This window comes from Hyla sarda, chromosome 4 (genome assembly GCF_029499605.1).
Source record: "Hyla sarda isolate aHylSar1 chromosome 4, aHylSar1.hap1, whole genome shotgun sequence".
NCBI classification, from domain to species: Eukaryota; Metazoa; Chordata; class Amphibia; order Anura; family Hylidae; genus Hyla; species Hyla sarda.
The window spans coordinates 79,145,960-79,280,692 of NC_079192.1; the positions used below are offsets into that span (position 1 = coordinate 79,145,960).

The 134,733-nt window shown below is 45.2% G+C and overlaps 1 long non-coding RNA gene across 1 annotated transcript; it reads right to left on the reverse strand.

The window, feature by feature from the left end:
* Positions 1-41,578: 41,578 nt before the first annotated feature.
* Positions 41,579-120,656, reverse strand: LOC130368137 (uncharacterized). The gene is made up of 3 exons (XR_008892294.1): positions 120,609-120,656; positions 42,515-42,793; positions 41,579-41,715 (listed from the first exon to the last, which is right to left on the reverse strand). It is a non-coding gene; the product is annotated as an uncharacterized LOC130368137 (long non-coding RNA).
* Between the last annotated feature and the right edge of the window lie 14,077 nt (positions 120,657-134,733).

The following is a 134,733-nucleotide window of genomic DNA, read 5'->3' on the forward strand; positions in this document are numbered from 1 at the left end:
GGCAGATGTCATTACCCTAGGGGTAGATGGCATTAACCCCTTGTGTTCGTGATGCCAGGGTGTGATTTATCCTTAACCACCCGAAGGTATACCGCTGGATCCTGGGCTAGGCACGGGGGCAATGAAGACACCAATGCCAAGTTACAGACAATGGTAGCTTTACTGAGGGTAGACAGTTGTTACAGTCTATGCAGTACAGCCAGGGGCCAAGGAGGTGACCAGTGACAAAGAGACCTCGCAAGTTTGCTGGGACTTGTAGTTGGATGGGAGAATTTAGTGCAGGCCACGTTGGGTAGACAGATGACTTGACTTGACTGACTTGTGACTGACAGGAAGGTGACTTTATTTTACTTGCAATTGACTTGTGGCTGCAGGACTTGACTTGAGGCTTCCACTACTCTGGACACACACACTAGGCACGACTTTACTGTACCTCAGCAAGAAGCAAGAGCAGAGCTCAAAGAGAGAGAGAAAAGCTAGCTCCCCCCAGGGCTTATATGGGGGAGACTAGCAGGGATCCCGTAGGTCACTCTGGGGGTCAGCTGATCACTTGGACCTCCTGGGTAACAATCACATGGCACATTTTATTAAAGGTATAACACATCTTTTAATATCCAACATATATACAAATGGGGAAACAACTACAGGGGGCTCTGGGACACTGTCTGATAGGGCAGGAAAGGTACGGGGAAACACCATCCCGTACTGGGCCACCGCAAAAGTATGTACAGTGAAGTGCAAGAAAGTGTATCATATAAAAATACACATACACTGGTCACATGTCATCAGACTATGTAGTCAAGATAATGGTGGTTGCTAAATGTACCCAATTAGGTTATTGTTACGCCGAGCGCTCCGGGTCCCCGCTCCTCCCCGGAGCGCTCGCTACACTCTCCTCACTGCAGCGCTCCGGTCAGATCCACTGACCCGGGGCGCTGCGATACCGCCTCCAGCCGCTGATTGGCGCAGTGGTTCCAATTAGTATGTTCACCTGTGCACTTCCCTATATCACCTCACTTCCCCTGCACTCCCTTGCCGGATCTTGTTGCCATCGTGCCAGTGAAAGCGTTTCCTTGTGTGTTCCTAGCCTGTGTTCCAGACCTCCTGCCGTTGCCCCTGACTACGATCCTTGCTGCCTGCCCCGACCTTCTGCTACGTCCGACCTTGCTTCTGTCTACTCCCTTGTACCGCGCCTATCTTCAGCAGCCAGTGAGGTTGAGCCGTTGCTAGTGGATACGACCTGGTCACTACCGCCGCAGCAAGACCATCCCGCTTTGCGGCGGGCTCTGGTGAAAACCAGTAGTGACTTAGAACCGATCCACTAGCACGGTCCACGCCAATCCCTCTCTGGCACAGAGGATCCACTACCTGCCAGCCGGCATCGTGACAGTAGATCCGGCCATGGATCCCGCTGAAGTTCCTCTGCCAGTTGTCGCTGACCTCACCACGGTGGTCGCCCAGCAGTCACAACAGATAGCGCAACAAGGCCAACAGCTGTCTCAACTGACCGTGATGCTACAGCAGCTACTACCACAGCTTCAGCAATCATCTCCTCCGCCAGCTCCTGCACCTCCTCCGCAGCGAGTGGCCGCTTCTGGTCTAAGACTATCCTTGCCGGATAAATTTGATGGGGACTCTAAGTTTTGCCGTGGCTTTCTTTCCCAATGTTCCCTGCACTTGGAGATGATGTCGGACCAGTTTCCCACGGAAAGGTCTAAGGTGGCTTTCGTAGTCAGCCTTCTGTCTGGAAAAGCCCTGTCTTGGGCCACACCGCTCTGGGACCGCAATGACCCCGTCACTGCCTCTGTACACTCCTTCTTCTCGGAAATTCGAAGTGTCTTTGAGGAACCTGCCCGAGCCTCTTCTGCTGAGACTGCCCTGTTGAACCTGGTCCAGGGTAATTCTTCCGTTGGCGAGTATGCCGTACAATTCAGTACTCTTGCTTCAGAATTATCCTGGAATAATGAGGCCCTCTGCGCGACCTTTAAAAAAGGCCTATCCAGCAACATTAAAGATGTTCTGGCCGCACGAGAAATCCCTGCTAACCTACATGAACTCATTCACCTAGCCACTCGCATTGACATGCGTTTTTCCGAAAGGCGTCAGGAGCTCCGCCAGGATATGGACTCTGTTCGCACGAGGCGTTTCTTCTCCCCGGCTCCTCTCTCCTCTGGTCCCCTGCAATCTGTTCCTGTGCCTCCCGCCGTGGAGGCTATGCAGGTCGACCGGTCTCGCCTGACACCTCAAGAGAGGACACGACGCCGCATGGAGAATCTCTGCCTGTACTGTGCCAGTACCGAACACTTCCTGAAGGATTGTCCTATCCGTCCTCCCCGCCTGGAAAGACGTACGCTGACTCCGCACAAAGGTGAGACAGTCCTTGATGTCTACTCTGCTTCTCCACGTCTTACTGTGCCTGTGCGGATATCTGCCTCTGCCTTCTCCTTCTCTACTATGGCCTTCCTGGACTCCGGATCTGCAGGAAATTTTATTTTGGCCTCCCTCGTCAACAGGTTCAACATCCCGGTGACCAGTCTCGCCAGACCCCTCTACATCAATTGTGTAAACAATGAAAGATTGGACTGTTCCATACGTTTCCGCACGGAGCCCCTTCTAATGTGCATCGGATCTCATCACGAGAGGATTGAACTTTTGGTCCTCCCCAATTGCACTTCCGAAATTCTCCTTGGACTTCCCTGGCTTCAACTTCATTCCCCAACCCTGGATTGGTCCACTGGGGAGATCAAGAGTTGGGGGCCCTCTTGTTCCAAGGACTGCCTAAGACCGGTTCCCAGTAACCCTTGCCGTGACTCTGTGGTTCCTCCTGTAACCGGCCTCCCTAAGGCCTATATGGACTTTGCGGATGTTTTTTGCAAAAAACAAGCTGAGACTCTACCTCCTCACAGGCCTTATGATTGTCCTATCGACCTCCTCCCGGGCACTACTCCACCCCGGGGCAGAATTTATCCTCTGTCCGCCCCAGAGACTCTTGCCATGTCTGAATACGTCCAGGAAAATTTAAAAAAGGGCGTTATCCGTAAATCCTCCTCTCCTGCCGGAGCCGGATTTTTCTTTGTGTCCAAAAAAGATGGCTCTCTACGTCCTTGCATTGACTACCGCGGTCTTAATAAAATCACGGTTAAGAACCGCTACCCCCTACCCCTCATCTCTGAACTCTTTGATCGCCTCCAAGGTGCCCACATCTTTACCAAACTGGACTTAAGAGGTGCTTATAATCTCATCCGCATCAGAGAGGGGGATGAATGGAAAACGGCATTTAACACTAGAGATGGACACTTTGAGTATCTGGTCATGCCCTTTGGCCTGTGCAACGCCCCTGCCGTCTTCCAAGACTTTGTTAATGAAATTTTTCGTGATCTCTTATACTCCTGTGTTGTTGTATATCTGGACGATATCCTGATTTTTTCTGCCAATCTAGAAGAACACCGCCAGCATGTCCGTATGGTTCTTCAGAGACTTCGTGATAATCAACTCTATGCCAAAATAGAGAAATGTCTGTTTGAATGCCAATCTCTTCCTTTCCTAGGATACTTGGTCTCTGGCCAGGGACTACAAATGGATCCAGACAAACTCTCTGCCGTTTTAGATTGGCCACGCCCCTCCGGACTCCGTGCTATCCAACGTTTTTTGGGGTTCGCCAATTATTACAGGCAATTTATTCCACATTTTTCTACCGTTGTGGCTCCTATCGTGGCTTTAACCAAAAAAAATGCCGATCCCAAGTCTTGGCCTCCTCAAGCGGAAGACGCCTTTAAACGGCTCAAGTCTGCCTTTTCTTCGGCTCCTGTGCTCTCCAGACCTGACCCATCTAAACCCTTCCTATTGGAGGTTGATGCCTCCTCAGTGGGAGCTGGAGCTGTCCTTCTACAAAAAAATTCTTCCGGGCATGCTGTTACTTGTGTTTTTTTTTCTAGGACCTTCTCTCCGGCGGAGAGGAACTACTCCATCGGGGATCGAGAGCTTCTAGCCATTAAATTAGCACTTGAGGAATGGAGGCATCTGCTGGAGGGATCAAGATTTCCAGTTATTATTTACACCGACCACAAGAACCTCTCCTACCTCCAGTCTGCCCAACGGCTGAATCCTCGCCAGGCCAGGTGGTCCCTGTTCTTTGCCCGATTTAATTTTGAAATTCACTTTCGGCCTGCCGATAAGAACATTAGGGCCGATGCTCTCTCTCGTTCCTCGGATGCTTCTGAAGTTGAACTCTCTCCGCAACACATCATTTCTCCTGACTGCCTGATTTCCACTTCTCCAGCCTCCATCAGGCAAACTCCTCCAGGAAAGACCTTCGTTTCTCCACGCCAACGCCTCGGAATCCTCAAATGGGGTCACTCCTCCCATCTCGCAGGTCATGCAGGCATCAAGAAATCTGTGCAACTCATCTCTCGCTTCTATTGGTGGCCGACTCTGGAGACGGATGTTGTGGACTTTGTGCGAGCCTGCACTATCTGTGCCCAGGATAAGACTCCTCGCCAGAAGCCCGCTGGTTTTCTTCATCCTCTGCCTGTCCCCGAACAGCCTTGGTCTCTGATTGGTATGGATTTTATTACTGACTTACCCCCATCCCATGGCAACACTGTTATTTGGGTGGTCGTTGATCGATTCTCCAAAATGGCACATTTCATCCCTCTTCCTGGTCTTCCTTCAGCGCCTCAGTTGGCTAAACAATTTTTTGTACACATTTTTCGTCTTCACGGGTTGCCTACGCAGATCGTCTCGGATAGAGGCGTCCAATTCGTGTCTAAATTCTGGAGGGCTCTCTGTAAACAACTCAAGATTAAATTAAATTTTTCTTCTGCATATCATCCTCAATCCAATGGACAAGTAGAAAGAGTTAACCAGGTCTTGGGTGATTATTTACGACATTTTGTTTCCTCCCGCCAGGATGACTGGGCAGATCTTCTACCATGGGCCGAATTCTCGTATAACTTCAGAGTCTCTGAATCTTCCTCCAAATCCCCATTTTTCGTGGTGTACGGCCGTCACCCTCTTCCCCCCCTCCCTACCCCCTTGCCCTCTGGTCTGCCCGCTGTGGATGAAATTTCTCGTGATCTTTCCATCATATGGAGAGAGACCCAAAATTCTCTCTTACAGGCTTCATCACGCATGAAGAAGTTCGCGGATAAGAAAAGAAGAGCTCCTCCCATTTTTTCCCCTGGAGACAAGGTATGGCTCTCCGCTAAATATGTCCGCTTCCGTGTCCCTAGCTACAAGTTGGGACCACGCTATCTTGGTCCTTTCAAAATTTTGTGCCAGATTAATCCTGTCTCTTACAAACTTCTTCTTCCTCCTTCTCTTCGTATTCCTAATGCCTTTCACGTTTCTCTTCTTAAACCACTTATCATCAACCGTTTCTCTCCCAAATCTGTTCCCCCCACTCCTGTTTCCGGCTCCTCGGACATCTTCTCCGTCAAAGAGATTCTGGCATCAAAAAAGGTCAGAGGGAAAACTTTTTTTTTAGTTGATTGGGAGGGTTGTGGTCCAGAAGAGAGATCCTGGGAACCTGAGGACAATATCCTAGACAAAAGTCTGCTCCTCAGGTTCTCAGGCTCTAAGAAGAGGGGGAGACCCAAGGGGGGGGGTACTGTTACGCCGAGCGCTCCGGGTCCCCGCTCCTCCCCGGAGCGCTCGCTACACTCTCCTCACTGCAGCGCTCCGGTCAGATCCACTGACCCGGGGCGCTGCGATACCGCCTCCAGCCGGGATGCGATTCGCGATGCGGGTAGCGCCCGCTCGCGATGCGCACCCCGGCTCCCGTACCTGACTCGCTCTCCGTCGGTCCTGTCCCGGCGCACGCGGCCCCGCTCCCTAGGACGCGCGCGCGCCGGGTCTTTGCGATTTAAAGGGCCACTGCGCCGCTGATTGGCGCAGTGGTTCCAATTAGTATGTTCACCTGTGCACTTCCCTATATCACCTCACTTCCCCTGCACTCCCTTGCCGGATCTTGTTGCCATCGTGCCAGTGAAAGCGTTTCCTTGTGTGTTCCTAGCCTGTGTTCCAGACCTCCTGCCGTTGCCCCTGACTACGATCCTTGCTGCCTGCCCCGACCTTCTGCTACGTCCGACCTTGCTTCTGTCTACTCCCTTGTACCGCGCCTATCTTCAGCAGCCAGTGAGGTTGAGCCGTTGCTAGTGGATACGACCTGGTCACTACCGCCGCAGCAAGACCATCCCGCTTTGCGGCGGGCTCTGGTGAAAACCAGTAGTGACTTAGAACCGATCCACTAGCACGGTCCACGCCAATCCCTCTCTGGCACAGAGGATCCACTACCTGCCAGCCGGCATCGTGACAGTTATATTATTACTTGAGTACAATCTTCTGTGTCTCCCCAAACACAAGACAATAATAGCATATGATACCTATGGAGAAGCCAACAAGAGCATACACTGAGAAATTAGCTTCTATATGTATCCATAGAATGGCTATAAAGTAAAAAAAAAAAAAAAAACACAATACATATAAGCCCCCAAGTAGCTACTCACGGTAGGCAGTGTGGTGAATGCTCAGAGCACGCGCTCCGAGACTTAAACGACCTGGCGTGTGACATCACGTCCAGCTCTCGGTGACAGCTGCTACGCAGTGCCCCGCCCGCTCCCTGACAGCTGCGGGCTGCTACTCTCAGCTGATAGCCGCTGGGAGGAGCGCTGGGAGGATAAATGAACCCTTTGGTGGCAGTAACAAAACTAAAATGTGAATAACAAGAGGATATTGCGGCAGCCTACTAGTAACGGCAGGAATATATAAACATAGATACATCAAAGGTCCCTGAACTGTACACAGTCATAGTAGATGCAGGTTCAAAATAGAGAGGAAGAAATTTCTGGGCTTAACGAATGTCATATAAATACCAATATCATATGGTATAGGGATATATGCAGGAATAAACCCTCATGAAAGGAGACAGAGACGGAAGCTGGTGTATGATGGTATGGAGCATAGATGCAAAACAGTAAGTCGAATAGTGAAAATTAAGAGCAAAGTTATACCATGTTTTAAATATGGTGTACCTATCTTTCACTATGCACTGGGTCGCCACATTCACAAATACACAACGCTCCATTCAAACCAATTGGCCCACTCAAAAGTAGATGACCAGGATTAAGATTTTGAAGATAAATTACTGATATTCACAGAAATGAACAGCATGGGTTAATGAGAAATGGCACCAAAATAAAGGTGTTCTGCAACTGGAAAATCCGCCTGCATTCCCGCTGCAGGAGATATCTATCTGTATCACCGCCATGAGAAGAGTTTAAAAAAAACTTGCTATACCCCTAAAGCTGAGTGTACGGGGGTTCCCACCATGAAACTGGGTAATGTGCCTTTCCAATGGAGGGTCTCTTTCATGGGTGATGTCCCCAACATGTCCCAATATTACACACCTCGATTCCCGAATGGTTTAGCTGACGTAGACTAATGGACATGTGCAAGTGGCCATGTACAATACCCCCTTAGTTGCACAGTTCATAAAATCTTGGATCCTGTAAGTCTGATAACGAAAGCTTCTATAGACAGAAGCTGATCAAGGGACTGTGGAGACCCAAGGGCAAATTTTTGACTAGTCAAGGTCTGGAGTTCAGACCCTCACTGATCACTAGAACAAGCAACAAGAAGCTCAGAGCTAATCCTTTGGGACTATTCACATGGCAGAAATTTTTGCATGCGGAATTCCGCCTTAAATTAAAGTCCATAGACTTCTATGGGATTCCGCCTTCCATTCACACTTCTGAATTTCCACATGCTTGTATGGAGACGTTCTAGTGCTCGTGAGGTATATGTATGGAGATATTCTAGTGCTCGTGAGGTATATGTATGGAGATATTCTAGTGCTCGTGAGGTATATGTATGGAGATATTCTAGTGCTGGTGATGTATATGTATGGAGATATTCTAGTGCTCGTGAGGTATATGTATGGAGATATTCTAGCGCTGGTGAGGTATATGTATGGAGATATTCTAGCACTGGTGAGGTATATGTATGGAGATATTCTAGCGCTGGTGATGTATATGTATGGAGATATTCTAGCGCTGGTGTTGTATATGTATGGAGATATTCTAGCGCTGGTGAGGTATATGTATGGAGATATTCTAGCACTGATGATGTATATGTATGGAGATATTCTAGCACTGGTGAGGTATATGTATGGAGATATTCTAGTGCTGGTGACGTATATGTATGGAGATATTCTAGTGCTGGTGATGTATATGTATGGAGATATTCTAGCTCTGGTGATGTATATGTTTGGAGATATTCTAGTGCTGGTGAGGTATATGTATGGAGATATTCTAGCGCTGGTGGCGTATATGTATGGAGATATTCTAGCACTGGGGACTTTTATATGTACTGTATGGAGATATTCTAGCACTGGTGACGTATATGTATGGAGATATTATAGCGCTGGTGAGGTATATGTATGGAGATATTGTAGCGCTGGTGAGGTATATGTATGGAGGTATTATAGCGCTGGTGAGGTATATGTATGGAGATATTGTAACGCTGGTGAGGTATATATATGGAGATATTTTAGCACTGGTGACGTATGTGTATGGAGATATTGTAGCGCTGGTGAGGTATATGTATGGAGATATTCTAGCACTGGTGACGTATATGTATGGAGATGTTCTAGCACTGATGAGGTATATGTATGGAGGTATTATAGCGCTGGTGGGGTATATGTATGGAGATATTGTAGCGCTGGTGAGCTATATGTATGGAGATGGTCTAGTGCTGGTGACGTATACATATGGAGATATTCTTGCGCTGGTGGCATATATGTATGGAGATATTGTAGCGCTGGTGAGGTATATGTAAGGAGATATTCTAGTGCTGGTGATGTATATGTAAGGAGATATTCTAGCGCTGGTGAGGTATATGCATGGAGATATTCTAGCGCTGGTGAGGTATATGCATGGAGATATTCTAACACTGGTGATGTATGTGTATGGAGATATTCTAGTGTTGGTGAGGTATATGTATGGAGATATTCTAGCGCTGGTGATGTATATGTATGGAGATATCCTAGCGCTGGTGAGGTATATGTATGGAGATATTGTAGCGCTGGTGAGGTATATATATGGAGATATTCTAGCGCTGGTGAGGTATATGTATGGAAATATTGTAGCGCTGGTGATGTATGTGTATGGAGATATTCTAGTGTTGGTGAAGTATATGTATGGAGATATTCTAGCGCTGGTGATGTATATGTATGGAGATATTCTAGTGCTGGTGATGTATATGTATTGAGATATTCTAGCACTGGTGAGATATATGTATGGAGATATTCTAGCGCTGGTGAGGTATATGTATGGAGATATTCTAGCGCTGGTGAGGTATATGTATGGAGATTTTCTAGCACTGGTGACGTATATGTATGGAGATATTCTAGCGCTGGTGATGTATATGTATGGAGATATTCTAGTGCTGGTGATGTATATGTATGGAGATATTCTAGTGCTGGTGACGTATATGTATGGAGATATTCTAGCGCTGGTGAGGTATATGTATGGAGATATTCTAGTGCTGGTGACGTATATGTATGGAGATATTCTAGTGCTGGTGATGTATATGTATGGAGATATTCTAGTGCTGGTGACATATATGTATTGTCACGATTCGGCTGGCAGGAGGTGGATCCTCTGTGCCAGAGAGGGATTGGCGTGGACCATGCTGGTGGACCGGTTCTAAGTTGCTAATGGTATTCACCAGAGCCCGCCGCAAAGCGGGATGGTCTTGCAGCGGCGGTAGCAACCAGGTCGTATCCACCAGCAACGGCTCAACCTCTCTGACTGCTGAAGATAGACGCGGTACAAGGGAGTAGACAAGAGCAAGGTCGGACGTAGCAGAAGGTCAGGGCAGGCAGCAAGGATCGTAGTCAGGGGCAACGGCAGGAGGTCTGGAACACAGGCTAGGAACACACAAGGGAACGCTTTCACTGGCACAATGGCAACAAGATCCGGCGAGGGAGTGCAGGGGAAGTGAGGTATAAGTAGGGAGTGCACAGGTGAGAATACTGATTAGGCCTGCTGCGCCAATCAGTGGCGCAGCGGCCCTTTAAATAGCAGAGACCCGGCGCGCGCGCGCCCTAAGGAGCGGGGCCGCGCGCGCCGGGACAACACAGACGGGGAACGGGTCAGGTACGGGAGCCGAGATGCGCATCGCGAGCGGGCGCGTCCCGCATCGCGAATCGCATCCCGGCTGGGAGTAATATCGCAGCGCACCCGGTCAGCAGGTCTGACCGGGGCACTGCGAATGAGAGAACGCTGCGAGCGCTCCGGGGAGGAGCGGGGACCCGGAGCGCTCGGCGTAACATGTATGGAGATATTCTAGTGCTGGGGACGTATATGTATGGAGATATTCTAGTGCTGGTGATGTATATGTATGGAGATATTCTAGCACTGGTGATGTATATGTATGGAGATATTCTAGCACTGGTGAGGTATATGTATGGAGATATTCTAGCGCTAGTGACGTACATGTATGGAGATATTCTAGTGCTGGTGATGTATATGTATGGAGATATTCTAGCACTGGTGATTTATATGTATGGAGATATTCTAGCGCTAGTGACGTATATGTATGGAGATATTCTAGTGCTGGTGATGTATATGTATGGAGATATTCTAGTGCTGGTGAGGTATATGTATGGAGATATTCTAGTGCTGGGGACGTATATGTATGGAGATATTCTAGTGCTGGTGAGGTATATGTATGGAGATATTCTAGCGCTAGTGAGGTATATGTATGGAGATATTCTAGTGCTGGTGATGTATATGTATGGAGATATTCTAGTGCTGGTGAGGTATATGTATGGAGATATTCTAGCGCTGGTGAGGTATATGTATGGAGATATTCTAGCGCTAGTGACATATATGTATGGAGATATTCTAGTGCTGGTGATGTATATGTATGGAGATATTCTAGTGCTGGTGAGGTATATGTATGGAGATATTCTAGCGCTAGTGACGTATATGTATGGAGATATTCTAGTGCTGGTGATGTATATGTATGGAGATATTCTAGTGCTGGTGATGTATATGTATGGAGATATTCTAGCACTGGTGATGTATATGTATGGAGATATTCTAGTGCTGGTGATGTATATGTATGGAGATATTCTAGCGCTGGTGATGTATATGTATGGTGATATTCTAGTGCTGGTGATGTATATGTATGGAGATATTCTAGCGCTGGTGAGGTATATGTATGGAGATATTTCAGCACTGGTGACGTATATGTATGGAGATATTCTAGTGCTGGTGATGTATATGTATGGAGATATTCTAGTGCTCGTGAGGTATATGTATGGAGATATTCTTGTGCTGGTGATGTATATGTATGGAGATATTCTAGCGCTGATGATGTATATGTATGGAGATATTCTAGTGCTGGTGATGTGTATGTATGGAGATATTCTAGCGCTGGTGATGTATATGTATGGAGATATTCTAGTGCTCGTGAGGTATATGTATGGAGATATTCTAGTGCTCATGAGGTATATGTATGGAGATTTTCTAGCACTGGTGATGTATATGTATGGAGATATTCTAGTGCTGGTGATGTATATTTATGGAGATATTCTAGCACTGGTGATGTATATATTTGGATATATTCTAGCACTGGTGACGTTGGTATTCTAGCCTACAAAGCAATGCTTCTAGATAAAAATGCATCCACACAAAGGAAAATGGATAGAGAATGACAACATTTTCTTTTTCTGTTGGATTAACATAGAAACCAGTATCTATAACCTCTGTATGTCTCTGCATGAAGGAATGTTGACTATGACTAGATCATGTGGACAGCCAGGTGCATGTACATCACTTACCTACTGAAAAGATGGCACCATGATGCTCTATGTAAAGAAGATATGCAGATTGAACCAGTGTGATGCTCTAGACATTTATGGCTCATTGATGATGTTAAACTGATGTGAACCACCTACTTAAATGTTGATGTAGACCAAGTCCACAAGTCCACAGTTTTTTCTAATGACAGTGGCCTATGCTAGCTTACATATCAATGCCAGGATGAGATCTTCTGTATTGCCCTATCTAATAGCATTGAGTCATTAGTCAAGACGTTGAGATCTAGGGTTCATGTATGATAAGGTATTGAAAGAGCTTTATTTGTCATTCAGTCGTCATTATAAGCCATACAATAAATTACAATCGCACAAAGCATGACAGTACAATATACAGCACAAGTTCCCTAAGCTATACACCGTACCACATGCTACACTAACACTCCGCTCCATCACTTAATATCGGAGAAACAAAGTCGAAAAACAACAATACTTTACAGTCTCGGGGAGGAGTGTGGGAACTATGGGGGTGGGGTGGTGGTGATCACAGGGTCAAACTACTGGGCCAACGTATGGGGAGGTAGGGGAAGCAAAGGGGCGTTAATCCTCTTCTTCATCGACGTCCGGACGGTCCAAGATGAAATAGTCTCTAAGCACTGCTGTGGACCAGCCTGCGGCAGTCCTGGACGGACATGTCCTCCCTGTTGTAGATGAGGCGATTCCTGGCCAGCCATATAGCGTCCTTAAAACAGTTGGCCTCCACGTCGTGAACCCCAGGAAAAAGTCCATAAAGCACCGAATGGTATGATAGGTAGTTCCTGGGTACCGAGTCTCTTAAGTTCAGGTTCCAGGGCATTCAATAGGCCCTGCACAAAGGGGCACTGCCAAAAGACGTGCATAGATGTTTCCTCCACATAGGGGCACCTAGGGCAGTACCTAGTTTTGCACAGGCCACAGACATGCATGAATGACCTCAGAGATAGTCCCCCCTAATGGCCATCCACGACAAGTCCTTGTGTGGTAAGCTTGTGGGGGTATAGGGTATATGGGGTGTAGCTGTACAGTGATGAAAGGGTGCTGGTTTAACCCTTAACTGTTGTTGCCTGGGTGAGGGCTCCTCTGTATATACTTGTCCTATCACCACCCGTCCCAAGAGCGATAGGGAGGTATAATAAATGATTGTCCACAACCGGAGGTTTCAGAAAACTGTCGGAACTTTTACTGCAGGTTTTATGCAATATTAAACAGGAACAGTCTTTGTACAAGAAGAGTCTATTAGGATCCTGACAGTTGGTTAGGACCTTGTGAGTTTTAAACTCAGGAGATTTATATGCGCTTTTCCGCTGGATTTAGGGGATTGAGTTTAGGTCCAGCAGTCACGCAGACTTTAGTGGGGAGTTGTGTTGTAACTCACGATTTGGTAAGTTGCTGTATTATCAGGCTTCGGCCTGGTCTTGTCTTTGTAAGTTGCACGGATCTCTCCTCTCTGCTAGTCCGGAACCCAAGAGAGCGAGGGTTGGCTGGCAGCTCCCTTATATGGGCAGGGGCTGGCCTTGAGCTCATTGGTCCATACCATCTGTCATTCCCTTTACACAAGGAATTATGGTATAAACATGTGACCACCCATGTGACCTAGGAAGGTCCTTTAACATACCCTAAGAGAATTAACATTAGTCACATGACCTAAGGTCCTGCAACACTATATATACAATTAATTATACAATCAAATATACATACAAACATCACCAAATTAAAGAAGGAAGAGGTGACTAGGGGCTATCCCACCAGGAGGACCCTACTGGAACAAAGTAACTCTGACTTTGGGGACCACCATACAAGGTACGGTATTCTATACGGTACCGGGACACCACACTTGTGTCCATTGGTTAGCCTTGCAGAGGCTACATTGTCCCAAACAATCTCTGCTGTGGCCTTAGGGAGCCCTGGAACTGGCTCCAGCAAGTCCTTAGCTCTGATGACCTTGTAAACAGTCTTAGGCTTCCACAAGTCGGGCTTGAGTCCAATTGGCGTTCCCTATGAACCAGACAACATCCCCATAGTACCAGGGAGTGTGCCAGTTGTAAGGGATGGATCTGTCCCACTTGTCGCAGCCACTCCTCTTTCAGTGGGGCAAAATAAACAGGCTGGACATGGACCTGCCCGCGGAGCCTTTCTTTTCGACCAAAGTCCTCTGCACGCTAACACATGCAAAAGAAGACCGCAGCAGAGTGGGGATATCAGGGACTCCCTTGCTGGGCTCCTTGTACATACCAGTCCATTTAACTCTGTCCATTTTGCCCCATTTTACACCAATCAGCGCAGAAAACGGACACGTCGTCCATGTAGAGCGAGCACTTGACCTTGATTTGTTCCCGGTGTGGTGATCCCTCTGTTCTCTCCATTCTGCCGGATAGACTGAGCGAAGAGCTCTATAACACAAACAAAAAGAAGAGGTGAAAGAGAACAGACTTGTCTGACCCCGGAAAGTACAGGAAAGGGGTCAGTCTTGCAGCCGTTCACCAGCACCGTGCTGCAAATGTCAAGATACATCACGTTAAAATACGAGCAAAAACATCTTCCCCATACCCAGCTTGCGCAAAGCCCTGCCCATGAAAGCATGAGAGACACGATCAAACGCTTTCTCCTGATCCAAATTGACCAGGGCGGCGCAGGTACGATGGTCCTGGATGTAATGGACCGTGTCTCTCGCAAGGGCGAGGCTGTCGGCAATCCTGCGACCGGGAATGCCGCAGGTCTGGTCCAGGTGGACGATCTGCCCGACGACAGACTTCAGCCTCTTGGCTAGCACCTTGGCGAGGATCTTGTAGTCCACGTTCAAGAGAGAGATGGGACGCCAGTTTTTCAAGTCACATCTCTCCCCCTTCCGCTTATACAAGATCGTGATCATCGCTTCTGTCAACGACGGAGCTATTCTGCCCCCCACCATCATCTCCTCATTGTTACGCCGAGCGCTCCGGGTTCCCGCTCCTCCCCGGAGCGCTCGCTTCACCTCCTCCGCTGCAGCGCCCCGGTCACGTCCTCTGACCCGGGGCGCTGCGATCCTGCTGCTAGCCGGGATGCGATTCGCGATGCGGGTAGCGCCCGCTCGCGATGCGCACCCCGGCTCTCCTACCTGACTCGCTCCCCGTCTGTTCTGTCCCGGCGCGCGCGGCCCCGCTCCCTAGGGCGCGCGCGCGCCGGGTCTCTGCGATTTAAAGGGCCACTGCGCCGCTGATTGGCGCAGTGGTTCCAATTAGAGTTATCACCTGTGCACTCCCTATATTACCTCACTTCCCTTGCACTCCCTTGCCGGATCTTGTTGCCTTAGTGCCAGTGAAAGCGTTCCTTGTGTGTCCCTTGCCAGTGTTTCCAGACCTTCTGCCGTTGCCCCTGACTACGATCCTTGCTGCCTGCCCCGACCTTCTGCTACGTCCGACCTTGCTTCTGCCTACTCCCTTGTACCGCGCCTATCTTCAGCAGCCAGAGAGGTGAGCCGTTGCTAGTGGATACGACCTGGTCACTACCGCCGCAGCAAGACCATCCCGCTTTGCGGCGGGCTCTGGTGAAAACCAGTAGTGGCTTAGAACCGGTCCACTAGCACGGTCCACGCCAATCCCTCTCTGGCACAGAGGGTCCACTACCTGCCAGCCGGCATCGTGACAGTAGATCCGGCCATGGATCCCGCTGAAGTTCCTCTGCCAGTTGTCGCTGACCTCACCACGGTGGTCGCCCAGCAGTCACAACAGATTGCGCAACAAGGCCAACAGCTGTCTCAACTGACCGTTATGCTACAACAGTTGCTACCACAGCTTCAGCAGTCATCTCCTCCGCCAGCTCCTGCACCTCCTCCGCAGCGAGTGGCCGCTCCTGGGATACGCTTATCCTTGCCGGATAAGTTTGATGGGGACTCTAAGTTTTGCCGTGGCTTCCTTTCCCAATGTTCCCTGCATCTGGAGATGATGTCGGACCTGTTTCCCACTGAAAGGTCTAAGGTGGCTTTCGTAGTCAGTCTTCTGTCCGGAAAAGCCCTGTCATGGGCCACACCGCTCTGGGACCGCAATGACCCCGTCACTGCCTCAGTACACTCCTTCTTCTCGGAAATCCGAAGTGTCTTTGAGGAACCTGCCCGAGCCTCTTCTGCTGAGACTGCCCTGTTGAACCTGGTCCAGGGTAATTCTTCCGTTGGCGAGTATGCCGTACAATTCCGTACACTTGCTTCAGAATTGTCCTGGAATAATGAGGCCCTCTGCGCGACCTTCAAAAAAGGCCTATCCAGCAACATTAAAGATGTTCTGGCCGCACGAGAAATTCCTGCTAATCTACATGAACTTATTCACCTAGCCACTCGCATTGACATGCGTTTTTCTGAAAGGCGTCAGGAACTCCGCCAAGATATGGACTCTGTTCGCACGAGGCGTTTCGTCTCCTCGGCTCCTCTCTCCTCTGGTCCCCTGCAATCTGTTCCTGTGCCTCCCGCCGTGGAGGCTATGCAGGTCGACCGGTCTCGCCTGACACCTCAAGAGAGGACACGACGCCGTATGGAGAACCTCTGCCTGTACTGTGCTAGTACCGAACACTTCCTGAGGGATTGTCCTATCCGTCCTCCCCGCCTGGAAAGACGTACGCTGACTCCGCACAAAGGTGAGACAGTCCTTGATGTCTACTCTGCTTCTCCACGTCTTACTGTGCCGGTGCGGATGTCTGCTTCTGCCTTCTCCTTCTCTACAGTGGCCTTCTTGGACTCTGGTTCTGCAGGAAATTTTATTTTGGCCTCTCTCGTCAACAGGTTCAACATCCCAGTGACCAGTCTCGCCAGACCCCTCTACATCAATTGTGTAAATAATGAAAGATTGGACTGTACCATACGTTTCCGCACGGAGCCCCTTCTTATGAGCATCGGATCTCATCATGAGAGGATTGAACTTTTGGTCCTCCCCAATTGCACCTCGGAGATTCTCCTTGGACTTCCCTGGCTTCAACTTCATTCCCCAACCCTGGATTGGTCCACTGGGGAGATCAAGAGTTGGGGGTCCTCTTGTTCCAAGAATTGTCTAAAACCGGTTCCCAGTAACCCTTGCCGTAACTCTGTGGTTCCTCCAGTAACCGGTCTCCCCAAGGCCTATATGGACTTCGCGGATGTTTTCTGCAAAAAACAAGCTGAGACTCTACCTCCTCACAGGCCTTATGATTGCCCTATCGACCTCCTCCCGGGTACTACTCCACCCCGGGGCAGAATTTATCCTCTCTCTGCCCCAGAGACTCTTGCCATGTCCGAATACGTCCAGGAGAATCTAAAAAGGGGCTTTATCCGTAAATCCTCCTCTCCTGCCGGAGCCGGATTTTTCTTTGTCTCCAAAAAAGATGGCTCCCTACGTCCTTGCATTGACTACCGCGGTCTTAATAAAATCACGGTTAAGAACCGCTACCCCTTACCCCTCATCTCTGAACTCTTTGATCGCCTCCAAGGTGCCCACATCTTCACTAAATTGGACTTAAGAGGCGCCTATAACCTCATCCGCATCAGAGAGGGGGACGAGTGGAAAACGGCATTTAACACCAGAGATGGACACTTTGAGTATCTGGTCATGCCCTTTGGACTGTGCAATGCCCCTGCCGTCTTCCAAGACTTTGTCAATGAAATTTTTCGTGATCTATTATACTCCTGTGTTGTGGTATATCTGGACGATATCCTAATTTTTTCTGCCAATCTAGAGGAACACCGCCGGCATGTCCGTATGGTTCTTCAGAGACTTCGTGACAACCAACTCTATGCCAAAATTGAGAAATGTCTGTTTGAATGCCAATCTCTTCCTTTTCTAGGATATTTGGTCTCTGGCCAGGGACTACAGATGGATCCAGACAAACTCTCTGCCGTCTTAAATTGGCCACGCCCCTCCGGACTCCGTGCTATCCAACGCTTTTTGGGGTTCGCCAATTATTACAGGCAATTTATTCCACATTTTTCTACCATTGTGGCTCCTATCGTGGCTTTAACCAAGAAAAATGCTGATCCCAAGTCCTGGCCTCCTCAAGCAGAAGACTCCTTTAAACAACTCAAGTCTGCCTTTTCTTCGGCTCCCGTGCTCTCCAGACCTGACCCTTCCAAACCCTTCCTATTGGAGGTTGATGCCTCCTCAGTAGGAGCTGGAGCTGTTCTTCTACAAAAAAATCCTTCCGGGCATGCTGTCACTTGTGGTTTTTTCTCTAGGACCTTCTCTCCAGCGGAGAGGAACTACTCCATCGGGGATCGAGAACTTCTAGCCATTAAATTAGCACTTGAGGAATGGAGGCATCTGCTGGAGGGATCAAGATTTCCTGTTATTATCTACACCGACCACAAGAACCTCTCCTACCTCCAGTCGGCCCAACGGCTGAATCCTCGCCAGGCCCGGTGGTCTCTGTTCTTTGCCCGATTTAATTTTGAGATTCACTTTCGTCCTGCCGATAAGAACATTAGAGCCGATGCTCTCTCTCGTTCCTCGGATGCCTCAGAAGTTGATCTCCCTCCGCAACACATCATTCCACCTGACTGCCTGATCTCCACTTCTCCTGCTTCCATCAGACAGACTCCTCCAGGAAAGACCTTTGTTTCTCCACGCCAACGCCTCGGAATCCTCAAATGGGGTCACTCCTCCCATCTCGCAGGTCATGCGGGCATCAAGAAATCTGTGCAACTCATCTCCCGCTTCTATTGGTGGCCAACTCTGGAGACGGATGTTGGGGACTTTGTGCGAGCCTGCACTATCTGTGCCCGGGATAAGACTCCTCGCCAGAAGCCCGCTGGTTTTCTTCATCCTCTGCCTGTCCCCGAACAGCCTTGGTCTCTGATTGGTATGGATTTTATTACTGATTTACCCCCTTCCCGTGGCAACACCGTTATTTGGGTGGTCGTTGATCGATTCTCCAAAATGGCACATTTCATTCCTCTTCCTGGTCTTCCTTCTGCGCCTCAGTTGGCTAAACAATTTTTTGTACACATTTTTCGTCTTCACGGGTTGCCTACGCAGATTGTCTCGGATAGAGGGGTCCAATTCGTGTCTAAATTCTGGAGAGCTCTCTGTAAACAACTCAAGATTAAATTAAATTTTTCCTCTGCATATCATCCCCAGTCCAATGGACAAGTAGAAAGAATTAACCAGATCCTGGGTGATTATTTGCGACATTTTGTTTCCTCCCGCCAGGATGACTGGGCAGATCTCCTTCCATGGGCCGAATTCTCGTATAACTTCAGGGTCTCTGAATCTTCCTCCAAATCCCCATTTTTCGTGGTGTACGGCCGTCACCCTCTTCCCCCCCTCCCTACCCCCTTGCCCTCTGGTCTGCCCGCTGTGGATGAAATTTCTCGTGACCTTTCCATTATATGGAGAGAGACCCAAAATTCTCTCTTACAGGCTTCTTCACGCATGAAGAGGTTCGCGGATAAGAAAAGAAGAGCTCCCCCTGTTTTTTCCCCTGGAGACAAGGTATGGCTCTCCGCTAAATATGTCCGCTTCCGTGTCCCTAGCTACAAGTTGGGACCACGCTATCTTGGTCCTTTCAAAATTCTGTGTCAAATTAATCCTGTCTCTTATAAACTTCTTCTTCCTCCTTCTCTTCGTATCCCTAATGCCTTTCACGTCTCTCTTCTCAAACCACTCATCCTCAACCGTTTTTCTCCCAAATCTGTTCCTCCCACTCCTGTTTCCGGCTCCTCGGACGTCTTCTCGGTCAAGGAGATTTTGGCTGCCAAAAAGGTCAGAGGAAAAAATTTTTTTTTAGTAGACTGGGAGGGTTGTGGTCCTGAAGAGAGATCCTGGGAACCTGAGGACAACATCCTTGACAAAAGTCTGCTCCTCAGGTTCTCAGGCTCCAAGAAGAGGGGGAGACCCAAGGGGGGGGGTACTGTTACGCCGAGCGCTCCGGGTTCCCGCTCCTCCCCGGAGCGCTCGCTTCACCTCCTCCGCTGCAGCGCCCCGGTCACGTCCTCTGACCCGGGGCGCTGCGATCCTGCTGCTAGCCGGGATGCGATTCGCGATGCGGGTAGCGCCCGCTCGCGATGCGCACCCCGGCTCTCCTACCTGACTCGCTCCCCGTCTGTTCTGTCCCGGCGCGCGCGGCCCCGCTCCCTAGGGCGCGCGCGCGCCGGGTCTCTGCGATTTAAAGGGCCACTGCGCCGCTGATTGGCGCAGTGGTTCCAATTAGAGTTATCACCTGTGCACTCCCTATATTACCTCACTTCCCTTGCACTCCCTTGCCGGATCTTGTTGCCTTAGTGCCAGTGAAAGCGTTCCTTGTGTGTCCCTTGCCAGTGTTTCCAGACCTTCTGCCGTTGCCCCTGACTACGATCCTTGCTGCCTGCCCCGACCTTCTGCTACGTCCGACCTTGCTTCTGCCTACTCCCTTGTACCGCGCCTATCTTCAGCAGCCAGAGAGGTGAGCCGTTGCTAGTGGATACGACCTGGTCACTACCGCCGCAGCAAGACCATCCCGCTTTGCGGCGGGCTCTGGTGAAAACCAGTAGTGGCTTAGAACCGGTCCACTAGCACGGTCCACGCCAATCCCTCTCTGGCACAGAGGGTCCACTACCTGCCAGCCGGCATCGTGACACTCATACACCTCCAACAGGTCCGGACAGATCAGGTCCCCCCCCTAGAGCTCAGCCAGGAGAACGTCACTGCCCGGGGTCCTGCCGGGCTTAAAGGATTTAGCGGAACAGAGCAGCTCCCCCACTGTCAAGGGATGGTCCATAGCCACTGCACCTGCGGGATCAACAACGTTAGTGATACCTGACAGGAACCTCTCGGCGGCTTCGGGGTCGGATGTCTTATGGGTGTAGAGATTGCGGTAGTAGTCTGCGATGACCCCATCACCTCCTCCTTGCCCTTCCACATGTGTCCAGTCTCATCTCTCAGTTCTGTCAGGGGCGTGTGGCCAGCGTGAAGCTTCCTGAAAAGGAAAGAGTTACATTTCTCACCCCTTTCCAGGTTCTCCACCTTGGCATGAAAGATTTGATTCCTCCTTAAAGTGCATTTTCAAGCTCTTTTTGGACTCCTCCAGCTCCTCTCTGACGTCCCACCTGCACTGGAGCAGGTCTTGCAGTGATTGCAACTCTCGCTGCAGCCTCCTGAAGTCCCACTTCTTCTCACACCCCTGTTGTCTGCTTTTTGCCGGAAAGAAACAGCGAAATTTGACTTTAACATACTCCCACCAATCGCTAGTACAGTTGAAGAAACATTTATCATTTCGCCATACAATGTAAGCGTCTCTAAGTTCCTCCAGGACCTCCCTCTGTGCCATAAGGGCACAATTCAACTTCTAGGAGCTAGGCCCAGAGGGGAAACCATGGCCCACAACACCCTGAAATCAAATGGCCCTGTGGTCAGAGAAGAATCAGGGGACCATAGAATGCTTAATCTGCTTGACTGTTCTAGACGTGAATATGAAGTCTATCCAAGAACGGAGTGAGCCATCGAGGAGGCTCCACATATAATTTACGGAGCCTTTCCTGATGGACCCAACAGCATCCTGCAAGGATGCCTCTGTCACCATCTCGATCAGCAGCTTCGAGGAAGGGTCCAGTCTGGCAGATGTGCTGGAACTGCGCCCATCCGCCTCAATGATGCAGTTAAAATCCCCACAGCTGTGAAGTGCATCTTGATACAGCTAAACTTTCCAGGGAGGCAACACAGTGTGAGGGAGATCCTGTCTGCCAAGGGCACCCAACATCACTGAGTTTTCTCCTGACCATGCGGGATCTCTAAGATCTAGTAGGGACAGCGCTTATCATCAGATGTGCCAGTTCATGCAATGTGTACACACTCTGGATTTAAGAGGACATAGTGGTGGATCATCAAGGGGTTGTCCCACAAAGCAAAGTTAATAAAATCAGATATGTACCATTATACATATATGTAAAGAAGCATAAATGTACTGTTTAAAGGGTTACTCCACTCCCCAGTGTCCGGAACATTCAGTTCCAAACAATGTGTGCGGGCTTACGTGTTCATGCCCGCCCCCATTCGTGACGAGCCTCCCATAGACTTGCATTGAGTGGGCGGGATGAGGCGTGACATCACGAGGGGGCGGGCATGAACACAGAAGCCCTCACATTTCGTTTGGAACTCAATGTTCCGGATGCTGGGTAATGGAGTAACCCAAATGTCCTCCATCCCTGTATTGTTCTTCTCCCCCATGGATCTTGGAACTTTTCATCGATCCCTTTTTTCTTAAGGACGGATCAATTTTTTACCTTAAAGGGGTACTCCACCCCTAGACATCTTATTCCCTATCCAAGGATAAAATGTCTGATTGCGGGGGTCCTGCCACTGGGGATCCCCGCTATCTCTCCTGCAGCCCCTAGTCATCTGTAGCATGGAGCTGAAGTTTGCTCCCTGCCTGATGACTCACGATACAGGGGCCGGCGGTAAGTGATGTCACGGCTCCGCCTCCTTGTGCCATCATGCCCTGCCCCTTAATGCAAGTATATGGGAGGCGGTGTGATAGTGGCCACACCCCCTCCAATAGAGTTGCATTAAGGGGGTGGGCATGACATCATAAGGGGGCGTCACAAACCGCCGGCCCCCATATCGTGAGTCATCAGGCAAGGAACTGGAACATTTCTTGTGTTTTTTCTTATTATTTTTTTTATGGCGTTCACTGTGCGGTTAAAGTGATGTTATATTTATTCTGTTGGTCAGTACGATTATGGCGATACCCATTTTATATAGCTTTCTATGTTCTTTTTCCTTTTCTGAGCAAAATCATTTTTCTGCCATTTGTTTTCCAACAGCCGTAACTTTTTTATTTTTCATCCGACTCCATTGAGTGAGGGCTTATTTTTGGAGGGACAAGCTGTACTTTTTATTGGTATAATTTTTGCCATACATGCTACCTTTTGATCTTTTTTTATTCTGCTATTTGTACCAAAATTGGTGAATTTTTCAGTTTTTTTTTTTGCATTTTTTTATTATGGTGTTCCCCGAGCGGGATAATTTACAGTATAGTTTTATAGTACAGATCATCATGGATGTGGCAATACCTATTATGTATATGATTTGTGTTTTTGATATTTTTGATGACAATACAGTGCTTTTCTTTGTTTTTTTACACTGCATACATGTATTATTTTATTTTTAACTTTTTACAGGTTATACTATGCTGCAATACATTTGTACTAGAGGTGCACCGAAATGGAAATTTCAAAACCGAAACGAAACCGGAAAAAAAAAATGTCCGGCCGAAACCGATACCGAAAATGACTTCTCCCCGTCTTCTGGTAAAATGCAGCGCTCCGCTCATTAGATTAGATTAGATTCCCCCACATTAGATTGCCAGCTCCCCCACATTAGGTTTGGAGTTCCCCCACATTAATAGGCAGCTCCCCCACAGTAGTAGGCAGCTCCCCCACAATAGTAGCCAGCTCCCCCACAATAGTAGGCAGCTCCCCCACATTAGTAGGCAGCTCCCCCACAATAGCTCCCCCACAATAGTAGGCAGCTCCCCCACAATAGTAGGCAGCTCCCCCACAATAGTAGGCAGCTCCCCCACAATATTGGCAGCTCCTCCACAATATTGGCAGCTCCCCCAACAATATTAGGCAGCTCCCCCTACATTTGTAGGCAGCTCCCCCCCACATTAGGTCAGCAGTTCCCCCACAATAGTACGCAGGTTCCCTACAATAGTAGGCAGTTCCCCCACAATATTGGCAGCTCCCCCACAATAGTAGGCAGCTCCCCCACAATAGTAGGCAGCTCCCCCACAATAGTAGGCAGTTCCCCCACATTAGGTCAGCAGTTCCCCCACAATAGTAGGCAGGTTCCCCACAATAGTAGGCAGTTCCCCCACAATATTAGGCAGCTCCCCCCAACAATATTAAGCCGCTCCCCTACATTTGTAGGCAGCTCCCCCCACAATAGTAGGCAGTTCCCCCCCACAATATTAGGCAGCTCCCTCCCACATTTGTAGGCAGCTCCCCCCCCCCACAATATTAGGCAGCCCCCCCCCCAACAATAGTAGGCAGTTCCCCCCACAATATTAGGCAGCTCCCCCCACATTTGTAGGCAGCTCCCCCCCACAATATTAGGCAGCTCCCCCCCAACAATATTAGGCAGCTCCCCTCAACAATATTAGGCAGCTCCCCCCCACAATATTAGGCAGCTCCGCCCACATTTGTAGGCAGCTCCCCCCCAACAATATTAGGCAGCTCCCCTCCACATTAGGTCAGCAGTTCCCCCACAATAGTAGGCAGCTTCCCCCCACCCCACAGACATACAGCTTCCAGCCATATACAGTGTATGGCTGGAGGCTGTATGTCTGTACTGCTGCCCCCACAGTGATCCGGTCACCGCTCCTCCGGCCCGGGGTCACATCTACTGCTATGGCCTATGGACCATAGCAGTAGGTGCCGGGACCGGGGGAGCGGTGACCGGAACACTGAAGAAGATGACGCGTCGCCGGTCACTTACCAGGCCCCGGCCAGCGCGCGTTCTCCTGCGACGATCCTGCGGTCCTCCTGCGTCTCTATGGTTGTACGCACGGGACGTCAGTGACGTCCCGTGCGTACAACCATAGAGGCGGAGAAGTGATGGACCGAAGGAGGATCGCAGGAGGACGCCGGGGAATGGTGAGTGACCGGCGGACATCCTTATGTCCCGAAAAGATTTTTCGGGACACAGGGATGTCCGGGATAGGAATACTTCTTTTTATGTGCCCGGGCCGGCTCCCGTGTGTGGCTGCAGGCAGGGTCGACCAGAGCATATAAAAACTAATACTGTATACTAAAAACCAGGGGGCCTCCAGCTGTTGTGAAACTACAACTCCCAGCATGCCCGGACAGACTTTGCCGGTCCGGGCATGCTGGGAGTTGTAGTTTCACAACAGCTGGAGGCCCCCTGGTTTTTAGTATACATACAGTATTAGTTTTTATATGCTCTGGCCGGCCCCCGCCTGCAGCCACAGATGTTGCGGCCGGTGCAGTGTTTGTAACTTGTGCTGTGGGCGGGCAGGGGAGGTGGTCATTATCGGCAAATTTTTTGTTTCGGCATTTCCCCAAAATGGCTATTTTCGGCGGCCGCCGATATATCGGTGCATCCCTAATTTGTACTGCAGCACAGTATAGCCTTATCTTCTGCAGATACTACAGACTCTGGCTGGGTCTCACAGGCTTCCGTAGTAGGCAGACAGGAGGTCATCATCTGACCTGCTGCCATAGCAACCAACGGCGACCCGCGATGGCATTGCGGCGCCGCCGTTGGTGAACAGGGGGAGCACCCCCTCCCTGTCAACACCATAGATGCCATGATCAGGATTGATCACTGCATCTATGGGGTAAATGCTGCTGGGACTGGCACGATCGCCGCCCCGGCAGCTGCAGCGGGACCCCAGCTGTGATTGACAGCCGGGTACCGCCGCCGATCTCCATACTTCCCAGCACGTGAACATATTGGGTGCTAGGACGTATGCATATGTCCTATAGCAGAAGGGGTTAAGGTATTTTTGGATCGTTTATTATTTCTTTTTATTACCTGACTTTGTGACCAAAATCAGAAATTCATACGTTTAGTATCTTTTTTATGTTTACACTGTTCACCGTGCAGGATCTGAACATTATATTTTAATAGTTAAGACATTCTCGCACGCGACAATATCAAATATATTGGGTTCTTTTTATCATTTTTTTTCTTTCAATAGTTTTTTATTGAATTATACCAAAATATAAAAAACAAACATGTATAAAGGACAGGCACAGCTGTCAACGTATTATTTTACAGCAAGAAAAACAGCGAACATTTGTTTACTGCATATAGGAAGGCTTGATTGTCGATTCAATCTTACATATAAGATAGGCAGTTGTTTAACCAAACCAAAAGGAAAACAGAAATAAAAGACTAAAGTTAAATAAATAAAAATAAAGGAAATATAACATCTCTTTTTATCATTTTTTTTAAGGGAAAAGGGGGGATATATATATATTTTTTTAATTTTTAATATTCATTTTACACTTTTTGAATTCTCCATAGGGGACTATTAATAGCATATATTAGATTGCTATATAATGTACAGTACCATGCAATATTATAATACTATTGGTGATCTTCTAGTACAGCCTGGCTCTGCAGACATCAGGCTGCCAAGTGCACTCATGGGACCCCGAACGCATTGCAGGGGTCTGATGAGTCCACTCGAACCCACCGGTACCTCTGTTTTGCCTATAGGCATCTAAAGCAATAATGGTGGACATCATCGTGATTGCTGATGTCGGCCATTAGCAATAAGTCCCCGACTGCTGATAGCAGCTGGAACTGAGCCACTATGCAGTGAATGCAGCTCCTGCGCTCGCTTCATAGCCTAACTGGAAATGTTCAGCGCTGTGTAAGCAAAGTTTCCTGTTGCAGGGCCGTACATTTACGGTGGGTGTCCTTAGTCTCAGTGCTAAGATGGGTCACATTTCTTTGACATCTCAGACATGTCTCTGTTTAAAGTGCCCCTGTTCTTGAGAGCTACACATGATATCCTTATGTTTGCCAAAATATATGTCATCCCTTATTGTCCAGACGGAAACATTTCTGGTCTGAATAGTACAATGATTTAATATACCGTAACTTATAGTCAAATCCTCATAGAAATAATTCTGCTATGTCTTTCATTGAATTGATTAATCCCTTTGCAAGATGGTTAGTAAGCGGATATAAAAGTGATCTCCACAGATTAAAGAGTACCTCTCATGATCTTGTTAAATGTTATAATCATCCCAGTTCACTGCCCCATCATGATAAACCACCCCCTGCCTTTATTTTTATTATGTTTTAGTTTTCTACCTTGATATTTCTCTGTATTGTCTGCTCAGTCTCAGTCAGATTCACAGACTGGGAAGGGGAGTTACCAAGCAGGCGTGACATCATCTGAAGCCATACAGGGAAGAACTTCCTCCCTCACTCTGCTACACACAGCCCAGAGCAGTTCAGTGTGTGATGAGTTATGATTGGCTAAAACTGCACCCCCCCCCCTCAGCACTCCATTTCCTGATTTTGGACTTCTGCCAGGCCAGCAGGAGTCCAAAGTCTGTGCAAGAGATAGGGAGAAATGTGCCCTGGTCAAGTAGGGAGGCACCTAGTGGCAGCTTTTTTAAAAACAAGTAAAACATAGAAAACAATTAAAAAAAAAAAAAAAAAAAAAGTACATTAGAAAGATTTTTTATTGACCACTAGCTGAGTATCCGGCGCTGCCCGGTTTTTCCTACCTTATCCGTGTGGGAGAGGAAAAGCAACACAGGAGGAAGCTTATGTCCTCATATCCCATCCTTAAATCCTGATCCCATATCCCCTCCTAATATCCCAACCCTAAATCCCCTCCTCATATTCCGCCTTCATATCCTGTCTGTGGTATAGCGGGGTGCAATGCAGGGCAGATGTTGTAACTCTGGGGGCAGATGTTATTAACCCCTTCTTGTCATGATGCCAGTGCGTGGTAAAGGTTAATTTAATGAAGACACCGAGGCCAAGTTACGGACAACGGTAGCTTTACTGAGGGTAGACAGGTGATGCAGTCTATGCAGTACAGCCAATATCCCAAGGAGGTGACCAGTGACACAGGGGGACCTCGCAGGCTTGCTGGGACTTGCAGTATGTAGAGAAACTTTAGTGCAGGCCACTATGACTATATAGAAGTCTTGACTTGACAATTGACATGAAGATGACTTGAGCTGACTTTGTGGCTGCAGACTTTAGGATTGAGGCCTCCAATGCTCTGGACACACTCTGAAATGTCTTGACTGAACTGGACCTCAGGAACAAGAGCTAAGAGCTCCAAGAGAGAGATTGCAGCCCCTCCCCTGTTTTTTATAGGGGAGCTTAGCATAGGTCACTTGGGGGGAGGGGGGGTCACCTGGTCACTAGTGCCTCCTGGGTAACAAGCACATGGTATAATATTTAAAACAACAGTACACTAGTAATGCAAACATATATACAATAGGGGTTACACTGTAAGGGGGGCCCTGGGGACATGGATGGACTCTGCCTGACAGGGCAGGAGAAATGTAAGGGGACACACCATCCCGTACTGGGCCACCACATGTCCTCATATCTTGACTTCATATCCCATCCCTATATCTTGTCCCCATATCCAGACTCCATACCCCAAGCTCATATCCCGGCCCCATATCCCGTCCTCATATCCCGACCTCATATCCTGTCCTCATATCCTGTCCTCATATCCCGTCCTCATATACTGTCCTCATATCCTGTCCTCATATCTGGTCCTCATATGCCGTCCCCATATCCCGTCCTTATATCCCGACCTCATATCTTGACCTCATATTCCGTCCTCATATCTCAACCCCATATCCCGTCCACATATCCCGTCTCTATATCTACTCCTCATTTCTAATCCTCACATCCCATCCTTAGGTGGGGCTGCGTTATGGTAAAGATATTGTAGCTGAAAATAAAAGGGGTTTGGCTTAAAGACCATATCTTTGCCTGATGGGGCATGGCATGGGTTGAGGGTGTGGCTTGCCAGCCGGACTGACGCATCACCGGGAGATGCGGAGCTTGTGGAGTAAGGCACCAGAAGTCCTATATACTTGCATGGGACTTGAAACAAAAACCCCAACCTTCCCATATGGGGGTAGGTTAGGGGTTAATTTAACTAAAATATATATTTATTTATTTTTGAAATATAAGTAACATGTGACCAAGTATTATCGAAATATCTCCAGCCATTTGGAAGTTATGCAGTAACATATATTTCCCATAGACTTGTATGGGACTTTAAATGAAAAACCCAACCCTGGCAAATAGGGGTAGGTTAGGGTTAAATTACCCTTCCTATGTTTGTTGTTTACATATTAGTAACATGTGTACCAAGTTTTATGGTAATATCTTTAGCCGTTTGGAAAGTCATGCTGGAACATACACACATTCACACATACATACACACATACACACATACATACATATATATACACACACACTGGGGCTCATTTACAAAAAATCTCGGTTTGTATTTGTACTGTGTGTAACCTGTGATCTCTGTGTTTTCCACTCTGATTTACTATTGTGTCGCATAGTTGTGTTGCATGTGTATTTTTTTGGTGCACTCAGGTTTTTATTGTTGCAGCTATATTCCACACTCACCTTGTGCCATCCTCCCGTCAGAAGCGCTGAAGATTCTGAGGAGATCGTTGTGCTGTTTGATTTCTGCAGATGGCTTGTTGAAATGATGAAATTTCTGAGGCTTTTTAAGCCTTTTTAAAAACCCATTACCCTCAGGAGGAAGATTAAACATTTGATTCTTCCACCAAGCCTTCATGTTTCTCCAATCAGGTTGCTGTTACCCAGCCTGTAGATAGAGGGGATGGGCCTAGGCCTGAATTAACCCAGTGGTCCGAAGAAAGGGTTCAGTCTTGAGAAGAAACATCTGCTTGTGGTTGAGGTAATTTTTTATTTGTTTTGAATGTTACATTTTTACTAAACACGTTAACGAACATGGACTTGTATACACATCCATGGGGGATGCATGTTCCCGCACCTGGCCGAGTATACACTTCCATGGTTCTCGTGGGTACTGCCCAGTGTACCCATGAGATTGCGGGATAGACTCAGCTGTAACACACAGCCGGGACCCTGCCGCACTGCCGGGCCCGAAGTAGACTTCTGTCCCGGTAGTTTAACCCTTACAGCCACGGTTGGAAGTGACCGCGGGCTGTAAGTGTTTTGACAGAGGGAGGGAGCAGTGCAATCGCGGGGTGCTGAGTGTAATCCCCGGTGGGCGGGGGCCTGCCACACTGCCGGGACTGAAGTAAACTTCGGTCCCAGCAGTTTACCCCGTACAGCCACAGTCGGAAGTGACCGTGAGCTATAAGGAGATTGACAGAGGGAGGGGGCTCCCTCTGTCTCTCTCCTGTAGCACCCCGCAACGATCGCAGGGTGCTGCTAGTTACCTGGGCAGCCAGGGGTCTTACAAGGACTCCCAGGTCTTCCCCGGTTATTTTCTGCCAGAGGCACATCCTGATATGCTACCTGCCAGTGTAAAACTGGCAGGCAGCATATAACTGCAATGCTTTGGAATACCAAGTATTCCAAAGTATAAAAAAAAAGTGTAAAAAAAAAAAAATTTATTAAATAAATAAAAGTGTAAAAAAAAGTGTAAAAACAATGGCCCTGATTTTTCAAAAATGTAGGGTTGGGTTTGTTTTTTTGGTTTCAACCCGACCAACTTTTTCCCTTTCAATTTATTATTGTGTCGCACATTTTGTCGCAATCGTTTTTTTTTTTTTTTTTGTCGCAGGCAGTTTTTTTTTGTCTCAGCTTTCTAATTCTCACGTTATTAGCAAATTTCCTGTCAGAAGAAATAACTAATTTTTTTTTTAGTTTAGAAAACAATGCATAATGACTATTGACATAAGAGCATGTATCGGAGAGTTTAGAAGCCTAAAAAGGGGCGTTTCCCTAACAAAACCAAGGTTTCCAACTGATTTATTAAGAACCCGGCCAGACTTTTAAGGCTTCAGTGTACTTTTTTTTCCCACTGCTTGAAGCAGTGGGAAAAAAAGGACACTGAAACCCTAAAAGTCTGGTCGGGTTTCTTAATAAATCAGTTGGAAACCTTGGTTTTGGTCGGGAAACGCCCCTTTTTCGGCTTAAAAAATCCCCGAGTCGGGTTCGTAGGAAAGGCTTGTCGCAGTTTGTCGCACGATGTCTGCGCCTTGTCGCAGACATCTTGCGCCAAAGAAAAAAAAAAAACCCAGACAAAAACTGTCGGGTTTCCAATAATAAATGAGGGCCAATATGTGTAAAAATTTCCCGCCAGCAGTCATCTCGCCCTTTTGGTGTGAAATATGCTGCGGATGCGCTCTGTGGGATCCTACACTGCATTTCAGCAGTATGTTAGAGGTATCCGTCAGCATCACGTCAAAAAAAGTGATGCTGACATGCTGTAGCAGCTCCATTCATTTCTGAATGAGACTGCTACAGTATACATTGGCATCCCTTTTTGACATGACAATGAACACCTATACTACAGAAATGCAGTATGAAAGGGGACTATCACCCCCCCTGCAATAGAAAAAATAAAAAACATTTTCAAGATTTTTTTTTTTAATGCCCAGTGATGGATATATTGGCCATGAGTGTGTACAGTACTTATTCTCACAACATGACGGATATATCCATTAGGAACTTTAACTGTCACAGACACAGCCGCACGTCACTGCTAGCCGACCAAGGACCGATCAGAGCAGTCCATGGTCCAGCCAATACACTTGTAGGGGTGCGGTATTGTTCTGACAGCTCCGATCCTTTGCAGGCATGGGGAGGGGTCTATAATTCATATAATGATGCTCTGAAAGCCAAAGGGGGCTCCTCTCCTTCTTGGTCCGGTCAGTCAACCAGATATGGCCTAAGTAGTGGAACTACCCAGCCCAGGAAGAACAGCATGATAAAATATGGGCGCATTTCCTCCATTTCAAAAGCGACTAACCAAAATAATGTCCCACAAATTGGGGGTCTGGCTGTTTGTTTACATCTCCTTTGAAGTCAAAGGCTTTTTTGAAGCAGCAGGAGGTAAGGGGCACTCTGGTCCCATCATATAATCACACAGATAAGGGGGCCAGGAAGAGAGAAGATCCCCTGGTGGGATCAGAGGGGAGGGAGGAATGGAGTCTCCCTCCAAAAAGGCAGATATATAATATTTAACAATGCTAAACTCAGTGTATTCAAGGCTGGGCCCAAAGCTGACAAGAGCTGGACTCTCACTCACAAAGGAGGGCTATACCATCAGGCTGTAAGAACTTCATTTTTGTTTTCTGAACTTGTCTTGCTAAACTCTTTTATATATTGTTATACCTTTATGTCATTTGTTCCTGTATTTTTATATATTTAGCCCTGTGATACCTTTTATCAGATTAAATGTTTAATTAATCAGCTCTGGTCTTTGATCTCTAAATATATGAGCTCATCTTTCTGAAGGCAGCTCTGGTGGAAACACGTTTATCTAAGGGTTAATTTGGTGACTTGCTGGGACTAGTAGTGTATACCCAGAGGTCTGGTGGCCTTAACCCTTGCACCATCACACTCTCTCTAATGTCTTGGCTGGACCGATAGGGTGTGATCGTGACAATATCCTGAAAGCCAAATGGCGCTCCTCTCATTTTGGGTCCCACCATGTGGCCATGCAACCAAATATGGCCTGAGCGGGGGTATTACCGAACACGGGACAAACAGCGTAATAAAATACGAGGTGCATTTTCTCCTTTTCAGATGCAATGTACAAAAAATATGTCCCACAACTGATGCATTTGTGAAAACAAAAAAGCATATAAAAATTTTTCCACTGGCTTTGCAATCATTCCAGCCACACAAAAAGGACTCAAAGTACTCACTTTTGGTCTAGGTTAATACTTTAGGGGGTGTAGTTTCAAAAATGGGGTAACTTTGGGGGGTTCTGTATGGTGCTGGCAGCTAAAACCCTTTGCAGGCACGAAGTGCGGCCTATAATCCATTCGGCCTAAAATGATGCCCTGAAAGCCAAATGGCGCTCCTCTCCTTCTGGGTCCTACCACGTGGCCAAGGAACCAAATATGGCCTAAGCGGGGGTATTTCCAAACACGGGCCAAGCAACTTAATAAAATATAGGGTGTATTTCTTTCAATATTAGAAGCAATGTACAAAAATTATGTCCCACAAATTATGCATTTGTGAATTTGTAATAATTCCTGCCAAAAAACGATGGTGTTAAAATACTCACTGTACCAACTTGAGAATACCTTGAGGGGTCTAGTTTTTCAAATGGGGTCATTTGGGGGGTGTTCCTATGTTCTACCACCTTCAAATTTCTGCAAACCTTTCATAGCACATAAAAAAGATGTACTTTTCAAATTTTGAAAATTTCAGGTAAAATTGTTAGGCTTCCCATTCATTTAAAATGTTAATTAAAAAAAAAATGCTTTTAAAATAAAGTAGACATCTTATTTGGTCAGTAAGTATAATTACATGCAACCTATTAGTGTTATTTTTTTGCATTGTAAAAAAAAAAACAAGAACAACAAATGATATTGGCTTACTTTTACTATGTACAGGACAACTTGTGACAAAAAACAATGTCAGAATTATCGTGATTAGCAAAACGTTACCAAAACGTTCTCTAATAAAGTCAGACATCCCCGATTTAGAAAAACATGCCTGGTCTTTAAGGGGTGTTAAGACCTAATTGTCTTGGTCCTTAAAGGGGTTGCACGCTGCCCTGCCTTCGGAGCTTCGCTCGCAGCTCCGGAAGTTCATTACTCCGAACGCTATGTGTGAGCTTCCGTATTCGCGGCCGCCCCCTTGTGACGTCACGCCCGCCCCCTCAACGAAAGTCTATGGGAAGGGGGCGCGAGCGCTGTCACGCCCCCTTCCCATACACTTTGGTTGAGGGGGCGGGCGGGCGTGACGTCACGAGGGGCCGGGCGTGACGTCACGAGGGGGTGGCCGCGAACACGGAAGCCCGCACACAGCGTTCGGAGTAATGAACTTCCGGACGCTGCGAGCGGAGCTCCGAAAGGCAGGACAGCGCACAACCCCTTTAAGGGATTAATATTCTAGTTTTTCTTTATAGTCTACTTATGTCAATATTTTTTTTTCTTTTCCTGTCATGCAGCACAGACTTCAACTCACAAAAGTCTTTGCTGCACCATCTAATCTTTGCCAGCCAATTTCTTTTACAATTTGTGTGTATGCTGTGTAAGTAAACATATATATGTATATATATATATATATATATATATATATATATATATATATATATACACCCACAGCATTTACACAGGTAATGAAAGTAAAGCATTGACTAGAAAATTATGTAAGTTTATGTAAAATATTGTAAATTTTTTTATCAAAATGTCCATCCTTCAAGCACAAATCATTCTAACCTATGACTGGCACGAGTGAGTGATTACTACATGTCATACTGGTTGAAAACAGCGTAATGTATTGGGGAGACTGTGACTCTTCACTGGGCTTCTCTGAACACAGGGGGGGGGGGGGGGGTAATTGTTCAAAACCTTTCCTGTTGAAAAGTTGCAGAATTGGCTACCGCAACCAATTAGATTCATTTGTTCTTTTTTTAATATCTTGTTCTTAAAATAATTAATGGTTCTGCTTGGTTGCTATGGGTAACTCTGCAATGTTTCATCTGGAGACGTTTTGAAATAAATTGCCCAAAGGAGAGGCTAAAGAGTGTTACAGGAGGCGTGCCAGTTCTAAACGTAACCAATTTCAGACCCAAATCATGTGTGGTTGTCTCAAAGGGTTACTCCGGCGCTAAGACATTGTCACACGCTGCGCTCCGGCCCCGAACTCCGGCCGTGAGCGCAGTGTCTCGGGCTCCCCATCTGTCGGCGGGGCTAGGATTCGCATCGTGGGACCCGCCCGCATGCGAATCCCAGCCCGTCACTTACCCCGCTCTGCTGCTTCTGGCACTAAGGAGCTCTATAATTTAAAAGGCCAGTGCGCTCTTAATTAGTATGTACACCTGACAACACATTATAAGTTCCTGCACCTCCCACACCCCCCTGCCGGATCTTCAGTGCCTATTGCCTGAGAAAGCGTACCCTATTGCCTGTTTGCCATACCCGTGTACCCAGACCTTCCTGCTACGTTTTTTTGAGTACGAACCTTTGCTGCCTGTCCCCACCTTCTGCTACGTTGACTACGCCTCTGTCTCATCCTCCTGTACTTCGCCTTGCCCGGTTACCTGTGTGGTCGAGCCGTATTGGGGGTAGTAATAAACAACAATGTGCCCAAAGGGCACCAATTCCCTCTTGTTCCCTGCTCTTATAAAACTTAACTTTTAATCAGTTTATTTATAATTAAACCAGGAAATTTATAATTAAAACCACAACTAGTTCCACCATCTTTTACTACTATCCAACCCTATATTGTATCGCTGTTCTTAGTAAACTAGCTTAGGGAGGATTTCAGCACTAACTAATGCTGACTGATAGCAATTTTATTTATTCCACTATAAGGCGATTGCACCTGCAGTGTGCAATGCCTCTTATTGCTTTAATTCTGTTGGTGGATACTGGTGCAATTAAAATCAATACCCTGCTACCATCCTACATGTTTCGCCACTATATGTGGCTTTCTCAAGGATGGCAGGTAGCAGAGTGCTGTCACGTCCCCTCCCATAGACTTGCATGCCCCCTCCCATAGACTTGCATTGAGGGGGTGGGGCGTGACATCATGAGGGGCGTGGCTATGACGTTACGAGCTCCCGGTACCGGCTCCAGCATTCGGCGTTTGCTCCAAACGCTGAGCAGCGGAGTACCCCTTTAAGTATGTTTTGTACATCTGTTATGGAATATTAATTTGTCGACTCACTTCCTTCATTTTGGGTATTATCTGTTGTCAGAGTTAGTACTGAACCTTATGTCAGTCGGATGTTATTTGTTCCAAGCTTTTATATATCTCAAGCTATTGTTTTCTGATTTTTAATTTATAAGTCAGGAACATTCAGATGAAAGTAAACTATGATCAACTGTGGTGACAAATTGTCAAAAGCCAATAAAACTCGGATATGGAAAGAAATTTGCAACAAAGTGAATGCAATTGGTGTTGATAAGCATACCCTATCCAAAATAATGTGAAAGTGGTACGATTGCAAACGACAAGTCAAAGCCAAAATGAAAATAAATGGAACAGTATTCAAAACAAATCCGCGGAGGGCCTGCTGCAAAATTGATGCTGTCTCAGAGGAGATACAGCATTAGGCATTAGGTGTTCAGGCGCCCTGTGCAAGCTAACCTTGTGCCACCCCCTCCCCCCCCATTACCCCATAAACATACACAAAGAGGGGAAAAAAAATCTTTGTAACAAATATTTTTTTTTTTATTACAGATAATTTAAGTGCAAGTGCAAACAAGTGCAATAATAAATAACTGGATTGACTGGTAACAATCATGTATATCAAACACATTAAATACAGAAAAGAAACTGCTAACTGAGATAATATATGTGCAAATGCAATAATAACTGGGAACATTGGTAGACAAAATATACTCCTCCTGACAAGTAATATCAATCTAAACCTCAAAATACAACTTTACCTGCTTTTGCAAACTCATCAATCACGTTGTTCATGTCCAATATCTTCAATACATCACTTTCAATTGATAACACTGATAAGGAGGTTAGTCTGTCACCGAACGGCTCCCGGCTCCAGCGTTCAGAACAGTTTGTTAAAAAAAAAAAAAAAAACACATCCTAATCCCCACAGAAAAAAAAATAAAAAAGATGTTATCTACAGATTAAAGGGATTATCCACCATAAGGTAATTTTAGTACGTACCTGGCAGGCAGTAATGGACATGCTTAGAAAGCATCTGCTTTTGTCTTTTTGGCTAAATGGCTATGTTGTGAGATTACCATAACACTGTGGCTAGCTTTTTGTGAACTGGTATTTCCTGTTTGACTTTTCTTTGACTACAAATCCCATAATTCCATTTTCCTTCCTCCCACACATCAGCCACCTCACCCATTGAAACATAAATGAGCTGCATCCATTCAAAAGACCTGTGGTTTTCAATCAGGGTGCCTACAGCTGTTGCAATAGTTGCAGATTGATCTCTCTCCCACCAAGCGATCCCTCCTCCCATTGAAGCAGACAGGCTCCCTGTCATCAGCTGACTAGTGAGTCAGGTCTCGGCCACATTGCTACCTGGGAAAAATCTGAGACAACAGTCATTTTGTATGCTGATAAAAATAAATATTGGGGTGAAAATCACATAAGAATTGTGAGAAAACCGTCACACACAGGTACAGACACTATATTATGAACTACACTGACTTTACAGCCCCTGTAGCATAGTCAAATAAATAAAAATCTTGGAATACCCCTTAATTAAAAAAAAAAAATGTTTGGCCTAATGTAATCCTTTAAGGACATGTGTAGCAAAAGACAACGTATCCCCTATCCACATTATAGTGGATAAGTGTATGATTGCGGAGTTCCAAACACTGTGACCCCCGCAATTTACCAAACTAGGCCCTGCATTGCCGCTCTATCTGAGCGGTTAATGCGAGTAGCGTCAACCTCTCTAAGGTCGACGGTACGCCCACTCCACGCCCCCTCCCCATACAGTTACATGTATACCAATGCTGCTTATCCCAAGACCCTAAACCCTGCTCTCTGCTGGGTCCCGGGTCCTGGGAACAGTTTCGGGGACGTCATTAAGCTCCACCTGTTCCCCAAGCCAGTGCCTGGAGCAAAGATACCGTATAATATTCCAGGAGATCACCGCCATCGAAAGGGACAAGGTGAGGACCGTTGTCATCATTATCACCTGCACTACCTGTCGGTACCGACAGGTAAGTGCAGCTGACACTGGTAAGAGATTTCCTTTACTAGGACTATCAAATCAATTAAAAATTTTAGATTTTTCATTGTGGTGATCTGTTGATCTATAAAAGCTGTGTGAATTTTGCAAAGAGAAAAAGTGAAAATTTGGCAAGCCTTAAAAGATTTATAGTAAAGTATTAACTATATATTTCAACTTACCTCTTAGAAAGTAATTCAAGTGATGCAGAGGTGGTCACTGGTGATGTGCCCACAGTGGCTGGAAACTCTAGAACAGCTCAGTCATCTCCAGGCATACAAAGCAACATTAGTCCATTTCAGGGGCAGACTGACAACACTCGGGGCCCCGGACCAAAAAAAAAGCAAAGGGCCCCTGCTAGTCTCTGCAGCTCGTCAATCTTCTTCCACACCCCTATTCCACTCAAATCCCACACACAATAAACTAAAATTTATATATGTAAGAAACACTTTAACGTAGGTAAATTTCCATGACCAATAATACTGGCATACAAGGAGTAAATATATACGACCACACATTAACTGGATAATACCGCCATATTGTACTGAATAAAACCACTATACACGATCTGTATACAATATAAATGATTATATACAGGATCATATGGCGGTAGATATCAGCTGTGCACAGGATGTGTATACCATATAATTGATTACAATTACATTTTGGGACTCACAATTACGTCTTTTCTGATCAGCGGCGTCCTCTTTCCTTTTCTTCTCCGTCCGCATAAGACCGCCATGTGGATCTCTTAACATCTGCAGGACAAACATGTCAGACTTTACAGTTTTCCAGTGCCCTCCCCTCCTCTACAAAATCTTTCCATCTATAGGCCCACAAACTGTAATAATGCCCTCCTTGGTGTCCTGCACATTAAAAGGGCAGATAGGTAGGTAGCCAGGTAAATAGGTAACTAGGTAGGTAGATCAGGAAGCCAGATATGTAGGTAGGTGACAAGCCAGGTAGGTAGGGGGCTAGGTAGGTAGTTAGGCTGCCATGTATGAAGGCCAAATATGTACATAGTTAGGTAGCTGGGTATGCAGGTAGCAGTTAGGTATCCAGGTATAAAGTTAGGCATCCAGGTATAAAGTTAGGTAGCCCCCCTTCCCTGTAGGTATAGACAACAGAGTTACCCCCCCTTCCCTGTAGGTATAGACAGCAGAGTTAACTCCCCCTTCCCCAAAGGTATAAGCAGCAGAGTTAGCCTCCCCACCCTTCCCCATAGGTATAGGCAGCAGACTTAATTCCCCTTCCCCAAAGGTATGGGCAGCAGAGTTAAACCCCCTTCCCAATAGGTATTGGAACAGAGTTAACCTCCCTTTCTCCTTAGGTATAGGCAGCAGAGTCCCACCCTCCTTTCCCCGTAGGTATAGGCAGAGTTAAACCACCCCCTTTCCCCATAGATATAGGCAGAGTTACCCACCCCCCTCTTCCCCATTGGTATAGGCAGAGTTACCCCCCCCCTCTTCCCCATTGGTATAGGCAGAGTTGCCCCCCTCTTCCCCATTGTTATAGGCAAAGTTAACCCCCCCTTCCCCATTGGTATAGGCAGAGTTACCCCCCCAAAGGAATAGGCAGTTACCCCCCCCCTTTCCCCATAGGTATAGGCAGAGTTACCCCCCTTTCCCCATAGGTATAGGCAGAGTTACCCCCCCTTTCCCCATAGATATAGGCAGAGTTACCCACCCCCCTCTTCCCCATTGGTATAGGCAGAGTTACCCCCCCCCCCTCTTCCCCATTGGTATAGGCAGAGTTGCCCCCCTCTTCCCCATTGTTATAGGCAAAGTTAACCCCCCCTTCCCCATTGGTATAGGCAGAGTTACCCCCCCAAAGGGATAGGCAGTTACCCCCCCCCCTTTCCCCATAGGTATAGGCAGAGTTACCCCCCTTTCCCCATAGGTATAGGCAGAGTTACCCCCCTTTCCTCATAGGTCTAGGCAGAGTTACCCCCTTTCCCCATAGGTATAGGCAGAGTTACCCCGCCCACACACACTTTCCCCATAGGCATAGGCAGAGTTCCCCCCCCCCTTTTCTCCCCTTTCCCTATAGGTATAGGCAGAGTTACCCCCCTTACTTTTCACATAGGTATAGGCAGAGTTCCCCCCCTTTTCCCCCTTTCCCCATAGGTATAGGCAGAGTTACCCCCCTTTCCCATAGGTATAGGCAGAGTTACCCCCCCCCCTTCCCCATTGGTATAGGCAGAGTTACCACCCTCTTTCCCATAGATATATGCAGAGTTACACCACCCCTTTTTTCCCATAGATGCAATGTTACACCCCCCCTCTTTCCCATAGGTATATGCAGAGTTGCACCCACCCCTCTTTCCCATAGGTATATGCAGAGTTTAAAAAAATAAAAAAAATAATGCTCACCTGAGGTACCACGCAGCAATCTCCTCAGCAGCAGGGGCCTGTGTCTTCTCCCCTCCACAATACAGGTGCTGATGAGCGACGTCATCGGCACCTGTACTGCATGCTGCATGGGGGCAGAGGTCACGTCTCCTCTGTGTAAGCTGCAGCTCACACAGAGGGGATGCCTTCTCCTGTATGTGCGTGTATCACACATACCGGATCCTCAGCAGCGGTGACGGCAGCTGGCCCTTAACCCGGCTGGGACCTTGGACGCCGTCCGATCGGATCGGCCGGTCAGTCCGCCCCTGGTCCATCTGATGACCCACTGCATCTTCTATCACTTCAATTGACCCAGTATATGTCCAATAATGGGACTTTTTACAAAGAGCTTATTGATAAAGTGCAATGGTGCAAGTGTTTTCATGTGCAGCTATCTCGGTTTGCACTGAGTGTGCTAAATTAAATAATATACTCACTGAGGTCAAATCTATTCTTCAGCAGAATTTGCTAAAAAGTTATTCTGCACCAATGCCTCAACCCCCTTGTCAACTTTTTCGAGGATCCACCTTGCACCATGATGTAATAGGAGATATTTTGCCTGTTCGTGTCCCATCTTTGCTGGACTCTGGTGAAAGTAACCCTTCTTCAAGTATTATGGAACTTGGTGGCCCTATTGATTTAACTGTAAATTTCCATGAAAGTGTTCATTTTGAGTCACACCTCAAAATTTCCAAGAATGTTGAAAGGCGTGTTGATGAATGTGCACTAGTAGTTGACTTGCAACCAACTTCTTCTGCCCAATTTTTTATGAATGTGAAAAAAAGAGCTTGGAAACATGACCTCTAATGTATAACCAGAGCTGGTGCATGTTCAGGCATCACCACCTAAACATGATCAGAAAAGAAGGGCAGCCAGGTTTAAGGCACCCCAGAAAATTGAGAAAAAAAAATATAAAAAAAATAACCACTAGTAAACCTTTATTCCAAAGTTTTGCTGACTTATATTGTTATTTTATTTAGTTTTAATACTTGTGAAAAGCTATGTTTAGCCAATTTCTTTAAAGAGCTTTCCTCTTTTTGCACAACTTGGTAGATATGTTCAAATTTAAACAATAAAACATTTTGAAAAACCTAATTGCTTTGTTTGAGTATCCATTTTATTTATATCAGTTTTTATATTGAAGAGAATTGCCATATGCAACGATAACTTTGCTTCAATGGTTCTTACCCAAAATTAGAAGAATATTTAATTATCTTAAAAAGGTTGCTTGGTTTGGCATGTATCAAACACTCTGGGAAAGATTTATCGAAACATGTCCCGCTGTAAAGTTGCTGAGTTGCCCAGAACAACCAATCAAACTGCTTTATTTAATTTAAAGAGGCCTTTTGAAAAAGTAACAAACCAATGATTTCAACATAAATTTTTGACAAATGGTATCATGTAAAGTACTGTAAGTATTTCGAACAACTTCTATACCATGTTTAATAGTATATTAAAATGTATTTTTAAAAGTTAAAACATTTTTGGAGTTGACTGTTGGTGTTATTTTGGTGAACAATAGCATAATGTTATGTTGCAACAACTTAGTCGTATACATTTAAAAAAAATGTTTTTACTTGAGCAATTAATTACCTAAAACCAATAATAAAGGGGGAGATTTTTCAAAACCTGTCCATATTAAAAGTTGCCCAGTTGCCAATAGCAACCATTCATCTCCCTTCTTTCATTTTTAACCAGGCCTATGCAAAATTGAAAGAGGCAATCTGATTGGTTGCTATGGGCAACTGGACAACTATTTATCTGGACAGGTTTTGATAAATCTCCCTCAAATACCCAAATTCATATTTTAACACAGCAAACAAAAATATTGCATATTTCCTTTTGGTTAATGCCTTTAAAATTGAACTTTGGTTTTTGATTGGTTGCAATTGTAAAATCTGCATTTTTGAGTTCAACACACTTTTAAAAATTCAATTCCCTTGTTGGACATTGGCCTCCTGATTATTTTACTTAATCAATTTGGAAATTTCAGTCTGTAGTAATGAAAAGCAATTTTTTTCAACATATACAATTTAATCACACACAAAGCCAACCATTATAAACAAATTACCCCATCAAAATGTTGTTCGGAGTCTTGAGAAATTGATGTGCCAAGGCTTGATTTATTACTAGGCTAGGTTAATCCAGATGTTGAAGGATCGTTTGTATCCCCTAAGAATTTTTTAAAGGGAAAAAAATATTTTTTAACATTTTTTGTGAAGGCATAAAACTAAAAATTGAGTCAAAGCTATTTTAACTAGTAAGTTAATAATGTTCCAAAAATGTATGTGTATTGTAATAAAAAAATATTAAACATTTTTTTTAAAACTATATGACTATGGATGCTACTGTATTAAAGGGGTTCTCCACTCCTATCTATCTGAGACCCTACCAAAAGCATAGGAGATAAGATGATTGATGTGTGGTTTATCACTCCTTATGACCCATGAAATCTCTCCTGCAGCACTACCGTACATCATTAGCACTGAGCTAGTTTGGCTCAGTGAATGATGACTGGCAACACAGGTTCCGGGGTTATGTTGTCGTCCACTCCCACTCTCATAGCCTTGCATCAAGTAGTCGGGGAACAACGTCACTAGATGATGAGGCCATGATGTCACGGTACCCCCAACCAAGTATCACTCGTCATCAACCATGGAGGAAACTTAGCTCATGGCTTCATAAGTACAGGAGTGCTGAAGTAGAGTGTGCGTGTGTCCCCAGCCTTGTGACAACAAAACTCACATATCTTATCACCTATCCATTTGATAGAGGATAAGCTGCATAGGGGCGGATTACCCTATTAAATACATTTGTCTAGGTTCTTTTGCTTAATGTAGAATCATCATTGTAGCATCATGTTCTCTCTTGTACACACAAGTGGGGAAATGTTTAGACCAATGCAGATCTGTGCAAACAAACTTAACCATCATTTTTAATTTTTAATTTATTTGTCGATTCTAAAACTTACCTTTAGCCTCGATGATCTCCTTATAGATTTCATGAAGTAAGTTTGGTTGTCTGACTTTTAAGTCAGAGAATCATTTTTGGAGTTGCCTCGTGCTTCTATTTGTACCATAAAGTTTTTCCAGTTTGCGGGATAATCTCTGCAGGATTTGTGATTTTCTCTGGTAGGAGGGTCCCTCCGCTGGGTCATCATATCTACGACGTTCCAGATAACAGACCATGCCCATCAATTCAGCATGCATGAAAGGCTTTGCATGCCCTGTCTTGTCTTCTTCAAAAGTAACTGAATAGAGAATTATTGTAACTTTGCAAAAAAAATAAATTCATTTTTGGTATAAAAAATTCGAAAAACAACCAACCCATAAAACCTACTGTATATACTCGAGTATAAGCCGACCCGAATATAAGCCGAGGCCCCTAATTTCACCCCAAAAACCCAGGAAAAGTTATTGACTCGACTATAAGCCTAGGGTGGGAAATACATCATCCCCCCATGTAATCATCCAGACCCCCGTCATCATCCAGAGCCCCATCATCATCACTGCCTGTCATCATCCCCCCTTCATCATCACCCTGTCATAATCCCCCTCCCCTTCATCATCACCGCCTGTCAATCCCTTCATCAGTGGTCTTCAACCTGTGGACCTCCAGATATTGCAAAACTACAACTCCCAGCATGGCCGGATGAAGGGATTGACAGGCGGTGATGATGAAGGGGGGGGGGGGGGGGTGAAGTTAGGGTGAGCAGGTCCGGGCCATCTATGCTGCAGGGACTGTCTGGTGGGGATGGTTAGTCATTGCAGGCTGTTCATTTTCACCGGGGGGCCCTCTTCTCCGCGCTTCGGGCCTGCCCCGGACTAGTGACGTTGCCTTGACGATGACGCACAGGGACGTTCATGCACGACGTCCCTGTGTGTCGTCGTCAAGGCAACGTCACTAGTCCGGTACCATGTTTGCTGGGTGAGCCATCCTGGAAAGACATTTTGGTACTGACAGGAAAATGACGGTTGTAGCAACTTTTTCACTCTGTAAGATATGCATACATAAAAATTGCATTATTGCCAAGAAATACTCCATCACATGAAGTTGATTAATCTAAAAATACAAAAACATTTAAATACATAGGGGAAGATTTATCATAACCTGACCAGAGTTGCCCATAGCAACCAATCAGATCGCTTCTTTCATTTTTCTAAGGGCTCTATAAAAATGAAAGAAGCAATCTGATTGGTTGCTATGGCCAACTCAGCAATTTTTACTGTGATCAAGTTTATAACAATGGGGGAATTGAGAACGTTTTGTAACAAACAGTATGTAAGGTAAGCTGCACAGTTGCCCTTAGCAACCAACCACTTTCCTTGCTTTTTAAGTTAACAAGCCCTTTTTTAGATGTATGCAGAATTTTTATGGTTGGATATGGACAACTTATGATGATTTAAAGTATGCAGCCATATCTAGTTTTCCTCTTTTAGCTATTACATAAGGGCCAGCCATGTTTGGTGTAATATGCATAATTTGATTCTAGGAAAATATAGAGGTAAGTAGTTCTAACTTTATTCATAATCCAAAAATTATGAAAAAACAGGAAGTACTGCGCATGTGCAGTTCAGGGAGTTCCATGACAGGAATTCCGCCCACACGCTGCATGTTTCAAAATAGTTCTCAGACACCCAAACAGCACATCTGAGATAGCCTACCTTAAAGGGGTGCTCTGGCCCTAAGACATCTTATCCCATATTCAAAGGATAGGGGATAAGATGTCTGACCGCGGGGGTCCCGCCACTGGGGACCCCTGCAATCTTGCATTCAGCACCCACCTCTTTGAGCTGCATGCCACGTTCCCAACTCACAAACTGCCGGGTGCCGACCACGGGGCTGGGGTAACGTGACGTCACTACTCCGCCCCCGTGTGACGTCACACCCCGCCCCGGCTATGCAAGTCTATGGGAGGGGGCGTGAGTAGGCCCGTGTCTGCACCGCCCCTGATCCAGGGAGAATCCAGAGTCCGGAGCTTCTCCACAGGAGAGGGAGGATACACGTGGATTGGAAATGCAGGATCACCAGTATCGGCACTGCACACAGACTTTCCTCACGCCCGGCCTGCACGCCTGTGAGTGACAGGTGCGCAGTCCTATCCTAGGACAGAAAAACAACAAATCTGTTGAAAGAGGAGAAAAGCTCTACTTAGCTTGTGCTTGTGATGGAATTAGTAACACATCCTTTTTTTTTCCACGCAGGAGACAATGGCTATCGCCTTAGTAACTGGCTTATGACACTTTATTTTACACCGGCCGAACATAGGTTTAATTATGTGCATAAAAATATAAGATCACTTGTTGAGCGTACATTTGGTTTGTGGAAATGTAGATTTCGTTGTTTAGATGTAAGTGGTGGAGTGCTGCTGTACAAACCTAAAACAGTCTGCAAGATAATTTTTGCATGCGCCATGCTTCATAATGTATCTAATCTTCACAACATTAAAACACCATTAGCGGATGACATAAAGGGGTACTCCGGTGGAAATTTTTTTTTTTATTTTAAACCAACTGGTGCCAGAAAATTAAACATATTTGTATATAACTTCTATTAAAAAATCTTTACCCTTCCAGTACTTATTAGCTGCTATAGGAAATTATTTTCTTTTGGAACTTGTTTTTTGTCTTGTCCACAGCGCTCTTTGCTGACACCTGATGCCTGTATCAGGAACTGTCCAGAGCAGGAGAAAATCCCCATAGCAAACTTATGCTGCTCTGGACAGTTCCTGACACGGACAGAGGTGTCAGCAGAGACCACTGTGGACAAGACAAAAAAGAAATTCAAAAAGTAAAGAATTTCCTCTGTAACATACAGCTGCTAATAAATACTGTAAGGGTTAAGATTTTTAAATAGAAGTCATTTACAAATCTGTTTAACTTTCTGGCACCAGTTCATAAAAAATAAAAAAAAGTTTTCCAGCAGAGTACCCCTTTAACCCCTTCACGACCACGGACGTAAATGTACGTCCTGGCTTGGCGGGACTTCCCGCACCAGGACGTACATTTACGTCCTGTGTATGACCGCAAGCATCGGAGCGGTGCTCGCGTCATACACGGCAGCCAGGGACCCGCCCATAATGGGCGATATCCGCGATCACGCGGATGTCCGCCATTAACCCCTCAGATGCCGTGATCAATATAGATCACGGCATCTGTGGCATTGCGATACTTGGATGATCGGATCGCCCGCAGCGCTGCCGCGGCGATCCAATCATCCAGCATGGCGACCGGAGGTCCCCTCACCTTGCTCTGGCCGTCTCCCGGGGTCTTCTGCTCTGGTCTGCGATCGAGCAGACCAGAGCAAAAGATCACCGATAATACTGTGCAGTGCTGTGTCCTATACATAGCACTGCACAGTATTGGCAATCAAAGTATTGCTATAGATAGTCCCCTATGGGGACTTAAAAAGTGTAAAAAAAAAAAAAAAAGTTGAAAAATGTAAAAGTAAAAAGTGAAAAATCCCCCCCCCCAATAAGAATGAAAATTGTCCGTTTTTCCCATTTTACCCCCAAAAAGCGTAAAATATTTTTTTAATAAACATATTTGGTATCGCTGCGTGCGTAAATGTCCGAAATATCAAAATATGATGTTAATGATCCCGTACGGTGAATGGCGTAAACTTTTCATTTTTTGGTAAAAATGACACCTTCTTTTTATTCTGTAGGTCCATACGGTTAAAATGATACCCTACATATGTAGGTTTGATTTTGTCGTACTTCTGGAAAAAATCAAAACTACATGCAGGAAAATTTATACGTTTAAAATTGTCATCTTCTGACCCCTATAACTTTTTTTATTTTTCCGCGTATGGGGCGTTATGAGGGCTCATTTTTTGCACCGTGATCTGAAGTTTTTAGCGGTACCATTTATGTATTGATAGGACTTATTGATCAAAGTGACCAAAAATGCACTATTTTGGACTTTGGATTTTTTTTGCACACACGCCATTGACCATGCGGTTTAATTAATGATATATTTTTATAATTCGGACATTTCAGCACGCGGCGATACCACAGATGTTTATTTTTATTTACACTGGGTTTTTTTATGGGAAAAGGGGGGTGATACAAACTTTTAATAGGGGAGGGGTTAAATGATCTTTATTCACTTTTTTTTTTCACTTTTTTTTCGCAGTGTTATAGCTCCCATAGGGACCTATAACACTGCACACACTGATCTTTCACATTGATCACTGGTTTCTCATAGGAAACCAGTGATCAATGACTCTGCCGCTTGACTGCTCATGCCTGGATCTCAGGCACTGAGCAGTCATTCGGCGATCGGACAGCGAGGAGGCAGGTAGGGACCCTCCAGCTGTCCTGTAAGCTGTTCGGGATGCCGCGATTTCACCGCGGCTATCCCGAACAGCTCCCTGAGCTAACCGGCATGCTTTCACTTTCATTTTAGACTCTGCGTTCAACTTTGAATGCCGCGTCTAAAGGGTTAATAGCGCGCGGCAGCGTGATCAATGCCACACGCTATTAGCCACGGGTCCCGCCCGTTGTTAGAGGCCGGGCCCGACCGTTATAGATCGTGAGCGGACTCAGGACGTACAGGTACTCCCTGGGTCCTTAACAGGTTAAGGGGTTAAGAGAATAAATCCAAGTCAATTTGGACGCAAATTTACCCACAGATAATGCTGTCCAACTAGTTAGGCAACAGATTACAAAGCCATTTTTCTTTCAAGAAATTAAATGTGTGAAACATTAAAGGGGTACTCCGGTGAAAACCTTTTTTCTTTTAAATCAACTGGTGGCAGAAAGTTAAACATATTTGTAAATGATCGGGCATTTGAAATTTTATGCCCGCTATGTGGACGACATACTAATAGCTTGGGCAGGGACTGAGTCACAATTTGACAGCTTTGTTAGACATCTAAACGAAGTGAATACAATGAATCTTGCCTTCACATCTCAATTCGGAGGATCATCCATCGAATTTTTAGATGTTAAGTTGATAATTAATGATAATAGGATTGTGAGCGAAGGATATAGAAAGGATATGTCCAGGAACACCCTTTTTCACTATCACAGCTCTCACCCAGCATCAGTGAAGAAGGGTATTCCCTATGGACAATTTATTCGTCTAAGACAGAATAATGCACAAGATGAGACATTTAACAGACAAGCCGATGATTTACAAAAAAGACTCATAGAAAGACAGTATCCAATACAATTAATAAAAGAAGGTAGAAAAAGAACAACAGAAATGCAATGAATTAATCTATTAAAGAATAAAAATAAGAATAAGACACACACATTGGAACAGAAACGTTTCACCTTCACCTTCCAGAATACACCCCTGAATAGAACTTTAGAACAGGCAGTTAGACGTAATTGGCATATAATAGAAAGTGATGCAGAATTGAAAGAAGAAGCTAGTAAAATACCATTGATTTCATACAGAAAGAACAAAACTATAGGTGACATTTTGAAAAAACAAGTAAGAACAAAAATACAGAGAATACATGGCTAGAGAAATGTACCCCGAAAGGGAATTTCGCATGTAAGTCATGTAATTTCTGTAAGTACAATGCAGACTTAAAAACTATGAGAATGGGTGCAATTACGCACACAGTAACCAATCTTATTACTTGTAGAACTAAATTTGTTGTACATGTCATTTATTGCCCCTGTGGGTTCTACTATATAGGCAAAACTATAAGACAATTATGTGCTCGGATTAGAGAACATTTATATTCGTTCCGTACCTTGAAAGGAGCACCGCGTCTTATTGCCCATATGATGGAAGCCCACAAAGGACAATTGGATCATCTAAAATTCTCTGGGATAGAAAGAGTTAAACCCAAACCGGGGATAAGTTTGGATCAATACCTATTGCAAAGAGAAACATACTGGATCGTACAAACAGCAGCAGCAGGTCCTCTCGGATTGAATGATAAAGTTGATTATGCACCATGTTTTTAAATATTCAGTTTTTAATATGCACATGTTTTTTTGTATATGCTTTCTTATACTGACGCACTTACAAAAATGGCGATGGTTAGCCAATGGTGAGACTCTAACGAGAACTCGCCAGGTGTGTCAGGTGAGGAGGGCGGTCCAGAGCGTCTGCGATTGGCCGTCCACCTGTATAAGAAGCAGCACAGAATTCCAGGTAGATATGGCCGGATGAAGCTTGTGTAACGAGTGAAACAGAGTCTGTTGCCTACTACTTACCCCCCCTGCACGGGTCCCTCTCCCTTACTGCATTTCATGTTGTGAGTATGTATTAATAAAGAAGCCTTTTTAAAAGAGAAGACCGGTGAGTGCCGATGTTTTTCTATTCTCTACTGTATTGAATATTTGTAAATGACTTCTATTAAAAAATCTTAATCCTTCCAGTACTTATTAGCTGCTGAATGCTACAGAGGAAATTCCTTTCTTTTTGGAACACTGATGACATCACGAACATAGTGCTCTCTGCTGACATCTCTGTCCATTTTAGCAACCATGCATAGCACATGTATGCTAAGGGCAGCATTGTGGCTCAGTGGTTAGCACTGCTGCCTTGCAGTGCTGGGGACTTGGGTTCAAATCCCACTAAGGACAACAATAAATAAAGCATTATTATTATTATTATAACGTCAGCAGAGAGAACTGTGCTCGTGATGTCATCAGAGAGCATTCCAAAAAGAAAAGAATTTCCTCTGTAGTATTCAGCAGCTAATAAGTACAGGAAGGATTAAGATTTTTTAATAGAAGTCATTTACAAATCTGTTTAACTTTATGGCACCAGTTGATTAAAAAAAAAAAAAATTTTTTTTTTTTTTAAATAATAATGTTTTTCATCAGAGTACCCCTTTAACCTTAGGAAATTGTAGTGCACAGGGACAATTGTTACTCAGGTCAGGTTGAGGTAGTAGTCTTTTAACTGTTATGTTATGTGGCAAGGTGGTGTAACTATTATGGTCTTCCTTGGAACACAACTAACTTTTTGTCAAGGTAGCTCTTTCAGTATACAAAGTGTAGGAAGGAGAACTCTGGACACTTGGTTTCTGCAGAACAACGGCAGAGACTGATTTTCTGTAAACGCACATGGCCTTCAATTCCAGACACATTCTCTCTCTAAAAGCCCAATGGCGCTCCTTCTCTTCTGAGCATTGTAGTGCACCCGCAGAGCACTTTACATTCACATATGGGGTATTTCCTTGCTCAGAAGAAATGGGGTTACAAATTTTGGGGGACTTTTTCTTATTTTCTCTTGTGAAAATGAAAAATTTAGGGTAACACCAGCATTTTAGTGAAAACATTTTTTTTTTTTTTACATCCAATTTGAACGAACATTTGTCAAACACTTGTGGGGTGTTAAGGCTCATTATACCCCTTGTTACGTTCTGCGAGGGGTGTAGTTTCCAAAATGGGGTCACATGTGGGTATTTTTTTTGCGTTTATGGCAGAACCGCTGTAACGATCAGCCACCCCTGTGCAAATCACCAATTTAGACCTCAAATGTACATAGTGCGCTCTCACTCCTGAGCCCTTTTGTGCGTCCACAAAGCATTTTACATCCACATATGGGGTATTTCCGTACTCAGGAGAAATTGTGTTACAAATTTTGGGGGTGCTTTCTTTTCTTTTACCTCTTGTGAAAATGAAAGTATGGGGCAACACCAGCATGTTAGTGTAAAAAAATTAAACAGCTAAGTTATTCAAGGTAAAATGAAGTCGCACTCACCCCGTAGTAGCAGTATAACAAATCTTGTAGTTTATTCACAGGGCTCTGGAGTGAGAGAGCGCCATGCGTATTTGAGGCCTAAATTAGGGATTTGCATAGGGACGGACCCGGATACAAGAATTACACTTGCCACTGATACCAAAGAACCCTACAGCAGTGTTTCCCAAGCAGGGTGCCTCCAGCTGTTGCAAAACTCCCAGCATACCTGGACAGTCAATGGCTGTCTGGCAATACTGAGAGTTGTTGTTTTGCAACAGCTGGAGGCTTCATTTTAAATTTTTATTGGGGGGGGGGGGGTAATGTAACTGTGTAGGGGTATGTGTATATGTAGTGTTTTACTTTTTATTTTGTATAGTGTAGTGTTTTTAGGGCACATTCACACGGGTGGGTTCACAGCGAGTTTCTCACTGGGAGTTTGAGCTGCGGCGGAAAATTTGCCGCAACTCAAACTTGCAGCGAGAAACTCACTGTAAACCCCCGCCCGTGTGAATGTAGCCTGTACATTCACATGGGGGGGGGGGGGGGGCAAACCTCCAGCTGTTGCAAAACTACAACTCCCAGCATGCCCTTTGGCTGTTCGTGCATGCTGGGAGTTGCAGTTACGTAACAGCTGGAGGCACACTGGTTGCAAAACACAGAGTTTGTTACTTAACTCAGTGTTTCGCAACCAGTGTGTCTCCAGCTGTTGCATAACTACAACTCCCAACATGTACGATCTGTCAGTGCATGACTCCACCTTGGCTTAATTCCTTGAATAAGACTTTGGAGTTAACAAACACTGACTCATCACTTAGGAATACTGTGTCAGGGCTTAACCACCAGACTGGACCTAATGGGACCTGAGTTGCCTGAGGCTTTCTCTCTCATGTAATCCTTCCGGAACTTGACAGTGCAAGGTCTGGTCGGCAGGATATGGTGAAGGGTGTTATCGCTCAAGAACAGATGGTTGCACTGGGTCTCTTAGGCCTGTCCCCATGTGGTGAAGTACAGGTCTACATCAGAGGTCTGAAGGTGACCTCCACTAACTCTCCTCTCACTCCCTAAACAAACTATCTCATCCCTGTCTAGCCAGACTTGGGAAAACAGGGCAGAAGCCCTGATTGGCTGAAGCAGTCATGTGATCCCTTAAGCATCCTCCTGCACTCACAAGTTAACTCTTGAGGACACAATTAGAGCATAACAGTGCATTTGACAATCAATATTACAATACAATAAATTATACAACATCACTCATATAAACCTGAGTAGTGGCCCAGAACAGATACGTTAGGTGTCAGGCAAGGTAGACAGGTGTGCTCCAAATCGGGACACCACAGATAATCTCAAAGTTTTACTTTATAATATCTACTTACTATAATATTACCTCAGCCTAATCAAATGAAAGGGGTAGAGTGTGGCTGGGCAGCATTACCAAGGACAGCCAGATCTGTATGTATGGAGCTGTGCCAAGATAAACAATGAAGGGGCCAACGCATTCCATTTGGCACTGCAGACCCTCTATTCTGCTGATTGATAGGGATATTATATGTCTCGTTCCCTATTTCGGTAGTACAGAGAATAGAAGTTCATTCACATTTTATTCATTCACAGTATTGCATTGAATTTTTAATTAGTATTAGTTTTATTATAGTATATAGTAATAGTATTACTGTATGTTTATAAAGGACATTTTTTATAAATGGAACTTGCCCTTGGTTTCTACAGCCTGCTGCTGTCAGTCTTGTGTCCTTTACGTGACACATTCTCACATTACCCTCATTGACAAGTCTTACTGCTTTTTTACCTTTGATCCCTTGTCATTTACTAAAATTTGCTTTGCAGGCTCACATTACCAGCTCACAACTCATGAGAGTTTCCTTTCTACAGTATATTTAGTAAGAGGTTTCCTATATTTAGTAAGATGTTTCCTAATCCTCACGAACATAAAGGATTTCAGTAGTATAAACTGAATGGGGCTCTGTACATGACATTTATTCACTGTGATGGCCCCTTTTTTGCCATTGATATCATTTTTATTATGTTTTACTTTAATGCATTGCCATACTCTGATCCCCTATAACTTGTGCCTTTATATCTACAGAGCTGTGTGAAGGCTCTTCTGTGCAGTGATCTTTAGTTTTTTTTGTACCATTGTGGGGTAGATAGCAGATATTGGAAGAAAATGTGGCCAAATTTTGGCGCTGGAACGCTGGATATTAAGAAAATCAGTGTCACGATGCCGGCTGGCAGGTAGTGGATCCTCTGTGCCAGAGAGGGATTGGCGTGGACCGTGCTAGAGGATCGGTTCTAAGTCACTACTGGTTTTCACCAGAGCCCGCCGCAAAGCGGGATGGTCTTGCTGCGGCGGTAGTGACCAGGTCGTATCCCCTAGCAACGGCTCAACCTCTCTGGCTGCTGAAGATAGGCGCGGTACAAGGGAGTAGACAGAAGCAAGGTCGGACGTAGCAGAAGGTCGGGGCAGGCAGCAAGGATCGTAGTCAGGGGCAACGGCAGAAGGTCTGGAATCACAGGCAAGGAACACACAAGGAACGCTTTCACTGGCACTAGGGCAACAAGATCCGGCGAGGGAGTGAAGGGGAAGTGAGGTGATATAGGGAAGTGCACAGGTGTAAACACTAATTGGAACCACTGCACCAATCAGCGGTGCAGTGGCCCTTTAAATCGCAAAGACCCGGCGCGCGCGCGCCCTAGGGAGCGGGGCCGCGCGCGCCGGGACAGAACTGACGGGGAGCGAGTAAGGTACGGGAGCCGGGGTGCGCATCGCGAGCGGGCGCTACCCGCATCGCGAATCGCATCCCGGCCGGAGGTGGTAACGCAGCGCCCCGGGTCCGTGGAACCGACCGGGGCGCTGCAGTGAGGGAAGTGTAGCGAGCGCTCCGGGGAGGAGCGGGGACCCGGAGCGCTCGGCGTAACAGTACCCCCCCCCTTGGGTCTCCCCCTCTTCTTGGGGCCTGAGAACCTGAGGATCAGACTTTTGTCCAGGATATTGTCCTCAGGTTCCCAGGACCTCTCTTCTGGACCACAACCCTCCCAATCCACTAAAAAAAAAATTCTTCCCCTGACCTTTTTAGAGGCCAAAATCTCTTTGACAGAGAAGATGTCCGAGGAGCCGGAAACAGGAGTGGGAGGAACAGATTTAGGAGAAAAACGGTTGAGGATGAGAGGTTTAAGAAGAGAGACGTGAAAGGCATTAGGGATACGAAGAGAAGGAGGAAGAAGAAGTTTGTAAGAGACAGGATTAATTTGACACAAAACTTTAAAAGGACCAAGATAGCGTGGTCCCAACTTATAGCTCGGGACACGGAAACGGACATATTTAGCGGAGAGCCATACCTTGTCTCCAGGGGAAAAAATGGGAGGAGCTCTTCTTTTCTTATCTGCGAATCTCTTCATGCGAGAAGAAGCCTGTAAGAGAGAATTTTGGGTCTCTTTCCATATGGTGGAAAGATCACGAGAAATTTCATCCACAGCGGGCAGACCAGAGGGCAAGGGGGTAGGGAGGGGGGGAAGAGGGTGACGGCCGTACACCACGAAAAACGGAGATTTGGAGGAAGATTCAGAGATTCTGAAATTATACGAGAATTCGGCCCAAGGTAGAAGATCTGCCCAGTCATCCTGGCGGGAGGAAACAAAATGTCGTAAATAGTCACCCAAGATCTGGTTAATTCTCTCTACTTGTCCATTGGATTGAGGATGGTATGCAGAAGAAAAATTTAATTTAATCTTGAGTTGTTTACAGAGAGCCCTCCAGAATTTAGACACAAATTGGACGCCTCTATCCGAGACGATCTGTGTAGGCAACCCGTGAAGACGAAAAATGTGTACAAAAAATTGTTTAGCCAACTGAGGCGCTGAAGGAAGACCAGGAAGAGGGATGAAATGTGCCATTTTGGAGAATCGATCAACGACCACCCAAATAACAGTGTTGCCATGGGATGGGGGTAAGTCAGTAATAAAATCCATACCAATCAGAGACCAAGGTTGTTCGGGGACAGGTAGAGGATGAAGAAAACCAGCGGGCTTCTGGCGAGGAGTCTTATCCCGGGCACAGATAGTGCAGGCTCGCACAAAGTCCACCACATCAGTCTCTAGAGTCGGCCACCAATAGAAGCGAGAGATGAGTTGCACAGATTTCTTGATGCCCGCATGACCTGCGAGATGGGAGGAGTGACCCCATTTGAGGATCCCAAGGCGTTGGCGTGGAGAAACAAAGGTCTTTCCTGGAGGAGTTTGCCTGATGGAGGCTGGAGAAGTGGAAATCAGGCAGTCAGGAGGAATGATGTGTTGAGGAGAGAGTTCAATTTCAGAGGCATCTGAGGAACGAGAGAGAGCATCGGCCCTAATGTTTTTATCAGCAGGCCGAAAGTGAATTTCAAAATTAAATCGGGCAAAGAACAGAGACCACCTGGCCTGACGAGGATTCAGCCGTTGGGCAGACTGGAGGTAGGAGAGGTTCTTGTGATCGGTGTAAATAATAACTGGAAATCTTGATCCCTCCAGCAGATGCCTCCATTCCTCAAGTGCTAATTTAATGGCTAGAAGCTCTCGATCCCCGATGGAGTAGTTCCTCTCCGCCGGAGAGAAGGTCCTGGAAAAAAAACCACAAGTAACAGCATGCCCGGAAGAGTTTTTTTGTAGAAGGACAGCTCCAGCTCCCACTGAGGAGGCATCAACCTCCAATAGGAAGGGTTTAGATGGGTCAGGTCTGGAGAGCACGGGAGCCGAAGAAAAGGCAGACTTGAGTCGTTTAAAGGCGTCTTCCGCTTGAGGAGGCCAAGACTTGGGATCGGCATTTTTTTTTGTTAAAGCCACAATAGGAGCCACAATGGTAGAAAAATGTGGAATAAATTGCCTGTAATAATTGGCGAACCCCAAAAAACGTTGGATGGCACGGAGTCCGGAGGGGCGTGGCCAATCTAAGACGGCAGAGAGTTTATCTGGGTCCATTTGTAGTCCCTGGCCAGAGACCAAGTATCCTAGAAAAGGAAGAGATTGGCATTCAAACAGACATTTCTCTATTTTGGCATAGAGTTGATTATCACGAAGTCTCTGAAGAACCATACGGACATGCTGGCGGTGTTCTTCAAGATTGGCAGAAAAAATCAGGATATCGTCCAGATATACAACAACACAGGAGTATAGTAGATCACGAAAAATTTCATTAACAAAGTCTTGGAAGACGGCAGGGGCGTTGCATAGACCAAAGGGCATGACCAGATACTCAAAGTGTCCATCTCTGGTGTTAAATGCCGTTTTCCATTCATCCCCCTCTCTGATGCGGATGAGATTATAAGCACCTCTTAAGTCCAGTTTGGTAAAAATATGGGCACCTTGGAGACGATCAAAGAGTTCAGAGATGAGGGGTAGGGGGTAGCGGTTCTTAACCGTGATTTTATTAAGACCGCGGTAGTCAATGCAAGGACGTAGAGAGCCATCTTTTTTGGACACAAAGAAAAATCCGGCTCCGGCAGGAGAGGAGGATTTACGGATAAAGCCCTTTTTTAAATTTTCTTGGACGTATTCAGACATGGCAAGAGTCTCTGGGACGGACAGAGGATAGATTCTGCCCCGGGGTGGAGTAGTGCCCGGGAGGAGGTCAATGGGACAATCATAAGGCCTGTGAGGAGGTAGAGTCTCAGCTTGTTTTTTGCAAAAAACGTCCGCAAAGTCCATATAGGCCTTAGGGAGACCGGTTACATGAGGAAGCACAGGGACACGGCAAGGTTTACTGGGAACCGGTTTTAAGCAGTCCTTGGAACAAGAGGGCCCCCAACTCTTGATCTCCCCAGTGGACCAATCCAGGATTGGGGAATGGAGTTGAAGCCAGGGAAGTCCAAGAAGGATTTCAGAAGTGCAATTGGGGAGGACCAACAGTTCAATCCTCTCGTGATGAGATCCGATGCACATTAGAAGGGGCTCCGTGCGGAAACGTATAGTACAGTCCAATCTTTCATTGTTTACACAATTGATGTAGAGGGGTCTGGCGAGACTGGTCACCGGGATGTTGAACCTGTTGACGAGAGAGGCTAAGATGAAATTTCCTGCAGATCCAGAGTCCAAGAAGGCCACAGCAGAGAAGGAGAAGGCAGAGGCAGACATCCGCACAGGCACAGTAAGACGTGGAGAAGCAGAGTAGACATCAAGGACTGTCTCACCTTTGTGCGGAGTCAGCGGACGTCTTTCCAGGCGGGGAGGACGGATAGGACAATCCTTCAGGAAGTGTTCGGTACTAGCACAGTACAGGCAGAGATTCTCCATGCGGCGTCGTGTCCTCTCTTGGGGTGTCAGGCGAGACCGGTCGACCTGCATAGCCTCCACGGCGGGAGGCACAGGAACAGATTGCAGGGGACCAGAGGAGAGAGGAGCCGGGGAGAAGAAACGCCTCGTGCGAACAGAGTCCATATCCTGGCGGAGCTCCTGACGCCGTTCGGAAAAACGCATGTCAATGCGAGTGGCAAGATGGATGAGTTCATGTAGGTTAGCAGGGATTTCTCGTGCGGCCAGAACATCTTTAATGTTGCTGGATAGGCCTTTTTTAAAGGTCGCGCAGAGTGCCTCATTATTCCAGGATAATTCTGAAGCAAGGGTACGGAACTGTACGGCATACTCGCCAACGGAAGAATTACCCTGGACCAGGTTCAACAGGGCAGTCTCAGCAGAAGAGGCTCGGGCAGGTTCCTCAAAGACACTTCGAATTTCCGAGAAGAAGGAGTGTACAGAGGCAGTGACGGGGTCATTGCGGTCCCAGAGCGGTGTGGCCCAAGCCAGGGCTTTTCCAGACAGCAGGCTGACTACGAAAGCCACCTTAGACCTTTCAGTGGGGAACTGGTCCGACATCATCTCCAAGTGTAATGAACATTGGGAAAGAAAGCCACGGCAAAACTTAGAGTCCCCATCAAATTTATCCGGCAAGGATAGTCGTATTCCAGAAGCGGCCACTCGCTGCGGAGGAGGTACAGGAGCTGGCGGAGGAGATGATTGCTGGAGCTGTGGTAGTAACTGTTGTAGCATAACAGTCAGTTGAGACAGCTGTTGGCCTTGTTGCGCAATCTGTTGTGACTGCTGGGCGACCACCGTGGTGAGGTCAGCGACAACTGGCAGAGGAACTTCAGCGGGATCCATGGCCGGATCTACTGTCACGATGCCGGCTGGCAGGTAGTGGATCCTCTGTGCCAGAGAGGGATTGGCGTGGACCGTGCTAGAGGATCGGTTCTAAGTCACTACTGGTTTTCACCAGAGCCCGCCGCAAAGCGGGATGGTCTTGCTGCGGCGGTAGTGACCAGGTCGTATCCCCTAGCAACGGCTCAACCTCTCTGGCTGCTGAAGATAGGCGCGGTACAAGGGAGTAGACAGAAGCAAGGTCGGACGTAGCAGAAGGTCGGGGCAGGCAGCAAGGATCGTAGTCAGGGGCAACGGCAGAAGGTCTGGAATCACAGGCAAGGAACACACAAGGAACGCTTTCACTGGCACTAGGGCAACAAGATCCGGCGAGGGAGTGAAGGGGAAGTGAGGTGATATAGGGAAGTGCACAGGTGTAAACACTAATTGGAACCACTGCACCAATCAGCGGTGCAGTGGCCCTTTAAATCGCAAAGACCCGGCGCGCGCGCGCCCTAGGGAGCGGGGCCGCGCGCGCCGGGACAGAACTGACGGGGAGCGAGTAAGGTACGGGAGCCGGGGTGCGCATCGCGAGCGGGCGCTACCCGCATCGCGAATCGCATCCCGGCCGGAGGTGGTAACGCAGCGCCCCGGGTCCGTGGAACCGACCGGGGCGCTGCAGTGAGGGAAGTGTAGCGAGCGCTCCGGGGAGGAGCGGGGACCCGGAGCGCTCGGCGTAACAATCAGGAACACATCCGCATTCCTTTCAGAAGCTTTATTGTGAATACATAAGCTACGCGTTTCTGGTCCGAACCAGATACCTTGCCTGACGAAGGGTCCGGTTCGGACCAGAAACGCGTAGCTTATGTATTCACAATAAAGACCCTGAAAGGAATGCGGATGTGTTCCTAATTTTCTTAATATCCAGAGTTCCAGCGCCAAAATTCGTCCACATTTTCTTCCAATACCTGCTATTACGTTACACTGGGACAGCGTGCCTGCTACCAGAGGACTGAGGCTGCGGACCTGGGAATTGTTACCATACCACGCTTTTTAGGTGTTGTTCCCTGAGTGCAATGTCCTCCGGTGAGTTTAACCTTGAATACGTGTAAACTCAATTTTTAAACGTACTTCACGAGATGCGCAATTTCCCTCTTTCTTTTTTCCTCTCTCTTTATGTTTCAATTGTGGGGTAGATGGCATAGTGACCAAAAATCCAATTCTGGTATTTCATTTTTTTTATATGGGATCAATAACATAATAATTATTATTATTAACATTACTGTTTTTTGTAGTTTACATTTTTCTTAATTGGTGAATGAGAACGGGGAGTGATTAAAATTTTTTTGGGGGGGTTTATGTTTTTATTTTTAAAAAATGTCTTTTAATTTTTTAGTAGATTTTTTGTCTCTCTAGGACAGTGTTTCCCAACCAGGGTTCCTCCAGATGTTGCAAAACTACAACTCCCAGCATGCCTGGACAGCCATTGGCTGTCCAGGCATGGTGGGAGTTGTAGTTTTGCAACACCTGGAGGCACCCTGGTTGGGAAACACTGCTCTAGGAAACTTTACTATGGGATTTCTTGTACAGTTCATTGCAATACATATACATTGCAGTAAATGGTCCAACTACTTATACTCTTATTATGGCAGGCTGTAATAGTAGTCATACCATGGCAGTCACGGAGACCTTCAGAAGGCCTGTGGCTGCCATGGCAACTGATCGGCACCCTGCACTTGCAATGCAAGGGGGGGGGGGGGGGGGAGGCATTGGACTTTTGCAGTGCTGTTTGCTTACTGGCTATATGTCTAGCTACAACCCCCAAGATGTAAAAAAGACCGAATGTAGTCCCTAGTATCTACTTTCGGTCCATGCAAGAGTCCTGCAGTGTTCTACATCAGCATACCATTTTGCAATTACCTTATTTGAGTCTTTTTTTCTCCTTGTAACTTTTTTCTTATCAGATTTGAAGGAAACTGACAGCTGGTTCACTCGCACTAAAAGCAATAAGCTGGGATATAGTTTGGGTGAACCTGAGTAAAATTGTGTAATTACTTATAAAAATGGGTCCAATGGTTTTTGAGTTACGTCCTCTCTGCTTTCATATACTCAGCTGTCTTCTGCATATGCATAAATCTTCACTCTTATGTCCTACTGACGTGAGAGCCTGTGCCCATGTGAACGCTCGGCTGGAATAACAGGCGCAGCTTCCTTCTCATCACATCTCACCTCCCAGTGAAGTGGAGCCTATGCCCGCGAGAACTATGGCTATTTTAACAGAGCATTTACCATGGCACAGTCACTTTTGTGATTAGGACCTGAGAGTGAAGGTTTATGCAGACGATGATTGGGCATATGGCAGCAGAGAGGAAGGAGGCAGGGAAGCTTACAAAGCCTGCTCCCGCCTCCATTGCACAAATGACAAATTTGCATACTAGCAACGGAGCCTGTAACTCCTGCTAGATAAATTTTTGTGATTTTTGTGATCATTTTACTCAGGTTCAACCATACTATAACCCAGTGCATTGGGTTTAGTGCAGGCGAACCAGCTGTCAGTTTCAAACTGCAAGAGATATCACAAGGCCAGAAATGTGTGCACTGCTACTGGCACCAGGGGTCAGTGGAGTACGCTCAGCACTAGGCATTACACAACATCAGTGGCACTTGGCACCTCATGCCATCATAGCGTTATTTTAAACAGGAATGATACGATAACTAAATCTTAGCATAAATTGGTAATTTTTTTTTAACAGGAGCATGCCATGACCTCTATGTGTGTGGAATATTGTTGGCACTATAGTTTATTTGGAGGACTCTCCTGGCACGGGTAATGAGTGGGCATTCTGCTGCACTGGTAAGGCAAGACATTTCCCATATTAAGTCTCCCTGAATTGATCCTTGAAAGGCAAGTATGTTTGACATATGTTATTGTGAATGATGGTTCACTTAATTGAAAGGGTTGTGTAGTTTGGAAAACCCTCATAGGGGATTCAGAGTAAATATAGGATGTCCTCTGATCAGGATCCTCATTTTTTGGCCACAGTAGAGAGCGGTTACAAACAGTATTACTCTGAAGGACATATCTTAAATTATACAGGCAACTGATCGATTTAAATGGACACTGTGTAGTGCTTAATTTCCCCAGTGATGGCGCTGCAGTGAAGTTGCTTACTCCTAGATTTCCCCACTGATAACTGACTGCTGGAAGTTAAAGCAGGGGGACCTTTCTGACAAGCAAGGAATGTAGAAAGAGGAGAACCTCTTTAACGTGAATGATCAGGTTTTATGTTAAACATATTTTTTCTTATATAGTTTTTTACTTTATGGTGATTTCGTTTTCTCTTTTTCCATTTTACTATCTATTTTATTTTAATTTTTTTTATATTCCGTAAATTGCTAAGCCTAAAACTAAGATAAAACGTCCTGTTCTGTCTGTAATAATAAAGATGAGGCTGTTGTACATCATTACAGTGAAAAGTGACCCCAGTAGATAGAAAAGACAATAGCTGTAGCACACATCTCAGCTTCCCCCTCCCTGTGGAATGACCTCTGCAAAGGTCACAGAGAATGCCCAGTATAGTTTGCCATTCATATGTATTAGACAACTCCTGTCTATTGTCACATAGATCCATGGGGTTTGCTGTAAAGTATATCTCTTAATGCTGTTACTACAACTTAGCTCTGTCTGCCCCTATATAATGTACAATATATATAGATAGATAGTTATGGATAAACAAGATATAAACATATAAAAAACCTTGTTTCAGTATCTGCCTCTAATCAGTAAACAACTCTAGGCCATACATTCCCTTTAAATGCACAGTTTGCTGGCAGGATGATGACAATAAATAATATGAAGGATAATGAATTTCTGTTGTGTAGACTTGTGTATATCTTGCTCTGCATTATACAGCAGACTTACACACTAACACACAGGAGTCCATTTGTCTTCATCATCCCATCCTTGTATAATTTACCTGGCATTAATGTGTTATTATACTCTTACGAATGTACTCCACATTGACAGAAGCGATAAACCCTCTGGTGACCGCGCTATCAGCCATAGGGTAAATATTTGAATAGAGTCTAATAGAGAAATGTTGGCAGATAAGGAGAGCAGAACAAATATCCCAGTGGCGCTATTAGCCTTGTCCGACCTGCCTCTATATGTGTTCATTGGCAGAAAAACTTTATCTTTATCAGTTCAGTGTTCCACAAATGGATTGAAAAATAGGGTTAGGGACTGATGATAAGTGTCTAGAAGACTGCGGTGCCAAATTCACAAAACAACAAAACATGTATAACAACTGCTGCTTTAGCTAACTAAGTAAAGTTAGTTGAAGTCCTTTTTATCCAACTCTTAAATTCGTATCACTAAATAAGATTAAAAGCAGCCCCGACCAGGCTATATATATATAGTGCACGTCACATACTGTAATTTTACTAAGATGTCACATGATATGCCAGTCTGGTACATTCTGCGCACAACATAAACCAAACCTTTGGATCTTGGCCTTGCCCTCCCCTGTAGAATAACCCCTGCACAGAAAACAAAGGTCATAGAGCATGCTTACAAACATGTCCCATACAAATAATAGGGTCATGAGATGTCTATTGTGTCTATGTTCATGGGGTTTGCTGTATAGCATATCACTAAATGCTGTTAAAAATTGTCTAGGCAAGATGGCGGCCCTTATAATAATGTGCTTTAAAAAAATAAAAAAAAAGCACCTCAAAAAACTAAAATGAACACTTGAAGAAAATGCCAACTGTATGAAGATTTAAAGGGGTACTCCGCCCCTAGACACCTTATCCCCTATCCAAAGGATCTCACTGCTGCACCCAGCATTCGTTTAGAGCGTTGGGTGCAGCGCCAGAGTCTTGTGACATCACGGCCATGCCACGCTCGGGACGTCATGGCGATGCCCGTCACGCCCCCTCCCATAGACTTGCATTGAGGGGGCATGGCCCTGACATCACAAGCTGGCGTGAACGTGACGTCAAGAGCCTCCGCCCTGCATCGCCAGTCAACTGGCACGGAGCGAAGTTCGCTTCGTGCACCGGATGTCTGGGGTGCTGCAGCCGAGATCGCGGGGGTCCCCAGCGGTGGGACCCAGGCGATCAGATATCTTATCCGCTATGCTGCAAGACAGCATTAATCAAAAGGCCTCCATGTTGTTCTACAACAATATTCATACATATAAAAGCTTCAAATGCATCCCAATAATCACTAAATAGTTCAGATGGAACAGCAAAAAGATACAAATGATAAAGCTCAGTACCATGGGAGAGAACAATCCGGGCCGAATCTACAGGGGTCATGTTCTATTTCGGTAGCGGGCTCTACGTGACTATTTGTCTGAAACAAAAATAGCTATGGATAAGCATTGTCACAGTAAAACAACTGGATGTAAGATTCAATTCATACAAGAATCACACAGCACAGTGGGCAGAGGGCATTTTATCTAGGGTGGCTTACGCATCCACCTTTTACAAGAGAATGAGACAGTGGTTTTCCAAGAATCCCAAGGTCAAGGGGCACGCATTATTCTGGTCAGCACATTTTTTTCTCTAATCGTTTGATCCATGGTTGACTTCATGCACGAGATCTATGTTTCCACTATATAATATATAAGCCATACAGTGCTTTATGTGTAGACTTTTTGTCATCTGGCTTATGTGTTTGGACATCCTTCACTTCTATAGACCTATATACAATGCAGTACTTTCTTTAGCCAAATGTGAATTTTGTTTCTAAACTGCCATAGGTTTGCTATTTTTATAGAACTTTCTAGTAATGTTACAATATATTACAAAAAAAGGCATGGATGAGCCCTGTTATTCTATCTTACATCACAGCAACAACATTTCATGGGTTAGGGGGCAGAAGCCACCTGTCTCCCTGACTGTGCGATTGATGATTTATGTTTAAGGGTCCTCATGTCTCATTAACACTTTGGAGGCTTGTAGACAAAGGGCCCTATTACTTGGTGGCAATTATAAGCCAATGTAATGTCCCAGTACAGAATATGGTTCTGAACCACCCTTAGGCCCTGTCAGGTTGAGTCCCTCAGTGACCTGGGGGCTCTCCTGCAGTGTCTCCCCTGCTGTTATTATAAGTGTCATTTATTGTCATAGGATTGTAGTCAGTGCATTAATGTATAACTAGTCTAAAGGACCAGTAAGATGTCTGCAGGACCTGTGGAGTGTCACATGTTATGTTATCACATAATGTTACCCAGAAGGCCCCAGTTTAACACTTGACCCGCAGCTTGACCAATGGACTTTGGCTCAGCCCCCCTCTATATAATGGGATGGCCATTACAATTGTGGTAGCCCTTGGGGGGAATATAATACAGTGGGGGTGTTGCTTAGGTATATGAGGGGTTAATTTAACCCCTCTCCCTCGTGAAGCCAGGGTGAAGGTTAATATGCTGAGGTAAATCTTCGGCCTATCGCCACCCTTCCCAGAAACGATAGGTGCGTGATTAAATGAATGAAGGTCCACAATAGGGATGAACTTGAACTTTCATAAACTTTACTGAAGTACTTGCGGTACATCCAATTAACAGCAACAGTCTCAGTAATACAGTCTCTATACAGCTCAGCAATGATTGACTGATGCTGCAGACCGTTGGCTTATCCAAGGGTTAATAGAATTAGGAATTATGCAGAGATCCATCCGGATTTAGGGGTCTGTTTAGGTCCGGTGATCTTGCGAAGTTAACAGGGATTAAGATAACTCACAGTTCTGTATGGATGGCCGTTGCCGCATGTGACACTGCTGAAGATAGCTGCGCAGATCCTCCTCTATCAGCAGCCCCCGAGGAAAGAGAGCGCTTAATGGCCGCCGCTCCCTTATATGGACAGGGGAAGGGCAGTTTTGGATTGGTCTGTGTCAGCTGTCACTCACCGTTACAAAGCATGGTGGGACCTACTAAGGTCCTAAAGCAAAACCATAGAGTTTCATCCAATCACATGACCCGCAGGACCTGTTACGCTACAAACAGGTAGATAATTCACTATATACACTTTTTATACTTATAACTGTATAAGTATCAGATAGAACTATTATATATCTAGTGGCTAAGTGAGAGGTGACAAGGGGAAATTAGAAAAGAGGGACCCCGACATCCTAGGGACTCTGACTATGGGGACCTCTACACAGGTAACGTATGAAATACGGTACGGGGACACCACACAATTCTCTCTCTTATATCTTTCTGCTGAGGACAGCAGAGCATAGACATCACCGATCTTGTGTCCAGTACACCTGGAGGCCGCAAAGCCTGCACACCAGACACATTGTCAGTAAGTCATCTCATCTATGTCTGCTGTCTCTACTTAAGTCAAGACACTGATCAAGTCTATTCTAGTCTGCGTGGCTGAACTATTCTAATACAATAACTACAAGTCCCAGCAAGCTGCAGGGCCCTTTCCGTGTTACAGTCGACTCTCTGGGATTCTGGCCTAGCTGTGAAGATAATAATACCTGTCTTAACTCAGTAAAGCCTCCGTAAAAAAACATAACTTGGTTGTGGACTCTCCTTTCACTGACTAGCCATTGGAATAGCAGAGATACCTTTCGTGTGGTTCCGGGAACCCAAAAACCACTCTAGCATCACGAACATTAGGGGTTGATAACACCTTGCCCCTGGGGTTAATACCATCTTGCCTCATCCACCTACACTGTTACACCCCGTGGTCCCAGCATCACCATGGGTCACCACACCAAGAAGGCCTATAATTGCCTATATTAGGGCCAGCGATCAACCAGCGAATGAGCAAATGCTTGTCTGCCGACTGACAATATTAAAAATTGCCATTTGACGGTGGCACAGCACCCTGTTTAATAGGGTACTGTATGTGTGGCCGACAAATCAAAAGGGAAGAACGGGCTGCACAAATAATCCATACATAGGTCGTATGTATGAAAGTAACATCCACATGAATGCCATGCCTGGTTTCCCAGAGGATCACACTGCCTCTTCTGGCTTGCCTTTTTCCACTAGTCATCCTGGTACCATCTTTTCCCCAGGTAAGTGATGCACACGCACCCAGTTGTCCTTATGAGTTAAAAAGTACCTGTCACCAAATAAACTTTTCTAAACTAACTTAGTCTATGTTTCCTAACTACTCCTAACACTCCTCCCACCCTTAAAAAAAAATCCAGAGCTTTAAAAAGCTGTGTATTTATTCTTGCTCACATAGTGCAATCTCCCAGCAGGAGAAAGTGGGAGTTTCCCAGCAGGCATGATGTCACTGAAGCCTGCTGGGGGACCACTTCCGCCCTCACATAGTTGCAGCACTATAATGAACAGAAGACCTCAGGCTCTGTGTAGCTGTCAGTGAAGCTCTGTGTAGCTGTCAGTGAGGCTCTGTGCGGCTGTCAGTCAGGCTCTGTGCCGCTGTCAATCAAGCTCAGTGCAGGGAAACACTTCCTGAGTATGGTCTCCTGCCAGGCTGGGAGGAGACTAAAATCACTGCATTAATTGTGGTAGAGAACAGGACAGAACCACTGAGTGGCCGTTGTTTCTATCACATTTTAAATGTATTTATGTTGATCATTTAAAAGCAAGTAAATGGGAAAGTGTCTGCTAATTACATAAGGATCACTATTTTAACAGTTTTATTTGGTGACAGGTGCTCTTTAAAGGAAAAGATAATTAATCAGAAAAGGCTGCAATCTTCCATTGCTTACATATCTATTGACAGTTACCTCTTGCAATCTCCCCATACACATGAACATTCGGCATGGCTAAATATTTCAGTTTCCTCTATAGAGAGGGATAAGAGGCAGCATGTCAGGCATTAAAAATCCTACACACCCTGGCATCCCAGTTTACAGACCATATCCCCCCTGGCTTTTTTTCCTTCCTTATCAATTCGACATTCCAATCTCCACCTATCTGGTTTCAGTTCTACAACATTTGATCAATGCCGCAAAGGTGTGTATCTATGCTATGAGGAAGTATGGGAACCTTTAGGCACTTACCAGTCTGCTGTACACAGTCCCATAAACATATGCGGCAATTTGTTCTGACTCCATTCGATCATATATAGCAGTAACTTTTTCAGCAGAGTAGCCTATGCTTTCCACGCACATGATTAAGCGTTGAGCATCCATGACCATGACACCAGTTCAAGTGGTTGACTTTCTATGGACCATTTTTAGTGAATACTGTATACTGGAAACAGCCCCTATTTTGGAGATTAACCATTACATTTTGGCCTTTGTTGCTCAGATCTTTAGACTTTTCCAGCATCCAATGCATCAACTTGCTACCCAAAATATCCTACCTATTATATTTCTTTCTCATATATTTCTGACTCATTGTTTCACGATAATTATTACTATTGTCTCAGATAACTGTGACAATACCAATTCTTTTTATGAAATCCTATTGTTTTCAGTGTATTGTTGGCCTCAGTTCTGTAGTGAAATATAACTTATCCCCTATCCAAAGGATAGGGGATGTTATAGGTCGCAGGGAATACGACCGCAGGGACCCCCCACGATCTTCTGAATGGAGCCCCGGCAGTCTGCTGGAAGGGGGCGTGCTGACCCCTGCATGGAGCGGTGGCCGACACGCCCCCTCCATGTATCCCATAGAGATACATGGAGGGGGCGTGTCGGCCGAGGCTTCCTGCAGAGGTTGGAACGGCTGCTTCCGGCAGACTGCCAGGGCCCGTTCAGGAGATCGTAGGGGGTTCCAGTGGTCGGACCTCCCGCAATCTATAACTTATCCCCTATCGTTTGGATAGGGGATAAGTTATATTTCACTGCACTACTCCTTGAAGTTACAAATATAAAGTGAACCTGCCAGTAAATAAAGTTAGAATGATTAGGGGCATTCCCCAGCACAGCAAGAGCCCCTGGTCCAGTCTGTGTTCTCCTTATCTAGTGTCTGTCAGTCAAATGGGGTAGGAGGATGCAGGCGGGTACACATGCAGTTTTTGAGCACAAATAAATAAGGCTTATTTATAAGTTGGGGCTGGAAAGGACTATGGAGATAAACAAGTATGCCCAGGATTATAATGAGATGCCCTATTTAGCCATAGGCTTTTTTACAGCCCTGTGTTCCAGCTGACAGGTCCACTTTACTAAAACTTAGGATACACATTACAGGAAAATAACTAGAACCAGGTCACTAACACTAAGTGTTCTACAGATATAACCTAGACTTTACTGTATGTGTGAAACATCTAAACAAATTACTAGTCCAGTGTTCTTGAGTAGATAAAATGAGACCAAAATGTATATGAAGTCCTCATTTATAATCTGTGAAGAGCGTAAGCAAAGATACGACATCTTTTGTGCATGTGACATGCTGTTTGTATAGCACTGTACATGGTGCATTTACCTTATATTCATTGTGACATGAACGCTCTGTAAGCACAATTATATTTATAGCTGCACTGTACAGACCTTTAGATGCTCTATGGCCCCTGGAAAAATGTTCATACATTTCCTGCTCTGACAATATAGCCCTTCAGCATTCTTCTATAAATAGTTATATATAGATCTCTTCCTTACAATGCTATTTCCCAGAGTAATAATCTTTTATATAATATTATATATCATCTATATAAAATAGTAACATAGTAACATAGTTCATAAGGTTGAAAAAAGACCAGAGTCCATCAAGTTCAACCTATAACCCTAATGAGTCCCTACTGAGTTGATCCAGAGGAAGGCAAAAAACCCTCATACTAGAGGTAAAAATTCCTTCCCGACTTCAATATGACAGTCAGAATAAATCCCTGGATCAACCTTCTGTCCCTATAAATCTAGTATCCATAACCAGGGATGTTATTATTCTCCAAAAATGCATCCAGACCCCTTTTGAACTCTTTTACAGAGTTCCCCATGACCACCTCCTCAGGCAGAGAATTCCACAGTCTCACAGCTCTTACAGTAAAGAATCCCCATCTGTGCTGGTGTAGAAACCTTCTTTCCTCTAGACGTAGAGGATGCCCCCTTGTTATAGATACAGTCCTGGGTATGAATAGATCATGGGAGTGATCTCTGTATGGTCCCCTGATATATTTATACATAGTTATTAGGTCTCCCCATAGCCTTCTTTTTTCTAAACAAAATAACCCTAATTCTGATAATCTTTCTGGGTACTGTAGTCCTCCCATTCCCCGTGTTACTCTGGTTGCCCGTCTTTGAACCCTCTCCAGCTCCACTATATATTTCTTGTACACTGGTGTCCAGTACTGTACACAGTATTCCGTGTATGGTCTGACTAGTGATTTGTACAGCGGTAAAATTATTTCCTTGTCGTGGGCATCTATGCCCCTATTGATGCACCCCATGATTTTATTTGCCTTGGCAGCAGCTGCGCGACACTGGTAAATTTACTATTAACTAAGACTCCTAAATCCTTTTCCACATCAGTCGGCCCAAGTGTGCTCCCATTTAAAACATAATCCCAGCCCGGATTTTTCTTCCCCATGTGCATTACCTTACATTTATCAGTGTTGAACCTTATCTGCCACTTCCCAGCCCAAACCTCCAACCTATCCAGATCCATTTGTAACAGTGCACTGTCCTCTATAGTGTTTACCGCTTTACAGAGTTTAGTATCATCTGCAAAGATTGCTACTTTACTATTCAACCCCTCTACAAGGTCATTAATAAATATATTAAATAGAACAGGACCCAAGACGGACCCCTGTGGTACCCCACTAGTAACAGTCACCCAATTAGAATAAGGACTGCAAGGTAGAAAAAAAGGGAGGAAAGCACCTTGTGTAATTCCGTGAGACTATTGAGTCCCTAGGTATTAGGGTGGAACTTTGCTCACCTTAGGCGAAACTTGGGTTCATGCATATAACCCCTCCGTGTTGGGGTATAGATGTGCGATCTGGAGCTGCAGCCCGCTGGTCCGGCCGGTGTCCTCGAGGGGGTCGGCAGTTTTAGTAGGGGTATATTGGAAGGAAAAAAGGCTTGCGATGGCGCTGCTCGATCGGGTAAATTCACAGGAGTCCAAATGTAAAGGGTATCAAGTTTTATTGACACGAAATACAAAAGGACAACATATTACATAAAACAAGATGCTTTTCGGGAGTAAGCTCTCCCTTTGTCAATTGTGGAAATGGTTGTCTGATGTAGTAGGGTCAGAGGTGGGGTTAAATACAGTTGAATTTGGCGCCGAAAGGCAAGGTCAAGGTTCACATGGGTGGTCGTATTGGGTCAGCATCATAAGGGTTAATGTAGATTTTTTACAGAATATTTGTAATTGGAATATAAATTTTATTGTGAGTCCAAATCCATCAACCAGCATTACAAATGCAATTTCCTCACTACCTACTCCCCAGACCACAAAACCGTCAAAAGAATTCTACAAGAACACTGGAAAATCCTACCGCTGGACCCCTTTTCTCAAAGATCATATACCTCAACAACCACAAATCACCTTCAGAAAAAACAAATCCTTAAAGAACATCCTCGCCCCAAGCAAAATAAAAAAAAAGAGACTTTCCTCAACAAAGGTCTGGCGGGCTCATACAAATGCGGCAGCTCCACCTGCAAATGTTGTTCAACCATAAAAAACCAGTGCAAGATATACACTTCCAGAATTACAGGAGAATCATACCAAATAAAAAATCTACTAACCTACAAATCATCCTTCGTCATATATCTCCTCGAGTGTTCCTGCGGTCTCCAATACATAGGACGTACCACCCAATCACTAAGCGCAACATTGAACAAACATTGGTTTAACGTCAAAACGGGGTACCAGCTACACAGTGTATCACGACATGCCTCCATCATGCACGACTGCAACTTCTCCATATTCACCGTAACCCCCATTGAACAGATCCCGGTAACAACACACACCGCCGCTACACACAATTGTGTAGAAGAGAGAATTTCTGGATCTTCAAACTCAAAACATTAACCCCTCAAGGGTTAAATGAATGTATGGAGAACACTACTTAGTCGCGCCACCATCCAAGTAGGTGCCCACCTGATTGGCCAGTATCACATCACCTCCTAACCAATCATATTCATTATACGTAACCACACACCACCGTGACCAGAAATAATACGGCGGTATACCAACACCCTGATTGGCCCAATACCTATCCAGCAATCTCCTATCACTTATGTTAGTAGAAGTAAACCAGCACCAGTGTCAGACTTGGGAACGTAGTAGCTATATGAGTGGTGTTATGTACCTGTCCTTCCGCACAGAACTTGGTAGTGCAATGCGTTCTATACACTGGCAAGATGCATCCAATGGACAAGAGAAGCAGAAAATAACGCAGCACTCACCACATGTTCTTTGTTCACCTTCTTCTTCTCTTGTCCATTGGAGGAATCTCCTATCACTGACGTGCCTATATCACCTCTATTCATCCTATACATTACGATGACAAGCAAAGTCCGATCTGGATTGGGTACATGTTGATGCTTTTTTTAACCTATCAGTGGCTACGGTAAATACCCATTCAAAAACATTAGCTACCACAGGCATCTCCTCTATTTTCGGCTTGGAACACCTAATGATTGCTATACGCCAACCAAGTAAGACCTCAGATTGGTCACCTTTTTTCAAAACAGACAGTGCATACCGCACTAGATGACGTCATTTCAACAACTCAGTCTGATTGGCTACCGTACTCTGGAACTGAACTAGCAGGCATACGCCGTATCTAAGAGATTTATATGTCATCTCAACTCGACATTCCTATTGGCCGCCCCCTTGATTCCGATTGGTCACCTCCTGGATGAAAGGCGGGCTCTTTTGGAAATGCAAACCTAGACCACCGCTGCAATCCAAGATTAAACAAGCCTCGCTCTCAGAAATAAGGACCCCTGTGGGGATTTTTTACACTATGCACATCTCTTACATTTTTTCATACATTTGCTCGGAATATATACCCAGTCTCGGACTCACAATGAAATATATATTCAAATTACAAATATTCCGTAAAAGATCTACATTAACCCTTATGATGCCGACCCAATACGACCACCCATGTGAACCTTGACCTTGCCTTTCGGCGCCAAATTCAACTGTATTTAACCCCCACCTCTGACCCTACTACATCAGACAACCATTTCCACAATTGACCAAGGAAGAGCTTACTCCCGAAACGTGTCTTGTTTTATGTAATATGTTGTCCTTTTGTATTTCGTGTCAATAAAACTTGATACCCTTTACATCTGGACTCCGGTGAATTTACCCGATCGAGCAGCGCCATCGCAAGCCTTTTTTCCTTCCAATATACCCCAATCAGAATAAGTACCATTAATAACCACCCTCTGTTTCCTATCACTGAGCCAGTTACTTACCCACTTGCACACATTCTCCCCCAGCCCCATCCTTCTCATTTTATGCACCAACTTTTTATGTGGCGGCGTATCAAATGCTTTGGAAAAATCCAGCTATACGACATCCAGCGATTCCCCCTGGTCTAGTCTGGAGCTCACCTCCTCATAAAAGCTGATCAGGTTAGTTTGACAGGACCGATCCCTCATAAAGCCATGCTGATATGGGGTCATACATTTATTTTTATTAAGATACTCCAGAATTGCATTCCTTAGAAAACTATTTACATACAATGGAGGTTAAACTAACAGGTCTATAATTCCCGGGGTCACCTTTTGATCCCTTTTTAAATATTGGTACCACATTTGCCAAGCGCCAGTCCTGGGGAACAGTCCCTGTAACTATAGAGTCCCTGAATATAAAAAATAGGGGTCTGTCTATCACATTACTTAATTCCTTTAGAACACGGGGTTGAATGCCATCTGGACCTGGTGATTTGTCTATTTAGATTTTTTGTAGGTGGCACTGTACTTCTTTCTGTGTTAGACAGGTGACCTGTACTCCCCGTTTACCTTTTCACACTGTATTTCGCCTGGCATTTCATTTTCCTTGGTGAATACAGTGGAGCAGAATTTGTTTAATATATTTGCTGTTTCCTGATCCCCGTTTATAATTTCTTCCTTATTTTTTAAAAGGCCCACACTTTCATAGTTCACTGCACTTTACAGTACATATACAGACAACATGAGACATTATATAGTAACAAGCTATTTTCAACATCCAAGAGGAGTGTAATAAAGCAATGGATGTGGACCTGCTGTGCTACCCAACCAGTTTGGCTTTGGGCCATACTTATGGGTATAAGTATCCTCTAGGTTTTTACTTTTTATTGTATCGTGGCCATCCAACGCAGCTGGACCATCCCTACCTGCAGGATGGCTCACAGTGGGTGACCTGGCCATTTCATAGCCAAGCTGCCCACCCCTCACCAGCACACAATGTCACTCCATTAGTATAAGGACCTTGTGCGCAGCGGAGGCACTAAAAACTCCAGACCATACAAAAATAGGAAGAGAAAATGTGCAGATCAGCTCACGACCATATGAACAGAGTCATATATGAAACGCAGTGTCCATGGGGAACGTGGAGAGCGATGGGCCGGACCCCAAGGAAACTTAGTAGCTGATCCAATGAGTAATATCTATCTCCCAAGAAGTGTAAAAATAGAGTGACAAAAAGTTGTCTCTAAAAATAAAGCAAAAAACACTGTCGTGTTTCAAGCCTTGCAGCTCTTAATCATGGCAATGATTAATGCAGTGAATCATTGGGGGCTGGATACTACTCATTGGATTTATTGCTTACAATGCTCTTTTAATAGGCTCCATGTAGTTCAAAATTAAAAGGATTGGTCAGCAGTGTAACACGGTAAATGCTTCAGAACAATGCTGATAGGTTAGTTGTATTTCCATAAAATTGCCCAAACATAGATGTGACACTGTATATGTCCTGGGACCATCTGCCAGCCGCTGAGGAGTAAAGTTGTTGGTGACTGACAGGAATATCTATCAAAGTTTTCTTGTCAGAAGACGGAAATAGCTGAGCAATGACTCTTCTGCATACACTAATCTCTTTGCTAACTTCCATCACGGCTATCACATCACGAACAACTTTAACGTGCACTCTGTGATAAGGATTTATGCTGCACAACTCGGAGAAGTCTGTCAAGTATTTGCCACAGTGTCCCACTCTGTGTAGGCCCTATACAGTAAAGTATATCTATTTCTAGTATACCTGTTACAGAGCAACTACCAAGGGAACTGTAACCAAATTCTACATATTCATGCTGAAGTCTTGTAACTTGCCAACCTGTGCTATAAAGTGGCTGTATTATGTGGATTCAGTACAGAGGACTTCAGTAAAGCTGTATTCTGTTACTTTGAAGTATTTTTGTGGCAAATAAAATCAAATACTTCTTATATTGTGCAAACCACCTTACGTTGGGAAACCTATCAGGTTAGCAATACCCTGGCATACATGGCATTATTATGGGATTTGCCAGACAGACTACTACCCTCGTGTACCCCTTGTGTTCTCTCTCACTAGCAAATGTGAATACATGAAACTTTATGTTAAACTATATCATTTATGTCATTAAAAGAAAAATTATCATCTTCATCACTGTCATGATGGTCACTTGACAGGGCTTCACCTATAGCACTCACCTTTACTGGGCACTAACTGAGGCTGCTAGTGATCTACTACCCCCCAGGACTTATAGTAGAGCCAAATAATATGAAACGCTGACAGTTAAAAAAAAAATCATACAAAGCATGAATTAATAGTAGCAGTTAACAAAAAAATAGCAACTCTACAATAGGCGTCAGGACCTGGATGATGATAGAATAGATGGCAGCAGTCAGGAATGAAGCAGGGCATGATGAACAGAACAATTATACACCACTGGCTTTACTTTCCCTGCAGACACTAGGGCACAATGACTAAAGCAAGACTGAGCAGTAACACTAAATCACAGGAACCAAGCAACAAAGCAATTAAAACAATGTATTACAAACACTAAAAAAGCTGAAAACAAATGCAGACACAGCTTCTATAATAATCTTCATATTAAAGATCTTTATACTGTCTCTGTAATTAGAAAAACAGTAGTGTAAAAAAATAACATTGATATATGTTATATATATATATATATATATATATATATATATATAAAACTCAACGTGTGTGTGCGTCAGTGGCGTTGCGACCCGGGTGCGGGGGGTGCGGCCCGCACCGGGTGACACCAACCTAATGGGGTGACACCAAGACGCTCCGCAGCACCCACACCCCCTCCCCAGCTACACTGACACCCCCCTATGTGCCCGACCGGCCTCCCATCCGTCAGCACACACCCCCTGTGCTGTGTATGCGGTGCGCCCGTCCGTTAGCAACCCCCCCCCCTTTCAGTGCGCCCGTCCGTCATCACGCCCCCCCCTCACCTTCACCAGTACTGTGCCCGGCCTCCGCTCCCACGTCTGCGCCGGCCTGACGTCACACCACATGGCCGCGCAGGGGGACGTCAGTTACGTCACTCGCATTGCGCCCGGTGAGAAGGATCGCTGCGCTGGATGGGTGAGTGTGTGTGTCTGTCTCTATCTATGTTTGTGTGTGTGACTCTGTGTGTGTGTGACTGTGTGTGTTTGTGTGACTCTCTGAGTGTGTGTGTGACTCTGTGTATTTGTGTGACTCTGTGTGTGACTGTGTGTTTGTGTGACTCTGTGTGTGTGTGTGTGACTCTGTGTGTCTGTCTGTGAGTGTGTGTCTCTCTGACTGTGTGTGTTTGTGTGTGTGTCTCTCTGTGTTGTATGTGGTTTTTTTTTTGTGTGTGTGCATGTGTGTGTGTGTGTGTGTGTGTGGGGAACCTGCAAGGGAACCTGCGGCCTAATGTGGGGAGTCTATGCTACCTAATGTGGGGAGTCTATGCTACCTAATGTGGGGAGTCTATGCTACCTAATGTGCGGAGTATATGCTACCTAATGTGCGGAGTCTATGATACCTAATGTGCGGAGTCTATGCTACCTAATGTGGGGAGTCTATGCTAGCTAATGTGGGGAATCTGTGCTACCGAATGTGGGGAAACTGCTACCTAATGTGGGGAATCTGTGCTACCTAATATGGGGAAATTGCTCCCTAATGTGGGGTAACTGGTACCTACCTAATGTGGGGAAACTGGTACCAAATGTGGGGAATCTATGCTGCCTAATGTGGGGAAAAGATGCTACCTAATGTGGGGAAACTGCTACCTACCTAATGTGGGGGAACTGCTGCCTACCTAATGCTCCCCCCCTGGCAGTAGCACCCTCATCATCCGCCAGCAACTACCCCCCCCCCCCAGCAGCACCTCCATCAGCAGATCCTGATGGTGGATGATGGCTGTGCTCCTGCCAGGAGGATGATCCTGCCGATGGATGATGGGGGTGATACTGCCAGGGGGGATGGCCAGTAGCACCCTCATCATCCTTCAGCAACACCCCCCCCAGTAGTAGCACCCCGATCATCCACTAGCAACACCACCAATACCCCCCTCCCGTGGTAATAGCATCAGCTAACGGATGTTGAAGGGTGTTACTGCGGTTGTGGTATTATATTCAGAGGGTGCACTGTATGGCAACGTTATATTCAGAGGGCGCAGTTTGTGGTAGTGTTATATTCAGAGGGCACAGTGGGTGGTAGTATTATATTCAGAGGGCGCAGTTTGTGGTAGTATTATTAGAGATGAGCGAACTTACAGTAAATTCGATTCGTCACGAACTTGTCGGCTCAGCAGTTGATGTCTTATCCTGCGTAAATTAGTTCAGCCTTCAGGTGCTCCGGTGGGCTGGAAAAGGTGGATACATTCATAGGAAAGATTCTCCTAGGACAATATCCACCTTTTCCAGCCCACAGGAGCACCTGAAAGCTGAACTAATTTATGCAGGAAAAGCCATCAACTGCCGAGCCGAGAAGTTTGTGACGAGTTGAATTTACTGTAGTTTGCTCATCTCTAAGTATTATATTCAGAGGGCGCAGTGGGTGGTAGTAATATATTCAGAGTGTACAGTATGTGTTGGTATTATATTAAGAGGGTACAGTATGTGATAGTATTATATTCAGGGGTACAGTGTGTGATAGTATTATATTCAGGGGTACAGTATGTGGCATATTTATATTCGGAGGGTACAGTATATGGTAGTATTATATTCAGAGGGTACAGTATGTGATAGTATTATATTCAGGGGTACAGTATGTGGCAGATTTATATTCAGAGTGTACAGTATGTGTTGGTATTATATTCAGAATGTACAGTGTGTGGTATTATTATATTCAGTGGGTATGGTGTATGGAAGGTTTATAATCAAAGAGTATAGTGTATAGTAGTATTATATTTAGAGGATACTGTGTCTGGCAGGTTTATAATAATAATTGTTTTCATATAGAGGATGAGAATGCGCTGACATAATGAGGAGACGTCTGGGCATCACATTCTACAGACAGAAGTTTTAGCTGGACCAGGCGGTATGTACCATCTGAATTAGATAAGGAAAGACTATAGAGAAGACGTCACCTGTAGTCACTGATATCATTGTACATTCTCCTCTCTGTGTCCTATCAGAGCTGTAGTCGCTTGTCAGTTCTACAGTTATGGTCAGTGAAACTACAACTCCCAGCATAACCTCACCACTGCATAAAGGGGTACTCTACTGGAAAACATTTTTTTTAATCAACTGGTGCTACAAAATTAAACAGATTTGTAAATTACTTCTATTTAAAAATCTTAATCCTTCCAGTACTTATTAGCTGCTGTATAAGCGATTCACAGGAAGTTATTTTCTTTTTTAATTTCTTTTCTGTCTGACCACAGTGCTCTGTGCTGACACCTCTGTCCATGTCAAGAACTGTCCATAGTAGGAGCAAATCCCCATAGCAAACCTATCCTGCTCTGGACAGTTCCTGACATGGACAGAGGTGTCAGCAAATAGCACTGTGGTCAGATTGGAAAGAACTACGCAACTTCCTGTGGAGCTTACACCAGCTTATAAGTACTGTAAGTATTAAGATTTTAAATAGAAGTAATTTAAAAATCTGTTTAACTTTCTGGCACCAGTTGATATAAAAGTAAATGTTTTCCAGTGGAGTACCCCTTTAAGTAATTCTGGGAGCTGTATATTTAAATGGTGAAAACTTCTTTAACACTTTCCCATTCTGTGGCAACTGGTATATCTGATTATTATACTGGAATTTCTCACAATGCGCTACAACAGTGGTGTCTGTCACAACAGGCTAAAAACTTACTGGGGGGAGGGGGGAGGTATGGGGGTGACACCATTTTCTACCGCACCGGGTGACACCAACCCTAGCAACGCCACTGGTGTGCGTGTGTATGTATGTATGTATGTATATATGTATGTGTGTACGTATGTGTGTATGTTCCACAAATACTTTCAAACGGCTAAAGATATTAACATGAAACTTGGCACACATGTTACTTATATGTCAACAACAAACATAGGATAGGTAATTTAACCCTTACTCACCCCCATTTGCCAGGGGCGGGGCTTATGTTTAAAGTCCCATGCAAGTCAATGAGAACTATATGTTACTGCATAACTTCCCAACGGCTGGAGATATTTCGATAATACTTGGTCACATGTTACTTATATGTCCACTTAAAATATAGGATAGTTAATTTAACCCTTAACTACCCCCATTTGTGAGGGTCAGGGTTTTTGTTTAAAGTCCCATGCAAATCAATGGGAAATGTATGTTCCCACATAACTTCCGTACGGCTGGAGATATTTCAATACCTGGTCACTAGTGTTGAGCGGCATAGGCCATATTCGAATTTGCGATATTTTGCGAATATATGGACGAATATTCGTCATATATTCGCTAAATTCGAATATTCGTAATATTCACGTTGTATTTTCGTATATGTGAATATTTGCATATGCGAAAATTAGCATATAAAATTAGCATATGTGAAAATTTGCATATGCAAATTCTCGCATATGCGAAAATTCGCATGCCAGGCTCACACAGTAGTTTAGAGCCTTCTTTACACCACACAAGCTGGAAGCAGAGAGGAACGATCACTGTGATGTGTACTGTAAAAAAAACAAAAACGAATATATAGTGCTAAATTCGCAAATTCGCGAATATGCGATTTTCGCGAATAAAATTCGCATTGCAAATATTCGCAAGCAACACTACTAGTCACATATTACTAGTCGGGATGGGAGGACGGGATAGGAGGACGAGATAGGAGGACAGGATAGGAGTTCAAGATAGGAGGTCGAGATAGGAGGATGGGATAGGAGGTCGAGATAAGAGGTCGAGATATGAGGACGGGAAAGGAGGTGGGGATAGGAGGTCGGGATAGGAGGACAGGATAGGAGGTCGGGATAGGAGGTCGGGATAGGAGCTCGAGATTGGAGGACAGGATAGGAGGTCGGGATAGGAGGTCGAGATAGGAGGATAGGTAATTTAACCCTTACTCACCCCCATTTGCCAGGGGCTGGACTTATGTTTAAAGTCCCATGCAAGTCTATGGGAAATATATGTTACTGCATAACTTCCCAACGGCTGGAGATATTTCGATAATACTTGGTCACATGTTACTTATATGTCCACTTAAAATATAGGATAGTTAATTTAACCCTTAACTGCCCCCATTTGTGAGGGTAAGGGTTTTTGTTTAAAGTCCAATGCAAATCAATGGGAAATGTATGTTCCCACATAACTTCCGTACGGCTGTAGATATTTCAATACCTGGTCACATATTACGTTTTGGGATATGAGGACAGGATGGGAGGTCGAGATAGGAGGACAGGATATGAGGACGAGATATGAGGTCGGGATAGGAGGATGGGATAGGAGGACGGGATATGAGGACGGGATAGGAGGTCAAGATAGGAGGTCGAGATATGAGGACGGGAAAGGAGGTCGGGATAGGAGGACGGGATAGGAGGTCGAGATAGGAGGTCGAGATATGAGGACGGGAAAGGAGGTCGGGAAAGGAGGTCGGGATAGGAGGTCAGGATAGGAGGTCGGGATAGGAGGACGGGATAGGAGGTTGAGATAGGAGGTCGAGATAGGAGGACGGGATAGGAGGTCGGGATAGGAGGTCGAGATTGGAGGATGGGATAGGAGGTCGGGATAGGAGGTCGAGATAGGAGGACAGGACAGGAGGACGGGACAGGAGGTCGGGACAGGAGATCGGGACAGGAGGTCGAGATAGGAGGAAAGGATAGGAGGTCGGGATGTGGGGTTGGGATATGACAACAATATATGAGGACTGCATATGAAGTCAAAAGCTTCCTCCTTTGTTTATTTTCCTCCACAAAAAGGATTTGGAAGGAAAAACTGGGCAATGCCGGGTACTCAGCTAGTATATATATATGACTCAGACACGGATCCCATTGACTTCAATTGGACCGTTGGGTATCTGGTACTTTACAGGAGTTTAGAGGAGAAAAAAATAGGACATGCACTATTTTTTATCCGCTGAGCCCGTCCTTCTGAGGGACTCAGTGACAAAGTTTCCTTTAGCAGCAATGTGAACAAGCCTTAATGTGGTGCTCTTAACTTTTTGGCCATGTTTACACATTCAGGTTTTTAATTGAAATGATTGAATAGAAAGCCAGGAATGATTTGTGAACAAGAAAAGGCTCAGTCTTTCCTTTACTTATGATTTGTTCCAGGTTTTCTATGCAATAATTGCAATTAAAAGCCTAAATGTGTGAACACACCCTAAATGATCCCAGAGCTTTGTCCTCGTGATCATCTGATCCAGAATAATTAGTTGCAAGACATATACATAGCAACTGCCTCAAACAAACTAATAAACAGAAGAAGACATAATAGCCTGATGATCCCTGCCATTGTAAAAATCCCCTTCTAGCCTCCTGTAGTTCCCCAAGCTCTGTAAATGACACAAAGGGAAGCGGGGTCAGCAGGAGAGACATGTGATTGTCTGAATACACACTGCACAGCTTTTACATCACACCGAGCCCACCCAATCAGTTGGCATGGAGAAAATAAAATTGCATTTGTAGAAACCCTCAATAAAAAGGCCAAAAGTATCTAAGTAGCATAAGACACTGATCAGCCATAACACTAGTCACACACTTTAGTCTGATGATCAGTGGAGATCTAAACACTCAGACCCCAATCGCTCTAAACTTTTGACATGTCTCTTGGACAAGAACACTTAAAAGTGAATAACATTGATTATTTTCTTATTATAAGGTAGAATATTAATAAGAGAACAGCCAGTTGTCACGATTCGGCAGGCTGGAGGTGGATCCTCTGTGCCAGAGAGGGATTGGCGTGGACCGTGCTAGTGGACCGGTTCTAAGCTGCTACTGGTTTTCACCAGAGCCCGCCGCAAAGCGGGATGGTCTTGCAGCGGCGGTAGCAACCAGGTCGTATCCACTAGCAACGGCTCAACCTCTCTGACTGCTGAAGAAGGCGCGGTACAAGGGAGTAGACAAGAGCAAGGTCGGACGTAGCAGAAGGTCGGGGCAGGCAGCAAGAATCGTAGTCAATATGGCAATAGCAGGAGGTCAAGTACACAGTATGGACAAACACAGTAAACGCTTTCTCTAGGCACTAAGGCAACAAGATCCGGCAGGGGAGTGCAGGGATCAGATATAGTCTGGGAGCAGGTGGAAGCCAATTAAGCTAATTGGGCCAGGCACCAATCATTGGTGCACTGGCCCTTTAAATCTCAGAGAGCTGGCGCGCGCGCGCCCTAGAGAGCGGAGCCGCGCGCGCCAGCACATGACAGCAGGGGACCGGGACGGGTAGGTGACCTGGGATGCGATTCGCGAGCGGGCGCGTCCCGCTGTGCGAATCGCATCCCCGACGGCCATGACAGTGCAGCGCTCCCGGTCAGCGGGACTGACCGGGGCGCTGCGGAGAGAGAGGCGCCGTGAGCGCTCCGGGGAGGAGCGGGGACCCGGAGCGCTAGGCGTAACAGTACCCCCCCCCCTTAGGTCTCCCCTTTTCTTTGTCCGGTAACTGCCTCCCCTGGGATGAGGACACCGGGAAAGAATGGAGGGTTTCCTCAACGGCAGGCAGTACAGCAGGAATGGGAATGGGGAGGGAGGGCAGAGGGCGAAGCCTGGCACGGGGCAGTGTGACACCAGGACGGGGGCCATGAGGAGGCACTGAGGCTTGCCTGACGGGACTGGGAGGGGGAGAGGCACTTCCCATGGCAGGCAGAGTCCCAGTTCTTGATCTCTCCTGTGGACCAATCAAGGGTTGGGGAATGGCGTTGAAGCCATGGTAGTCCAAGGAGAATTTCGGAAGTGCAATTGGAGAGGACCAAAAACTCAATTTTTTCGTGATGAGGTCCGATGCACATTAGGAGGGGCTCCGTGCGGTAACGCACGGTGCAATCCAACCTGACTCCGTTGACCGCGGAAATGTAGAGTGGCTTGACGAGACGGGTCACCGGGATGCGGAATTTATTCACCAAGGAATCCAGAATAAAATTCCCAGAGGCACCAGAGTCCAAGCAGGCCACGGCTGAGAGGGAGGAGTTGGCTGAAGGAGAAATCCGCACGGGCACCGTGAGACATGGAGAAGCCGACTTTGAATCAAGAGACGCCACACCCACGAGAGCTGGGTGCGAGCGTGCGTTTCCCAGACGTGGAGGACGGATAGGGCAATCCACCAAGAAATGTTCGGTACTGGCACAGTACAGACAAAGATTTTCTTCCCTACGGCGATTCCTCTCCTCCTGGGTCAGGCGAGACCGATCCACTTGCATGGCCTCCTCGGCGGGAGGCCTAGGCGTAGATTGCAACGGAGACTGTGGGAGAGGTGCCCAGAGATCTAAGTCTTTTTCCTGGCGGAGCTCTTGATGTCTCTCAGAAAAACGCATGTCAATGCGAGTGGCTAGATGAATGAGTTCATGCAGGTTAGCAGGAATTTCTCGTGCGGCCAGAATATCTTTAATGTTGCTGGATAGGCCTTTTTTAAAGGTCGCGCAGAGGGCCTCATTATTCCAGGATAGTTCAGAAGCAAGAGTACGGAATTGTATGGCGTACTCGCCAACGGAAGAATTACCCTGGACCAGGTTCAGCAGGGCAGTCTCAGCAGAAGAGGCTCGGGCAGGTTCCTCAAAGACACTTCGAATTTCCGAGAAGAAGGAGTGTACAGAGGCAGTGACGGGGTCATTGCGGTCCCAGAGCGGTGTGGCCCATGACAGAGCTTTCCCAGACAGAAGGCTGACTACGAAAGCCACCTTAGACCTTTCAGTAGGAAACTGGTCCGACATCATCTCCAAGTGCAGGAAACATTGTGAAAGAAAGCCACGGCAAAACTTAGAGTCCCCATCAAATTTGTCCGGCAGGGACAAGCGGAGGCGAGGAGTGGCCACTCGCTGCGGAAGAGGTGCAGGAGCTGGCGGAGGAGATGGTTGCTGCTGTAGCAGAGGCAGAAGTTGCGACTGAAGTTGCTGCACCATGGTGGACACTTCCGACAGCTGGTGAGTTAGATGGGCGATCTGTCGGGATTGCTGGGCGACCACCGTGGTGAGGTCAGAGATAGCTGGCAGGGGAACCTCAGCGGGATCCATGGCCGGATCTACTGTCACGATTCGGCAGGCTGGAGGTGGATCCTCTGTGCCAGAGAGGGATTGGCGTGGACCGTGCTAGTGGACCGGTTCTAAGCTGCTACTGGTTTTCACCAGAGCCCGCCGCAAAGCGGGATGGTCTTGCAGCGGCGGTAGCAACCAGGTCGTATCCACTAGCAACGGCTCAACCTCTCTGACTGCTGAAGAAGGCGCGGTACAAGGGAGTAGACAAGAGCAAGGTCGGACGTAGCAGAAGGTCGGGGCAGGCAGCAAGAATCGTAGTCAATATGGCAATAGCAGGAGGTCAAGTACACAGTATGGACAAACACAGTAAACGCTTTCTCTAGGCACTAAGGCAACAAGATCCGGCAGGGGAGTGCAGGGGCAGTGATCAGATATAGTCTGGGAGCAGGTGGAAGCCAATTAAGCTAATTGGGCCAGGCACCAATCATTGGTGCACTGGCCCTTTAAATCTCAGAGAGCTGGCGCGCGCGCGCCCTAGAGAGCGGAGCCGCGCGCGCCAGCACATGACAGCAGGGGACCGGGACGTGTAGGTGACCTGGGATGCGATTCGCGAGCGGGCGCGTCCCGCTGTGCGAATCGCATCCCCGACGGCCATGACAGTGCAGCGCTCCCGGTCAGCGGGACTGACCGGGGCGCTGCGGAGAGAGAGGCGCCGTGAGCGCTCCGGGGAGGAGCGGGGACCCGGAGCGCTAGGCGTAACACCAGTTCTTAAACTTTTGGTGAAAGCTGAAAAATTGGTGTAAGGATCTGGGTGACTAGCCCAATTTGTTAAGTCTAGATGACTTGGTTACAGCATCTCCAAAAGTGCAGTTCTTATAGGGTGTTCCTGGTTTGCAGTGGTTAATATCAAAAGTACTGCAAGAAAGGACAGCGGGTCAATCAGCAACAAGATCACTGGTGCCCAAGGTTCACTGATGTATGTCAAATCCATGGAGGTCCCCTCCCCCCTACAGAACCTATAATATCTGCTTTGAGTATTTAGTGCCAGATACCACAGGACACCTTCAGCGGTCTTGTGAAGCTGACATAATATTAGGCAGATGGTTTTAAGGGAGAACTGTGGTGCAACACTTTTTATTTCCCCTGTGCCCAGGCTGCAAAAACTAAAAAAAAAAAACTTTAACTCCCCTTCCTATGTTCCCCCGTTGCACCGATATCAGCATCCTGGTCCTCCAGTGCTGGTCTTCTTCTTGCTTCCTGGGCTTGGTAAACCAACAAACACTTAGTAGATAGGGGGGAAGAAACAGGGGGATGACATATAAACCCTCATACACTATTTCTTTAATTACTGTAATGACCACCAAAGTGTAGCAGCATGTACTAAGACTCCCACTGAAACTATACACCCAAAAAGAAAATTGGAGTCATGTCAAATTATAAACTTTATTACAAAAAAACTCATAAAAACAGGCACATAATGTGCAAAGGAGGAACATAACAACACATGGGAAAAGCAAAACACTGCCCCGGAACCTGCGCTGTCACATGAGTTGAATCTATGGCAAAATTGTGATGAAATTATTGCACTAAGGTAGCTATAGTTGATGTTGCACTAACCCCTGTAATTAGATGGCAGGATATACATAAGTCGCACTGTAAGGTGGACTGAAGGTGGTGTGCAGGATAAATGCAAGAAGTGCTGGAGTAAACATAAAAAGAATACCAACCCAGAAAAGTGCAGTTTGCAAGTGCAAAATATGAAGAGCAGACAGCTCACAGGGTCCAAGGCAGCGTCACCCCAACGCGCGTTTCGGCACGTTCAAGCCTTCGTCCAGCGATGTTCCGCCTTGGCCGGTGATAGACTGAGCACACTGTCATGTAAGGAGCCTGGGCCCCACCTTCTCCCTGCTGCCAGGGCTCCTTACATGACAGTGTGCTCAGCCTATCACCGGCTGAGGCAGGACATCGCTGTGGCCAGTGATACGCTGAGCGCACCGTGTCCAGAAAGCAGGAAGAAGAACAGCACCGGAGGACTGGGATGCCAATATTGGTGCAACAGGCGAATGTAGGAAGGTGAGTAAAATTTTTATTTTTTTTGCAGCCTGGGCATGGGGGAAATGAAAAGTGTTGCACCACAGTTCTCCTTTAATGTTTTGTCTGAATGCTGTATGTCTGCATTACCTCTAATATACATCTATATCTGTCCCAGGAGGAATTTTGACTTTTAAAGGGTACTCCAGCAATTTTTTCTTATTTGCCTGGGCTGCCACTGGGAGGTCCAGTATCGCTCTCCTGTCCTTGGTTGTGGTCTTCTTCCTGCTTCCTGGGCCCTACATGTAACTTTACAGCTCAGCTAATTGCCTTGGCCTTGACCAGTGATTTGCTGAGTGAGTGGCGGTGTGATGTATTGAGCCCTGGCCTGGTCTTCTTCCTGGTACCTGAGCCTTATATATTCCAATGCAGCTCAGCCTGTCACTGACTGACACGAAAGACAGCTGTGGCCAGCAATCATCTTGATTAAACAGGCACCAGGGAAGCGTCTGGAAGTAATTCCAATTTTTTTTTATTTTATTGCAGCAGCCTGGAGATATGGAATACCCCTTTAAGGATACGCAAATAAAGTTTGGTTAAGTTGTTCCAAAGTAACTCTCCAAAAAAAGCTAAAACTGAACCGGTTTTCTCTTGCTACTAGTCTAGCACATTACAGTATCATCTGTGTACAATGAATGAAGTGCTGACTTCCATTTAGAACTGTGAAGCCATGAACACAATGTCAGACTGACCCAGAACAATGTGATCTGTCTCTTTTTGGCTTAATACCGTATACAATGGGACCTTTTGATCAACTTTTTTGTGTGTACTTCCTCTCCACATGTTCTCCACAATATAAGAACGTGATATTGTCAAGGTGGAGTACAACATAAATTTATTTCATACAGGCTGCTCCCTGCACACACATACTTGGTGCCAAGTGTTGGCATGCATCCTGAGGCTGATTTCATGGTTAACACTATGTTATGTTCAATCTCAGAAAAAAAGAGTTTTCCAGGGCTAGAATATTCATTGTCCTTTAATATCAAATCATTTGGGGCTGATAGCAGTTGGGACCCACCGAGTTTAAAGCGTGTTCACTCATGAGCACGCTTCTAACCCCGGTAATGGGACAAGGGCGTACAGGTATGCCCTTGGTCCTTAAGTACCGGGACGCAAGGATGTACCTATATGCTCTTGGTCCCCAAGAGCTTAACGGCAAGCCCCATGGACATAGGCACAATAGGCAGGTTCAGACCTTCCTGATATGAATGAGAGTTCACTTGGTATGTTCTGTGACCAGTCCATAGGTCATTGAACAGGGAGAGATTGATCTCTAAGCATCTTCTATTGTGAATGGTGGTAGATCTTCTGTTATCTATTAACTGGTGTCCCTGTAATCCTGTGATGATAAGGAGGAGAATTTTGGAAAATTTTTACATTCACGCCGTTCACCGTACAGTATCATTAACATTTTATTTTAATAGTTCAGATATTTACGCATGCGGAGATACCAAATATGTATATAAAATATTTTTTTAACGCTTTTTGGGGGTGAAATAGGGAAAATGGGACAATTTAAATTTTTATTGGGGGAGGGGCTTTTTCACATTTGTATACTTTTTTAAAAACTTTTTTTACTTTTATTTTTACACTTTAACAGTCCCCTTAGGGGACTATTTATAGCAATCATTTGATTGCTAATACTGTTCAGTGCTATGTATAGGACATAGCTGTTACGCCGAGCGCTCCGGGTCCCCGCTCCTCCCCGGAGCGCTCGCAGCGTTCTCTCATTCGCAGCACCCCGGTCAGACCTGCTGACCGGGTGCGCTGCGATATTACTCCCAGCTGGGATGCGATTCGCGATGCGGGACGCGCCCGCTCGCGATGCGCATCTCGGCTCCCGTACCTGACCCGTTCCCCGTCTGTGTTGTCCCGGCGCGCGCGGCCCCGCTCCTTAGGGCGTGCACGCACCGGGTCTCTGCGATTTAAAGGGCCACTGCGCCACTGATTGGTGCAGCAGGCCTAATCAGTATCCTCACCTGTGCACTCCCTACTTATACCTCACTTCCCCTGCACTCCCGTGCCGGATCTTGTTGCCATTGTGCCAGTGAAAGTGTTTCCTTGTGTGTTCCTAGCCTGTGTTCCAGACCTCCTGCCGTTGCCCCTGACTACGATCCTTGCTGCCTGCCCTGACCTTCTGCTACGTCCGACCTTGCTCTTGTCTACTCCCTTGTACCGCGCTTTTCTCAGCAGTCAGAGAGGTTGAGCCGTTGCCGGTGGATACGACCTGGTTGCTACCGCCGCTGCAAGACCATCCCGCTTTGCGGCGGGCTCTGGTGAATACCAGTAGCAACTTAGAACCGGTCCACCGACACGGTCCACGCCAATCCCTCTCTGGCACAGAGGATCCACCTCCTGCTAGCCGAATCGTGACAATAGCACTGATCAGTGTTATCGGTCATCTTCTGCTCTGGTCTGCGGGAAGGCAGATCAGGGCAGAAGACGCCGGGAAGGCAGCGGAGGCAGGTGAGGGGACCTCCGTCTGCCGTGCTAGATGATCGGATCACCGCGGCAGCGCTGCGGGCGATCCGATCATCCATTTCAGTGACCGCTATGCTGCAGATGCCGTGATCTGTATTGATCACGGCATCTGAGGGGTTAATGGCGGACATCCGCAGGATCGTGGATGTCCGCCATTACTGGCGGGTCCCTGGCTGCAATCAGCATCCAGGACCTGCTGCGCATGATCCAGGCATCGCTCTGAAGCTCGCGGTTATGCTTAGGACGTAAATGTATGTCTTGGTGCGTTAAGTACCATCTCACCAGGATGTACATTTAGCCCTGCGTCGTTAAGGGGTTAAAATAGAAGTACGAACAAATTTTGTAAGTGAGCATACATGTCAATGTGAAGTAATGATAAGTGTCACAGTAGAGGCATCCTATACTGAAGTATCTAGATAGTATGCATTTTCATAGGCATATTACATAACTATGTAGTATGTAAGGGTTTCCTACGAACAAAGCCATATGAACAGTCACATAACAATAAAGAACATAAGGAAACCAAACTAAGGAGTGTGTTAACCAGGGGAAATGGGGAGTGGGGTGTCAGATGGCACCATAAGGGAACAATAAGTACCGCAATAAGGATACCCCTCACAATAAAAAGGGTGGCTCGGAGAGTAAAGACCAAATTACAGGACAATGTCACAAATAGCAGTGTGCAGGTGGAGGTCCATTAGGGACAGATATGGAGAGGGAAAAAGTCAAATGAGCTAAAGGAAGGAGCTCGGTAATGGGACAACTGAGTGAAAAGTATGGAAGGGGGAAAGGGAAAAGACAAAAAAAAAAAAAGGAAGAACACAGAGGGAAGAGAGGGCAAATAGAAAGGAGAGAACAATAGGAAAAGTGGAGAGAGGAAACATAGAAAGGAAAGAAGAACAGAAGTGAACCCATAAGGTAGGGAATTTACCATGCCAGTCGTTGGAGACCCGAACCTTCGCGACACCCCGGCACCGCCAGACAGCAAAAAGGGGGTAGGGATGGGTCATATAATAAGGAAAGCAGAGAGTGTACTGGGGAGAAGGAGGTTATGTCAGCAAAGATTATCCAACCCACAGATTCAAATGGGGAGGTTTAAGGTCTTGTAATCTGTGGAGGACATGAAAGTGTTCCAGTGGAGCCAGGTTGCAGAAAATTTCACTAGGCGGAGGGGAGAATCCATCATTAATTGTTCCATTCTATGTAGATGTGTCACCTCCTGAAACCAGGACAAAAGCGATGGGGATGTGGGAGATTTCCAAAGCCTATGAATTACCGATCTGGCTGCCAGGAGTAGAAAGGATAATAAACGAGAAGTGCATCTTGGTATATTTGGAGGAGGGAAGGATAATAGTGCTACTTCCGGAGTAGATGGGAGAAGTATAGAGGTGATAAGTGCAATAGTGTTGAGGATCTTCGATCAGAAATCAGCAAGTGCGAGACAGGTCAGCCATATATGTAGCATAGTACCTCTAGAAGTATTACAACACCAACAGTTATCAGAAACACCTTAATAAAAGGAGGCTAAAAGGGCAGGGACTCTATACCATCTTGTCAGGATTTTATAGTTTATCTTGTGGGCTTTGGAAGAAACTGTGAACTTATGACAAGTAGTAAAGGATTTTTGCCAATCTTCCTCAGAAAGTGATCATCCTATTTCTCTCTCCCAGCCTGCTTTAAAAGGAAGTGGATGGGTAATGGCTGCCTCAGGTAGCAGAGCGTACAGAAAGCTAACTGTATGAGACACAGGTTGAGTAGCTACACACGGGCTTTCGAACTTAGAAAGAGGACGACGTAAGTTCACTTTATGTTTCAGAATGTGGTAGTAATGACTTAATTGTTGAAATTGAAAGAGGTGGATGGGAGATGGGGTGGTGTTATGAAGAATGTCCGTCAGGGGTTTCCGTGATGTCTGAGTTAGAAGGGAGCAAAATGTGACGCCACAGTCTTTGGTGTAGGTAAGGAAAGGTCTCCGAGAGTCAGTGGGAAGAAACGTCAGATTGTCAAACAGAGGTGTTAAAGGGCCATCTGGAGGGAATAGAGTTTGACATGACATGTAGGACTGGGGGTAGGGCTGATCTAGGCATCAGAAAACCAGCTAAGCGGGGATGCCAGAAAAGATCTAGGGGGTCGTATTCTACTATATGGCTTTCCAGTCATACCCACTGTTTGCCAGTACGATGATGGAAACAGTCAAGAACACACATCAGTACTGCAGCTAAAAAGTAAGATATGTAATCTGGAGCGCCATCCAGTTTTCTTCTGATTAAACCATGTCTCACTAATCTGGATTGTCTGTGGGACCAGACAGAACCAGACTGGAGCATAGACCACTCCTTAAAAAAGAGTTGAGGAATATGCAGCTGTATACTAAATGATAGAGGAGGCAGGGCAGGACATTCATTTTCAGGATGTTAATTCTGCCTAGTCACGAAAAGTCTCTGCGCTCCCATATGGTCAAGTCTGCTCTCAAAGAGTGAAGGAGGGGAGGAAAATTTTATTTGTAAGTGTCAGCTAGATTTGCAGGCACATGGACACAAAGGTATTTAATTGATTGCTTTTGCCATTTATAAGGATAGGACAATTCAAGTGAGTGGAGCAGTGATGGTGGAATAGTGACATTGAGAGCTTCACATTTATTCGTGTTTAATCTATAGTTACTGAATGCAGAAAATAGATGAATGGTGGACATAAGTGAGGGGATGGATGTGAGAGGTGAAGAAAGGTACAGAAGAAGGTCATCTGAAGAAGGTCATCTGTCAGGATTTTGGAGAATTGCAACTAAGAGATGATCCATACATAGTACGTAAAGCAGAGGAGATAAGGGGCCTGCCTCGTGCCATTACAAATGTAGAATGGGGCCGACAGTTGACCGTTCACTCGTATTTGTGCTTGCCGTTGGGAGTATAGAGCCATAATACTGGAGAGCATTTTCTGGCCTAAGCCAATTTGAGATAGGGTGGCCGATAGGAAGTCTCAGTTCACCGGGTCAAAGGCCTTCTCTGCATCTAAGGATAGGAGGAGCAACGGGATGTTTCCGGGTGCGGAGTGTGTTGTCTCTAGCCTCACGGCCGAGCCCAAAGCCCACCTGATCCGAGTGAACTAGAGACATCATGTGGCAATTAGTTTAGCAAACAACTTGGCATCTGTGTTTATTAGAGTAGGGCGGTACTGGGGCATAACAGAGGGTCTTTTCCTTCCTTAGGAATCACAGTGATGTAGGCCCTCAGGAAGGAAGAGGATGGGGGAGAGGTGGTAGGATGGAGGAGAGGGGGAGATATAGATCGTTAAACGCCTCAAGCAAGGGAGTAGAAAATTCTGGTCAGAGTGATTTATAGAAACCGGCTGTATAGCCTTTGGGGCCTGGGCTCTTGCCAGATTGCATGAAAGAGATTTCTAGTTGCAACTCCTTATCTGTAAAAGGTCTCTATAAATATTGGGTGGTAGAGGTCGGTAATTGGGGCAGAGCGTATTAGAAATATATTGAGAAAGGGAGGGAGTGGACGGATCAGGAGTAGTTGGTTTGGGGAGGTTATATAAATCAGAATAGTATTGATAGAAAGCCTTCAGAATGTCAGATGTGAGAGAACATGGTGGGCCTGTCTTAGGTGGCATGGCAGGAATAAATAAGTAGTGTTGCTCGTGAATATTCACAATGCAAATTTTATTTGCGAATATCGCATATTCGTGAATTCGCGAATATTTGCGAATATAGCACTATATATTCGCAATTACGAATATTCATATTTTTTTTTCACAGTACACATCACAGTGATCATCCCTCTCTGCTTCCAGCTTGTGTGGTGTAAAGAAGGCTCTAATACTACTGTGTGAGACCGGCGTGAGAATTTTCGCACATGCAAATTTTTGCATTTACGAATTTGCACATATGCAAATGTTTGTATATGCTAATTTTCTCATATGCTAATTTTCCCATATGCGAAAATAAAACACGAATATTACGAATATGCGAATTTAGCGAATATATGATGAATATTCGTCCATTCCCTCTTTAGCCTAGTACAATGCTTTATGAGAATACCTCTGAGAATACATGTGGCAGTCGGAGTCACAGCGAGAGATCTGAGCTCCCAGTGTCAGCTAGCAATCATGTCTCGACCAGCAATCCAGCAGCCGTGATTGATCAGTTCACTCAGTCATCCACTTCATCCCAAGTGACATCCAACACCCCCAGTCAACAGTCGGTGGGTTCCTCAGACTCAACCCTCACTTGGCATGGCCCTCATGCTGCTGCTGCACCTCAAGGCTCCGTTATTGTGCTGCTCTATGGTCTCCTCATGCTAATGCTACCACCACCACCTCCAGGCTCTGTCATTGTGCCGCCATATGGTCTCCTCATGCTGATGCTGCCACCTCCAAGTTCTCTAATTGTGCTGCTCTATGGTCTCCTCATGCTGTTTCTACCGCCTCCACGCTCTGTCATTGTGCCACCATATGGTCTTCTCATGCTATTGCTACCACCTCCAGGCACTGTATAGTGCCACCATATGGTCTCCACATGTTTATGCTGCCACATCCAGGCTCTCTAATTGTGCTGCTCTATGGTCTCTTCATGCTGATGCTGCCACCTCCAGGCTCTCTAATTGTGCTGGTCTATGGTGTCCTCATGGTGATGCTACCACCTCCAGGCTCTCTCATTGTGCTGCCATGGATACTGCAAAACAAAATTAAGGTGCTGGTCCCCAGTTTCAGAAATTCCTCTGCATTAGGGTCACTTTCAGGACTACTGATGCTGCTGTCACCTCCAGGCTGTATCATTCAGCCACTATATGGTATCCTCATGCATCAGCCACCTCCAGGCTGTGCCATTCAGCCACTATATGGTCTCTCCATGCAGCCACAAACTTCATGCAGTCATTCAGCCACTATGTGGTCTCCTCATACTGATGCCACAAAATTGGAAAATTGCTGCTGAACTTTGAAGCCCTCTGATGTCTTCCAAAAGTAAAAACATGTCAACATTATGATGCAATCATAAAGTAGACATGTTGTATATGTGAATCAATATATAATGTATTTGGAATATTAATTTTCCTTATAAGCAGAGAGCTTCAAAGTAAAAAAAATCAAAAATTTTTTCATCAAATTTTGGAATTTTTTACCAAGAAACGATGCAAGTATCAACAAAATTTTACCGCTAACGTAAAGTAGAATACGTCACGAAAAAACAATCTTGGAATCAGAATGAAAGGTAAAAGCTATCCAGAGTTATTAATGCTTAAAGTGACAGTGGTCAGATGTGTAAAAAATGTCCGGGTCCTACAGTGAAAATTGGCTGGGTCCTTAAGGGGTTAAAGGGGTACTCTGGTGGAAAACCTTTTTTTTTTTTTATTTTTATTTTTTTAAATCAACTGATGCCAGAAAGTGAAACTGATTTGTAAATTACTTATATTAGAACATCCTAATCCTTCCAGTACTTATTAGCTGCTCAATACTACAGAGGAAATTATTTTCTTTTTGGAACACAGAGCTCTCTGCTGAATCACGAGCACAGAACTCTTTGCTGACACCTCTGTCCATTTTAAGAACTGTCCAGAGTAGAAGAAAATCCCCATAGCTAACATATGCTGCTCTGGACAGTTCCTAAAATGGACAGAGATATCAGAAGAGAGCACTGTGCTCGTGATGTCAGCAGAGAGCTCTGTGTTCCAAAAAGAAAAGCATTTCCTCTGTAACCGCCAATGATATGATTGGGAACGGAGAAGGGCACGACCAAAGAAGGCGGAACTAAGAAGAACACAATGAATATTCAAAGAAGGGGATCAGCCAGAAGGAAACACAGAGAGGAAAACTGTGATGTCACGAAAGCAAGATGGGCGCCGAACGGAGACGTGAAAGTGGTCGTGAGCACCGCAACTACCAAGAAAATACCATACTTCCGCCGAGGCAAAAAGGTAAAATTGCACTGAAAACAAATGGCAACAACACGACTCACACAGCATATAGGTTAGGCCAAATATAATACAAAACGGAATGCAAAAACACAACAGTGCGGGAGTACCCCTTTAAGTCATTCATTCTTTGTTGTGATTCTTCAATTGTAGAATTAAGTTGTATCATGTTTTCCTGTTCGTCCAATGAGCTAATGTCACTGGAACACACAATACTCATACTGTCATCAAATGAAGGATCCTTTTCTTCAGAGAAGGTATGTATCATTTTATTATTTTGAATGTCAGGTGGTATTCTGACATTTTCTGATTGTAAAGGAATTTTGGAATCTGGGACGCAGCTAAAAATAAGTATTTTTAAGCGTACTGTAGCACATTTTTCTGCCCTCATAAGTGCATACCACATACCTACATCTAAATAGTGTACTATTTTGTACCTGTTAATCTGTCAAGGGTCTATATACTATGAAAGGACAGCCAATAGTACACACCTGCTGCTGTTCTAGACAAATACTGTTTTAAGCCTAGTGAAATGTATTGTACTTCTCTCATATACGCAATAAGTATGTCAGGCAGAGTAGTGAAATTTCAATTTCAAAATCCTTAATTTCAATTTCAAAATCTTAACTTTAAATTAAAAAATCTTTCTGCCAACTCCAGGTTGTGCCATTCAGACACTATATGGTCTCTTGATGCTTCAGCCAACACCAGGCTGTGTCATTCAGTCAATATATGGTTTACTGATGCTGCTGGGCCTGGGTCTGGGCCTAATTTTTTTATGGTAGCACTAGCTACCCTAAATCTTCAATTTAAATGTAAAAATTCGTCTTTAAATCTTAGGTATTGTGAAGCCCTAGGGTCTACTCATGCTGCTGCAAACTCCACGCTGTGCCATTCAGACACTATATGGTCTCCTCATGCTTTAGCCACATCCAAGCTGTGTCATTCAGCCACTATATGGTCTCCTCATGCTGCCAACACCTCCACGCTGTGTCATTCAGCCACTATATGGTGTCCTCATGCTGGCAACATGTCCATGCTGTGTCATTCAGCCACTATATGGTCTCCTCATGCTGCCAACACCTCCACGCTGTGTCATTCAGCCACTATATGGTGTCCTCATGCTGCCAACACCTCAACGCTGTGTCATTGAGTCACTATATGGTCTCCTCATGCTACAGCCTCATCCAAGCTGTGTCATTCAGCCACTATATGGTCTCCTCATGCTGCCAACACCTCCACGCTGTGTCATTCAGCCACTATATGGTGTCCCCATGCTGGCAACATGTCCATGCTGTGTCATTCAGCCACTATATGGTCTCCTCATGCTGCCAACACCTCCACGCTGTGTCATTCAGCCACTATATGGTATCCTCATGCTACAGCCTCATCCAAGCTGTGTCATTCAGCCACTATATGGTGTCCTCATGCTGCTAACACCTCCATGCTGAGCCATTCAGCCACTAGATGGTCTCCTCATGCTGCCAACACCTCCACGCTGTGTCATTCAGCCACTATATGGTCTCCTCATACTGATGCCACCTCCAGGCTCTGTCATTGTGCTGCTGTGCGGCAGTGATTCTAAAAGCGATTCCTGTAATCTGCATGTTATTCTGAGTCACAGTTTTATTTCACTACCCCAGCACACTCCATATGCGTGTTAGAACAAAGCAAACTGTTCTACACCCCTATTGAGGCTCTCTGCAGGCAAGAAATAGCCATTTTTAATATAGATTTTCCATGAATAAATTTGGATCAAACCAAATTTTTTCGAAAAAGTTGGCGAATCGTCCGAATCAAATTTTTCAAATGTTTGCTCATCTTTAATCACGTATTTACACAGGGCAATGTGTTGCCGACAATGATAGTTTAAATGGAGCCACAAAAGTTTCAATCAGTCGATGAAAGAGCGTTTGTTACAGAGTAAGAGCTGACTTATATGGGGATGTGCCTTGAACTAACAAATCAAAATCTCAAATAGCTAAAAATATTTCTTTATTACAAATAACTTGTTACAGAATACAATATATATAAATCCCCATAAAAACAGTAGTTCACAACGATACACGAAGTGCAATATTTATAGGGACAATCCCCAATAGTACATCCTAACCCGACGCGTTTCCCCGTAACTGGGTAATTTACAGTAACATACGGTTCATCAGGGGTAAAAAGATGGTTGTGGTTGCTTTAAGGCACAGACTTATATGTGAGCAGCATATAAAACATATAAACAACGGCTGAGGCAAAATACATGAAAAATCATTATTAGATTCTGAGATAATCAAACAGTCTGTTCAGGTTTTGGAGCTGCAAATTGTAGTGATGCATCCTCAGACCTAAAAGAAAGAAAAAGCACAAACAGCATAGATCGCAGCTATCCAATGGCGCATGCTCAATGTGTCTCAAGCGCTGAAGTGTGAGGGTCGCTAATAGGAGACAGCGCATGCCCAATGCGTTCCATGCGCTGACGTGTGTGGAACGCTAATATCCAACGGCGCATGCCCAATGCGTTCCACACAGAACTCAATACGCTCCACATATAACATATATTAACCCACAAAGAAGGCAATTAATATAATAAAGTAAGGGATATCTATGCATCCCTGGAGGGTTTTGGGTTTTCAGAGACATTAGGAATAAGCATGGTTATAGTATTCCCTATTGATTATAGCCTAGGTCACGACTAGCAGCAGGAATAGACATGGAGGATTTTGCTAATTGAGTGCGCCTGGTTGATAAGTTATACTGCTGAATTTGTATCAAGTAAGTTGAATCTAAGCATTCTTTTTATTATGAGAGATATGGGATATTGGATATTATCTTTGTTGTTGCCTCATAGCGACAGTTCTGATCTATAGTTTTGCTCCGTAGTTGGATGGCTGTATCTTTATATATCTACTTTGACTGTAGTTACATCCCTGGAGGACATATTTTGAGGTATGGGTATATAGCTGTATTTGTTTGTATATGTATGTGCATGTATGTGTATGCACATTTATATATGTATATATGTACCGTGTCTATCCTATAGATTACTAGAATCCTCATTTCCCTACTATCTTGATTTATGTAGCAAACTCTATATATCTCTGAGAGCAGCTATAAAGAGAAACATACCCTGACTACTGTGATGGTATTCAGAGAACAATTAAGGTATTTAAAGGACATTTATGGGTTATCACTTCTTCTGTCCTTGGGTCTATAGATCTGGCTATCACTCTATTCTAATTTGTATTATATCACACTATAGCTATTATATCTTATCATATTTGTCACGTATGGCCTTAGACATCTGTATGCTCAATATGCTGCTCTGCCTGTATGCTGTCCTGCCTCTGTGTTACATGTATGTCGTTAGCTCTTTACAGCATCTTGCCTCTATTGCAATTTATGTGGCTTGTATGTTAGCTTTATCTATGTGTTGTATTTGTTGCTTGCTTTTGCTGTTTGTGCTTTTTCTTTCTTTTAGGTCTGAGGATGCATCACTACAATTTGCAGCTCCAAAACCTGAACAGACTGTTTGATTATCTCAGAATCTAATAATGATTTTTCATGTATTTTGCCTCAGCCGTTGTTTATATGTTTTATATGCTGCTCACATATAAGTCTGTGCCTTAAAGCAACCACAACCATCTTTTTACCCCTGATGAACCGTATGTTACTGTAAATTACCCAGTTACGGGGAAACGCGTCGGGTTAGGATGTACTATTGGGGATTGTCCCTATAAATATTGCACTTCGTGTATCGTTGTGAACTACTGTTTTTATGGGGATTTATATATATTGTATTCTGTAACAAGTTATTTGTAATAAAGAAATATTTTTAGCTATTTGAGATTTTGATTTGTTAGTTTGAGCTAGCTATTATTTATCTATATATCAGTGATTTGTGGATGTGCCTTGAAGTAGTCCAATGAATCTATATCATCCTTGGTACACAAGACCTTACTGACAACCCAAAGAGTGGGTAGGGTAACCTGAAACCAGACAGGGATAGCGTCTAGTGGAAGTTTTTAAGTAGATGTCTGAGAGGCAACGTGTGCTGCATCACCTCAGCCTGTCTGGAGAAAGTCCTGCTCTGTTTTATATGTGGCTGTAAGATTAAGTATTGTGCTTTAACACTTAGCGCCCATTAAACTTCACTGCTTTTTATGAAGCTTCTTAAACCAACAGACAAGTTTATGAGATTTGATGCATTGGGCACTAAAACTACATTTACACCAGTTCACTTTTCCCCAATCTGTTATGAAACTATCTGAACTTTAGCTTCTTGTTTGTTGAATTTTAAGGGGTTGCACTAGGTTTAGATTAGGGACATATGTGGTGGCCACGGGGGAGGTCCGCAGCCACCGATACGTTTGGGGGTTATCACTTGGTTCTTGGGGGTATTAACCCAGGGTCGGATGGTATTAACCCTTAATGTTACGTGACGCCACTGTAGTCTTGGTATCTCCCGGGGTACTACAGGTCCGGGGAACTCCGTCTCCCCACAGGCTAGCAAGGAAAGAATTGACTCCACACTAGGTTGCAGTTTAACGGAGGCTTTACTAACTTGAAGATAGGTGGTACAATCTCCACAGCACTCAACCAAAGTCTCCCAAAGGTTTAACAGACAGTCTCTAGAGGACCACACAGCTTGAAGTGCCTGGACTTGATATTGCATATATACTTGGCTCTTACGGCCGGACTAGGAGTTTTAGGTCTGCGCTATATAAGGCTTGAGATTAAAGTCACTTACTGAAGTGTCGGTAGATTTGTGGCTTTTCGCCGGAAGATAATGAATTGTCCTTTAGGAATTCTCTGATCAAGGCTGAAGTAAAGGCTTGCTATTAGTTGGGGTTACTTCATGCTTTTCTTATCTCTCTCTTATCTTTGCTCTCACTCCTCTGCGGATTCTCTCTGCTATTCCAGAGCTTCACCTCCTCTGAACTTGCTCGGACCTCCACTCTGTACTCTGAACTCCACATAATTCCTCTCAACTCCTCTACTACTACTCTCCTACTCACAGGAAATGCCACCCCTTATAAGGGAAGGCTAAACTAAAGCCCATTGGCCAGGCAGCTGTGGATCATAGAGTTGTCTGTATCCCCTTTAGAATTTACAATAAAGGTACATACAAGTAATAACAGATTATAACACCTTACACAAAAGTTTAGTCTAGCCCTCAGTCCTTTACTCTCACATACTCTGACTAAGCATGAGGTTGCTAGGTAACATACTTAAAGCTACAGACACCTAATAACGGATTGCTAAGTTATAACAGTGCAAATACATATTAGAAATGGTTGAGTACCTGCAGGAGAGCTCCCAGGACACTAGAGGTCTCAATCTGACAGGGCCTACAATGCCTTGACACAATGTACCTGTACTGGGACACCACACATAAGAATGTTAAAGGGGATCATTCTCCACCATGAGCATCTTCTGCAAAACACTTTTTACTTTCTTGCTTACTACTTTTCTTGCTTACTACTTATTTCCGTGATTTTCTCTCTCCCCCTTCTGTTTAGACCACTATCTCTACCTGCACGTGATCTTCTTTGTCAAGCTGATGGTAGATGATATTCTACATTGGAAAGACTTTTTAAGATACTTACAGACTGCAGTCTTCTTCTGTCCCCCACTGCCAGTTCCCCTCATTTAGAGCTGTTACTTTGCTGCAGTGACATTTCACCCATAGTGATATCAAGTGACTATATTATCCATGATGATCCCATCATAAGGAGAAAACCTGCAGCCAAAAGCATTCAAGTGGTTTTCCGGGTTTGTTGATAGATAGTCTCTCCTTAGGATAGGCCATCAATATCTAGCTGTGGTGCCTTTATATATAGGGAACATAACTTGAAGCACACAGTGTCTTCCAATGTGTAGTGGCCATGCTGGGTTACTTACTTATTCACTTGAGTACGACAAAAGACAAACAGCAGTTGCTAGTTACATGATAGCCTGTAGTGCACATTGGATGGATGGATTTCAGGATGCAGTCTAGCCTTGTGATGCTGGGGGAGCCTTGGGTGCCAGTGCTTTGTGGGGTGCACATATAAGATGCTGGGCGGCCCTTCTGATGGAATAGTATGGGCGTCACTAATAGGTTGTAAGCCAGCATGGGGCACTACATTCCATCATATAACTGGCACCCTGTGTATGCCGTATCTGTGTGCATGAACTAAGCAACCACCAACTCATGAATAGTAAGTGTGTGAGTATTTGTTCATCAGTATTCTGCACCCATGTGACCTCCCCATATAGCATTGTGGCTGGTCTACATCATGGTGGAAATAAACTTTTTCACCTGCTGCTGTACTAGTAACTATGACCTCTTTTCTGTAATTTTAAGCAAAACTGAGCCCTAACCAGGAAATCTCCTCCAGTGTACATACCTTCAGCCTTCAATAGACTACTGGTAGTGGAATCTCAATGCATTATAATATATTAATAGCTATTTCCTATCTATCTATCTATCTATCTATCTATCTATCTATCTATCTATCTATCTAATCTATCATCTATCTCTATCTATCTACAAATGCAGAAGGCAGCACAACCAGAGCAGAATTGTATTGAAGTTGCATGGTGCCATCTATCTACCTTAAGGACCAAGGACGTCCCCGGACGTCCTTGTGTTTCTCCGGTCTCTGCCGCCCGCCGGGCAGAGATCGGAACGGCATTCCTGCTGAAATCCTTCAGCAGGCATGCCGTGCAAATGCCAAGGGGGGTCATCAGACCCCCCCATGTCGGCGATCGGCGCAAATCCTGAGTGAATTTACACTTTAAATTTGCGCCGATTCCGGGTCATACAGATCTATGGTGACCCGGTGACCCGGAATAGAAGGGGGATCGCGGTTGTCCATGACACCAAGGATCCCCCTGTAGAGATAGAAGTGAGGTGGCAGGGGTGCCACCCCTCCTATCCCTGCTATTGGTGGTCTAGACGCGACCACCAATAGCAGATCGGGGGGCGGGGAGCTTTACTTTCGGTTTCCCCGTTCTGCCCACCCACAATAGGCGGGGCAGGACGGGGAAACCAACAGGCACCGAGTGCCGAAGTCCACTCACCCATCGGCAACGGCAGCGGGCGACGATCGGCGGCGGCAGCGGGCGACGATCAGCGGAAGAAGAGGACGTCGACGCAGCTCCCTGGATCCTACGGAAGCCGGTGAGTTACTTAGCAACATCTGGAGGGCTACAGTCTGAGACCACTATAGTGCTCTCTAAACTGTAACCCTCCAGATGTTGCAAAACTACAACTCCCAGCATGCCCAGAGAGCTTTTAAGGCATGCTGGGATTTGCAGTTTTGCAACAGCTGGAGGTCTACAGTTTGACACCACTGCACAGTGATTTCTATACTGTGCACCACCAGATCTTGCAAAACTACAGCTGATAGCATGCCCACACAGCAGTTTGCTGTCCGGGCATGCTGGGATTTGTAGTTTTGCAACATCTGGAGGTCCACAGTTTGCAGACCACTGTGCAGTGGTCTCTAAACTATAGCTCCCCAGATGTTGCAAAACTGCAAATCCAAGCATGCCCAAAAAGCAAACAGCTGTCTCTGCATGCTGGGAGTTGTAGTTGCGTACCTCCAGCTGTTGCATAACTACATCTCCCAGCATGCTGGGAGTTGACGTTATGCAACAGCTGGAGGCACACTGGTTGGAAAATACTGAGTTAGGTAACTGAAGGTTTTAAGGACAACTCCCAGCATGCACGGTCTGTCAGTACATGCTGGGAGTTGTAGTTTTGAAACAGCTGGAGGTCCCCCCCCCCCATGTGAATGTACAGGGTACATTCACACAGGCAGTTTTACAGTTAGTTTTCTGCTTCAAGTTTGGGCTGCGGCAAAAACTCCTAGCGGTAAACTCACTGTAAACGCCCGCCAGTGTGAATGTAACCTAAAAACACTACCCTACACTACACTAACACATAATAAAGAGTAAAACCCTACATATACACCCCTTACACTGTCCCCCCCCCCCCAATAAAAATGAAAAACGTATCGTACGGCAGTGTTTCCAAAACGGTGCCTCCAGCTGTTGCAAACCAACAACTCCCAGCATTTCCGGACAGCCACTGACTGTCCAGGCATGTTGGGAGTTTAGCAACAGCTGGAGGCACCCTGTTTGGGAATCACTGGCATAAAATCCCCCTATGTCCACCCCTATACCATCCCTATGAAGTCCTCAAATGCGCATGGCGCTCTCTCACTTCAGAGCCCTGTCGTATTTCAATGAAACAGTTTAGGGCCACATATGGGGTATTTCCGTACTCGGGAGAAATTGCACTACAAATTTGGGGGGCTTTTTATCCTTTTACCCTGTTATTAAAAGCAAAAGTTGGGGTCTATACCAGCCTGTTGGTATAAATTTATTTTTATTTTTTTACACTAACATGCTGGTGTTGCCCCATACTTTTTATTTTCACAAGCGGTAAAAGCAAAAAAAGACCTCCAAATTTGTAACACAATTTCTCCTGAGTACGGAAATATCCCAGATGTGGGCGTAAAATATTCTACTGACGCACAACAAGGCTCAGGCGTGAGAGTGCACGATGTACATTTGAGGTCTAAATAGGCGATTTGCACAGAGGTGGCTGATTTTACAGCTGTTCTGACAAACGCAAAAAAAAATACCCACATGTGACCCCATTTTGGAAACGACACCCCTCACGGAATGTAACAAAGGGTATAGTGAGCCTGAACACCTCACAGGTGTTTGACAAATTTTCATTAAAGTTGGATGGGAAAATGAGAAGAAAAATTTTTTTTCACTAAAATGCTAGTGTTACCCTAAATTTTTCATTTTCACAAGGGCAAATAGGAAAAAAGACCCCCAAAATTTGTAACCCCCTTACTATTGAGTAAGGACATACCCCATATGTGGATGTAAAGTGCTCTGCTGGCGCACTACAATGCTCAGAAGAGAAGGAGCGCCATTGGGATTTTGAAGAGAACATTTTTCCGGAATTGAAGGCCACTTGTGTTTAAAAAGCCCTCATAGTGCCAGAACAATGGACCCCCCCCCACTTGTGACACCATTTTGGAAACTACACCCCTCATGTAATGTAATAAGGGGTACAGTGAGCATTTACGCCCCACAGGTGTCTGACAGATTTTTGGAACAGTGATCCGTGAAAATGAAAAATGTAATTTTCCATTTGCACAGCCCACTATTCCAAAGATCTGTCAAACGCCAGTGGGGTGTAAATGCTCACTGCACCACTTATTAAATTCTGTGAGGGGTATAGTTTCCAAAGTAGGGTCACATGTGGGGGGGGGGGGTCCACTGTTCTGGCACCACAGGGGGCTTTGTAAATGCATATGGCCCCTGACTACCATTCCAAACAAATTCTCTTTCCAAAAGCTCAATGGCGCTCCTCCTCTTCTGAGCATTGTAGTTCGCCCGTAGTGCCCTTCAGGCCAACTTATGGGGTACCTCCATACTCAGAAGAGATGGGGTTACATATTTTGGGGGGTATTTTCTGCTATTAACCCTTTCAAAAATGTGAAATTTGAGGGGAAACACACATTTTAGTGAAAAAAAAATTTTTTTTTTTACATATGCAAAAGTCGTGAAACACCTGTGGGGTATTAAGGCTCACTTAATTCTTTGTTACGTTCCTAAAGGGGTCTAGTTTCCAACATGGTATGGCATGTGCTTTTTTTCTTTCTGTTCTGGCACCATAGGGGCTTCCTAAATGCAACATGCCCCACAAAAAACATTTCTGAAAAACATACTTTCCAAAATCCCCTTGTCGCTCCTTCGCTTCTGAGCCCTCTACTGCGCCTGCCGAACAATTTACATAGACATATGAGGTATATGCTTACTCGAGAGAAATTGGGCTACAAATATAAGTATACATTTTCTCCTTTTACCCCTTGTAAAAATTCAAAAATTGGGTCTACAAGAACATGCGAGTTTAAAAAATGAAGTTTGTGAATTTTCTCCTTCACTTTGCTGCTATTCCTGTGAAACACCTAAAAGGTTAAAATGCTGACTGAATGTCATTTTGAATACTTTGGGGGTGCAGTTTTTATAATGGGGTCATTTGTGGGGTATTTCTAATAAGAAGACCCTTCAAATCCACTTCAAACCTGAACTGGTCCCTGAAAAATAGTGAGTTTGAAAATTTTGTGAAAAATTGGAAAATTGATGCTGAACTTTGAAGCCCTCTGGTGTCTTCCAAAAGAAAAAACACGTCAATTTTATGATTTAAACATAAAGTAGACATATTGGAAATGTGAATAAAATTATTATTATTTTTTTTGCATATCCATTTTCCTTACAAGCAGAGAGCTTCAAAGTTAGAAAAATGCAAAATTTTCTAATTTTTCATCAAAGTTTGGGATTTTTCCCCAAGAAATGATGCAAGTTACCACAAAATGTTACCACTATGTTAAAGTAGAATATGTCACGAAAAAACAATCTTGGAATCAGAATGATAACTAAAAGCATCCCAGAGTTATTAATGTTTAAAGTGACAGTGGTCAGATGTCAGATGTGCAAAAAACACTCTGGTCCTAAGGTGTAAAATGGCCTGGTCCTTAAGGGGTTAAAAAAGAAAAATAGCCAGCACAACTACCTAATACACAGGTGCACGCTGCTGTGGCAAATACTGAGTATACAAAAAACAAAGAAAGGTTGCAGCAGCACTCTTGGTCAAAAATTGGAGGCTCTTAGGGCACTTTTCGATCAAAACGTGTCCCTCATCCACCACGTGGAGGTGGCCTCATTTTTGATGGGATCCGAACATGCTAAATCAATTCACCTTCTGCTAGGCGTATGGCCTCTGACTGGGTGACATGCAGGATCCACTATCAAATGAAAATTAAAAACCTCCTATGAGGTGGTTCCATCTATCTATCTATCTATCTATATATATGTATCTATCTAATATCTGTTTATCTTATATCTATTTAACAATATATGTCTCTCATATCTATCTATCCATACATCTGTATTTGTATGTGTTTGTAGTTATCAGTGTCATCCCTTACGCTGGCTTCTTTGCAGGATTTGATGTGTTTGCAGACTACATGACAATCTGGATGTGGTAATTCAGTCTGAGCTCTCCCGCTCTCCTGATTAATTCACAGGTTTCAGTGGGGAGGGGAGACTCTCCCCAAATGCACATGCCTTTGCTCACGTACCATCACAGCCACTTCATAGACAGCGCTCAGCGCACAGTTGCTGTGGAAGCAGCCATGCATCTTATTCTGCCCAGTATACAAATCTAGGAATATGTAGCATATGAGAAAACTGCAGCCCCATACCCTCATACCGCTTGCAGTTATCAACTTTTTTTTAAAAAATAATTAAAAATGTTATTATAAAATTTGAAGACAAAGGCACCATGGAAAAACATTATACATTGACTTATTTCACACACTGAAGATGAATTATATAGGATATAATTCGCATATGGTGGATTTAACCCCTTAAGGACCAGGCCCATTTTGGCCTTAAGGACCAGAGCGTTTTTTGCACATCTGATCACTGTCACTTTAAGCATTAATAACTCTGGGATGATTTTACTTTTCATTCTGATTCCGAGATCGTTTTTTCATGACATATTCTACTTTATGTTAGTGGTAAAATTTTGTCGATACTTTCATCATTTCTAGGTGAAAAATTCCAAAACTTTATAAAAAAATTTGAAAATTTTGCATTTTTCTAACTTTGAAGCTCTCTGCTTGTAAGGAAAATGGACATTCCAAATAAATTATATTTTGATTCACATATACAATATGTCTACTCTATGTTTGCATCATAAAATTGCCATGTTTTTACTTTTGGAAGACATCAGAGGGCTTCAAAGTTCAGCAGCAATTTTCCACAAAATTTTCAAAATCGGAATTTTTCATGGACCAATTCAGTTTTGAGGTGGATTTGAAGGGCTTCCTTATTAGAAATACCCCACAAATTAACCCATTATAAAAACTGCACCCCTCAAAGTATTCAAAATGACATTCAGTAAGTCTGTTAACCCTTTAGGTGTTTCACAGAAATAGCAGCAAAGTGAAGGAGAAAATTCAAAATCTTCATTTTTTGCACTCGCATGTTCTTGTAGACCCAATTTTTGAATTTTTACAAGGGGTGAAAGGAGAAAAATCCTCTCAAAATTTGTAACCCAATTTCTCTCGAGTAAGAAAATACCTCATATGTGTATGTCCGGGCGCAGTAAAGGGCTCAGAAGGGAAGGAGCAACAATGGGATTTTGGAGTGTGAGTTTTTCTGAAATGGTTTTTGGAGGGAATGTCACATTTAAGAAGCCTCTATTGTGCCAGGACAGCACAAAAAAGCCACATGGCATACTATTTTGGAAACTACACCCCTCAAGGAACGAAACAAGGGGCACAGTGAGCCTCAACACCCCACAGGTGTTTGACAACTTTTTGTTAAATTTAGATGTGTAAATGAATTTTTTTTTCACTAAAATGCTGGATTTCCCCCAAATTTAACTTTTTTTAAAAAAGGGGTAATAGGATAAAATGCCCCCCAAAATTTGTAACCCCATCTCTTCTGAGTATGGAAATACCCCTGAGCTGGGGGGTGGAGCATGTGAGCGGACGCGTGTGTGAGCGCGGCTCTGATCACCTGGTGTGGCTAGCTATGAGACGCCGTAAAATTACTTTGTTCACTTAAGTAAACTTAAGGAATTTGAATTGGGGGTAGACTTTGTTGAAGCATTGAATGAGAAATAGCTGAGATGGAAATACCCCATGTGTGGACATCAAGTGCACTGCGGGCGCACTACAATGCTCAGAAGAGAAAGAGTCACATTTGCAAATTTTGCTGAAATGGGGGGGGGGGGCATGTCGCATTTAGAAAGCCAGAACAGCAACAAAAAAGAACAAAAAAACACATGGCATACTATTTTGGAAACTACACCCCTCAAGGAACGTAACAAGGGGTACAGTGAGTCTTAACACCCCACAGGTGTTTAATAAATGTTCATTAAATTGGGATATGAAAAGGAAAAATTTGATTTTGTACACTAAAATGCTGGGGTTACCCCAAATTTTTCATTTTCACAAGTGGTATTAGGAGAAAATGTCACCGTGAATTTGTAAATACATTTCTTTGGAGTAAGGACATACCTCATATCTGGGCATAAACAGCTCTGCAGATGCACACCGGTATCGGAAGAGCAGGAGCACAGTCAGGGGCCTTGAGCTTTTACATGGCTGCCTAAGGAGCCAGAACAGCGGGTCACCCCCTCAAGGAGCGTTACATGGGGTAAATTACTAACAAGGGGTACAGTGGGACATAAAATTATAAAACAGGTTCCCAGAGCATAGCCAAAACTAAAAAATATGCCCACCACAAACCCTATGCTCTGAATCATCATTCTGGGAATGTGATGTGTGTGGCCGTCCCTAACCTGTTGCCTCAAATTTGAGGCAACATTAAAATTCCCCAATGATAGTGACTCAGTGACCCATGACCCAGAGAAAAAAATACCCCCCAGAGGTCTTATCAGGTTTTTATTTTGATCAAAGAGTTTTTTGGTCAATTTAGGGGTTTTATGGGGTTAAAACTTGGAATGTACTCTGGACTTGGTACATTGGGGTCAAATTATGGAAAATTAAAATGAAGAGGGAAAACTTAGTACTGCATGGAAGTGTGATACTCCCTGAAGCAGTTTTTAATTTAGAGGCCCGGATGATCGGAGCAAGTGTCACATTGAGTGGGGGTGTCCTTCCGAATCCCCCTCTTGTGACACACTCTGCATCTTTTCTTGGTTCGTCCCTTCTTTCCAGTGTGGGGGACTTCACCTGGAAAGTGTTGGCCTGGCACCTATAACTTCAGTTCCTTGGGAAGTCCGGCCTGCTATTTCCCGGTCGCCAAAGATCAGGACCTTTAGGACTTCTTCTTGGAACTGGAGGAATGTCCCTGTGTTGCCAGTGATCTGGTACAGTACAAAAAAGTTGTACATGGAAACCTGTACCAAGTAGACTGCAACTTTTTTGTACCATATCCTTGTTTTCCGCATGGCCATGTATGACTTGAGGACTTGATCAGAGAGATCAACTCCCCCATATACCGATTCTAGTCCAAAATACAATAGGGCTTGAGGACCGGTGTTGTGGTACCTCGCACAGGGACAGGTGAGCTACCATGAATTGTGGTCAGAATAAGGACATCTCTCTTATCCTTATACCTGACCAGCAACAGGTTTTCATGGGTAAGGGCGCAGGACTCACCCTTGGGCATAGGTGTCTGCAGAAAATTTTGACGTAGGCCTCTCTGGTTCTTCCGCACGGTCCGATAAGTGGACATGGATCTGGCGGCAAGGGATGTGAACAGAGGGATGCAGGTATAAAAGTTGTCCACGTACACGTGGTAACCCTTATCCAGCAATAGGTGTATAAGGTCCAAAAAATGTTTCCGCTAACACCCAGAGTGGGGGAACATTCTGGGGATTCAATACGGGAATGTCGTCCCTCATATCTTCTAAACTTGCAAGTGTACCCGGAGGTACTCTCGCAAAGTTTATAGAGCTTCACACCATACCGCGCCCGCTTCGAGGGAATATACTGGTGGAAGATGAGTCTCTCCTTAAAACTGATAAGAGACTCATCTACCGAGAGGTCCCTGAGGGGTACGTAGGCCTCCCAAAATTTGGCCCCAAAGTGATCGATGACTGGCCTCACTTTGTAAAGCCAGTCATAGGCGGGATCACCTTGGGGGGGACATGCCCCTTTATCAGCATAATGCAGGCATTTCCGAATGGCCCCAAACCACCTCCGTGCCATGACCATACTGTAAAGCGGGGTCTGGTAGAGGATGTCCCTGCTTCAGTACTGTCTGACACTGGGTTTTTTGACCAGGCCCATATGCAGCATGATGCCCCAAAATGTCCTCATTTCAGGTGCCCTGACGGCATACCATTCATTGGGCCTGGCCAAAAGTGAATCTGGGTGGTGGGTGATGAACTGCTGGGCGTACAGATTCGTCTGAAAAAATGAATAAAATAGTTAATTTCAGTGTATCCAGCAGTGTCAATCCGGATTCCTGAGTCGCCAACAAACTCAGGAATCCATGGCTGATAACCCTCTGGGGGTCCCCAGACAGGTTCACCGGAAGGGGACTCCGGTACGCTTGTCTGGGGGGTCGGACATTTTAAAAAAAACTTTTTAAAACTTTTTTTTTCACTCCTACTTGTCCCTTTATTGTATTATCTCACTGCACTACAGAGATCTCTTCGGCCCTGAGGGGCTCCGATCTGGTCACAGGGGGGGGGGGGGGTCCCTGGCTCCTTCTTGCAGCTCTGCCCACTGACTGCACTCAGTAAGCTTGCAGAGCGGTGAGAAGAGGTCATTAACCCATCCCCTGCCGGCTGCTCCGGCCAATAGCAGCGCTCCTGGGGGGTGCTGAAATCGCCACCTCCCCATAGATACAGTAGGTGATTGGGGGTGTATCCTACACCCCCCGATCACCATGTATCTGCGGGTCATCGGGTCCCACATGACCTGTATGACCCGAATCGCTGTAGATCGCAGATCTCAGGACCCCCCCTGGGCATTTGCACAGGGTGCCTACTGATAGATATCAGCAGTCACCCCGGTCCGGTCCCCGCCCGGCGGGGATCAAAATTCCTGCGGGCGTACAGGTACGTCCTTGGTCCTTAAGTACCAGTGGGCCAGGATGTACCCATACGCCCGTGGTCCTTAAGGGGTTAATAGAGTTGGAAAATATTTTGCTTTCATGTGAATGTATTTTGCATCCATATTATATTCTTTTTTTTGTTTGCAGATTTTAATACAGAGCTAATGTTAATCTAAAAGGCATATAAATATGCAATAAAAACAGAGCATACAATACTTTCTAGTGGATAGAAAATGACCACGGAAGTCTATGGAAAGGGGATAAAATACATATACATCTGTATGTGCTCGGTATGTGATCTGTATGTCATCGTATTTCATCTGCATTAGGCTGGGTTCACACTACGTTTTCTCCCATACGGGAGCGCATACGGCAGGGGGGAGCTAAAAGCTCGCGCTCCCGTATGTGACCGTATGCGCTCCCGTGTGTCATTCATTTCAATGAGCCGACCGGAGTGAAACGTTCGGTCCGGTCGGCTCATTTTTGCGCCGTATGCGCTTTTACAACCGGACCTAAAACTGTGGTCAACCACGGTTTTAGGTCCGGTTGTAAAAGCGCATACGGCGCAAAAATGAGCCGACCGGACCGAACGTTTCACTCCGGTCGGCTCATTGAAATGAATGACATACGGGAGCGCATACGGTCACATACGGGAGCGCGAGATTTTAGCTCCCCCCTGCCGTATGCGCTCCCGTATGGGAGAAAACGCAGTGTGGACCCAGCCTTACATAGGTTGTTCATAGTGTAGTTCAATTTCCTGCCTAGGAGAGAACCCAGTACATTGGTCCCTCAACATATGATATTAATTGGTTCCAGGAGAACCATCATATGTTGAAACCATCATATGTCGAGTACACATGTCTATGTAAAAATGGCAATTGGTTCTGGGGCCTCGGAACCATTGTATGTTGAATACATATCTCTATGGGAAACTGCTAATTGGTTCTGGGATGACCATTGTATGTGGAGTGTATGGGGAGTGTTTAACAAACCAGGGTGCCTCCAGCTGTTGCACAACTACAACTCCCAGCATGCATGTACAGCCATTGACTGTCTGGGCATGCTGGGAGTTATAGTTTTGCAACAGCTGGAGGCACACTGATAGGGAAACATTGATGTATGGGGTGTATAGTGTGTATATGTATTGTATGTGATGTATGACATCGCATACAGTACTGTACAGTTTTTAAATACCTTCAGGGGGGGCAGAATGTCCTCCATTACGATCCTGCCGACTACAGCTCTATAGGAAAGGAAGGGGAGGGCAGCCAGCAGCTCATTGGATGCCTGCAGCAAGATGCTGCAGGCTATTGGCTATGGCTTCACTGGGGGGGCGGGGCTTACACGGAGCTCACAGTGGAAGCCTGCGTGAGTTAGCAGGACAGTATGTGAGTAACAGGAGGCAGAAGGGGACACACGGGGACATTAAACAACTATCTGTCAGTTGCTGAAGTTGTCAGCGCTGTCAGATAGCTGTTTGTATGATGGCCCCGACACACAGCAGCATCATATGTCGAGGCTGCTTTCAACATACGATGGGCTCTGAGAGGCCATCATATGTTGAAATGATCATATGTCGGGGCCATCATAAGTCGGGGGGTCACTGTATTACTATTTACTGTACTGACATATGGATGCAATACTGAAGCAATACTGATGACATACTGCTGCCCTTTCATCCATTATAAGTCTGTATTACAGCTCTATACCGATACACTCATGTAAGGCTAGGTTTCCACACAGGGTTTTTTTCTGGTGTGTTTTGGAAAACTGCCTCTGCAGTTTTTGAGCCAAAGTCTAGATCCACACTGCACTTTTCCTCTCGTCAGACGTATCCATCGGCATCTCACCAAAAACACAGCAGACCGCGCTTTTGAGTCTGCAAACTTCTGATACTGCCATTATCATCAACATATTTTCCAACTGCCCTGTCAATCACTGGTATCCCGCCATTGTTACACAAGGACACTGTCCTATCTGGCTCACTCCTGCTCTTCATTTGAATTTGAGCGGCGCAGTCCGCAATCTATCACAGCCATTTGCATCTATCCAAGCTGAGCAGCACAGACCGCTATTCATCCCAAGGAAGCGGCGCAGTCTGCAAACCATCCACAGAACATCCTTCATTTGCATAGAAGCTAGTGTTGCACGCGTGAACTAGCGTAGCGGCAGACGCGCCATTATCACCAAAGAGAGGTCTCACAACGAAGAGGAGAGAAAAAGCAAGCCAGCGATTACGAGCCTATATAAACTAGATATACACAAGTTTTAAGCAGCAATTAATAGATCTTTTAATATATGTACTGGTATTCATTTTATGTACCGTGATATATTTTATATATTTTTTATATTGGGGGTGAGTCACAAGGCTGCACCATCTGGTTCACATTTGGTTACTTACCTTATTATTAAGAAATTTGTTTTTTGTTGTACTTATTCAGTCCCAATTGTTACGCCGAGCGCTCTGGGTCCCTGCTCCTCCCCTGAGCGCTCGCTGCGTTCTTCTGTGTGCAGCGCCCCGGTCAGACCCGCTGACCGGGAGTGCTGCTCTGCTATCACCGGCGGGGATGCGATCCGCGGGGCAGGACGCGCCCGCCCGCGGGTCGCATCCCAATCCTCTCACCTGCCCCGTCCTCCTGCTGTCCTGTCCTGGCGCGCGCGGCCCCGCTCTCTAGGGCGCGCGCGCCGGCTCTCTGAAATTTAAAGGGCCAGTGCACCACTAATTGGTGCCTGGCCCAATCAGTGCTAATTACTTTCTACACTATATAATCCCACTTCCCCTTCCTGTCCTCACCGGATCTTGTTGCCTAGTGCCAGAAAAAGCGTTTCTTGTGTCCCTTTGCCTGTGTATCCAGACCCTTTGCCGTTGCCCCTAACTACGAACCGTTGCTGCCTGCCTTGACCTTCTGCTATGTCTGACCTCGCCTTGCCTTGTCCTTGTGTACCGCGCCTGTCTCAGCTGTCAGTGAGGTCGAGTCGCTATCGGGTGGAACGACCTGGGGGTTATCTGCCGCAGCAAGTCCATCCCGCTTTGCGGCGGGCTCTGGTGAATACCAGTAACCTCTCAGATTCCCTTCCCCTAGTACGGCCCATGCCATCGCCTCACTGACACAGGGGAACCACTCCTGTGTCCTTCCTGCATACCAGTCCGGATCCTGACACCAATGTTGTGGTAATATACCTATGTGTATTTTAGATAATAGAGGAATATAACCATTCCTTCTATATATATATATATATATATATATATATATATATATATATATATATATATATATATATATATATATATATATTGTTGAATTGACCTAGGTTTCTATTTCCCTTGAGCCCCAAAACCTTTTTACTTTTTGATTCGCTTTATTATACAGCTTAGGTGTGGGTGTTTGTTTGGCTTGCTCAGGTTATTTGGATACAGAAAGAGTGAGCCCTCCCCACACCACTGTTCTTTGAAAATATAATACTAGTCTTATATTTTGACAATTTCCACGGTAGAAATTCTGCTGTCTGAATGGGACTGCGGAATCCCATTCAAATCAATTTGCTGTAAATTAAGGCAAAATTTCTCTCAGAATTCCGCACAGAAATTCCCCCATGTGAGCATAACCTTATTCTGCACAGAAAGCATACAATTGTGTGGCCATGCTGTACTTTTTATAAATGTCCTTGTATTTCAAGTGATTCATTACTGACCCTCTCAGCATCGCATGGACCTTTAGGCTGTGTTCACACATTTTTTCATTTCTTTCATCTGCAATTAAAAACCTGAATGTGTGAACACACCTTTAGGCCTTGAGCCGTGCTGCGGCCTATGATTGATGTCTTGTAATGGAGTCATGCGCTGCACTGCACTTGTATACCCTTCAACATTAGAGAATTACCCCCTCCCCCATACAGAATAGTAACGTAAAGGCTCTTTTGCAGTATGCTATAGAACAGTGGTCTTCAACCTGCGGACCTCCAGATGTTGCAAAACTACAACTCCCAGCATGCCCGGACAGCCGTTGGCTGTCCGGGCATGCTGGGAGTTGTAGTTTTGTGACATCTGGAGGTCCGCAGGTTGAAGACCACTGCTATAGAACCTCCAGTGACACATCAGTACATCAGCCAGAGATGTTTTTTTTTGCACATTTACCATCGTTAATGTCAATGTTAGGTAGTCAATGGCACTTTATAGTCTCAGGCTCAGGGGCACCTTTTGTTCCTAGTACAGGTACCTCTCCCTCCTCAAGGTGCATACACATGGTTCATGGTTTTTAATAGCGAAAATTCAATGCGAATGCGAAGCCAGGAATTGAATGTACTGGTTTCTTTACGTGTCCTCTATCTATGATCTGCTCCTAACTTTGCATTCAGTAGTTTTCATGAAAAACCTGAACATGTGAACACTAGGACAGCAGCCTCTTCAATTAAAGGGGTATTCCAGGAAAAAAGTTTTTTTAAATATATATATATATATATATATATATATATATATATTAACTGGCTCCAGAAAGTTAAACAGATTTGTAAATTACTTCTATTAAAAAAATCTTAATCCTTTCAATAGTTATCAGCTGCTGAAGTTGAGTTGTTGTTTTCTGTCTGGCAACAGTGCTCTCTGCTGACATCTCTGCTTGTCTCGGGAACTGCACAGAGTAGAAGCGGTTTGCTATGGGGATTTGCTTCTAAACTGGGCGGTTCCCGAGACCCGTGTCATCAGAGAGCACTTAGACAGAAAAGAGCAACTCAACTTCAGCAGCTCATAAGTACTGAAAGGATTAAGATGTTTTAATAGAAGTCATTTACAAATCTGTTTAACTTTCTGGAGCCAGTTGATATATAAAAAAAGTTTTTTTCCTGGATAACCCCTTTAACAACATATATGGCCTCAGGGTTAGGCCCCTAACTATTCAGAAAGTGACACCGTATCCCAACTATATGGAATAAGTTTCTATTTTGGGAATGGCTTCTTAAGACTAAATAATACAAAATGTTCACGATTGCCACTTATATAGAGGATTACTGTGACTACTGTGACCCTGTATTATACAGCAGCTGATAAGTACTGGAAAGATTAAGATTTTTAAATAATAGTAATTTACAAAACTGTATAACTTTTTGTCTTCAACCTTGCGTAGCACAGGGGTACCGTTGGGTTCTGCACAACTATAGATTCGGCACTGAGTAGATACTGAAAATAACCCCCATTCACTTATACGTGTCAGAGTTGCAGTACTCGGAGCAATGGCTATAAGGTTACCTTCACACACACACATTTTTTCAGCAGTTTTTTTGCTTTTGGTCCTTTCTTTAGAGGGATACCCCAGGAAAAATATTAAATCAACTGGTGCCAGAAAGTTAAACAGATTTGTTAGATTCCTTCTATATAAAAATCTTAATCCTTCCAGTACTTATCAGCTGCTGTATGCTTTAGAGGAAGTTGTGCAGTTCTTTCCAGTCTGACCACAGTGCTCTCTGCTGACACCCCTGTCTGTGTCAGGAACTGTCAGGAGCAGGAGAGGTTTGCTATGGGGATTTGCTTTTACTCTGGACAGTTCCTGACAGAGGTGGCAGCATAGAGTAGTGTGATCAGACTGGAAATAATTACACAACTTCCTCTGGAGCATAAAGCAGCTGATAAGTACTGGAAGGATTAAGAATTTTAAACAGAAGTAATATACAAATCTGTATAATATTTTGACACCAGTTGATTTGAAACAAAAAAAATTCTTCTGGAATACCCCTTTAACTTACCATCAGCAGCAGGATTGCCCAGAAAGTGAAATGTTTCTGAACTGTTTTTGCCTTTGACTGAATGAACTGAATGAACAATAAAAATATTTGTAAATAAATACCGATTCACTTGTATAAAGGCTCAGTATAGCAAATTACTCACCTCTTACTTGTCCAATATAATTGTATCATTTACATATATAAAGGTTGAAACAGCTACAGTTTTTCCCAGTTTTATGGTAGCTTCCTCAAATAACTAAAACATGCCTGCTGTGTCTGAATAGACCCTGAGACAGTGGCAGCTGTCCGGGCATGCTGCCAGTTGTATTTTTGCAACAGCTGGAGGCACCCTGGCTTGGAAACACTACCTTAAGGGTAGGGTCACACATAGCAGAAATGCTGCAGATTTATTGCAGTTTCTCCCTATTAATTTCAAATGAAAATTCACAATAAATCAGCGATTTTGTGAATTTACAGCAGATGTATAGCAAAATTCATAAATGATGATTTTTATTTTAATTGAATTTAAAAATAAATAAATAAACAAATAAAAATAAATAAATAAAATAGTTTGCATAATCCACACTGAAAATCCAAAGTGAAAACATTTGGAACAAATCTTCATGAAAATATTACAGCATTTGGTGCTGATTTTTTCCTGAGATTTTTATGAATGGAAATGCAGAATTTTTTTTCATTTCACGGATTTGCGGTAACTTTAGATGTTTTATCTGTTTAAACAGTTTTTTTTTTTTTTTTATTCTAACTTTCATAACATATTAAGGCTAGGTTTAAACTGCATACGTGCTCCGATTAGCCATATGTGTCAGCATCCTGCCAAAAACAGGATGCCGATGTATATTGTAAATGGGGGAGCGGACCCCAATGATTTTAATAGCCTGAACAGAGTCAACTACGTGATTCACTTTGGGATTTATGCGCCATATTAACCAGATTCATGTGTTCGGGCCATGAAAATTCATGGGGTTTCGCTGCTCCCGTTTACAGTATATGTCGACATGTCTTTTTGGCGAGATGTTGACAGATGCAACTATGTGAACCCATTTTTGATTTATAATAATTCCTAATAAAAATGTACAACTTATAACAAATAATAATACTTACATCTATAGTATGTCTAAATGCATAGGGAGGGGGTATTTAAAACTGAATTTGCCTTTTTTGTGTAAATTGAGACAGACTTGTTGAAAGAGTGGTGCAGCACACTTTTTCAATAGAATTTTGTGTGGTAGCCCAGTACCGGAGTTGCACCCCTGTACCCTTACTGTCCTGTCAGGCAGACTCTATTTTGGTGTCCCCTGAGTCCATCTTTTATGTATGTCATACAAATGGTTAATCATACATTGTGTTGTCTATTATAATGCCATTATACTGTCATGTTCCTTTAAATACTGTTACTAAGTGCTGTAACCAAGGAAGGTACCAGTGATCACTTGACTGATAGGGTGATCTATGGGACCCCTCCAAAGTCTCCCCATATAAACCCTGGGAGGAGCTAGCTCAGTCTCTTGTGTAGTTGCTGCCGAGGAACAGTGAGGTCAAGTCCTGAGGCAGTGTCTGGTGTACTGAGGAGGCCTAAAGCCTGCCACGCAGCCACGCTTCCACAAATCCAGTACCCCACAGGTTAACGTCAAAACCTGGTAAGCTACAAACGGGGTAAAGTCAGTCTAGTCAAGTCAGTCAAGATCAGTCTGTTTACAGTCAGCGTGGGCCTGCAGCAAACTGTCCAAATCCACTACAAGTCCCAGCGAGCCCTAGAGTCTCTGAAGTCACTGGTCACCTGTCTACCTCAGTAAAGCTGCCATTGCTCCGTAACTTGGCGTTGGAGATTATTTGCCCCGTGCCTAGCCTAGGATCCAGTGGTATACCTTTGGGTGGTGAAGAGGTTAAACCACGCCCTGGCGTCACGAACACAAGGGGTTAATGCCATCTGCCCTCATCACACCCTCACCACATTTGCCTTTTTGAACCATATGTGCAGAGGTCACAAGGGGATGTGATTTAAATTGCACCAATTTAAATTGGGGATGTGATTTAAATTGCACCAATTGCTTAAATTGCACCAATGGCTTAAATTGCACCAAATTTACAAAAGTCTGCGTCCTAAAAAAACACAATACTAAAAGCATACCTGTCATATCACAGAAAATAATATTCACTAGGTTATGCAAATGCTTAACACATCTTTGTATGTATCTAGCTTCTGTATTTGGCTCTGAAATACCTCCATTCTGCTACTCACTCATTCTTAAATACACTATTTAGGAAGGGGTGTGTCCCAGGCAAACACTGAGCCCGCCCTCACTTACCATGCATTTACTTCCTCCCTGAGTCTGCTGTGCTGTGCTGGATCACTTCATCCAAACCTGATCACGGCACCTATGGTGTTGACAGGGGGAGCGCTCTCCCCCTGTTCACCGACGGTGGCGCCGTGATACGATCGCGGGTCGCCATTGGTTGCTATGGCAGCAGGAGGTCAGATCATGACCTCCTGTCTGTCTGCTACGGAAGCCTGTGAGATCCAGCCAGAGGCTGGATCACACAGGCTGTAGTGTGTGCAGCTCATCAGGTTATACTGTGCTGCAGTACAAATGTATTGCAGAATAGTATAACCTGTAAAAAGTGTAAAAAATAAAATAAAAAGTTCTTCAATAAAAGTATGAAGTGTAAAAAATAAATAAAAAAATGCCCCTTTCCCAATAAAAGCCCTGTATTATCACCAAAAAAGATCAAAAACACAAATCATATACATAATAGGTAATGCCACGTCTGTAATGATGTGTACTATAAAACTATAATGTAAATTATCCCGCACGGTGAACGCCGTAAAAAAAAACATCAAAAAAGCACAAAATTCGCCAATTTTGGTACAAATTGCGGAATAAAAAAGATCAAAAGGTAGCACGTAGCACAAAAATGAAACCAATAAAAAGTACAGCTCATCCCGCAAAAAATAAGCTCTTATTCAATGGTGTCGGACAAAAAATATAAAAGTTACGGCTGTTGGAAAATGAATGGCAGAAAAAGAATTTTGCTAAGAAAAGGAAAAAGAACATAGAAAGTTTTTCGCAAAAAATGCTGCATGTGTCAACAAAAATGCACCTCTTATGTCATGTCACGAAAAAACAATCTCAGAATTGCTCTGCTCAGAAAAAGCGTTCTAAAGTTATTACCATTTAAAGACATACATGTCAAATAAAAAAAAAAAAGAGCCTGGTTATTGAGGTAAAAAATGGGTCCCTCCTTAAAGGGGTTCTTAGTGCTTAGACATCTTATCCCCTATCTCGCATGCGGCACCCCGTTTGTAATGAGTCCCCGGAGCGTGTTCGCTCCAGTACTGATTACCGGCGACCACGGGGCGGGCGGCATGTGACGTCACGCCCCCGCCCCCGTGTGATGTCACGCTCCGCCCCTCAATGCAAGCCTACGGGAGGGGGTGTGACAGCTATCACGCCCCCTCCCGTATGCTTGCATTGAGGGGCGGAGCTTGACATCACACGGGGGCGGAGACGTGACGTCACACGTCGTCGGCCCTGTGGTTGCCGGTAATCAGACCCGGAGCGAACATGCTTCGGGGACTGATTACAAATGGGGTGCCGCGTGCAAGATCACGGGGGTCCCCAGCGGCAGGACCCCCGCGATCAGGCATCTTATCCCCTATCCTTTGGATAGGGGATAAGATGTCTAAGCACCGGAGAACCCCTTTAAGGTGTTAAAAAGATGAGAGGCCTGTAATTTTCCTCATAGGTATACCTAAACTATGAGAGACATAATGAGAAAAAGAAAATCCATACAATCACATTGTCTGATTTTGAAATAATTTATTCGCAAATTATGGTTGAAAATAAGTATTTGGTCACCTACAAACTAGCAAGATTTCTGGCTCTCACAGACTTGTGATTTCTTCTTTAAGAGTGTCCTCTGTCCTCCACTCGTTACTTGTATTAATAGCAACTCTTTGAACTTGTTATCAGTATAAAAGACACCTATCCACAACCTCAGTCAAACTCCAAACTCCACTATGGCCAAGACCAAAGAGCTGTCAAAGGACACCAGAAACAAAATTTCTGCACCAGGCTGGGAAGACTGAATCTGCAATAGGCAGGCTGCTTGGTGTGAAGAAATCAACCGTGAGAGCAATTATTAGAAAATGGAAGACATGCAAGACCACTGATAATCTCCCTTGATCTGGGGCTCCACGCAAGATCTCACCCTGTGGTATCAAAATGATCACAAGAACGGTGAGCAAAAATCCCAGAACCACATGGGGGACCTAGTGAATTACCTGCAGAGAGCTGGGACCAAAGTAACAAATGCTACCATCAGTAACACACTACGCCGCCAGGGACTCAAATCATGCAGTGTCAGACATGTTCCCCTGCTTAAGCCAGTACATGTCCGGGCCCGTCTGAAGTTTGTTAGAGAGCATGTTAACCATGGGGCTGGAGACATCATGCTTTGGGGCAGTTTTTCTACAAAACGACCAGGATGACTGATCTGTGTAAAAGAATGAATGGGGCCATATTTTGTGAGATTTTGAGTGAAAACCTCTTTCCATCAGTAAGGGCATTGAAGATGAAACATCGTCGGGTCTTTCAGCATGACAATGATCCCAAACATACCACCCGGGCAACGAAGGAGTGGCTTCATAAGAAGCATTTCAAGGACCTGGAGTGGCCTAGCCAGTCTCCAGATCTCAACCCCATAGAAAACCTTTCGAGGGAGTTGAAAGTCTGTGTTGCCCAGCAACAGCACCAAAACATCACTGCTCTAGAGGAGATCTGCATGAAGGAATGAGACAAAATACCAGCAACAGTGTGTGAAAACCTTGTGAAGACTTACAGAAAACGTTTGACCTCTGTCATTGCCAACAAAGGGTATAAAAAAAAAAGCATTGAGATGAACTTATTGACCAAATACTTATTTTCCACCATAATTTGCACATAAATTCTTAAAAAATCCGACAATGTGATTTTATGGATTTTTTTCTCATTATGTTTCTCATAGTTGAGGTATAACCTATGATGAAAATTACAGGCCTCTCATCTTTTTAAGTGGGAGAACTTGCACAATTGGTGGCTGACTAAATACTTTTTTGCCCCACTGTTCAACATATAAAAAGTTTTTAAATTCTGACAGTGTCCATTTAACTATGCCACCAAGAGAGGGTGTCGACTGAGCACGCAGTGTAAGATGCGCTACGCAAGTTTTTTAATATATGTCCCTCATTGTCCCTCTACCTCAGAGCTCTCTGTCTCCCCAACGTTTAGCATTTTGCACGTATAGGGAGTGTATTCAGATGTTAGTATATAACGTGTCCCTAGGGACCAATGCAGCAAAAAATAGAACTGTTCTCTGTGCAGAACCTCAGCGTCTCCTGAATAAAAATGGAAATCTGGTCTGGTGAAGCCTATAGAACAGTGTTTTCCAAACAGTGTGTCTCCAGCTGTGGCAAAACTACATCTCCCAGCATGCCTGGACAGCCATAGGCTGTCTGGCCATGCTGGGAGTTGTAGTTTTGCCACAGCTGGAGACACACTGTTTGGAAAACACTGCTGTAGAATGATGACACTAGAAGCTGCCTCAGAGGCCTTTTCAGAAGTGAAAGAAGCGATCTGATTGGTTGCTATGGGCAACTCAGCAACTTTTCTTCGGTTTTAATAAATCTCCACCTAAGTAATTATACTGCATGCCTTCCGTCATCTGTTAAAATAGTGTTCCAAGACTGCTTACGGGATGTTCTGCTGATACCAAATAAAGTTGATTTATTGTATTATTAGAGATGATGAAAAACTTTTCAAATTGTGTGAAAATGCAAATGTCTGTATATAAAATAGCCTTGTCTGCATTTTCTCTGCACAGTTCTGCTCCCTTCAACTATGTTCACACATTGTTTTTGATCTTAAAGGGGTACTCTGCTGCAGGGAGATCGCAGGGGGGCCCAGCGGCCGGACCTCTGCAATCAGACATCTTATCCCCCTATCCATATGGCACAGTAAACAGTTAATATCTAATTAATACATTGCACGTGTAATTCATAAAAATAATTAATAACATATGCATAATGGAGGAAAACATCGCCTACCCGCTCTGTATATTCAAACATGGCGCCGCTAGCATGATGGAATTTGCATTGCGCATGTGTGAAGAATACGTGCGGCCGCGAGGAATCAGTCACCTGACCCAGGAGCATCACGTGACCTGGGTCAGGTGACTGATTCCTCGCGGCCGCACTTTACTAGCACCTCATTACTAAACTGGACACTGATATTTATTAAAGTATAGCACTTTGTAATGTAATATTTATATCACTGTTTTTTAATTGTATGTTTAATTAGACATGTGGATTGGATTGTTTGTAATTGCACTTACTTATATATATTACTATATTACTATATATTACTATATATACCCCATAATATGTGTGTACCACTAAGCTTGAAAATGGCTCCATAGGAGCAGAAACGTTGCTTCACTGAAGATGAGAAAATAAATCCCTTTATATTTTTTGGAGTGCTGCATCCTTGGTGTTTCTTCTATCTGAATGGACTCTAATCAGGTTTGGGTGCTGGCACCATAACTACAATATTTTTAAGAGTGCTGCAATTATTTTTCTAATATATATATATATATATATAGATATATATATATACGGGATGAGTATTTAACTCAGGGAGAGTTCACCACTCCTGGTGTGACGGAGCTTTCAAGGGCCACTAAGCACTCCGCAGGAATTCTGGGTAGGGGAATATGCAAATAAGCTCATTACATCACCTTTTCAGGCGATGTTCCCTGGTATCAGCTTAGCTCCAGTTACGGTATATTAAAAGCTAATTGGGATTAATGCCAAGCCAGAACTCTCTCTCCAGAAGGAAAGAGCACCCATCTGCAGACAGCTGTTTCGGGGTACTTGCCCCTCGTCAGTACAGAGCAGGGTAATCTAGCTTGGCTGAGATGGGGGGCCTTAGACCAACTTGCTTTTTTTATTCTGTAACTGGAGCTAAGCTGATACCAGGGAACATCGCCTGAAAAGGTGATGTAATGAGCTGATTTGCATATTCCCCTATATATATATATATATATATATATATATATATATATATATATTATTTATTTTTTCTCGGGGAGAGGACGCCACTCCTGACGTGGCGTCCTCTCCCCGAGGAAAATACTGATCCCGTTTAGCTAGTCAGAGGCCTCTCACCCAGCCAAGCCAGATAACCCTGCTCTGTACTGACGAGGGGCAAGTACCCCGAAACAGCTGTCTGCAGATGGGTTCTCTTTTCTTCTGGAGAGAGTTCTGGCTTGGTATAAATCCCAATCAGTCCTGAGACGTCTTAACTGGAGTCGGAGCTGGTTGCAGGACACACTACCTGTATAGGGGGTGTGGTGAGCTCATTTGAAAAAAAATAAATAAATATATATATATATATATATATATATATATATATAAATAAATTTCCATCTAAATACAATTCCTCATCCTTAGTGTTGTGTTCAGACATTTAGGTTTTTCATTGCAATTATTGACTACAATGCCAGTAATGCTAGGTTACTACTTTATTTTTTTTTCTCTCCCACAAACGTACCAAAAACACCACAACCAGATGCTAGCTGCAAGTCAATAGGGATTTATGATACGCCATACCCACTTGGCGGTTTTGTCTTTGGCTTTACACTCCTCTTTGGCGTTTTTCATCATTTTTGGGCTCAGTGTGTGATTTTCACAAACCTATAGTTTTTTTTTTCTATGATGTCTTGGCGTTTCTATCTCATAGAAGTCTATGGAAAAAACGCCATAAAAACGCAATGTGGGTTTTACATTTGGTGTTTTCTCTGGCATTTTTACATCTTTTTATTTTTTTTAATAAAGAGTTAAAAAGGGTAGATACAGGAACAGGAAAAACTGCTAAAGGAGAAGAATCGCAGTTTCCACACAAAGGCAAAAATGCCAGAAAAAACGCCAATAAAAAAAGAAACTCTGGAAAACGCAGTGGCATTTTTTCCAGCATTGTTTTCTTGCATTTTTTTTTGGAGGGGGGGGGGGGGGGGGGGCGACGACAAAAAAACACAGTGAAAACATAGTCTCATGGATCTAAAAAGAGAAAATCAAAGTTCCCTGTCTCTCCTTTTCTATGTATTCTCCATTCATGTTTCTGACTTTTTATTTAGTAATTGCAATTAAAAACCTGAACGTGTGAACAGATCTCAATCCATTAGACTATTCCTACATTGTCCATTCTCCCCTTGTCACCTTGTGTGGCCCCTTCGCAAGACAATCTAAATTAGGAAGGACATTCCCCAGATGTAAGAAAAAGACTGGTCAGGGGTTAGGAAGCCTCAGCCCCCAACCTGTCACAAAGGGCAATTTGTATCTCTAGTGGTATTATTAGGTAATGGTATGCATAGACGTGAGGGACACAAAGCTGGCAGCCTGCGTGTACAACCCTGGGACCAGGGAGCGGGTAATGATGTCTTAAATAACCAGCGGGCTCTGAGGAATCAATTAGGATGCCTGTTTATTACAGCCAGCAGTGCCGGTATTATTTCTTTACATCAGGACCAATGCAATGGATGTTGTTCACATCAAATTTGGGCCATTACGATAATGAAAAAGCACAAATTGTTAACAAAAATAGGAAACTTTTGTCTTCCAGTGTGCCTCCAGCTGTTGTAAAACTACCACTCCCAGCATGCCCGGACAGCCGAAGGCTGTCCGGGCATGCTGGGAGTGGTAGTTTTGCAACAGCTGGAGGCACACTGTTAGTAAAAACACAGAAATAGGGGGTGCAAAGGTAGCAGGTGCACTTGGACCCCTGTGCTTAAAATGTTACATAGTACAGTTCAAAAAAAGACATGTGTCCTTCAAGTTCAACCAAGAAGTATGGGTGGATAGTTTATTGTTATTTTTTAAAACTTGTGACATGCCATGCAAACATGTCTAAATTTTCAGTCGGTCAGGGTCTTGGGGCTGAGACAATCCCTAGTTGTAGCCAAGAGAAGCGGTGAGCAGTTTGCTTTACTCCCTGGTTTGGCACTTGCTCTGACTCACTTCTGGGGTCACCATAAACTATAATGGAGCCCGTCTCCTGCATTGAATGGGCACTGTCAGATCCAAAAACTTTTTTTTATAAAGAAAACTAGCTCCTGAAAATCCCACCACTAGGGGTCTCCATACCTACTGGGACACTAACTAGTCCTGCAGAAGCATCAGGCTTGTCCATGAGTCATCGATAAGAGATGACTCATGGACACGGCTGCATGAGCAGATACACCTACCACCACCACAAGGGAGGGACATGCCCCATTTCCCTGAAAGGATTTCTAACACTGTGAGCTAATATAAAAATGTATTTTTATAATAAATATAGGTGATAGAGGCATACAAATTAGATATACATTGTCAGAATTAGCTACTGAGTAACATGTTCATTTTTTCTGACAGGTACGCTTTAAGTCAGAGCCAGTGTTATGCTGGGGAGTGAAGCGTGCTACTGTGGGCTTCTCCCGGCTATTTCTAGAACACACAATGGCTCCTCTGCCACACTGAATGGTAGGTTAGAGCCCACCTGAAAGATCTTGCATTGGGCCCAGTGTCTCCAAATTAAGCTGGCTATACACATAGGTGGGACAGGCTAACCATTTACTATGTATGGGGGCCTCCTGACTCTCCCCTGATGGCAGATGTCACAAGAAAAGGATCAGATTTGTTGAATTTCATCTACCTGATCCTTTTGTTTTTAGAGATTTAAAGTGTAACTTGTTGTGGCGGAGGGATACACATTTAAAACTCCTGGCAACTATGGAGCCCCTGCTAAAGCGAGCAGTCTACAGAATCACTGGAAGTCACATAGACTTGCATGGGACTTACGTCAATTCTCTAGACTGCTCGCTTTAGCAATGAGTTACGGAGCTGCCGGGAGTTTTAAACATGCTTCCTAGCGCAGCAGCAACATTGTATTTACATTTTAAGCCCCTAGAGATGTCTGGCAGCTGCATTTTTCACTTATTTAAAACATGTGCACACTCGGCCAAGCCGAGCATGCGTATGAAGGGATGGGGGAGATAATTGTTGGCTGAATGAATGCTTGGCTAAAAGCTGTCTTATGTGTATTGCTCCACCTCTAATTTGGAATAAAACATGTATAGTGACTAAGACATTAAAGGGGTACTCCACTGATAGACATCTTATACCCTATCAAAAGGATAAGGGATAAGATGTCTGATTGCAGGGGTCCCACTGCTGGGGCCCCCCGCGATCTCCTGCAGTACCCGGCATTCTAAACAAACGGCAGAAGTGCAGAAGTGGTTGTGACATCATGGCTACGCCACTCGTGACCTCACGCCATGCCCCCTCCATTCATGTTTATTTGAGGGGGCGTGTAGGCCAACATGCCCCTCCCATAGACATGAATGCAGGGGGCGTGGTGTGGCATCAAAAGGGGCGTGACGTCATGATCACGGCCTCCGGCTCCCAGCATTTTGAACAGAATGTCCAGAATGCTGGAGCACCGGAGTAGCCCATCAAAGCAGTAGGAAAGCAGAGGAAAGAAGACATTTTCTTCAAATCAACTGTTGTCAGAAAGACGATACAGATTAATAAATTATTTCTATTTAAAAATCTTAAACCTTTTTAACAACTGTCCAGAGCAAGAGCAAATCCCCATAGAGTTCCAGAGAGTTCAGACTGGAAAGAACTACACAACTTCCTCTGTAGTATATAGCAGCTGATAAGTACTAGAAGGATTCAGATTTTTAAACAGAAGTCATTTACAAATCTGTTTAACTTTCTTGCACCAGTTGATTTGGAAACCTTTTCTTTATCCTGTGGAGTAACCCTTGAAGTCAGAATTTAAACAGCTTTATTCATCCATGCGGCCAAAGCCAGTGGCAACCTGTGCTACCACAACTATTTACATGCTGGTCAACACATCCTGTATCATGTATATACATTAACTCCTAGGACCAGCTGTGTGTACAGATGATCCTCTAAGAGTGTCACCATTCAGTTCCCACATGACACACCCAGGCTTGTATGGTACAAGTATTTGTGGTGAGGGTGTGATGAGGGCAGATGAAATTACCCAGGGGCAGATGGCATTAACCCCTTGTGTTCATGGGCGTGGTTTAACCTATTCACCACCCGAAGGTACACCGCTGGTTACTGAGCTAGGTATGGGGGAACAAAAAGACTTCACACACGTCAGCACACACTGCTACTGTACCTATATCTCACTGCTGCAGCCTATAACGAGCCTTACTTGAGGCATGCACGTAAATGGGGACGTCATCGCATCCGCAGTGCAGGACGCTGGGACGCTGACGTACAGCACGGCGCATGTGATTACGTCACCTAACGAGCGCATCCCTGCAAAGAAGGCTCGTTTTAGGCTGCAGCAGGCAGATGTAAGTACTGTAGCTGTGAAACTTAACTTGCCTAATTACTTGCCTAATAAGGGAGGACCTGCTTATCACCAGGGGCTAACCAATCTTCTTAGGGGGCATAATTGTTTAAATAGGAGCCCTACTTGCCGGGGGTAATATCTATGTGGGGGCCAATACACCTATTGGGAACCCCTACCTGATCATCAGGTAGTGCTCCCCAATAGGTAGACAGGCCCTCACATAGATATTATCCCCATCAGTGATGGGAATCATATCTATCTGGGACATACCTACTTGAGAGCCCTACCTGATGGGATGGTGGTCATATCTATCTGGGAGCCTGTGTATCTACTGGGGAGCCCTACCAGATGGGGGTCATATCTAGAGATGAGCAAATCGAAGCTGACGAACCCGAATTCGTTACGAATTTCAGGAAATATTCGATTCACAACTAATGCGAACATCGCCGTGATTCTATTGCGCAAATCACTTAATTAAACTTCATTTACTGCGGTGCAGGCTCCAGGGCATCTAAAATGGCAGATCCACATATCAGTACATGGGGCAAGGAAAGCTGGGAAAGGAAGTAGGCAGGATGACTCTGAATCACATGAAGGATGCAGCCTATTCGTTCTTTCATTGACCCCTGTGAGGTCACAGCCCTATATAATCGGCAGCCATAATTCCGGCTCTTCACTTCATTACAATACACTGCAGAAGGATCATAGGATGCAGAGCCTGTGTGTGTCACAGCAGAGAAAAGCGCAGTCCAGCAGCGTTTAACATCCTCCTAGTCACATCAGTGTTCTCGTGGACGGAGAGCATTGTTTTTTTCACTGAAAAGGATTTTTACTGCAGCTGCAGGCATTAACCTCCCAGTCACTTTCTTCGGCATAGCATTACAGAGAGGGGCACATAGCTGGGTGTTGCCTCATACATTTCAACAAGCTGCCTCAACTTCATAAACCTTAGCAGAGGAGCCAGGAATAATTTTTCTGTGCAATTCTGTGTCTTTGTTCCACAAAAAATCATGTTCTGGTTATACTAGTCTGTAGATGGTATAATACCAAGCAATCCATTCCTAATAGTCTGTGACAGAGTGCATTTTTGTGTTTAGTACACAGCTTTTCTTGGCTGCAGCACTGTTGTGTACTGCTGGTGTTTTACAAAAATGCGTTTTTTTTAAGGGTACTGTAGCGCATTTTTCTGCCCTCATAAGTGCATACCGCATACATACATCCAAGTAGTGTACTATTTTGTACCTGTTAATCTGTCAAGGGCCTACATACTGTGAAAGTCCAGGCAAAAGTACTCACCGCCTGGTGTTGTACTCCCCTCATATACGCACTAAGTATGTCAGGCAGAGAAGTGCCAGGACGTGCACAGAGGAGTGGCAGAGGCCTAAATCCTTCAGGCAGAGATCGCAGCAGACTAGGGGTGAGTGGCAGCAGGAATCGCAGCGAGAGGCCTGAGCTCCCGTTACCAGCTAGCGGTCGTGTCTTGACCAGCAACCCATCTGCCGTCGTCAATTGGTTAACACGGTCATCCACTTCATCACAAGTGACATCTGACACCCCCAGTCAACAGTCGGTGGGTCCCTCAGACACAACCCTCAGTTGGCATGGCCCTGGAGCAGTCCCTATCCTCCCATTGCCTTTGTCCTATGCTGTTCCCTCCCTTACAGAAGTATCTTATGCTGCGGGTTCAGCTCCACTATTCACTGAGGACGATCTAATAGAGGACAGTCAGCAGCTACTGCCCAGCCAAGAAGTGGAGGAGACATCCGCCGCTTACTCTGCTAGGCAGGCAAGTAGTGATGAGGAGAGTGACATGGGAGGCGGTGTTGCCAGGGTTCAGGGTCCTGAAGCAGACACTGTTGAGGAACCTGAGGAGGACATCAGTGACGTGCAGACACTTGATGATGATGAAGCCGATTGCAATTGGGAGCCGGGTGCAGAAGGAGCTTCATCAGCATCAGGAGAAGAGAGTTGCAGGTTGCTCGTGAGGCAGCAGCTGAGCCAGCAAGGCGGTAGCATGGTTGGCAGTCAGCATGGTGGCAGAAGTGGAAATTCTGGAGCCAAACCTGTCCAGGGGAGACCACCTGCTTTGCGGCAGCCTACCTTCCCAGGAGGTAGTGTAACAGGGGTTCCTGGAGACAGCGGCAGTAGCAGTCAATAAGTGTGGACTGTTGTGGGAAAATCAGCTACTCGGCGGTGTGGCAGTTTTTCATCAATCATCCAGAGGAAGTTCACACAGCCACATGCAAGATATGTCGGCAGAATGTGAAGCGTGGCCAGGGTCCCAATGTTGGCACCACGGCCCTGCGTCAACGTACGTTTCGCCACCACAATGCTGCCTGGGAGAACTGCGGCTCCGATGTAGTGGTCCAGCCTGCTGCATCACGCAGTGGCACACCGCTCCCTCTTTCAGCCAGCCAAGGCTCCACCACCTTCTGTCGCTCCAGATGCTTCTGCTCTTCCTACTTTTAGTCAACCATTCCACCAACAATCCATCGGTGAATCCATGTCCAAGAGACAACAATATGCGCCCACTCATCCAACGGCACAGAAGCTGAATGTGCTCCTGTCTAAGTTGCTGATGCTGCAGTCCCTCACTTTTCAAGTGGTGGACTCTGCACCTTTCAGAGAACTGATGGCTTGTGCCGAGCTGAGGTGGTGAGTGCTAAGCCATCATTTCTTTGCGAAGAAGGCAGTACCAGTACTGCACAACTTTGTGGAAGAGAAGGTGGTCCAGTCCTTGAGCCTGTCGGTGTGTACCAAAGTGCACGGCAGCGCCGATGTCTGTAGTTGTTACTACGGTCAGGGACAACACATGTCCTTTACGGCCCACTAGGTGAATGTGGTTCCTGCACAGCCACAATACCAACTTGGACAGGTCACGCTGATTCCTCCTCCACGCTCTCAGCCCATTGGTCCTGTGACTGTGTGCGACTCCGCCTCCTCATCCTCCACCATGTCCTCAGCCTCCACTGCCCAGACAAGTCTCAGTGGCCCTTCAGCACGCTATGTGTGCAGTGCACGGCGGTGTCACGCTGTTCTTCACATGGTTTGCCTTGGCGAAAAGAGTCACACAGGGGAGGAACTGCTAAAAGTAATTCATAAAGAAATCGGAGCATGGCTTACACCACGAAAACTGGAAATGAGGCACATGGTGACTTACAATGGGAAGAACATCTTGCATGTGCTGCGACTGGGAAGGCTGAACCAAGCGCCCTGCATGGCACATGTGTTCAATCTGGTTGTGAAGCAGTTCCTGAAGAGTTCCCCCCATTTGCAAGACATCCTAACAATGAGAAGGAAACTTTGCTTGCAGTTCAGCCACTCGTACACCGCAAAGGACACCCTCCTTGAACTGCAGCGTCAGAACGGTATCCCACACATGTTGGAATTCCACCCTCCATATGTTGGACAGACTGTACGAACAGAGAAAAGCCATCACCCATTTCTTGATGATCCAAGTGGATAGGAGTCCTCCCCTGTGTAACTTCTATGTGAACAAGTGGCAGCTCATACGTGACACCTGCCGTTTGCTCAGGCCCTTTGAGGAAGCCACATTATTAGTAAGTCACCAGGATTACAGGATGAACGACGTCATTCCACTGCTTCATTTCTTACAAAACGTGTTGGAAACGATGGCTGGTCAGAGCACTGGAGACATGGCGCCTACATCTCACGGCCACATGAGCCCTGTGGGGGCTGAAGAGGAGGAGGGGCACAGTGGAGCACAGTTTAGGTTTTGCAAATGTGCGTTTTTTCTAGTAATCTGACACTAGAGGAGGAGCAGGAGCAGCCAGAGGAGCTAGAGGGTTATGAGGAAGGCAAAACAGAGGACCCAGACACACCGTGGCAGTATGCAGTGGAGATGGAGGCAGGGAGTCCCTCCGAGTCAATTGCAAAAATGGCACGATGCATGCTCACCTGCTTGCGTAGTGACAGCCGAATTGTCACCATTTGGCAGCAGGATGACTTCTGGATCTCCACCTTATTGGACCCTCGCTACTGGCACAAAATAGGGGCCTCTTTTACACCCACTGAGAGGGAGGACAAAATGACCTACTACAGAGGCATCCTATGTAGTCAGTTGCCTATCGGCGCCATCGTCCATCCTCTCGCAGGTCTGAACCGGGGGGGGCCCCCTGCGCTCACCTTCCACTGCCATGGCAGCTCCATCAGCAGCAGCCTGAGTCTACAGTCGCTGATGAGTAGCTTTCTTTACCCGCATAGTGAAGCAACTCATCAGCAGCAGGTAGACCTGGAGCAGGACCTGAACCAGCAGGTGGTGGCATACCTTGACATGCCCATGTCAACACACCTTGAAGATCCGCTGGACTTCTGGGCAGCCAAACTTGATTTGTGGCCGCAACTAGCAGAGTTTTCCCTGGAAAAGCTGTCCTGCCTGGCCAGTAGTGTGCCATCAGAGTGGGTGTTTAGTGTGGTGGGGGCCATAGTCACCCCAAGGAGAACTCATCTGTCCACGTAAAATGTGGAGAAACTGACCTTTGTGAAGCTGAATCAAGCATGGATCAGCCAGGATTTCCAACCACCAATGCCTGATGCATGCGAGTAGATTGACCATGGTGCCACACCAACACTTCACAAATATGGATAGTGCCAAACAGATTTAAGGCGCTGCTCCTCAGTTACAAACATTCCTCCGCATCAGACCTTTTTTCACTCAACTTCGTCACCGGGTACTGGTATTGCCACCCACTGGACCACTCTGTCACCGGGTCACTTTAAGGACTCCTGATGCTGCTGCCACCTCCAGGCTGTCTCATTCAGCCACTATATGGTCTCTTCTCATGCTTCAGCCAACTCCAGGCTGTGTCATTCAGCCACTATATGGTCTCCTCATGCTTTAGCCATCTCCAGGCTGTGCCATTCATCCAATATACGGTTTACTGATGCTTCAGCCAGCTCCAGTCTGTGTCATTTAGCAACTACATGGTTTAGTGGTGCTGCTGGGCCTAGGACATTACCTATATATGTTTATGGTAGCACTAGGTACCATACATCTTCAATGGAAATTTCAAAATTCATCTTTTATTCTTAGAGATTGTGAGGCCCTATTGTCTCCTCATCTGCTGCCAACTCAAAGCTGTGCCATTCAGAAACTATACGGTCTCCCCATGCTGCCACAAACTCCAGGCAGTCATTCGGCCACTATATGGTCTCCTCATACTGATGCCACCTCCAGGCTGTCTCAGTCAGCCACTATATGGTCTTCTCATGCTTCAGCCAACTCCAGGCTATGTCATTCAGGCAATATATGGTTTACTGATGCTGCTGGGCCTGGGTCTAGCAACCCAAAATCTTCAGTTTAAGTTTCAGAATTCATCTTTTAATCTTAGGGATTGTAAAGCCCTAGTGTCTACTTATGTTTCTGCTAACTCCAGGCTGTGTCATTCAGCCACTATATGGTCTCCTCATGCTTCAGCCATCTCCAGGCTGTGCCATTCATCCAATATATGGTTTACTGATGCTTCAGCCAGCTCCAATCTGTGTCATTCAGAAACTACATGGTTTAGTGATGCTGCTGGGCTGGGTCTAGGACATTACCTATACATGTTTATGGTAGCACTAGGTACCATACATCTTCAATGGAAATTTCAAAATTCATTTTTTATTCTTAGAGATTGTGAGGCCCTATTGTCTCCTCATCTGCTGCCAACTCAAGGCTTTGCCATTCAGAAACTATACGGTCTCCCCATGCTGCCAAAAACTCCAGGCAGTCATTCAGGTACTATATGGTCTCCTCATACTGATGCCACCTCCAGGCTGTCTCATTCAACCACTATATGGTGTCTTCTCATGCTTCAGTCAACTCCAGGCTGTGCCATTCAGCCACTATATGGTCTCCTCCTACTGATGCCACCTCCAGGCTCTGTCATTGTGCAGCCATGTGACATGTGACTCCCTGTTAGATTTGGTCCTTTGTACCCACACGCCGGGCCCGGGACACTAAAACTTGGGAGTTAAAAGTTCAATTTCAAAACCCTCAATTTCAATTTAAAAATCTTAAATTTCTATTTAAAATTGTTAAATTTCAATGGTCTCCTCATGCTTCTGCCAACTCCATGCTGTGCCATTTAGACACTATATGGTCTCCTCATGCATCAGCCACCTCCATGCTGTTCCATTCAGCCACTATATGGTCTCCTCATGCTTCAGTCAACTCCAGGCTGTGCCATTCAGCCATTATATGGTCTCCTCCTACTAATGCCACCTCCAGGCTCTTTCATTTTGCTGCCATGTGACATGTGACTCCTTGTTAGATTTGGTCCTTTGCACCCACACGCCAGGGCCTGGGACACTAAAACTTGGGAGTTAAAAGTTCAATTTCAAAACCCTCAATTTCAATTTAAAAATCTTAAATTTAAATTTAACCGCAACTCTGTGTCTTTGTTCCACAACAAATGGTCTGCTGGTTATACTAGTCTGTAGACGGTATAATACATACCAAGCAGTCCATTTCTAATAGTCTGTGAGAGAGTGCAATTTTGGGTTTAGTACACAGCGACTGTGTGATGCAACACTGTCGTGTACTGCTGGTGTTGTGCAAAAATAAATTTTTTAAGAGTACTGTAGCGCATTTTTCTGCCCTCATAAGTGCATACCACATACCTACATCTAAGTAGTGTACTATTTTGTACCTGTTAATCTGTCAAGGACCTAGATACTGTGAAAGGCCAGGCAAAAGTAATCACCGGCTGGCGTTTTACTCCAATACGTTTTTTAAGTGTACTGTAGCGCATTTTTCTGCCCTCATAAGTGCATACCACATACCTACATCTAAGTAGTGTACTATTTTGTACCTGTTAATTTGTCAAGGGCCTATATACTGTGAAAGGCCAGGCAAATGTAATCACAGGCTGGTGTTTTACTCCAATACTATTTAAGCCAACTGTAGTGCATTTTTCTGCCCTCTTTGTTCCTCAACAAATGGTCTGCTTGTTATACTAGTCTGTAGATGGTATAATACATACCCAGCAGTCTATTCCTAATAGTCTGTAAGAGAGTGCAATTTTGGGTTTAGTACACAGCGACTGTGTGCTGAAGCACTGTTGTGTATGTTACGCTGAGCGCTCCGGGTCCCTGCTCCTCCCCGGAGCATTCCTCTCTCTGCAGGGCCCTGGTCAGACCCGCTGAACGGGAGCTCTGCACTGACACTGCCGGCGGGGATGCGATTCGCATAGCGGGACGTGCCCGCTAGCAAATCGCATCCCAAGTCACTCACCTGTCCCGGTCCCCGGCTGTCACGTCCTGGCGCGCGCGGCTCCGCTCCTTAGGGCGCGCGCGCACCAGCTCTCTAAGATTTAAAGGGCCAGTGCACCAATGATTGGTGCCTGGCCCAATCAGTCTGATTTGCTTCCACCTGTGCACCTGTCTATATAACCTCACTTCCCCTTCCCTTCCTTGCCGGATCTTGTTGCCCTTGTGCCTAGTGAAAGCGTTTACAGTGTTTGCCTTACCAGTGTTCCTGACCTTTGCTATCTCCATTGACTACGAACCTTGCCGCCTGCCCTGACCTTCTGCTACGTCTGACTTGCCTCTGCCTAGTCCTTCTGTCCCATGCCTTCTCAGCAGTCAGCGAGGTTGAGCCGTTGCCGGTGGATACGACCTGGTTGCTACCGCCGCAGCAAGACCATCCCGCTTTGTGGCTGGCTCTGGTGAATACCAGTAGCAACCTAGAACCGGTCCACCGACACGGTCCACGCCAATCCCTCACTGACACAGAGGATCCACATCCAGCCTGCCGAATCCTAACAGTGTACAGCTGTTGTTGTGCAAAAACATTTTTTTAAGCGTACTGTAGTACATTTTTCTGCCCTCATAAGTGCATGCTACATACCTACATCTAAGTAGTGTACCATTTTGTACCTGTTAATCTGTCAAGGGCCTAGATACTGTGAAAGGACAGCCAAAAGTACACACCTGCTGCTGTTCTAGACAAATACTGTTTTAAGTGTAGTGAAGCGTATTGTACTCCCCTCATATACGCACTAAGTATGTCAGGCAGAGAAGTGCCAGGACGTGCACAAAGGAGTGGCAAAGGCCTAAGTTCATCAAGTGCAGGCAGAGGTCACTGCAGAGTAGGTGCGTGTGACAGCAGGAGTCGCGGTGAGAGGTCTGAGCTCCCGGTGTCAGCTAGCAGTCGTGTCTTGACCAGCAACCGGGATTGATCGGTTCACTCGGTCATCCACTTCATCCCAAGTGATATCCGACAACCCCAGTCCACAGTCGGTGGGTTCCTCAGACTCAACCCTCAGTTTGCATGGCCCTCATGCTGCTGCTGCCACGTCCAGGCTCTGTCATTGGGCTGCCATATGGTCTCCTCATGCTGATGCTGCCCCCTCCAGGCTCTCTCATTGTGCTGCTCTATGGTCTCCTCATGCTGATGCTGCCACCTCCAGGCTCTGTCATTGTGCCACCATATGGTCTCCGCATGCTGATGCTGCCACCTCCTGGCTCTCTCATTGTGCTGCTCTAGGGTCTCCTCATGCTGATGCTACCACCTCCAGGCTCTCTCATTGTGCTGCAAGGATACTGCAAAACATCATTAAGGTGCTGGTCCCCAGTTTCAGAAATTCATCTGCATTAGACCACAAGTAAGTATTGAGGATATGTATTAGCTAAAACTTAACTTTTCTTAGGTTAAAATATATGGACCCAATTTTTTTTTTCATCTAACAAAAGGAAAGGTGTGCAAAAAACACCATGTGCCACCAACACCACCAAGTATTTACGCGATGCAAAGACCTATAAAAGGTGGAAGGGAACAACATATGGTCCATTGTAACAGGC